Here is a 144,179-nt window from a genome sequence, read left to right on the forward strand (position 1 = left end):
GCTAAATGCAGTTCTACACCAAACCTCTGCATCTAAGTCTGGTGCATTGTGACATCTTACTCAATATATTCAGATTTATTTTAAAAGGAAGATTGTCACTTCAAATAATGATATGATATCACGTACCATGTAACTGCAGCGTCTCCAGTTTGAGTGTGTCTCATGTCCCCCTCTCTAAGTATGTTTCATGAACTACACCTCTGCACTGCCTACCATCCCTCAATGATAGTTTAAAATGTGATGTGTTTATTCCTTTTCTCCAGAGTTATTAAATTAAAAATTTTTGGAGCTTCTTATAATTTGTCTTGCTTATCTGGGTGTGGCAGTCCAATACAGCTGGTGCCGCTTGTCAACATGGACGCAGATTTAATGTAGAGTAAAAGAAAGAGTAAAAAGTTTCTACATCTTGGACGAAAAGAAAATGACATAGTCGCAATAGATCGAACTATTTAGATGTGTGTGTAAAATGTATCCATCAACATGTGAAAGTTTATGAGCTGAAAAAGAAAAAAAGAATCTGAACAATAACTGTCCACTGGCCTGATAGGACTGCGCTGGAGAGTCGCACACAGACAGACGACGTACATGATGAATTTGTAGAGAGGATGAGATCCTGGCCTGGATCTTTTTTTTTATGATGGATAACGATGGTTAAAAATGGGACGGGTTAAAAAATTACTAGGTTTTTCCTTTAATCTCTCCCTGAAAGATTCTTTATATTTGTCACTGCTGTTTAGTATTCACTTGTTTTCATGGTTGTTTGGTGTTTATCTTACAGTGATCCCTCCAACATTACCGCCAAAGCCAAAAAACAAACCCAAACCACCAGTAAAACCAGTTTGTCGCTGTCCTAAGAAGAATTCTCCACAGGGTAAGTTATTAGAATTTTTTTATAACGCACATGTGGCAGTGTGAAATTTGTATGACGCTCTGCTGCTTACAAATGTGATGTTATATGTGTGTTATGATGTACAAGCGTTTTTGTCTATGAATATAAATATTGGTGTAGATTCAGGAGGTAAAACGGCCATATTCCAGTTGGAAGGTCAGTCCCTGACCCTTGCAGTCTACATGTCGAAGTGTCCTTAGGCAAGATACTGAACTTCAAATTACTTTTGATGGCTGCCCATCTGTGTGTGAGGTCTTGGTTGTGGTATCTGATGGTGCCACCTTGTATAGTAGCCTCAGCCACCAGTGTATGAATGTGTGCTTGAGTGGGTAAATGGCGCTTTGAGCAGTCACTAAGACTAGAAAAGCGCTATATAAATGCAGTCCATTTACCATTTATAAATCTTGCGCTCTCAACCACGTTATTTTGACATAATAGAAGACGATGTAATAACAGATTGTGCTGAAAGATATAACCATGTAATGATTGTTTCACCTGGCTACGATGCAGCAAGCCACATACATCTGAATAAAACCATATATGTTTGTTCCAGATGGCTGTGGCTCCCTGGTTCTGTGGCCGTTGGTTGGACTTCTGGCGGGCCTGGCTTTAGCTCTTATCTGCACACTGTACTACTTCAGCCGTGAGTAGTCCTCCAGTAATTCAGCACATTTTGCTCACGAATGGTTGTCAAACTAGTCGAACACTTTTGAACTATAAAAGTAAAAAAATAGTGTGTTGTATCTCTGAAGTGTTTTCTCTTATGTTTGTGCATATTCTTGCTTATAGGGCTACCCAAAAAGTGTCGACACCACTTTGCGAAGTAAGTAGTTTGCTGCAAATGCTGAACAGATCTTTAATTTTCCCTGTATAAACAAAAACTGTAACTTTTTGGATTCTTCACATTATGTTCCAAACTTCATTCTCTTTCTTTTGTTTTTCACCATTAAGGAGGCGGTAGACGACCCGAGGCACTGGATCTACAGCTTACATCTGACTCAAAGTATGTACCTCATGGGTGTCATATATTTATTCAAACATAAAACATTTTTTGTTTGTGGGATATTTATCACCATACAAAATGTATATACAGCTGCTACAATATGTACTTTACCCAGAGGCTTATGCAGTAGGAATATTAAAAATCGTTTATACACACTAACGCCTGGCTCTGTGATTGCAGGGGCTGAAGTGCTTCACTTGAGCCGGTGGCAAATGAAGGACATGAAGACCCCTGAAGATAAACTCTGCTAACTGCCAGCGCTTCAACAGCAAAATGTGCGAGAGTTTTGTTCTCAAGAGCAGTAGCCGTGTAACATATTGTAATATATTGACTGTGTTTTTTTGTGACATATATTAAAAGATAGCTCCGGTGCCATCAGTTCGGAGCTCTGTGCGGTAACTTTTCACCTAAAATACTTTTTGACATGTCAATATGCAGATGACATCATCATTTATCAAGATGATTTTTCATTGCAGCAGGTTTGTGATCTGTAGCTTCGGTTTTTAGATAACTTTTAAATCAGAACAAGAGGGGGCAGGGCAGTTGTTGTTTTTTTAATTGAAGCCCAAACCTCATGTTTTTATTTACTTACAAAATGCACATGAACCAATAAACAGATGAACTAAAATACAGTATTTGCTGATTTGCTTTTTTTCTCTTCCGTATTTATTTGTCTTTTCTCTTTCATAGTATTATCAAATGTTTTGTTTAAAACAGCACTGTCAAGTTGATTTTTTTTCTGTGAGCATAATTCTGTCAAGTCAATAAAATTGTATATTTCCAACCATTAATTTGCTGACTTTCTTCTTTTTAAAGGTCATTAACATGTTTTTATTTGTTACTAAAGACATCTTAAACATTATTTTTGAAGGATTTGTGCCTCTTTCACATACAGATATGTGCCACATGCAGAGTTACCCACAGAATTATGACAGTTTGGGTTTGACATGTTGCTCAAGGGCACTTGTGCAACAGCAGGAATGATACAGGTATAACCTAGAGGAGAAATGCTACATTTGTCTCCAGTGACAGTTATGAATATTGCAGATAGCCAAGAACTCCTCTTTTAAAGTGTTTGTAGTGTTGCGTAGTGTTGTGTCATGTCATTTCAGTGCACGTGTATTGAAAAGAAGAGAAAGAGTTTTGGAAGTGGGTGTTGTACATCCATTGTCAATATTGTGTTTTGCGGAAGTTGAGTAGGTGAGTGACAGGGTTTGGTTTCTGCCTCTACCTTTGATGTGTAAACTTGCCTCATATTCAGTTTCTGTTGAAATACTGACAGTATGTGCCAACAAGCTTTATTGTTATAATCTTAAAATACAGGCTGCAAAGTTGTTTTACAGCAAAGTGTGTGTATCTCTTACTCTCTCTCTCTCTCTCTCTCTCTCTCTCTCTCTCTTTCTCTCTCTCTCTCTCTCACACACACGCACACCTGTGCGATTGAGGAATGAGAAACGACTGAGTTGGTGGTTGTTCAGGTCTCAGAGAGTGTGCGCGACCCTTTCCTGTGTCAGAGAAGAGAGGAGAGGAAGAGCCGTGTTCACTGAGATACTATCGCTTCGCTCAGCTTTGAGCTCTTCATCTAGTCTCCGAAACAAAAAGACCACAAAAATACCACAGACCGAACCACAAGCACTGACAGAGACACAGAGAGAGAGACAGAGAGCAAATGACAGAAAGAGCGTTAGTTTTGAAATGATTACAGTAAGAAAAAATAAAGATAAAAACTCTCAGACACTTTTTGTTGCAGTGTGTTTTATTGGATATATATAAAAATAAGATACAAGATACATCTCTGTTGACTATGCATACATGTGTGTACTTTTCCATATATGTTTGTGAGATCCAGTTTGAGTTTTAGACCTTGAGAGTGAGGACATTTTTGGAAAGTGAGGATCTTCACTTCACCTTCAGACTGACCTTTAAAGACCTGTTTGAGAATTCAGACTTGGATTTAAGGTTCAGGCTTGAATTGGCTTTAGGTAAGGGTTGGGGTTAAGCATTAAGCTGTGATAATGAAAGGTTAGAGTAAAGGTCTAAGGTGTGCATTATGTCAATGAACGTGTCCTCACAAGTGTTGAGGTACAGAGTTGTGTGTATGTGTGTGTGTTTGCTTGTGTGTAGGTGGGGCAGAGTGTTTATTATATAATGAATCATTAATTAGTATTGTAGTAAATCATAAGGACAGCAAGGGAACACTTAGATTCCTGTGATTAGGGTAAATAGTGGTTAAGTTAAAATAACAAAATCAGACAAATGCGGCATCAGTGCTATTTTCATTTAAAACCGTTGCCTACATGTTGTATCTCATATACAGTTTAAATAAAGTAGACCAAGATTACATTCAGTTGCCAGCTACCGTCATTGGATGGAAAAAAAAATATCGCAGATTTTTTTATTTTTTTTTTAATTTATCCTTTATTTAACCAGGAGGGTTCCAATGAGATACAAGTCCTGCTCAAGACAGTGGCACCATCAACATAATCAGTTTCATTTAAGAAGTAACCATGTTACAGTAAAACACATGCAATACATAAAAGCAACACAAGGGAAAGTAGTAAAAAGAAAGTCATACCAGTGACATCCATACACAGTCCATCTAGACTCTGAAGATAATAAAGCTGAATCAGTATCTTTCAAAAACAGTGTAAAGGAAACTGATTATTGTAACCTTTATAAACGTAGAATTTATTGCAGGACTGCTGTGTAAGACACTTAAACCAGGTATACCTACAGTAATTAACTAACAACTGCATGCACAGTATATCATTATCATTCTGTGTCAACGCTTGAGAAGTTTGGTTTTTCTTTGTCACAGCTGTCAGTTCCAGGAAACGTTGATGAATTCAGGTCAGAGGATTGATCTCTGGTGTTTGATGGTGATAAATACAGGTATAGATATTTAAAACACAAGAAATTAGAAATAAAATACATGTAAAAATGGTCAACACTACACAATATATTACGTAAACCATCTGTGTGTGTAGAATCCTGCAGCTTTAGTTCATGTCTGCAATGTTTTATTGTTACTACCTTTAATATGTTAAGTATAAATATAGTCAAATTAAATTATCTGTTAACATGTTAAAGTTTTAGAGAGAAATATTAATATTAGGGTTTAAATATTAAGTGTTTACTTTTACTTATATTTTAGCTTATATACCCGTGACTATTAATTTTTGACTTTCTCTACTTATCTGTATTTATTTCTGTCCTTGTTGCTGCAACAACCGAATTTCCCTTCTGGGGATCAATAAATGCTTATCTTATCTCTTAACAGATTAAAATGTAATAAATACACCCAACAGTAATAAACTCTACATGAGAGCACAACGGTTTCCTCCACAGGTATTCTGTAATTTTAACTTCTGTCACCATTTCAACTGAACACAGTCTGTACATCTCAGATAAACAAAGGAATAAAAGACGGAGGGGCACAATATGAGGCAGATGTTGAACTGACGCATAATCCAATGTAACTACATTTTACTGTAAGCAATTTTGATTTAAATATATATAGTTATATGTTACAAAACACACATGTAAATTTGTCACATAGGCAAATGTGATAACAGACAGTTTCCATGTGACGTATGGGACTTAATATTGAAAATTTCTCATCCATCACCATAACTACAAATACTACATGGTGAAAACATATCAGATATATCAGTGTTCAGTCATCAGCTCTGTAAAATGCCAGAGTTTTAACTTTAAATCCATTACATTTAAATGATGAAAGATGTGTTACACACACCAGCATATTACATCACTTAGGAAACAACAAAAACTTCTGATTTCAAATACGTGAATGTAAGGCAACAATGTCACGTCCTATGAATACAATGACAACCGGCTATTTGTGGTGAAATCCAGCAGACAACATGTACTGTTATATTCATATATACATATTCTTTTTTCCACAAGTGAAAGGTGTATATAGTGTAAATAGTATTGAGTGTATAGTTGTGTCTAAATTTAATACTTAATATTTTATATTTTTCTATTACTGATATATATCTTTTTGTATTTTATCTATATTCTATAAGTATTCTATTGCCATTCAACTTGCTTGCTGTAACGTGAATTTCCTCGGTGTGGGATCAATAAAGTTTCATCTTATCTTATCTTAAATGTCAACTCAGCCTTTACAAGATCAACTGACAAATATTTTAAAGGTCACATTGGTCACACGTTACCTAATTCATTGATCAAACTCACAAACTGATCAATATATAACATTATAAATAAGTCAGACATAATGCATTAAACTTTTCCCATGTAAATATATTTGTTGACTCAAATTCAGCTTTCTGAGCACAAGCTATATTTAAATATGGATATTATTTTTTTTCCCAAAACCCACTTATACAGTTCTAACAGGAAGTAACAAAAGAAACTATCAGCAAAGGTATTTGTGTGCAGGCATCTGCATGAGTATAATTCCTCCATGTCCGAGCTCTCCGTTTCTACTTACTCCTCTTGTCGCTCTTGGTTTCCTTTTCACAACTTCACATCCCATAATGCCTTGAACTTCCAGTACAGCAACAGAGCGGTGACAGGTGAGCCAAAGTGATGATGAACTGGTGAACAAGCTAACAGGGAGTGATGTTGATTCACTGGTACGAAGGCGCTGCTATTTTCAGATTGTAAAGATGTCTCTTCTGACTGCATTTAAATGTCAAGCTATGCAGTGCTACTGTACAGGGTACTCTCTTTCTCACTGGCTTCCCCTGGTCACCCACTACACACACACACACACACACACACACACACACACACACACACACACATTCATACATAGTAGGATGTAAGTTTCAGGTTGGAGACCCCAGTGTGACTAAGATAGGGAAGCCCATGCAGGTGTGATTGTGAGTGACTCAAACCTGAAACAGAGATATGGAAAGGTGAGGTGGGCTAACTGAGCGTTTTGACTGGGTCTTCCCTCTATCACACTGCATCAACAGAATCCCCTTCTAACTGAAACCTGAACCATGTTTCCATCATGGTTTCACTTGAAATAAATGTCAAAGTAATTAATGAAACACAAATAACAAAGTCAGGCACCTGCATTTTGAGGAGATCGTGTGGAAGGGTAAAGAACACAATAAAACAATAATACTGTCTCTGCTCTGTCTGTTATTTTATCCTCCCTCTCTGTTTGTTTGTCTCTCTCTCTGTCTCTCTCCTCCCACCCATGGAACAGATATAAAGCGCCCACTTACCATTACTAAATTGGTGCATTTACTTTCCATCACTGAACAGGAAATAGGACGGGCCCTGGGTTGCGCCATAGCTGCTCTCGTTCTCTCGTAGTTTATCTGAAGGGGGTTTCACTTCCCTGCTAGACTAGCTTTCACAAGAAGTGACAGCTGACATGATGCTTAAAGGTTGCCATAGACCTCCTGACACTCAAGCTTGTGTTTGGTATGCATTTTTGAATTTTGAATATTTTCAATACACTCAAGTGTGTGATAAAGTATTTAACTGTTTATTTAAACAAAATTACAAACAATGCAACATTTGCTCAGTGTCTTGTAACTCTATGGGTTAGGGGTCATTGTTGAAGTCTGAAACTGTTCATAACTGTTCATTTCAATGCCTGAACATGGTCGTGCAAAAACAAAATTGCAAACAATGCAACATTTTGAACTCTACAAGAATTTTCTTTGCTCCATACTACAAGCTAGAGATGTCTGTAGCAACAGTCTGTCACACCTAATGCTATGGTAATACAATAAAGTCCCAATGTCTTCAAACGAGTACTTCCTAACAGTGTCTTTACTTGTTATTATTGCAAAAAAAATGGTCAAATTTCTTTGCAATATCAAACTACAAACATTATTAAGCATAAATAAAACAGTTTCAACCATAACAGTTGATCAGGTTTAATACTGTGTCCATTTTTGTGTCAGGATTGACTTTAAACAGATTAGGCAGAGATACCCGCCATCTTGATTTTACATTGATAAGTGTATTGTGCTTTTCACTATGACTAGATGGCATAAAAAGGTGTCCACTCATGAGGACCGCTGGTATAAGTTAAGCAGAATGACATATGATGTACAGCAAGCCCAAAATGTAATGTCTTCATATGAGGGTGCAGGGTCACAGGAGGAAAGGGTAGAAGCTATATGTCCTTTGTTGAAAATGGAAAATGCTTTGTTATCTTTGTTCCTATCGATTGTGCTAAGATTTTACTTAATAGTTCAATACAGCTTTACATAGCCATAAGATAGGTTCAAAACATGTCCACTTACCTGAGCCTAGTTACGTAATTCATTCATTTGGAAGTAAACCCAAAGGTAAGCACACAAAAACTGTCAAAATACCTTCCACTGGACTGTAACACACAGGACTGTGCACACAGCTACAACAGATTAAAGTTGAACCAAGTAGTAGCTCTAAAAACATCTTAAAGGGATACTCCAGCATTTTAGTATTCCACTTTCACAAAGTTTCAAAATCAGTCAAATTTGAAGCAGCAGAGCCTGAGCTATCCTGACCGTTAGATACAAGTATAGGCCAAGGTGCCAAAACACTGGATCCTGCTTTTCCCATAATGCAACTCAGTAACATCTCTTTAAGACCATGGTTGCCTGCCCATGTCAAACTCCACACCTCCTTTGTATCACAGGCTCCCTGCTAAAGAAAAGTTGTGGTCAAGTCCAAGCCAAAAGGATTTCATTCAAAAATGACCCTGATGACATCATCAGGGTCATTTAAGGGCCATTTATTGCTCCTCTCCTCACAGCAGATGTTTTCCATTAGGCTTTCTACCCACCTGTTGTCACACGAGTGAGTGGGCCGTGACCAGTGCTGCAACACACTGTCAGGTTGCAGAGCACAGCAGAGCAGAGCAGAGCAGCAGGTTTTTGAGTCATGATTCAGTGATTGATTGATTAATCAATGACAGAGCTATACATCCTGCTTTTGCTGCCATCTAGCTGTAAAAATGTTCACCTTGCTGCAGTGATGTGACACTGTATGTTAACACAGTGCCACATTGGGTGTGGTTAGCCGAATGACACAGATACATTTTTTTTAAGTTAGCAAGCCATTGTCATACTGTGAAAATAATTTGACCTCATTGCTACAATATGACAGTTTCATTTCAGCAATGCCCATCAGCGTGATATAATCAGCATTACTAGACTCTTAACACATTTTTAAAATAAGTTCTGTAGGCCATAAACTTTGAGCACTCTAAGTGACAAGGAGTCACACATGACTAAAGGTTCACAATGAAATCCGGTTATGCTAAAATAGAATGAAATGCCAACGAGGACCACTTGCGGAAGCGTCGTGTGGACTGAACAAAAGACAAAAAAGAGTGAGGTGAGAAACCACTTAAAGCTCCTCAGGTGTAGACCATTTCTTGATGTCCTACACCACTCCGCCTTTTGTCTTCTGAGCCAGGAAACCAAACCTTACACAACAGCAGGCAGACAGGGACCTCACAGCAGATCTAATGTCTTCCTGCAGACACAATATGAGATCAGAGCACGTTGTTTAGGACATATTTACCTTTTAGATTATTTACTGGTGTAATATTGCTTGCCTATGATTACTTTTTCTGGTATCTGGCACAACGGTGACTTGTCAGATTCAAATCGGACACGTTGACCTTAAGTGGAATGACTCCTATGAGACCTGTTTGCCAATGTGACATCCTTATACTTGTCTCTAACTCTCCTCAGCCCCATTACATTTGTGACTAAATTTCACCAGGAAAATCAGTAATTTTTCTCACTCCAAAGGTTATTGTTGATCTTTTCACCACTTCTTTAAACACAGGAGGGAGGTCAAAGGTCAAAGTCAGCTACAAAGCAGCGGCCCTGCTGCTCCAAGACACTTCAGCAGGGTGGATTCTTGCCTACATCGAGTATAAAGATGAATCTCTTGAAATCCGTATTTCTTGAAATTGATTTTACTCGTGCGGAAACAGTGTCGATTTGTGTTTGTATAATGTGGGGTGCAATGCAGACTGTTCTTATACTTCCTATCTCTGTCCTTCTCAGCCTACATACCATGCACTGCTGCGTTTGTGTGTCAGTAAGGTGGATAAAGTTGTGCTGTTCAATGCTTCAAACCAGAGGCAGAGGTGTGAAGTGCAGATCAGGGGGCTCAACATCAAACATCTTGCAGACCACGACTGTGCTTGCAGGAGGTCTCTGCAACACTCGGCTGCAATGATGCCATTTGACACAGCAGAGAAGAAGGTTACAGGTGGGGCGTGGTTTGCTATCTCACTGAATTATCTCCCAACAGGCTCTAACAAACACCACAAAGACGCGTTTCGCAAACATTGTCATCTGCAACACAAAAATGGACCAAAAGTGGATTCGTGTGCTGGTGATTCTGCTGATTTGTCGACGTAAGTTTAACCTGAATTTTTAAATTTTCTATTCACTTCCGTGAGGTAGCTTAAAAGCGTCCTCTGATCTGTTTTGTAGCCCTTTTACTTTTGGGTACCTGAAAATAGAGAGGTGAATGATATCACTGCTCCCATTTTATCCCATCATGTAGAAATGACTTCAGGAGCCGGTGAAGACGTAACTGTAAAGGAAGGGCATCAGATTGATATCAATTGTACACCTGAAGGAACAGGCACCATGGTCATCTGGTTTCGAGTTCTCGACACATCTAGTGTGGAATTCATTGCATCTTTCAGCAACACTGGCGTCCTAAAGTCATCCTCCACGTCCTTCTCTTCCACCTTCAGTCACTCACAGAGCAAGCAAAATACCCTCACACTGAAGTTCTTTAACAAAGCTAAAGACAGTGGCGTTTACAACTGTGGGTCTCTCTACAAAGGTAATGAGCTGAAGTTTGGCAAAGCAACCCGACTGGTTGGAGGTGAGATTTCTTTCATACATTTGATCAAATGATGATAAGGTAGATGCTTTTTTAGTATCACTTCACATCTTTTATCTCCCTTCAGAGATAGTCAAAGTCCCAGTAGTAGCACCACCACAGGCCACCACCACCCAACAGAATCTATGCACAACTGCCACGCCGTGTGTTTGTAGCAACACTAACAAGCCAGGTAAATGTTCACAGTCACATCTGTGTGGAGTCCTTTTTATCTGCATGTGTATGACGCTGGTGGTAAAAGAGCATGTACTTTGCAGGGGAAACCAGTCCTCAACTATTTTGTTCTCTCATCATACTGGGCCCTCTGGCTGGCGGCTGCGGCCTTCTTCTTCTACTCCTCATCGCCACCACCGTCTACTGCAACCGTAAGTTCACCTCTTTCATGTACAAAAACGCCTTCACATAGCCAGTTACATCCTGTTTTACTGTAAGTTTACTATACAGTCAATAAATGTCTGTGCTTTGGAGAGCCGAAATTTTTTTAAATTCTTTCATTTGTTTATTTTTATTTATTTATTTTCTTTCTTCAAAACTAGAATGATTTTGCTGTAGTATGTGTGTAATAATTTGCAAAGTTTTGAATAACACTTTGGATTTTCTGTAGAAATAAGGACACGGAGATGCCCACACCATTACAAAAGAAAGTAGGTTATTTATTTGTTTTTCTGTTAACCTAATGTCATCTTTCCATTTTGGGCCGTAGCCAGAATTTTAGGAATACTGAGGTCAATAGTCCTAGTCCTCAACCAAATCACCCCAAACACCAAAATGAACGTGCCAAAAAAACTTGTTTTTCATATTTATTCATTAAGTTGTTTGTGATATTTTCTGCAAGTTTTAGATTTAATTAAAAGTCCTTTCAAGGAAATTAATCTGAAAATTGAAAAAAAAAAATACTCTCAGAGCTTTGTCTTTAATTTCTGTGTAATTATAAAAAAATTACACAGCTGTAAAATAAAGTTTTAGAGTTTTATTTCTAAATGCTGTTTCAAAGACTTTTCCACACTGCCAGGGATACTGTGTGGAGAAATACTTACTTTTTACATGTCAGATTTAACCTCAGTGTCCTCAATTGTTGCTACGGCCCTGCGTTTCATTCGTAATTCTATTGTGAGCACAGAACTTTATTATTATTATTATAAAGAGTATATTCAGAATCAGAATTTTAAATACCTTGTTTTTCTCATATAGACCACGGGTGGTGGCTCCTGGAAAACCAAAGATGAACAACAGACACGTTTAATCTAAATATGGTGCACTTTCACGGACGTTGCTTTCAATGACAGATTCATCACTGTCTCATGTTGCTATTGCAGAAATAATTTTTCATCTTCAGATTAATCACATTTATGGTGAATATTTTGCTGCCACCTTAAGTTTTCATTGTTTGTGATAGACAATAAGAAGTGTTGAAAAATCATCATTGTCAGTGGCTGCGTTACCACATTCTGATTGAACTCTTTTGATGATCTTGATATGAAATATGGATTTATCCAGTCCCCTGAATGTTTATAACAGAACCCACTGAAGACCTGAGAATAAAATATTAGAAATAAGCACAATTTATGTTTATGTTGAGATTTTTGCAAAAAGTGTATATAATTAATTTTGTTTTTGTATAGAGCCAAAGCCAGTGTTAAACTGTTTGTTTTTCCAGCAGTCTCCGTATATTATTTTTTTTTACCTTAATGATTGTACTGCGCTTTATCTTTGTTATGTTAACATTTTCAAACAAAAACTTAATTTGTCTTTAGCTTGAAAAAAAATCCCAGTAACAAAAAACAATAAAAGTAATACATTTCTCTGATACCAGCAGGATAATTACATTTTATTTTAAGTAACATTTCTCATTATGCAAATTTCTACTGTTTCAAAGGAATGAGGTTTTTTTTTTTTGTAAAATTGAAGGTACATTTTTGTAGAATTCTCCCACTGCTTGAGTTTTTGTAACTTGAAATGTTGTAAAAAAAAACCAAAAAAACTAAACTAAAATAAAACAGATTACCACTCAAAAAACAATGGATTTTATTTGTCTTTATTCTTGTTTCATATTTTTTTCTTTTTTTTTTGGCACATCAAACCCACTCATTTGCATCCCCATCAGTCATTCAGGGTTTTGGTACAGAAACATAAAGTTTGACATGAAGCTCGAGCGAGAGATATTTGTTTCGTAAGCCCCCTCGAGTCAAAAGGAAGTGGGCTGCTACAACTGTACGCAGAGTGAAAAACAACGAAGCTGGGAGTAGAGACAGAAATTTTCAGAGGAGATTCTGTTCCCTGTTGAGTTTAATACACACACACACACACACACACACACACACACACACACACACACGTCCCTTACACCTCTAAGAAAACAGTGTTCATTCATTTCCTGGATGTATTTTTTAACCTTTTCCCCACATATTACGGCAGTTCATGTTAGTTTTCGTTTCTCATTTTGGCACAAATCGTACAAACCAGACTCTACATATCGCAACTACACCATTGAAAGTTTTAGATTTTTTTTATTTAATTAGTATTCCCACATCTAAAACACCTCTCATATCTTTTGACTCACACCCACACAAAACCTTTGACATGGAAAACAAAAACTTGGGGACAGTATATTGATTTTTAACTTTACAGCTGAAAGCCCTTTGTAAATTATACAGTGTTGTTTTATATAGAGCAAAAATCTTTTTTTTTAATTTTCATTTTTTACAGTATACAAACAAGGGGGGTTGACAAAGCTTGTAACCTCCTCGGTTCACTAAGTGCACTTGTGGACACCAGCATTTTTTTTTTCTCTACAAAGCCAAATACATACAAAAGACCCTTTTCTTGAATTGATGTTTCTCTACAGAAAGTAAAAGGCATTTGCAAAAAGCTCTCGGATACAGAATTAAGCAGAACACCTCCTGGAAATCCTCCACACATTTAATCATGTAAACTGTGTTGACCAAAATATAAGCGAACTAAGCTGTACACTAGTGTCTTTAATGGCATCCGACCACATCATGGTAGAAAACTTGGCTTTTCTGTGTACATCAAGATTGCACAAACATCCCGATACTATACACCCACTCTGTACTGCTCCCACGCCAGCTGACGGCCCCCACTGCTCCCACTAACGTCACAACACCACCAGGCTGAGACAAGCAAGTGTGTTGTGATGTTAGTGTATCGCTGGAAAAACTGTCAGCTAAGATGCACGTGCAGGACTCTGACGGGCAACGCCTTCCTTTCCTCGGCACATTCAACACACCAACCAACAAAACTAATCTCATTTCTTTCCCCACAGTTCCCCTCCTTTCTTTGTCTGTTCATCTCTCATTCTTTCACTCTCCATCTTGCTTTGAAAAGTACTTTCATTTTCTCCAAAGACTGAAACCAAAATCTTCTCGCCCTTAAAAATACACATGATACTGAGCAAAAAAAGGCGCTGCATGCAGAGGTGTGTGTGTGTTTGTGTGTGTTTGTGTGTGTGTCTGTGTGTGTGCGCGTTGAGCAAGTGTTATGGGCATGTCTAGGTGTGTCTTTCATCCAGTATACATTCTCGATGATTTAGAAAAATAGAATCATTATCCAGAGAGCAGCTCCCTCACTGATGCGTCTCTGTGGCCAGGAGGACAAAATGCACCATCAACCTGCAACACGTGACACATACAGCAGTCAGCGGAAAGATCTGTGTTAAATCCGAGCATCTTAATCAGGTAAAATTGTGCGAAAGATGCGAACAAACCATACCAAGTGGTCTATCTCTTGCTTCCCTTCTTTGTAGATTTTGGCACAACGTCTGAGCTTGGCTGAGCTGGTAGCTCGTCAGTGGCAGACGGCACCTCTGCGTGGTGTTTCTGAAACACAAGGTTAAAGTTTTAAAAAATTTATAAAGAAAAAGGAAAAGCGGCGTCTCTGCATGCAAGAATTGTATAGATTTGATGTGATTGTTAAGGGAAATGAACATCAGCCAAAGCAGAGACAGGAGAGTTCATCACATGCAGCTTTGTTCAGACTCCACCGGTGGAGATTTTTACTTTGGTTCAGTTTTAGAAGATATTTTAGCACAGATTTTGTCCATGATCGTGCATGTCCAACTGAATTTTTGTCTTCATGCAGCAGGCAGTTTGCTTACTTTAGACTTTGACTTTGACTTGCTCTTGCCCTGTAACAAAGTCGACATCTTGGTTAGGCTCAACCACTCCTCGTTTCTCCACGAGGAGGTGCCCGCTGATTCACTAAGTGCTAGTAAACAACCTGCAGAGGGCGCCATGTAACAATGAAAACTAAACGTTTGTAACATCAGTACTTGTGAACGCCATTAGTCAACAGCAAACTGTCACCATGGGATGTCAAGCTTTGCATTTGGTCTCTTGTTAGTCTGTAACGTTAACTGTATGAGTAATGTCATCTGTTAGAGCCACCTTACACCCTGATCCTGATTTTTTACCTTTGGTTTGTCTGATTTAGATTTGAGCTCATCTGGGAGCAGGGTGCCAGACAGGGTGTCCAGGACAGGAGCAGGCATTGGCTGGGAAAGAAAAATAAATACATACATGATTATTATAAAACATGGTCAGCTCATAATGCATTAATGTGCTGAACTACAGTTGTTGAAGTTAGAAACTGAAACAGGTCTGTATAAATCAATTTCCGTCTTGCCACTTTTAATTGCTAATTTCAACTCCCTACATTGCTGTTCTGAAGCCCAGTGTTGGTAAAGGTTGTATCTAAAAACAGTATGGGACATTCAGAGCATAAATATAGCAGCAAACTAAAAGACATAATGTGGTAAAGACGTCCTGAGCAAAAAATGAAGTCACGCTTTCTATGTGTGTGTGTTGTCCGAGCTTCTCTGTTCTTTGCTGTGGTAGACGGTGTGTATCCCACTGGCCAGCTAATCGCTACTGCTCTGCACTGCGCTCATACAGCAGGTACAGCTGATAATTCCATCCTGACCCATGGCGTCATCCCAGAAGCGTAACCCTCACTCTCTAGTCCCCCTCTCCTGTTAACACAGTTAGCCCTGTTAGCACTGTTAGCTGCTAGCTGCCAGCTCAGCCCCCTCCATGTTGGGAGAAGTGTTTACTCTGAATCATAAATATGCTCTGAATGTCACATACAGCTCCTTTAATCAAAAGAAAATCAGAAGACAGCGTTTGTATGAAGTGATCTTTGGGAAGTGCTGTACTAAAGCATGACAGCAGTTAGCACCACATACAGTAGCACCATAATAGGCCTTGTTTGAGCAGACATTTTGACTGTCATAGAATGAAAAGCACACGTGGAAGTAAAAATTTTAATTATGGCTTATATAAAGTGTCTCAGTAAGCTATTCCATGCACAATACCTGTCTACCCTAACTGAAATGGGACCAACATTAGTTACACCTTTGCTTTTTCTCACTGTGACATGTCAAAATGTGTCACAGTTCATGTCTCTGTGCTACCTTCAGGGGATCTGAGTCCAGCACAGATGGTTCCAGCTTTGTCGTGGCAGCACATGATTCAACCGGTGCGGCGGGCGTGGGAGCAGTGGCGAAGTCACTGGACAGCAAATCCAAGGCTGTTTTATCATCCATAGTCTTCAACAGAGAGACAGGAAATGAACTGTCGTTTATACACAGTTTGTATCATTTAACAGTGCTCTCTGTCATATTTTGTGTGTGTGTGTGTGTGTGTGTGTGTGCATTTTTACCTCCTTGGGTTTTGCGTCTCCTTTCGCCTTTTCTTCTGCCATTTTCTTTAAAATCAAATAGATGAACATTAGACAGAGTAAAAATTGACACTACTACTACATACTGTAAATACACAATTTGTATTTTTGCTCCAGATTAAAAGTTAAAGACAGTAAATGATCAATTGACAAGGCTAAGAGTCTCCAGCTAGCCTAGCAACCCTGTGAGGCTGTATTTATGGGGAGAAGTCAGGGGATTGCGAAATTCATTAAGATCATCTGGGGAATTTTCAAGGCAAACAGATGGTTTTTAATTGAGATATTTTGGTCTGGACCCAAATGATGGACAGATACTACCTTAAGATCTTCCTCAGTGGGTCGATACTCAGGAGGCAGCGTGTCGTCTCTCTCTCCCATCTTAATCAGCCTCTCTTCAACGACCTCTTTCTCCTGCAACAACCACACAACACACACACATCAGGACACACTGATGGCATTGAAAATATTCACTATGGCACTGAAACACTATGACATTGACAATATTCTCTATTCACCCATGCTGGCTGTGCACTTGAAGTTATCTACCTTAACAATGTCTTTGGCAGGAACTGGGGCAGGCGGGGTAGGTGTGGGTGCGATATCCTTCAAGCTGTCTGACAGAGCGTCCAGGGCAGTGTCTGCTCCCGCGGCCAGCTACGCACAAACACAGAAAAAAGGATTTGGATGTAACTGCGGGGTTGTAGAGAGTTTACAAAAAAGGCTTGAGTTGGGCTTGTGTTTTTACCTCTAAGGCAGATTCTGTGGGAACACAAGCAGCGGACTTCACTGTCGGAGCAGCAGTGGGGGCAACAAAGTCTCCCGCTAAGGCATCTAGAGCAAAGTCTTCAGTGGACTGAGGGAATCACAGAGAAACATGTAAAATGTTAAATTATCATTACTTCTATTATAGGACTTTTCCATTGTAAAGAGGCATCTGTGCGTGCACCTGTGCAGGGGGAGCTGAGGGGGTCACCACAGGAGCCTGGACAGCAGGAGCTGATGAAGAGGTCAAGAAGTCTCCAGACAAAATGTCCAGAGCCTCACCAGTACCAATGGTGGGCTGCAGGAGGAGGGGAGAGAATGACAGATCAATCATGCAGTTAGTGCTTATTTCACATCTGTATATCATTTGTAAAAGTTAAAGACCCTGAGGAGTCATTTTAAGAGTCTGAATGAGCTGAATTTGTCTCAGTCTCACCTCGGGTTTTGGAGCAGGCAGTTTTTCTAGTTCTTCCTTATTAAACCTGTACTCTGGGGGAATTGTGTCCTCCCTCTCTCCTACAAGCACACCCTTCTCCTTCTTGTGTTTGTCCTCCTGTTAAAAGGAAAGAGGAGGAAATAAGACATTGCCTGGTGGTAAATTTCTCACTAACTGTTTCTGGGTGGAGATGTAATTGTGCCTTGACTGCACTGTCCATTAGAGAGGCAATCAATGGCTGCTTGTGCTCCTACCGACACGATGTCTTCAGGTCTGAGTTCAGTAAGTTTGGGTTTTGGTTTGTCTTCTGGCAGCGTATCAACAAGAGCACTGAGAGCATCCAGAGACATAGAGTCACCCTGGGGAGAGATCAGGAGAGGAAGTGTATGATGTAACTGAGATAGTGTTGAAGGTAAAAAGGGAAGTGATTTAAATTGAAAAAAGATGCCTCAAACCATCGGTACAGCATGAGTAAAATGCCCAATTTACTTACTTACTCAAGTGAGGCAGTTTAAACAAGAATTAAAAAACTGTAGTAAACAATGAAGCATTTCAGAAAAAAGTAATTTTGTATTTTCAGGGTTACCGTATCAGTCTTAGGTTTTGCTTGTTGTGGTTGTCCAGGGAGGACATCAACTGATTTAGGCTGCTCCAGAGGACAGACTGTTTTCTGCAGGAACACAGGGACAGACAGTACAGTGGGACATGAAGACTGGAAACAGACATGGGACCATAGAGACTGCAACAACAGGCATGCACAGCTGAGAATACTCATAATATCCATTTATTCTCCGAACTCAGTAAGGAGACACGTACAGATATGCAAACAAACACACACACACACACACACACACACACACCGACAACTTTACCTGTGGTGTCTTCTTGGTAGGAGGAGGGGCAGATGCCTTAACTCCAGAAGCTTTAGCTGGAGCCACAAAATCTGAAGAAAGTTGATCCAAAGCTGACAAATCCTCTACTTTGGTCTGGAAAACAGAGACAACAGCTTTCAGAGATGACGAAGTGCGGATATGAATAAATAAATCATGACATCCTGATTTAAACAAAGTCTTAAAATAGTATTTTGACATTTTTTGGACAGAGCCAGAAAAATTGTTTTCCCAGTTCCTTTCTCTATGCTACGCTAAGCTAACCGGCTGCTGGCAGTAGCTTCATTTAGCGTACAGACATGAGAGTGGTATAAATCTACTCATCTAACTAAACACCTCCTGTATCATGCAGCACAGTTTGACCACGTGTACCAGCACCAGACCCACAGTGTACCTGTGCAGGGGGAGCTGAGGGGGTCACCACGGGAGCCTGGACAGCAGGAGCTGATGAAGAGGTCAAGAAGTCTCCAGACAAAATGTCCAGAGCCTCACCAGTACCAAAGGTGGGCTGCAGGAGGAGGGGAGAGAGAGTGAAGGATCAATCAACATCATGCAGTTAGCGCTTATTTCACATCTATTCATAATTTATAAGAGTTAAACACCCCCTGAATTTGTCTCAGTCTCACCTCGGGTTTTGGAGCAGGCAGTTTTTCTAGTTCTTCCTTATTAAACCTGTACTCTGGGGGAATTGAGTCCTCCCTCTCTCCCACAAGCACACCCTTCTCCTTCTTGTGTTTGTCCTCCTGTTAAAAGGAAAGAGGAGGAAATAAGACATTGCCTGGTGGTAAATTTCTCACTAACTGTTTGTGGGTGGAGATGAAATTGTGCCTTGAATGCCCTGTCCACTAGAGAGGCAATCAATGGCTGTGAGAACGTATACGGATGAGACAGTGTGGCTGCTTGTGCTCCTACCGAGACGATGTCCTCAGGTCTGACTTCAGGGAGCTTGGGTTTTGGTTTGTCTTCTGGCAGCGTGTCAACAAGAGCGCTGAGAGCATCCAGAGACATAGAGTCACCCTGGGGAGAGATCAGGGAGATTGTGCTCTATTGATCCGTCGTACAATTATAGTTCAACTAAAGAGCAACAAGGCAACATGGAGAAACACGAGGGAAATAATTGAAAAAACTGTAAATGTCCTGTATCTCACCTGACCAGCAGTGAGCTTGCCAGCAGTGAGCTTGCCATCAGTGGCGTCCTTTCCAGCAGCAGTTGTCTCCTTTTTGACAGGAGGAGGAGCTTGACACACAGCCACAGGGGGAACCGCAGAGGACTCAACTTTCTACACAACAACAGAAATGACATCAAACATTACATCAGTGGCTTTCTGTAGCTGTATCTGTTTAATTCACATCAATATCTGTAGTCAGATTTATACTGGGAGCTGGTGGGGCCTGCATCAGAAGTTAGTTCACTTCTACGGATCATGTAATTTACTAAACCTCCATATTTTTAGCAATGCTTGCGACATGACTCTATGGATGTCTGACATTTTAATGCTGAGAAATCTCTCAATATCTACTGGATGGATACACACAAAATGTTTGTAACAAACATTCATGGTTCCCAGACAATCTCCGGATTTTTCCTCTAGCACCATCATGAGGTGGCTCGTTATGGTTATGAATGTAACGTTGGCAATCATTAGATGGACTGACGTGCGTTGCAGACATGATATGCTTCCCTCAGGATAAACTGTAATAACTTTAGTGATCCCTTGACTTTCCCTCTATGCCAGTGGTGTCCAGGCTTTTTTGAATGGTGGCCAGATTACATAATATGACAATACACAGGGGGGAGCTGCTTCCTATGGCTTAATACAGGTTATTAAAAAAAACCAAAAACAAAAAAAAACCATACAAACGAGACAAATGCAATTGTTTTGTGTACTTTCCACCACTTCTGAAAGTAGCAGCCCTCGCTGGCAACATTATGCTTCTTTGCTGTGGCCATATTTGCTACCTAGCGTAAAATGTCTGCTGTTAGGAAAGCATTCGTTTGCTCGTTTACTGTCTGTGAAAAGACAGCCCTGACTGCATGGTTCCTACATGGTGCATGTCAAATTATATAGTGCTGCCAGCCTGAGGTAATTGTAAAAAATGCTAAGTGATCTTGCTTGATTATCCAATATTGTGTGGTGGGCCACATATAGTATATTGTGAACAAGGTGCCGGCCATTAAAAATTGGTCCACAAGCCATATTTAGCCACCTCCTTTTTTTAAGACACATGAAAGCTTCAGAATTCATGGGTGGGGTATTCACTGACATAGAACAAAACCTTATTTCAGGCATCTAACCAAAAACCCATCTACTATGAGATAAAGAATGAGGAGTGCTAAAATGCTAACTCATTTCCTGGTTTTAGGACTCTTCCTGGACCACTGTATACCTATTTATTTTTGGCAAATCTGCATGCTGCTTTATGGCTAACACTTCCTGTTCGCACCTGGATTACTTTGTTGCTTTCCAAATTGTTTGAATGAGCCAAGACATGAAGTCATAAGAAGTGTCTTTTTTTCTGTGTTTTCCAAATGGATGGACGTCCAGGTCATGACATGGATTTTTATCCTCAATTGACAGAGCTCATTAACATATTGTCGAGTCTGACCAGCCTATAGACTGCATTACGTAATAGATGTTGCCATTGTGATGTCACCCATTGGTTTGTGGACTTCTCTTCTGAAGCTTCGTGATCAGCATTTTGGCCTTTGTCATCTTGAATTTATGGAGCCAGGAGTGACCACATTTGGACAAGAGGGTGGAGCTAACCCTAACACTACCTTGCTACCTTGTGCTTTTCACGTAAGTGCTTGGAGGAGGCTTTCTGCGTAGGCCCGAGGAAAGGCAGAGGGGCCCCAGGACAGAGCCATACCGCCAAATATAATACTGCAATGGAAATAAAGTTTTCTTTGACTAAAGTGTTCCTGACTGAACTGCAGTTTCTGGCCTTTCTGCATAGTCATTTGTACCAGCCAAGCGATGCTCGCAGACAAGACAGCGTGAGCTAGTTGTACCTTGGCAGTAGAAGAAGTAACTCCAGCCTCCAGAGAGAAATCACCCGGGACCTTTTTCTTTTTGTTTTTTTTGTCAGCAGGACACACAGCCACAGGAGGGATGTCAGGGGATTTCGAAAACAACCAACAGAGACATAATTTAAGCGGATAATAGATATTGTATTTGTGCCATTTTCATACACTTTAGTCAGCTGTTCAGTTAACAGATCTGCATTGTACCTGCGCAACAGGAGCCTGGACAGCAGGAGCTGATGAAGAGGTCAAGAAGTCTCCAGACAAAATGTCCAGAGCCTCACCAGTACCAATGGTGGGCTGCAGGAGGAGGGGAGAGAGAAAAGAGAGTGAAAAATCCTGATATTATTGTATTCATATCACAGTGATATTTCAAGAGCTTGAACAGAATTTGTCTCAGTCTCACCTTGGGTTTTGGAGCAGGCAGTTTTTCTAGTTCTTCCTTATTAAACCTGTACTCTGGGGGAATTGTGTCCTCCCTCTCTCCTACAAGCACACCCTTCTCCTTCTTGTGTTTGTCCTCCTGTTAAAAGGGATAGAATAGGAAATAAGACACTGCCTGGTGGTAAATTTCTCACTAACTGTTTCTGGGTGGAGATGAAATTGTGCCTTGAATGCACTGTCCATTAGAGAGGCAATCAATGGCTGTGAGAATGTATGAGGATGAGACAGTGTGGATAATCGTGCTCCTACCGAGACAATGTCCTCAGGTCTGAGTTCAGGGAGTTTGGGTTTTGGTTTGTCTTCTGGCAGCGTGTCAACAAGAGCGCTGAGAGCATCCAGAGACATAGAGTCACCCTGGGGAGAGGAGGAAATTAATAAACTACTCATCTCAATTCAGGTATGAAAAGAGAACAGCAGGGACATGGGGACAAAGTGTCTTGTCCACTTCAACTCCTGTATCTCTCACCCCATCAGTCTTGGGCTTGGTGTCCACTGTGGTGGTTTTTTCCATCTTGGGTTTTTTATCAACAGGAGGACTCACAGCCACAGGAGCAGCTGCTTTCTACAACAGCCAACAGAGACAACGTTCAAGATAAACAACTTTTCTGAACAGCACAGGTGAAAGAAAAGGAGATGTGAGCTTGCTGTACCGTGGCAGTAGCAGTAGCAGACGTAAGTCCAGCCTCCAGAGAGAAATCACCCGACTCTTTCTCCATTTTGGCTGCTGCAGGAGTTTGAGATTTCTGTGACAAAAACACACCATTAGATATTAAAATGTTTAGCTCGTTCAGTCAGATGACACTGTAACCACGGAGACTTGAAAGTAAGCTTTACTTTACCTTTACAGGAGGAGGTGCAAAGTTAGTAGGGCCGGCAGATGAGGCACTGACAGCATTATCCTTTTTCTACATATTTCATAAAGAAAAATACAGGACAGGAATTTGTGAGACTAATAAAAAAAACACAAAGCTATGCCTAAGTGCATGTGTATATTCAGTGCTGATAGTGTCTACAAGAGAATTTTAAGAGGGCACATGTAAAGGTGGAGGATGGACTAGCAGCAGAGTGCTACATGCTTGCAGACTCTGACCTCTTGTTGTTTGGCTGCAGCTGGACCAGTTGAACTCATGAATCCAGCTGAAAGAGAATCCAGGGCCTGGTCTGTGCTCAGTGGTTTCTGGGTTGAAAGACAGAGTGCATCACCACAAGATAACAACACAATACTTTCACATGATCTCATTTTATTAAACTACTAATCTTATTCATTTAGGAAGCATTAATCCAAATTATGCTCCAGAACAGCCACATGATTCTCCACTAGAGGGCAAGCCTGTCCAAGTCAAAGGCAAACAAAAGGGCAAAATAATGGAAACCAGACTGTATTCACCAACAGTGCAGGGAAAGAACAGACACACCCTTCACATTCCATGAAGACAAAAAAAATCACAAATAAACACATAAAACACACATTTGACACATAAAGCTGCTTCGATTTAGCAAAGCATGATAAGCAACAAAACTAAAAACACGAAACTCACACTGGAGGAAAGTGTCGGGGTGGCAGCAGATCATGAGACACCAAGCTAGAGAAGCCTCTCGCAAGACAAGATGACAGAGTGGGAGTAGGCTATGATGCAAATGTGGGTGTGTTGAGGGTGAATAAATAGTAATCTACATATGGGTGGATTTCAAAGTGTGTAACAGATGTATCAGTGTGTGCGCTCGTGGGTGTGCGTCTACGTGGTGGTGCGTGGGTTTGGTCGGACAAGAGCCAGCGAGCTTGAATAGAGAAGGTAGGTCCTGTGCTGTTTGCTGAGACAACACCCAGCAGTGCAATGATACATTCCCCACTCTAGAGGAACCAGATCGACAGTGGAAACAGTGCTTCCCAAATATGTGTGTGTAATATGAGTGCACGCTCATTTCCTTACACATGTTGCAAAAAGTTAAGTGAGTTTAAAAGAGAAAATTAGCAGAACATAGGAGGCTGTGACTTCACTAGATGTGGGCTGTGAAAGGTTGACTTACAGGAACGTCCTTGGGTTTCCAATCTGCAGGAGCTGGAGGCTAGAAAAAAAGAGATTAAGTTTAGACCGGAAGAAATGCTGAAATAATTCAGGGAGTCAACAAATGCTGCCTTGAAGGGTCAGTTGACCCAAATTACAAAAAAATCCCCTACATATTCTCCTCTCGTGGTATCTGGACATGCATTTAATTTTGTTTTTTTATTTTTGAGATATTTGTCTCTAGGGCTGAGTATCATTTTAATTGTATAAACAATATTTATGCCAATATATGAGTTCCTGTGAGCAACTCTGCTTACATAAAATAGCCGACAATTGGAGAAAAAGAAGAAGAATTAAAACTCTAGAATGTGGAACAGGCTTTTGATGCCAGCTCTTGGTACTTTACAGTTTTTTGGGATTCAGTGCAAAAAACATATTACAGCTGGTACCAAAAACAAGCTGAAGTTCAGGTTTATTTTCATTCCTTTCCTTACATGTTACACAAAAACCAGGAACACAATATAGTGCCCCTGGGGCCATAATGCAATACATAAAAACAGGGTATTAAAACAAAGCAATAAAACATGCAAAGAACAATAACAGCAGCAAACTTAGAAGCTTGGAAAAAGCATTAGGTTTGACACTAAGCCCTTCTCATTTCTGCCCCGATTAAATGGAGGTGAATGGAGTTTTGATTGTGGGGCTACCGGCGTTGAAAAGCATTTAATAATAATATAATAATAATAACAATATTTATTTGTAGAGCAATTATCTTAACAAGGTTCCAAAGTGTTTCACAAAGTGCATAAAAATAAGACAACAAAACAATATTTATGTAAGAGCAAAGAAAAACAGTGTGTACGGAGGCAAAAATAGAACAAAAAGAAATGACACACAAAAGTTACAAATCACAAAAGTACAAATCAGGCATTACAAGAGAAAGTTTTACTATAAAAATATCTTAAGCAATGATTTAAAAACGGATAATGTGCTAGCCAGCCTAATCTCCTCAGGCAGAGAATCCCAGTCTTGGGGCCTTGATGGCAAAAGCCTGCTCACCTTTAGTTTTGATCTAGGGACGACTAGTGAGGGTAGGCTTGAGGATCTCAAGTCAGGACTTGGAGCATAGGTAGTCAGAAGCTATATAACTGGGGGCTAAACAATGTTGAGCTTTAAAAGTTATAAAAAAAAATCTTAAAATCAATTCTGAAGTTAACTGGCAACCAATAAAGGGAGCCAAGAATTGGGGTGAAATGTGACCTACGATTTGTCCCTGTTAAAATGCGAACCGTAGCACTCTGAACTAGTTTACTGAAGATTTACTGAGGCATGTAAACAGTGCATTACAGATATCGAGGGCGTGAGAATACAAAAGCATGAATAAGCTTTTCTTGGTCAGGAAAAGACAGCTTATTTAATTTTGATAATATTTCTCAGGTGAAAGTCACAGGATTTAATGAGATTATTGACATGTGGTTTCAGGTGAGAATCAAAAGCCATGCCTAAGTTTCTCGCTGTAGATTTTATATTAATTACCAGAGGACCAATAAACAGTTGTAATTTCCTTGCTAGGTGATCAGGGCCAAAGATTATTACTTCTGTCTTGTCTGAGTTTAGCTGCAAAAAATGATAAATGTGTCCTAATGGAAGCTTTTCAAAACTTCCCAATTACTCTACAACTACAATGACTTCCCAACTACTTCCTACAGAAGGACAGTGACGCACCCACATATTTGTCATAGGGGTTGCCCATGGATTCATAATAATACCTCGATACTGGATGCCAAGATGGCGCCCATTCCAATGGAGGTGCTTGCCTGGCGCACACTCCAATAAAAGTTTCTAGCTTCTGGGTTTACTTCCATGGTATGCAGTTTAATGAATATATGCAATAGTGTTTCTCCCGCTGGCCCCGCTTGTGAGTTCCTGCTCGGCTCATAGACTTTACATTGTGATGACATTAGGGATTTCTAAATTGCTTTTTTCAGCTCGAGGAAAGTTTTACAAATATAAAATCTTGGTGGATAAAAAAATGCATAATAGAATAGATGGGACAGAAAACACACTCTGTTGGCGATGTGACAGAGCTAACTGCTGAATATGAAAAGGTGATGAACACAAGATGAGAACTGACCATATCTTCGAGCCTGTAGCCTGGAGGCAGCGTGCTCTCTCTTTCTCCACACTTCTCACCCACCTCGGCAATGATGTCATGCTGTGGCACATGCAACGCACACGGTTACTCACGGCAGATCCATGCTACAGCTGTGTTTATATACATACACACATGCGTGCACACTGTGTTGTACCTCTTTGACCTCTGGCCCGGTGTATTCAGGCTGTGGGCGTGCAATAGTGTCAGACGATGGCAGTATGCTGGCCAGGGCATCGAATGGATCCTCCTGCGCATGCAACACAACTCAGCACACTGGAGCGAGCAACATGCATTTCAAAGCAAACTCATATGGCTTCAGTATATATTTACCTCCTTGGTTCCTTTAGCTGCTGCGGGAGGAACCTCCACCTGCACCTGCAACACAGATCCAGGATCAGTAAAGAGTACTCAGCAACATAAAACACGCACCACATTGACATCGTTAGTGTGGTAGGATTTATAGTATGTGTGGACTTTAGTCATGATAAATCAATCCAGAAAGAGACATTTCCCCAAAGTCGGACACCAACGAAAACTCTCACAAGGCCCTGACAGCACAGAACTGGTCTATTCAGGCAGAGCACCGTGAAAATATCCAACGCAACATATCCTTTAATATCCCACAGACAGGAAATACACAGGATGAAAGTATCAGAGAGCCTCCACCCCTGTTGGTTTCAGGATCATCTACCTTCGCTTGTGTTGTTTCGGCTCCTTTCTTCCCCTGCACAGACACATTTCCAGCTGCAGTTGTGGCTGCTGCAGCTGCAGTTGTAGTTCCTGCAGCTGGCTGTGGTGCTTTAGCTGGATCAGCTTTAGGCACTTCAGCTTTGACTGTTGTGGTGGCAGCGACACTCTAAAATACAATGAATTGAATCTATTATAGGCCAAGTACATGTCCAGTAAAATTACAGATGAGCAGTTCATGATTGAGGTCAATTATGCACCCGAAAAAACGAATAAAACACAGGACAGTGAGTCCAGCAGAAGAAATCCTCCACCAATTAGATGACTGTCATTTGTCAAAAAGGTGTTGTGCAATAAAACTAAGACAAACCAACAAACTGTAGGCGTGTCCTCTCCATTTATTTCCTCTCGTTTGTTTTCCACTCAGATTTCTGATGTATGTGTGGTGTTGCAAGTGGACAGGTGTGCACCATTTGCAAATACAATAACAAGCGTAGGCATGAGCAGCAAAGGACTGTAAAGTCAAGAAGAAAAAGTCCTTTATATTTCCCAACACATCAACTCCAAAGTAGAAAAGAAAGAAACTCCCAAAGCAAGCAATGTCCGAAGCAAGGATCTGAGTGTTCTCAGAAAGTAGCAAACACCTGATAAGACTCTGCGACACGAAGAAGATGTTGCAGAAAGAAAGCCTCGCAGGAGTCACAAGAAAGGCGTCTGAGAAGCCTCAGCAGTTGAGTCTACCTTGGCTGTGTCTTTAGGTTTGGTCACAGCAGCAGCTGTTGGGCTGTAAGGTTTTGCAGGCATTCCAGCAGCAAGAGAAGGAATTGTAGCTGTGGCTGTGACTTGGGAAACAGGAGCAGTCTACAAACATGTAGCCAAATGATTACTCACAAACACAAGGATTTAGGATTCGCAGCAATTCTAAATCCAGCAAACATATTGACAAGAGATGTGGACAACATTTAAACAGTGTTAGTGAAAACAGAGCAGGAGAAAATGTACAGGGATCTCTGGTCAGATCTGCCACTGTAGCAAGAATACACATGTCAAAAGTGCTGAGTTATTAACCACTCAGTCCTACTGAGACTAATCTGACCATTGATCAGTGTGCATGGTTAAATTACGGTGCTATTTCAAAGTTAGTCCATTTAAAACAAACTTTGTATGCTTTACAGTACTGCTGACCTTCTTCTAAACTCTCTGAATTGATTTTCTGTCAGGTAGCTCGCAAGGGCTCTAACACTTATTGAGATACATAACAGTAGCAGACAGGATGTTTGGTGCATTCAGGAAGCCTTTGTATCTGAAATGTGAGTCAGCTGCTTAGCATTGTATTCACCAGATATGCGATCAGAAAATTAAATCTAAAAACCTAAAATAAACCAAAAGAGATTTACTGAAACAATACGCAATATGATAAGCAATCATGAGTGCTGTGAGAAAGATCATGTGAAATTAGAAAGGCTGTTTTAAAGCTACTGACACACAAACTGTGTATGTTGGAGTTTCCCTCAAGCACATGGCTTAACCAACCAACCAGGACTCACAAGACATTACAACCTGACAGCAACACAACCTCAATGATAAAATTGATTCATTCAAGCACGATGATTTTTCTTTTTACGATTTTTTAATCAATTGTTTTACGCCTGAATGGATATAATTCAAATGTAGAGGTGGAAATATGTTGCGACTCTTCTTGTGGTGATCTACCAGTAACGTGACGTCATATCTGATCATCATAGATCGTCATATCAATTAGAATAGCAACTCAAATTCAGTCTACCCAGGACGAACTCTCCGTCAGATCAGCAAACCTTCTTTTGCTGCAGTTACACAGATTAGACCCAGCCCACTGTGACCCCTGGTGCTGGGGTTTGCGGCACCTGATTTCGACGTACTACAGCTGCTAACGTGAGCTCCGTCTCCAGAGCTTCCGCCCAGTGCCCCAGTTGAATAGTCTCCTAGCTGTGGGGAGAGGTGGAGAGACTGCTGGGTAACTAACTAGAAAGACTGCCTGACATGTTATGTGCACTGTTTTTGGAAATATGTCTCATGATAGACAGTTTCTAGAAGTGTATGATTTATTTTTCCCCATGTTTAATTTAAAAAAAAAAAATGCAATAAATCTTAATATTGAATCACAATACTTAAGTATATAATCGCAATACATATCGAATTGGCACCCCAGTATTGTATTGAATCTGGAGATAAGCATATCCAGCCCTGATTTAAAACAAGGTTGATAAAATTTCCTTGTACCTGCAAACTGCCCAGCTGGTAGAAAATCAATCAAAACTTCAGTAAAATGATCAGCAGTAATGTAAACAAAAAGAAAAGCACCGAGCAGCTCTTTCGTCATTCTGACACCATTACCTTAGGCATCTCTTTAGGACTGCCCCTCGCCCCAGCTGATGTCATGTCAACAAGTGTAGCCCCAGCGGATGACATGTCAATAACAGTAGCACCTGCCGGCGTAGCGTTAGTCTACAAACCAAGGAGCATGTGTTTAAAGAAAGTCATGTGAAAGTTATTCAGCTCCACAGTCGGTGATGAGCATTCATCCACGCGTGATGATGTCAGAGCTCATTAACGTGATACAGCAAGTGTTCAGCCTCTGAAAAGGTCAAGATGTTTGGGTGGCTGAGCCAGAGAGAGACACCGCATACAGAGAAGAAGTAAACACTGTTTTGCAAAGATGAAAAGAAGATGAAGCCAGTGAGGAAGAGACGTGAGCTGCCTCACTGTGAGCACATGCTCAGAGTGTAGAAGGAAGCAGTGACTCATGTTACATTAGACCAAACAGCCAAAAGCCCCCCGCCCCTTTTATGTAGGTATCCAGAGTCCGTCTACCTCCGGTTTGGCTTTTGCTGCTGTCCCAACTGAGGCGCCTCCTCCTGCTGTGACGCTACTTTTGGTAGCTCCACCTGTTGCTGAGGTAACCCCCCCAGACCTTGTAGCCATGGCGGATCCTGATGATTCCTTCTGCAACGTACCAGGTGTGGAAAAGTCGATCATCTACCTTTATCACAGCCCACTGAATGACTACATTGACTGTATACATTTGTGGCAGTAGCAAATGTATTTACTGTCTCATGACTAAATTAAATGAATTGTTAAAGGGGCAATCCACTGATATTACACACAAATATCAGTTTACTTGTCACAAGCAGTATTACTCAGCTTACTCAGCAGTAAATACAGCTGTATAATGTTTTTTTGTGGCTTCAAAGATAGCTGAGAAAATGACCCTGAATATGTCATGGTGATGTAATCAAGGTCAGATTATGTCCGCTTGCGTTTTTACACTACAGATATATAACTGAAAGCCTCTGTTACAAACTGGGAGCTAATACACTTGAAAAAAGGCAGACATTTGCCAGAGAGCATCAACTGAAATTGTGCTGTTGGTTGCATTATGGGAAATGTAGTATCTGGTGATTCTTCTAAAGCAGTTTTCATTTGGTCAGTTTCTGTGACAGGGGCTTATTATTGTGTAACAAGATGATTATTCATGATAATATACATTTTATACATGGTAAGATTCATTTGGTTCAGTGGCTGTTTGTCTGGAATATAAACAACATTATTAACTTAATTTTCTGCATCATTGTACTAATAAGTTCAAGATATACTATGTAGGATTTTCCTAAAAATAGACTCATACAGAAGTAATCCCTCTCAATCATCACTCATGATCCACTAGAAGTGTGTGTCAGTGTATCTTTCTGCAGAGACTCTGCCCTTTGCCTGTATTGTCTTATTTTCTTCTTATTGTCTGTATCCAGGACGTTCCTGGACGCAGCGTGCACATGAGGTAGGGACTTTAAGCAACACGCAACAAAAAGGGAAGCTATGAATATTGTGGACACACTGGCTTCACTTTCACTGACCATTTTACCATGAAGCATAAAAGCTCTTGATACTTTTGACCATAGAAACATGAAGCTGCTGCTAGTTGAGCTAGTTGATACCGAATATACCTTTGCACATTGTTTGTTTAATCCAACATCTGTGGTGTATGTGGTGGTGTCAGGCCAAAGTGTGAACTTTGAGACATGGATACTAGGCTGTTTGAAATGATCAGAACAAAGACTTTTTACGTGTATTTACTGTGGCTAGTGTTAGCATCCAGAAGCTAAGAGACAAGACTGGAAATGGACCACATAAAAATATTAGAGACAAAATTCTGGATATATTTTTAGATTTTGAGCATTTGTTTTTTTTTTTTAAACTGTCTCTAATGAGTCCTCCAACTTTATGGAAGAGCAGTATTAAATCACTGGAGTGCCCCTTTAAGTTGAAAAAAAGAGGTAAAGATAGTCCCTTAGATGGCCTTGTACTGATGCACCATACATAGTGGCTGTTTCTGTGGCTTAATATGATATACCACCTACCACAGCACTGCTCATATACACTGCCACTGATACATGAGCAGCTGTAGGAAGTCCACCAAGAGGCCATGAAAGAGGCACCGAGGTCAGCTGCTAACAAGAGTCACTTATAGCTTAAGGTTAATGACTGAGTAACACAAGCTTCATCTGTAAATAACTTGGTAAATTTAAAACATCTCATTGTCTCATATTATGATGTTTTAAATACTGGTGCACCTATTTTCTGCAGAGGAAAACTTTCAGAGTTCAAATATCCCACCAAAGCCTTTCTCTACAGGCCGGGCACCAAAATAGACAATGTCACAGCCCAGTTGTTGAAGGCCAAGTGAAAACACTTCAGGCTGGCCCTGTTGATGTGTCCTGTCAGAACTGTCTAGCCTTGAAGAAGTCACAGAGAATACTGAAAGGCAGTTAGGCAGCGGACTTGGTGAAAGCTCTTTGTTTTCGGAGACAAATGAGGGTGTTTCATGACAAAAGCTAGTCATTAGGAGACTTTCAGTACTTTCAATGAAGACTTAAAGATTTTCAGTTTGGCCAAGAGGACAACATTGTCCGGTTGTTGTTTCCTATAAACTGAACTGGACGCCATTTGATAAAACACCTTATATAGCTAACACTGTTTTATAGCCACAGACATCATGCTGGTATGTTAACAAGAGGAAAGATCCTAAAAATAAACATGCAAAACTGACATGTAGTCATAAACAGAGTAACTCCTTTATAGTCCCTCAGTCCTGACTGACATACTTGCTCAAGTCCTATTCAAATAAACATTCAAGAACTATTGTAACATGGAAATTGCTCCAATGACCAAAACATGACAATTACTTTGATCCATTGTTTGAGAGCAGCATTAAAGGGTTAAACTGCTTCCCACTGAGAAACTGGGTGTTACCTCTTTTGTGCTTGAATGGAAGGAAAAGGAAAGTTTTCTTTATTGTGTGAGGACACAGCTATGTCCATTCCCTCACTCTGCCTCAAACTGCTAAAAAACACGAAGCTGAAACAAGAAAGGAAGTAACAATACTACACATAGTCCAGATAATGAGCAGGTCAGAGGTCAGTCAGCTGTTGATTGAACGAAGGAAGTGGACAAAATAGGGTTCTTCTGAGAGAGAGAGAGAGAGAGAGAGACAGGGCAAGAAGAGGTTAAAGGGCGTTAAAGAGGAATGTTTGATACCTCGTACTGTGCAGGCTTCACAGTGGAGACCTGAGCTGCCGGTTTGGGTGTGGCCTGGCTAGCCTGCGACTAGAGACAGAGAGAGACAAACAGACAGAGAGAGAGAGAGAGAGAGAGAGAGAGAGAGAGAGAGAGAGAGAGAGAGAGAAAAGTTATGCATGTGCAGTGAAAAATCAAACAAGAAACCATCATAATCATTTCAAGCTTCACACAGAGCAGCGTCTCGGTTTCACAACAGCCAACATTTATGGAGAAAGCAAATATTCCATGCAGCTCATTCTGGAGGGCAAGGAAAATGACGCCTGTCAACACAACTACAAACTGTATTTTTTAAGACACAGATAGAGCTGGGAAAGGACTGAGAGACAGAGAGGTAAAGATCTACAACAGTCTCCACAAACACGTCCATCACACTGCAGTCAGAGTTGGTTGATTCAAGCATCACATTCCAGACTGAAGGGTGTGACTGTTGTTTGACAGCAGACAGCAAAGACGCTGAGTATTATTGTCTGTGGTTGCTTCAGCAACTGACAACAGTGACAAGAAATGTAGGATTCACAAGCTACTCTTTTTTACTGACGTCAGACAGCCTTAAATTAACTCTGAGATCATTCACATTGGTCCGCAAAGAGACCCAATGAGGTTGGCCTTTGACTGGTCCATCAAACGCAGCTACTTCTCTCACACTTGCACACACACAACAGTGATGTCTGTGCTGTGCTGCACTGTACTTCCTCACATGGCATCTATCAAACAGTGGCAGCAGTGCAGTGATCTGTGTCTTACATTTCCTCCTGATAAGATTTGAGTTTTTGTGGTTGATGCCCTTTTCCGTTTAGTTGCAAAAGTTATCATGCAACATGAAAGCTCCCCAAAAGTGAAGCCAAAACATCTCGATCTTCCCCTGGTGGCTGGCAGCAGTATAGGTCATAAACTCCACCACTTACATGGAAGCGGATGGGTCATGGGCCAAACTAAAAGATCAAAGTACATGTCAAATAAATTTTCCTAAAGATGGTTTTTCAAAGAAGCAGTTTTTATCATGCAGATAAATGTTCAAGAGTTTTTCTGATAAGTTTGGTTGACGTCATGATTGACAGCTGCGTGTGCCAACCAGTGTGCTCACCATTGGTTGGATGGGTGTATGAGTGAGAACTCAATACTGCAGAGATTGTGACTACGCAGACTCTAGCTCCAAATGACATCACCAGCATAAGATGGCAGCGGCCATATTTGTTATATTTTGGCTTCATTTTTGTACCTTTGGACTAAGTTGAGATACACAGGCTAAACTACAGATCAAGTTCATCTTTTGCTAAGTGGCCTGTACATCAATCTGCTGCCACAAACAGGATTTTTACTCCAGAACAACCCAATCAGAGAATAAATTAAAATGAAAAATGCAGTCACTGTGTGTCCATGTGTGCTCATCTGTTATCAGGTAACAGCAACACATTCAACACTTTTACATTTAAATCTGTTTATCCTTGCATCCATCGTACATATTATGTAGTACAGCTGGCCTAACACTGGATTTTTAATGCTAAATAAATATTTGTGTTTTAAAAAAGCTAACAACAATACACAATATATATATAGTATATACATTTCTTTACATGTACACAATTTACACAAACATTTTTGATAAGAATTCTTTAAATTACTGTCAGTATTGTGGCCAAGGTATACGGGCCTACTGAGCAGGACATTTCATAGGAAAAGGTGTCAGCGCTGTCCTGAGGACAAACTGGAGTTGTTAGAAAAATACTGATTTATCATTAAATGGCAATTGGCAGTGCCCCTCTGCAGTGCCCCTCTGCAGTGCCCCCATAGCCCTGCATTCTCTCACTCACAGCGCTGTCTTCTCTTCACTCTTCTCACTCACTTTGGTTGCATACATGCTTTAGCAGCACAGTTTTGTTTTCTACTTGCACTTTGACAATCTCAGAGGCGTTTGAACATGTGCACTACAAGAAGAATATTACTTTCATTAATGTAAGAGTTTTATTTATTCTTGTTGACTTCAGTAATTCTACTGTCCTCTGCTGCTAACCAAGAAAAGAAAAGTCGCTATCATGTCATAGCCATGTAATATTAGGCTTTTAATAAAATGTTATGTTTTATTACCTTAATGTTTTTTACATTTCCACATGGTATCACCTATCAATTTTTTTTTTTTTTTTTAGATATTGTATTGAAGTTAATAATTCCAGTATCGTGACACTGGGACAAACTAAGTAAAATGTATCTTTGACATTTCTGCGTAGCAATTTCTTGCTACTTTTCATCCCGCATTTGCACCAAAACCTGATATAAAAGCTAACGTTGGCAAATTTGCCAATATATTGAGCGGGCTCTATCACACACATCATCTTAGGACTGCAGGGACGAGCTAACAGTGTGGACTGGTCTGCAAGGGCTGAAAATTCAAAGCTGGACCGTCACTGTCAGAGTTTGGCACAGAACCAGGAAACTGCTGAAATAGGATTTTTTAACTGGAATTAGGGGGATTTACAAGACACAAAACGGGGGGAAGTCAAAAAACAAGCTGCCATTATGATATGGAGCCACTGCTGGAGTAAATACTTGCAGTATTAATCAACAGCAACAACCAGAGGTGGTAGAAGTACTCAGATCTTACATTTAAGTAAAAATAGAAATACAACAATGAAGGCCTGTACTGGTAAAACTAATACATGTACTACAGGACCTGAGTAAATGCAGACACTTACCACCACTGGAAAGCGCTGAATTAAGCATCATTGCACTATCCTGTAGATATTCTGTCAGCAAATCAGTGAGAACACATCTGATGGGTGTTATTGATTTAAAGCTTTATCGTGGTAACAAGGATAGTTCCACTTGTCCTCTTTTGATGATAATGATATGATGATAAAGACATGCACTTTTGCAAACTGAATAAAACAATATTCGTCAAGCAGTGGCAAAAAAGGACGACTTCAATCCCACACATCCTACTCGAGTGTCCTCTGCTCCAAAGAGTAACTGAGGGAATTGTATTTTTAGTTTTAATGACGTACTCACAGAGTGTACTCAGTAAACTCCTTTTTGAAGGCAGCTGTGCATGCAGTATTTTGGAGACCTGCGCCGGTCTCCAGGTGGAGCCAAGTATGCTGCAGAGCCCAGCCCAATTCTTTCAGGTGGCATGAATAAAGAACACAGAGCCTCCACCCAACTGACACCAGGTCAGAGGTACTGCAGCTACTTTCACATCCAACCCAGGGCATTGTTTGGTATCATGGTACAGTCAGATCTCACCAAGCCAGTTAGAGAACATTACTCTGCTTTTCCGTCTGTTCATTGGACTGTAATTTACTTTACATGCTAATATATGGTCAGAGATGACAGTTTTTACATCGTTTTGTGTGCTTATCATAAGTTTAATATTCTTGACAGGTGCCGTCAAGTCCCGCGACAAGAAACTATTTATGTCTACAAATTACCATTATCCCACGTCTACTCACCTGTAAGCCTCTAAGTGAGTTAACCTGTCAAGCCAGCTGTGCACCACCTTTTATTTACACTGAGCCGGCAGGGTGGAGGGTAAAACCAGATTGTAAATGTCTGTGAATGACTACAGTGAGTGAACGGAAACACAGATTAACAAGAGGAGGGCAGAGACACAGAAAGACAGAGCGCATTGTGAGTTGCACCACTCTGAATCCTCTGCAATCAGGGACCTTTGATTTAGAAATGACTGCAGCTATATGATTGCCTCACACACCAGTGGCACATTTTACATGGATAAGGTCACGACCCAGCTCAGGGTTAGCACATGTGAATCACATTCAGTGTTTACTCTAGTCCTGCGTCAACTAAAGGGCAGCTTTGGGGCTCAAATGTTTCTTCAAACCCTCAATGCTTATTCTACAAAAAGATACCTGTCTTCTTACCTTTAGACCTCATACACCTGCTGAATATAGACAGAGAAACATTGAAATTAAGTCCAACTTAGAACATGCCCTCCACATGTCCTATATTACTTCATTTTTCTCATTTGACATATTTTTTCAATTCACTGAGCATTGGAAGAGTCAACATATGGCTGTTTAGAAATAAGAAGGAAGTGGCCCAAAGGAGTAAGTGAGGTCACAAGCAGTCAGGGCATCCCCTGCCACAGGGGAAGTCATGTTGCTCCTGTTAACTGCAGGAAATACTGTTCTGTCACTACGTTACCACAAAAAATCTTTAATAACTGACAAAAGGATGCAGAGTTATGCTGCACGCTGGGTGATAATGCATGAAGTGTCAGATATGTTTTGCAAGTTGAACTTGCACGTGAAACTGAAACGCACCAGCTAAGATATTTTCATGACAAAATTATGAAACTCAGTCATGCTGGAAACGTTTTGAATTGTGCCAAAGTTTGTGCAATTAAACTTGTCCTGGGTACTACTGGAATTTTGATACTGGCGTTAATATACCTGGATTTCAGTGCTGATACCAAAACATTATGTCTGTCAAAAGATTAAATGGATTTTATAAACATTTGTTTCTGCAATAAACTTTTTTTTATTGTTTTCATTTTAAGGAATAGTGAAACATTGTGGGAAGTGTTGCTTTCTTATTCAGTTTCTTGCTGAGTTAGGGGTTAGCGTAGCTTAGCAAAGAGTGGAAACAACAGCTAGCCAGGTTACCCTGCCTTGGGTATGCTCTTGTCTGACCCAATTCTCATTGGTCGGACAATCGCTGGTGTTACTTTAACAAAGTGTTTCTTTTCCCAGCTAAAAATGCTAACTGTTGTTGTTATGGCTATGTGATGGCTGGTCTTTGTGGTGTCTTGCTACTTCTCCACTCTAATTGGATGGCGGGTGACAGTAAGAAGTGCAGCGTTTACCCAAAGTTAACATTTTTCCACTCTCATTTTTAATCAGAAAATGGATAAATAATTACAAAGGCATTTAAAGTTGGATTTTATCACTATGGATTTATTTTACTAAGTCTAAAGACACTGCATTCAAGGCTGGATTATAAAGCTTCTGAAAGGAATACAATCACACCAGAGCCCTCGCTGGAGCAGCAGGATGGCTAATGTTAGCTTCTGGGCTAAAAATAGCAGGTCTCTCTCTTGCATGCAGCGTTACAGAGATATTTCAAGTCAGTAATGTTATGTTGTTTATGACATAGTGTCTAGTATGTCAGATTTTTCTCATCAGTCATGTTCAACGCTTAGTGGTGAGACAAACTTCCGCACAGTGATCAGGTGTAAAAGCATTACAGTGCGCAGTTTACTTTCAGATAATATTTCAGTGGAGATCACATGTATTTTTCACTCGAGGCATCCATTTGCATGAATGGAGTTTACTTGCCTTGGGCAAGTGTTCATGTCGAGCCTTGTGACAGGAAAAAGAACACTTTGGTGGACACACAACGCTACCAGGTAGGGTACACCCAGTGCACTGTGGCCAATTTAATTAATCAAGAGATAACGTGCTGATCTTTTTCCCCCATCAACCAATGGATTGGTGGAAGAGTGCGTAGAATTTCAGTCTACCAAGATTTTCTTTGGTTGATTACAGGCCCAAAACACACTGTAATAATCACTTCATTTAATCAACGGGTTTGTTTTCACCACCGTGTGTCACCTTCTTGTCTGTAACATGATGTCTTATCGGAAATAAACATATCATGTTTCAGAAACCAAAGGTATGACATCATAAATGTGCTTTATACTTTCCCTTACAGAAATACACATTATGGCAAACCCACAACTCTCAAAGAGGATCCGTCTGTTGAAATTAAAGGAAGTTGGCCAAGATTAGGTGACTAATTTGCCTTTTTGTCATGTGAGTCCACAAACAACAGTTCAAGACCATAACCATGGAAGCATGTGTTTACTTGCTGATCTTATAGTAATGTGACAGTGGTTTTTAACTCTTTGACCCCTCATACACATTTATTAAGTTATACTCACTCAGTAGAGGTCAGGACAAATGCATAAATCAACATCCACATGCATTTGCATTGCTAACAGTGATGAGATCCATTTCAAAACCACACACAAACAAAAGAGTGTCCCCTCAAGGCTTGTTCTGACATCAAAACCCTGCATACACTGTGGGCGACAGATGCCAGGTCTCACAGACAGGTTAGGCAGCACGTACAGCGAACCACCCAGATACCAGTCCAACAGGCAAACAAACAGCTCATTTTGTTCACAGTCAATTAAGGGACACAATGCATTGTACAACAAGCAGGAGGGACACTACATTACATGTTTACAAGATGACTCCCAATGTCAATACCAGATTGTCATAAAAAAATAATACATGAACATGCTAAAGAGTGAAGCACAAAGGTCTTCTCCCTGTACTGAGTAAAAGGTGATATCATTTTGCTGGAATTCTTTTACTTAAGTATTTATGATCTACTCCTGGACTCGTCCCTGAGTTTCAGTTGTCTTAAGCTAAAACAGAGGTTTGTTATATCACCAGACTGAACTCTGTGTGCTCACCTGAGACCCACCCAAATGCTTTGAGCTCTTTCTGTCTCTTGAGACTCCACACTGTAGCATTCCTACATTCCTCATGCAGACTGCTCTCTGCTTTAACAGACTGTCCATATATATCTGACACAGTGCAAACAGTATACATAATGTTTAAGATGCTTTTGGCACATGCCTGACACATTAGGCTATGATGCTTTCCTACATGTGAGACATAGGTAACCTCAGGGAGACTTAAAAGAGTCTGGCCCTACCTCCATGCAGTAAAATCTGCTGTCTGTAACGTGAGCTTTTGTTCTTCTGGAAAAGCTGAAACGTGTCACTCAAGTTTTCGGCCCATATTATAGGTGAATGGATATCTACTGAGCTGTACAGTAAAAATATGAACTCCATGCAGGCCCACAAACAACTACAGTTATTCCATTATCATTTAACAACTACAGCTCCCAAGAGCAAAGTGTATGTATAAGTCAAAGTTTTGAGATACTACTGCCAGTACAATACCTGAGTTAAGGTACAGACACCAAAATGAATAGGCACTACCTGCTTTATACAGTTTATGGGCCCCACCCTAATTTGAGGATGTTTTCGAGAGTGTTCTCCCACAAAAATCAGTACCTTTCTCACTATCTTTCTATTTTTCAATACTTAGTTTTACTGACACATTTAAGTTTGTAACGCTGCCAAAAAAATTATTGGGTTTTATGAGCAGCCCTACACACAAGGCTTAGCCATAGCCTAAAGTAGCTGCGCCATAGATGTATGATAATACCTACTGTAGATACCAAGATGGCACCTATTCGTTCCAACGGAACTGCTCGCCTGGCACGTACACCAAAAAGGTTTCTAGCTTCTGGGTTTACCTCCACGGTAGGCAGCCCACTGAATATGTGCAGTAGTTTCTCTCCCGCTGGCCCCACCCATGAGTTCCCACTTGGCTCATAGACTTACATTATGATGATGTGTCTTTTATAATGTTGGCCTATGGGGAACATGCTGTTTGGGCTGCAAGGGAGTTTTTAGCTGCAATACTCTGTGCTCTCTGAAATAAAATTGACTGCAAGGCTGAGCAGTGTTCCTGGGGGCCCGAGCTGCGCTATAAAAAAATGTCATGCTAGCTGTAGCATTAGCGAGCAAAAACATACTGTGAACAAGTTTTAGTTACGTATTACGTGTTTCTATATCTACTGCTTAATTCATCACTGAGTTCCAGTATGTCTAAAGCTAGAGAGGAGGTTTAAGTACATAACGTAAGTACACTAATAAATACCTTTGAATTTAGACAGAAAAACAATTAGCATTTATCATCCTCATTAGCTTCTCTCACATTAAGGAACTCTAAGCTAGTGAAACTCAGGCTAGCCCGAGTTGGTAGGCCTCATAGGATCTGACTGAGCCTGAGGATACTTGCTGTGCTGAAATGGAACTCGTGAGCTTGTGTTTACAACATGGTAAGTGTGTTCATGAATTCCTTCCCAAAACCATTTCCTGTACCAGGCTGTAAGCATATTCATTTCTGGACTTGCTTCTTGAACCAGCCTCAAGTGGCCGTTCAAAGAACTGCAGTTTTTGGCAACTGCGTCTTTTTGGCTTCATTTCTCGGCTCCTGAGGTTGCCGTTTGGTAGGTCGGCATGACTTTGACTTTACATACAGGACTTATGCAGGACTTTTTTTCACACAGCCAAAATACTACATGGGGTGAACAAAGTAACAGTAACACCTTACTAATGTATCCTCTATGAAAGCCCTGCAGCAAATACTACCTTTATAAGCCCATTACATTTTTGTTGAAACAGTGACAATTGATTCAACACTGCAGACTGTCATGTGACCGTGTTACACAGCACTGTGAGCAGTAGGGTGTTCCTGTTATCATGTCCAGCAGCCATGTACACAGACAAAATAAAAGGGTGCAGACGGTAAAAATGTCACACAGCTGTACCTGGTAGAAATTTTGTCGGGGTAAGGGAAGGGGCCGATAGGTCCCTCGAATCTATTTCATAGGGACATATAAACAGCTGTTAAAAGAGAAGGTTGTCGCTGACAGACAAAGACTGTGAATCAGAAGACTAAAACACACACACCATGATAAACATCAACACACAAACATATATTCACATAAAGCCTGACACATAATCTTTGTCAATGCCATAACAAGTTATCAGTCTGTTCATACGCTCATACAGACCTATAACAAAGCATGTGGTCATTTGTTTCAACTATGACACTGGTGGACAAAGTAATCCCAACACAGCAAACTGTGTATGTGACCGAAAGCAACACAAATTCTGTTTTCAAAGCAGTGGCAACCTTTGTTCATCAAAAACTGAGAGGCCACTCTAGTAAGTCTTAAAAATGCGCAACAGTGAGACAAAATCCTACAAATCAAACCTCACTTTATTAGAGAGCACTCAGGTTGGTGCTTGACCATGTCTCCGGTGGTCAGACACACGCCACCCACACACTCCTGCATGCACACAGACAGACAGAACCACAGAGCTTTAGCTACTGTAGTAGCAACCAGTGAGGACAACACTGACTGACGTAGTCAGGAACAGGACACTGATATGAACAACATGGTCATTCTGGGAGAGCTGTGGTGAGTGTGATCAAAATAGACACAAGATTTTGGAGCATGGGTGATGGCAGCAGAGTGCCATTTGAAACCGCTGCTCATTTCAAACTGGCACCCGTTCAGTTTGACACATCATCTCAGACGGAAACTGTCAGTGTGCTCAAGGTTTGAGTCCTCTTAAAACTCCAGAACATCTGGGGTCTTGCTCTCTGCATGATGCATGTAACTCACAATGTACTTGTTCTGTCAGAAGTGAAGAAACAATGCAGTATATCCAGGGCTTACCCAACAACAGCGATTAAGGCAGCAGCTTGTGCCTGTAATGAAAAATGATGACTAATGCTGGGCCCCACCCAACAAACCACAGACACGCACATGTGAATATGGCTGGAAGTAGCTTCTTAGCTAATGCTACGACTTCAAAATAGCACTGGCAGCCTGTCTAAATGGTCAGTGGCGGTAACACCGATCACCTCGGCTCAGAGGTGGAAATGACGAAAGCTGCAGTCAGTGTGAAAAGGAAAGAACGTGAAGCAGAAGTGTAAAAGATTTGAGTTTGAGTGCAGAGCTGCGTGAGGATGAATGTCATTGCTGTAGGGAGGATTTCAAGAGCAAACAGACAGCTGGGTAAACTCAAGAGTGAGGTCACCTGTCAAACCCACTGTTTTGTAATAGGCTATTTGTGCTGTTAACACTTTATCGTCACATTAACGTACTTTAACAGCACTGTGCTAGTTTCATATATCACAATGTACTCTGCTACATTTTGTGCAGGGGCAATATACGTACGTAACTTCTCTGTTTGCTTTGTATTCATCCGCCCTTCATTGCAAACTGACATGAACTTTACCTGGTTGTAACCGGGAACCAAGAGGAGAAGCACTGATCTTCTGTTCTGCTGTATTTGTTCTATATTTGTCCATCATGTGCACACTGACTCATACTTTTTTAAATCAACAATAAGCAACAAACCCTGGTTTACAGGAGTCTGGATACTGTTAGATCACTTTGCTGTTGTTAGACCCTGATGACGTATATAAATAAACATAAATGCAGCATCCCTCAGTCTACACAGTTGACTATTTACTGTTTATTTCGTTGTTACCTTGGCGACAACTGCCCTCGGGATCCATAAAAGTAACAATAACAGCAACACAGTAATCTTCACTCCTCTGCTGACTGTCCTTAACTTGACATGCAAAAGGCAGCAAACTTGATCCCCACAAACTGCTGTCGCACACAAACACAACATGGCTGTCAGCACATCAACGATAAGCCTCCAACCGTCTGATCATAACCACAGCCGTCAAAATGATTCGACAGGTATCAGTCAAACAGGAAACCCTTCAACACACACACACACACACACACATCTGCATAAAAAACAGCAAGAAGAGTACCTACCATAAGTTTGACTTTGAGTGTGTATCTCTTGAGGCTGGTTCACCTTAGATTCCCGCTGTGGAATCACTGTATGTCAGCCACACATGCACGCACACAAACACACATATGTAAACACACATACAGTCACACACGCCCAGCAGTGAAAAACTTGGTGCTCCGCCTTCATGGAAGCAACACAACAAGCCTGTGCTGCTGTGGCTCCACCTCCTCTGCCACAAGGCAGCAGAGCAGGCTCAGTCAGATTGGACAGTCAGATACACAAAGACACACCCACTGTTCTCTTGCTGCCAGCAAAAATAAATAGACCTAAGTCTGCTTTAGGGAAACTTTGGGCTGGGTCGCGGCGGGCTCTGAAGAGGAGGGATGTTGCATTCTGATAACAGAGACGATGGCCTACATCAAGGTATCGGCAGGAAGTGTTATCGTGGAGGCAGGAGCTGAAGGATGAAGGAGTGATGATGAGGCAGAAGTGGATTTGCTGCAGCAGTGTTGTTTGGCACAGTCTGGGTGTGTCTGAGAGACTCACTGCTTAGGAATCTAGGCTGCAGAGCACTCAAACAAGAGGCTGTGTGTGTGTGTGTGTGTGTGTGTGTGTGTGTGTGTGTGTGTGTGTGTGTGTGTGTGTGGTTGGAAAGAAAAGAACTGAGGGAGGGGAGTCACATCACATGTAGTCCAAACCACACCCCAAGACAGAACAGAGAAAAAGAAGAACTGTAAATTCAGGATAGACACCACTGAACGAGGACACCGTAAATGAGGTGGCCATCAATACAAGCTGAGACATGTTCTCGCTGGCTATTACAGCTGTTCAAAGTAGCCCCCGAACACAGGAACAGACAGGAAACACAGCCTCTGGACAGCAGCAAGAGGTTAAGTAAGAATTTTAGGAAAACACAGCAGTTTCCTTCTTGGTACACACACACTCTGAGCATTCAGGATATTAATTAGTTGATAATCTGTCACCTACTTGAGTTAATCCAAAAACACTTTAACCACTTTTAACTCAGATAAAGCGCTCCACTTTACAAAACATGTCAAACATGTTAAACAGGGAGGGCTTGGAGAACAGCGCCGCCCTGTGTCTAACAATACTCATAGCACTTAGATAAAAATGAATGGAGCATTGTTGTATGAAAGTGCTGTGTAGGCTCACTGTGTCTGTCAACTTTCTTATCAGTGTGTTGTTTTATGCTGAGTGGACACAAGATGGGCATACACGGCGGTTTTGTCTTTTTGACCACCAAAAATATGTTATTTTGGAGCAACATGTAGATTTTTGCCATGGATAAGAAAACTGTTCTTTGTTTTAAATGTGATATTTGTCAAAGCAAAGAAACAAAGAAAATAAGAAAAAGTTATCAGTGTTGTTTGGCGTTTTTTGTTCTGTGTTAAAGGGAAAGTTCGGCCATTTTCAAAATTCATATTATAGTAATAGTAGTAGAAGTAGTAGTAGCTACATATTATTCCCATGCTCTAAAGGCTCATTTAAACTTCCTTTACATATAGAGACGTCCATTTCAAACATACTAAACATCACTGCCCTCATACGTCCATGTTGGCATAGATACAGTCAATAGATGTCACTAGAGGGCAGAGTTAAGTTTCACACAATAGCAAATGAGGTGACAGTGGAAGGTGGAGGAAGTGTTGTAGACAGTGGTGTCTGTGAGGCCCTGAGACACATTGCGCATATAGCATATAGGATACATCATAATTCACTCTTCAATATCTATTTTATAGTGCTGTGAAAAAAATTAACAAATTTCTCCTTCAAACAGCTGAATTAATCAAGTATGTAGTTAAAAGTTATATTTTACAAGATTACATTGAACACATCACGAGAACTTTATAATTTAGCCTTAGCCCAATACTCATTTTTACTGAATAGAGCTTGAATGCTTCACATTGTAAATCAATGCAACCTCTGTGAGCTGTTCCTTGCAACCTCAGGCTGTTTAGAGGTTAACTCACTCTCCTTCTGTCTATTTCAACACCAATTTGTTTTTGTTTTTTTATTATTTCATTTTCGTTCTCTGTCGCTATGACATGATAACGATACAGTGTGTTTCGTGGTTCCCATGACGTTGGATAAGTCGTCCATCTACCCGAGAGAGCAGGTAAAGTGTAACGCGCTGGGGAGGGGGGCCGTGGGCGCAGGAACCCAGAAAAAAGACCTCTTTATGTGTAGCAAGCTTTGCTATGTAGTTATGTTCATGTGGCCTTTTGCAATATTTCAAAAATAATAGCAGTAATAGTACTTGTAAAAAACAGTTAAGGATAAACGTTGATTTTTTTTTCTGCCCCCATTTGTGGTGCCCCCTATGGATGATGGCGCATTCGCCTATACTGCCCATGCCACGGGCCGGCACTGTTTGTCACCACACTACCAATTTGTTCTGTTCTGCCGTTTTTTAAATGTCTTTATCATCTCCTATGGTTATACCTCGCTTGAACAACACTACACTGCCCCCATGTTCTCCAGTGGTACTGCTCCGAAAACTAGAGTGCTAAAACTCAAAGTCTGGAGCTGCTCCATAGACATGACACAGAGAGCCCCCAGAGGATTGTTCTGAGCATATGGGGACGTTTTCTGTTTCACAGCTGAGAACACAACAGCAGAATGAAGCTCCTTTGGGTATAAAAAAGAAAACAAACATTCTGTGGGTCCATAACATTAGTCTCGCATTCATTGTCTTTGGAGCAGCTCCAGACTGTATACTTGATGACATCATTAGTTTGAGACTCTCTGGTTTCTGGGTTTAAGTGAGAGTAGATCATGTTCATAAATATGTATAGAACTGTCCTTGGCCGTGGACAAAACATATTGGAATTCTTAATTTAGGTGGTGTTCCCCATTAAGCAGAGAATTCAACATGACATTTATGACTTACATCACCCCACAATGAACTCTAGCGATTGTAAAAGTAACATTTGTTCTTCTTGGAAGCATTTCTGAACATGAAAAGACCGCTTAAACAACAGCCAAGGCAAGTCAATGATTAAAGGACACACGGTTATCACCTTGAATATAGATCACACAGAATTGAACATAGGAGATATATTTTCTGTAGGCGGAGGGACGTAGGGCACATGTTCCCTTCAATATTTAAAATGTGCATTTGTCCGCCACAATAAAAACATGAGAGGGTTTTAATTATTTGACAAATTTAAAGACTTTTAAACAATAATTTGACGCAGTAAAGGAACAAATTGGTGCATAAAAAATCACCAGAATGCAGAAAATTAAGAGTTTGATGCCAAAATGTTCTGGTGGAGGACCCCATACCCCCAGTTTCACGTGTGTCCTCCCACCGCTGACATGAAACCTACGGCCTTGTCAAGAGGAATTGTCTGCGTGGTCTCTAAATTCCTCTGATCTTATTCTTTGACTAAAAATATCTTTAAAAGGACAAACAGGTAAATCTTCTCAACATGTTGCACAATCCCTGCCCTGGCATCTCACTGGCAGAAATATTTGTGTCCAGTTTGAGCCCTTTCAAAATAAATCTTCTCTCACAGCTTTGCCCCGACTGACTCCAAAAACACAAGAGAGCCTGCCCTCTGCTTTTGTGTCTTTGACTGTGAGAGTGTTTATGTGTGTGAGAGACAGAGCTGGTATGTTTCATGCATGCTTAGACTGGATCCAAACGCCTTGCTTAGTAACCCCTGGTAACTCTTATCTTTGTTGACAGCTAATGAGCTAAAGCAGACTGTGGACACACCCATCCAGAGGGATTGGCCAGTCAGAGCTGTGAAGCTGGAAATGGGGGGTTTCTAATCTGAATCTCTGATTCTGTTTCTGGGAGTTTACAGGCAAACTCTAAGTGGGAGGCAGGGAGGTATCAGGTTTCTTAAATGAGGTCTGTGGGAAAACACAGAACTGATGTTGTATACTTTTACTGGCGAGAGATCACAGAGAAAAACTTTTCACACTGAAACAGACTGGTAGAACTTAGATAGAGGGATACAAGTACAGCTGCCACTAACGATTATTTTCATTGTCGACTAATCTGTCGATTATTTCTTTGATTAGTTGACTAGTCATTTCATCGAAAAATGTGTTAAAATGTTGAAACATGTCGGCCTGTCTCGCCCAAACTCCAAAATTACGTCATCTAATGTCTTGTTTCATACTCACGCCAAAGGGTTTTAGTTCACTGTCACGGGAGAGTGTGTAAAGCTGCCAATATCTGAACGTAAGTAGCTGCAGTAAGAGTATTTTGGGGTACTTTTATAGTACTTTTCTATGAAAAATGACTCAAACCGATTAGTCAGCTACTAAAATAGTCACCGATTATTTTAATAGTCGATTAGTCATCGATTAGTCGATTAATCGTGGCAGCCCTAGATACAAGTGTTAGTTTTAGATCTGGATGTTACAAAGGAGTGTCTGGTTGAGAACAGTAGCTGCCAGAGGGACTCTGTGTACTCGATATGAACTTGTTACAAGGAAGCCTTTAATGCAAATGAAAAACTTGTCAACAAGTACAGTGACTATGCAGAAACAACAGGGTATAATGTAGGCTACAGGGGCAACCTGGGTAACCTGTCAACCTAGACTATTACTACTCCTTTAAGAAACGCTGTGACATGGATTAAACCTGTGATGTAAGTCAGTCTGAAGGCCACTGGCAGTGAAATCGCGCAAAATTATCACCTGTATAGAGCTTTTTAGCCTGTTTTAGCTTTTGTTTTGGTTTACTGGGGTGGCTGTGGCTCAGAGGCAGAGTGGGTTGTCCACTAATCGGAAAATCAGCCGTTCGATCCCCAGCTCATCCAGTCCGCATGTTGAAGTATCCTTGGGCAAGATACTGAACTACAAATAAATCATTCCCGATGGCTGTGTGTTAAAAAATGAGTGTCATGAGTGAAGGAGTGCTAGCCTTGGCCACCAGTGTATTGGTGAATGTGACTCGTAGGCCTCTAGTTTCCCGGCGCGGCGCAGGGTGGCGAACCCCGCGCAGAGCTAGTTTTGAGCAGCGCATCCCGAGGCGCGCTCAGTTTGGTAGTTTGGCAGACCGAGGCGTGCTGAGATGGGTGTGGCGGCGCAGCAGGGGGAGGTGTCAACAGATCCAGCTTGGCGCAGTGACAGTTTCGTGCCAAAAGGCTTCGCTGAAGGTGCGCTAAAAGCTCACCAGCTGAAACCAGGTCTACTGTCAGCGCAGGCGGAGCGCAGCCAGTGTAAGTGGAAGTTTGGCTGACCAGCGGACAGTGCGTACACGTCACCAAAACCTCACAGGCAGGTTTACAGAATGTCAGGCACATTAACGATGCCATAAATACCCCAAAAAACACTATTCAATGCAACTATCTGCAATCAGCACATAAATGTATCTCTATACCGACTGTCCCGTCACATCTGATGTCAGATCAAAGGGGATTGGCACAGTTTGGCACGCGTAATGGAAACCCAACCTGATTTGATTAACACAGCTGCAAACAATTGAGTTCACATCCCTCTCAGCCAACCACAAACAGCCACAGCATCAGATAGGCAGTATATATTCAGCATCTGCCATCTTAGAAAAGTCAAAAGAAAAGAAACAGAGTGAGACTGCGAGAGAGAGAAAGAGAGAGCGCGCGCGCACAAGAGAAACGCTGTCAACAAATTGTAAGTTATGTTCGGTGAGTAGCTGCGCCAGCGTGCATGGTGTGCCAAACTTGCAAAATCCACCTGGCCACATCCAGTTGCCGAAGCGCAGGTGCGCTGCCCCTCCGCCTCGCCAGGTCTGTGAAACTAGAGGCCGTAGTGTAAAAAAGTATTTTGATTGGTTGGAAGTCTAGAAAGGCGCAACACAAGTGCAGGTCCATTTAGTGTGTGGTTGAGTCTTCCGGCTCTCATCAGCTCTGTTTCCATCAGCAGGTTGTTTTCAGCAAATGAACTCTAAAATATAACTATATGAAGCTAACAAGCGAGTAAGCAAACAGTGTCAGCACCTATATAGGGAAGAAGCAGATGAAACATCTAGTAAACTACAGGGCCAGTTATTTCCCTCACGAGTTGGTGGAGACCAAAACTGAGCTAAAAGGAGTCTGAATAATCAGGTGTTCAGAAACAAGACTCCAAATGTATGCCAACGTTGCTGTATTGCCACTGGGTGTGTAAAGAGGCGACAGTTTGCTAACAAGGTCACCACATTAACTTAAGAAGGCCATCATATGTAAGAGCTATGCATCTGTCGGGTTTCGAGTTCTTCTGTGGACAAACAAATCCATTAATGCAGCTATTTCGTATTTGGCTACAAGTTTGTCAGACCTACAGTACAGTAGCTTTTCTTTGTAAGGCTTAGCTCAACATCAGCCTCAGCTGTATAGGCTCAGCTAACTGTAGCACTGGCATGCTAACTTGCCAACATAAGCATATCTGTCCCTTGAAATTAAGCTAATTTATCACTTTCCTTAAATTCATCAAACAAGTTTTCAAGTGCGACAACAATAAGCAACAAAGCCTGGTTTATAGAGGTCTGGATATTGTTTGCTAATTATTTTTAAAGCCACAATGAGATCTGATGTCAGACCCTGATGAAATATTAATTACTATTAAACATCAGTGCAGAATCAGTCACTACATATAGTGGATTATTTACTGTTTATTTTGTTGTTACCTTGGTAACGACTGTTCTCGGGGTCCATAACAGTGACAAGCAACACAGTAATCTTCAGTCCTCTGCTAACGTTCCTTAACTTGACAAGCGAAAGGCAGCAAACGAATCATCACAAACTGCTATCGTGCACAAACACAACTGTTAAATTCCAACACATGAACGGTAAGCATCCAACTGTCTGCTTGTAACCACAGCTGTCAAAATAATTTGATTATATCAGTCAAATTGGATGCCCTTCCACACAGAGATACCTCACTCTGATCTGAAATGTTGGAGCAATAGACTGCTGAACCAGCCTACATCACCATGCCTTGAGCCATCCTACTAGTCTGACTGAATCACTGGCAAGTATCCACACACACACACTCACACACACACCTTTAGCCAAAGGATATCAGTCAGTGCTACTGATTGCACATCTTTAAACAAAAATCTTAACCTCTATAAATAATGAAGACAACTGACTGTCTAAATGCAATTTTCTCACACAAGCTTGTTTTCCATCATTTCAACTCCTGCTAGACATAAATAATACATTTTATTAAAAACTATTTATCCTCTCTCATTTTGTCTGGTATTATTTTTGGAGTGCTAACAAAGCCATGACTATAGTCTACAGGAAAACACAGACCAAACAAACGCTTTAGCCCCATTACATGTTCTTTACATCACTGCTGAACATCGCAGAGCGAACAATAGTGTTATTGTCCTGTGTGTTTCTCCCATTGTCTGAGCAGCTTCCACTGTGTGTTAGGCAACTTGTTAAGGGTTGATACGTGCTTGAGCCAAGGATTTAAACATCTCCATTTATTTTCATTGAGGGTGCCACGTTGTTGTGTGCTAACGCATTTTAAGGTGAGGGATATTGACTTATGGTGCATTCAAGATGTTCGGAAATCTGAGATATGAGAGTTGGCTAGTGAAAAGTAGTGGCTGCGTTTCCAAGCTAAAATCAAACTCAGAGAAAACAAACATGGGGCGTAAGAAGATGAGAAATGAATTTTGTATATCCATTTATTTTAAAAAAATTACTAGCTACTTAGCAGCCAACTTGTCTCTCTTTTTAACTACTATAACACATGGTTGTAGAGCAGTGACTTCAGTGCATGTGACTCCTGTGAAGCTCCTTCTTATGTAATCCTGCGCCCATCCATATTCCCCACACTTACGGTAAACTATAGCTGTTATTTGCTTTGCTGGATGTCCTTGTACCATCTCTAAATTTAGCACTGCACTTTCCCCCTGGTTTGTTGACCCATATTTCATCCCACACTAGAAAAACACATAAAAAATGCAGGCCCCTTCTCTACTGTCCTACAGTACCTACTGTCAGTATATGTTAGAAAAGGCGTGTATCTTACATCTGCAGATAATAAATAAGCCCTAAACAAAAAACAACAGAATAAATCTTTAGTGCAAAAGAGTCACAATACCATCAGGGTATCGTTAGGACTTGTCAGTAATTTTTAACTCATGATAATCACAAGCTTGCTAACATGTCATCATGAACTTGAGCTTTCCGCTGTCATCTGCTATGTGAAGCAATAATACCAAGAATCTCAGTCATTATATCATATTACACTTTCCAGTAAGCATCAGGCTGCCGGGTCTTCATTACCAAGCCTTACTTGCTGGGACAAACATTCTGTGGCTATAAGCACCAGCTTTTCCTCAAGCATGGCAGATGTAAACAGACAGCAGAGCAAATATTCAGAAAGTATTTGGTGCTACAACAGCACGTCGCTTAAGCGCATTCTCAGGTGCAAACTCCCCCAGAGATGCTTTTATGTAACTGACATGATGACAAAAGCAAAGCCAAACTGACGGTGAGGTGAGAAATCCAACAAGTCCCGATGAGTGCTGTGGAATAACACGCAGGGTGGCAACAGGATCAACACAGACATTTGAAAAAAACACAACAGGAAATGGAAGGAAAATATTTAGCTGTGCAGGATATGTGTCAACAAAAATGTCTGTGTATTTATGCTCACAAGTACACAACGTGCTCTGCCTCCTTTTCTGGGACAAACCTACACACAGCCTGAGGGGTTATTAGAGAGCACCACATAATGAAGCATCTCATCGATACAGCTGATTCCCTCCTGCCTGTAAACTCTCCCTGACTATGACTTCTAACAAGTCGAGACAGTTATCGTAAATGGCTGTTTATGACATTTGACCCTCAGTATCCAGAAACCTTGTGACATAATGTCACATGACACACGCTCCTGCTAACCAATCCAGCTGGTCTGTGGGGTTTTTTTTATCATGGGATAACAGAGGGAAATTCAAGTTTTCATTTGACATTTCCTGACAGTGGAAAAAGTGTACATGCTCCACGTCACACTTTCATTTGGTCAAATGAGTCAGCAGAGTCTTGCACACTGCTTTTTACTGAAGGCCAACTTTGTGCTTTCGGCTGACACAGTAAAAACAACTACTGCCAGAACTGCTCTCAACCCCTGTGTTTAAGTGTAAGTTTAAGGTACTTTAATATTTCCATCTTGCACTTATTTATACTGATAGGTCACTATGTTTCAAAGACAAATACTGTGCTTTTTACCCAACATTTATTTGACTTCCTTACTTACTAGCTCCTTATTTTACACCAAAACCTGTTATGACCTTATGGTATATAAAGTAGTTCAAACATTCAAATAGGTCCATCACAACTAGCGACATCTCGCATTGTTTTCACAGTGTCGTATTGTTATGATAAAACTATTATAACTGCCCTATGTTCTTTAATTCTGAATGTGCAACTTTTACTTGTAAAGGAGTCATTTTAAGCTGTGGCATTGCTACTTTTACTGATGTTAAAGGACTTTAAAGGTCCAGTGTGTAGGATTTAGGGGGATCTATTGGCAAAAATGGTACATAGCCTAATGTTCATAACTATGTTTTCATCAGTTTATAATCACCTGAAACTAAAGCCCCTTTTATACTGCCAGATTTTCCGCGAATGTTGGGTCGATTTGCCGGCCAGCTGCGAGCGTTTATACACACAGAGGCAGAAAGGCGAGTTGATCCGAGGCGCCCAATTTTCCGCCGCATAGGGTAGTCATATTGGCAGAACCCTTTAAGTTTAAACAGACCGAGGCAGCCTTCAGCAACGGTAGGGGCTGTTGAAGACTTGTGGGAGGAGCTGTTGATGACGCCGCACGTGCGAACCACTGGCGGTGGATAAACAGGAAACAGCTGACAGCAGGAATTAGCGAGCAGCTAGTAGCAAGAGGGAAACGCGAACCTGACAGACACAGTAAAGATGAGCAACTGGGGAGACAAGGAATTGCGTACCCTCCTTGCCCTGGCAAACGAAGAGGCCATTAACCCTCAGTTGACGGGGACGGTGAGAAACGGGCCGACTTACGAGAGAATCACCGCCTGACTACCGCCGCCTGACCAGCCGCGTGTTTTGTTACTTGCTCACGCCTCCCATTGCCCCGAAAAAGGCGCATTCTGTATAAACAAAAGAAGACAGGCGGCAATTTTCCGCCCTCCCTGATTTTGTTTTTATACTGCCAATGCTGAAAAAAGACTGATTGGGCTGTCCTGCAAATTTGCACCATTCCTATCTAAAAAGGGCTTAAGAATAGTTGTGTTTTCTTTACCTTAGAAGAAGCCACTTATATCTACATACGAAGTGGAGGCATGTTGTGTCTACAGTGGCCCAGAATGGAAAAATCAAACACTGGCTCCAGATAGGGCCATTTGCGTTTTCGCATCAGCCACTGTATTTCTCTTCAACACATTTGACACACAGTAGAAGTTTTAGTTCTGTAACCTCACCTCCAGATGCCACTAAATCCGACACACTGGACCTTTAAAAGCTCTAAAACTATATGAAAAAGTGCTACTGTTTATATACATTACTGCTTACTGCTGAATAATGCTGTAATAACATGAGGATCGTTAGAAGTCAACAATAAATCTGATGTGTTGAAATACATTAGCTGTCAGTTGTATGACAGCATGGAAACACAATTGCCAAATCATAAGACTGATGTGTACAGCATTCACTAAGACGTCATCATCCATTTAGACTTTGCTCTGCATGTCCAGCCAAGATGTGTTTTCCCAGTGGCAATTTCCTGTCATTTTAAGACTGTCCACCGTAAGTTGTGGGGGAGGAAGACTGCTGCAGCCCAGGGCTGAGGATTTTTGGCCCAAAACACAACAAATAAAAACTCCTACCAAAAATCTGAAGGCTATCAGTGCGCAGTCCTCCTCCCAGGACACATTTTAACCTTTAACACATTAAATGACTCAGAGCAAACTAACACAGCCCTGATAACGAAGCACTGACATCAGGACGGCCAGTGTAGACCTGTCACATATCACAGCCACTTTCTCTGCTCGACATGTGAAAGGGTAACAAAAGATACTGTCACTGAGGTTACAGGATATGACGACCGGTGCGTGCAAGTCCAAAGAAAAAAAACAACCTTATTCCAGTTACACACCCTTTCTTACTGCTCCATCTGCTGCTGCACATTAATACAGGAGAATGCTATTTGGGCGAGACCTAACAAACTCAAAAACCTGTCATGAAAGAAAAACAACAAACTCAATGTTTTACTTTATGAAAATAAAATCAGGACAGCTACCTCCTTTAAACAACCATCACTAACAGGGCTCTATGGTTTCTCCCTGTGGACAGTGCTTGTAGCAACAGGTAGCAAACAGTGCAGGCCTTGTCCGAGCCTTGGTTTAATATCTCACCACTGCAAAACTCACACTCCAGCTCTGAACTAGCAGAGGCTGACCGGACGCCTCACATTCCAGCAGTGAGAGAGAGAGAGAGAGACAGACAGACAGACGAAGAGAGAGAGAGAGAGAGAGAGAGAGAGAGAGAGAGAGAGAGAGGGAGGTCTGACTTGGATTGGAGCCAAGACAGTTTTCCTCCTCATGTGTGTTTCCCCTATAAGTCCTTTGTTAAACACACAGTACAGACTGGACTAACAGAGCGTGAATACATGTAGTTTTAAACATACAGGCTGACTTACATTAACAAAACAAAACACACGTGGATACTTTTGGATTAGTTGCTCGGCACATACCATGGCACCAGCACAAACACACACACAGACACACACACACACACACACAAACATAAACACATTTGCACACACCTGATCCTCCACGGTCACATCCTGCAGAGCCTGGCCGTCCCGTGGGCCTCGGATCCAGCTCAATATTTGGCCCATGTTGGCTGAAAATGCCTCCGAGCGTGCGTGTGTATGTCTGTCAGCCTCTGCCTTGTCTGTCGGCTTGCAGCATGTTTCCAACTCACAGGGAGAGAGAGAGGGAGAGGGCGGAGGGACCGAAGGGGGGGCGTGGTTGGGGAGCAAAGCTGGGGAAGGCTCACATGTGGAAGTCAGTAGAGACTGGGCTGTAATTCCCTGAGCTATAAAGGGACGTGAGCTGACCGTGGACTGACACCCACCTGATGAGGGGCCACATCTGAGCTGCTTCTCAGGGACACAGATACTGGTTCAACACACACACACACACACACACACACACACAAGGGCGCACATGCATAAAAATATGACTGAGCAGGTGTGTAAAACTATTTCTTTGCAGTGTACTGNGATACTGGTTCAACACACACACACACACACACACACACACACACACACACACACAAGGGCGCACATGCATAAAAATATGACTGAGCAGGTGTGTAAAACTATTTCTTTGCAGTGTACTGAGACAATATCTGAACCACTTATCAACAAGCACACACCTAGATTTGTAATGATATATAGGCCCTGAGCACACACAGCCATGGAGACACATGTGTGCATGAGTACACACCTCTTATGTACACGCAGCAATAAAAGATAGCTTGTGCAACTACATGGTTGCCTATGAGAATAAAGGGAGGGGCAACAGTTTTGTAATAACATCGGCGTCAACTATCCGCCAAGACAAACAGAACTGAAGACGTCCATCCCATATCACATTGACATCATCACCTCTTGAGGGTAATAGCAGGGAAAGATACTGATTGAACCCTGCTCATTATTTCAACATCTGGTCACCAGGTCAGAACGATCAATCGATAGCAACTGGCAGAGCCAATGACAGGTTGTTATCTGTGGCAAATGGAGGTTACGAGTGTGCATCAAAACAGCCAGGGCGGCAGCAAAACACTTATTTAGAAAAAAGAATGTAGGGAGTGTTTTCACTGAACACATGAGTAATAGATTTACTGAAGCTTGAGGCATGGGCGTTGGCTTTCTGAACCTTCACCTTCAGTACTTTTTAACTAAGAGAGACACATTACTCAGAACTTGAACTACATATTCAGCAAAGTACAAAAGCAGGAAGACAGCACTGCATTGTATGGTACCACTATGAAAACACAAATAAAGACAGTGTGGAAAATAAAACACAAAGATGTATACGAAGCCATAACTTTGCTCTCATTGTTTTCATGTCAGTTATAGAAGAAGCAGCTGAATTCCACTCATAGCCCTGAGGCTCACCTATGACTTGGGCGTATTGTGCGTCCCGCTGGGCAGTTCTGGGCGGGGTGAGTAGACAATACAATCTTTGAGTGAGTCTTTGTGTTTTATACTAGCACACCTCAGCAAAATATGGAAATAATGTATGCTACTGTTCGTGGGTTAAACCAGCCACACATGAAATTTCAGTTTGTGTAGCACACTGATTAAGTGATCATTAAAATTAAATGTCCAGGTGGAGTTGTGAGCTCCTCCATTATGCATGCCACATGAAAGGGTTTCAAGATGCTAATGACAATTCACTGGTAACCTGTCACATTGTTGTAGGTGCCAATATGATACTAAAACTGAATGGTAAGAAACGACAACCATGTTGGATTTCTTTACAGAATTAAGACATATAAAAATAGATTAATACCAGATGACATGGATGATTAAATTAAAACACACAGAAGTAGCAAACATTAAATATTGAAGATTAAATATATTAATTTTCTGTCTGGTATCTTAACTGGACAGTTCACCCCCAATCAAAAATACATCATTTTCCTCTTACCTGTACTGCTATAAATCAATCCAGATTGTGTGAGTTGCAGAGTGTTGGAGATATCAGACGTAGAGATGTCTGCCTTCTCTCCAATATAATGGAACTAGATGGCACTCAGCTTGTGGTGCTCAAAGTGCCAAAAAATATATATTTGAAAAACTAAACAGAAATGTCTCTTTCCTGAAATCATGATCTGGTTACTCAAGATAATCCTCAGATCTTGTTGTGAACAGTTTCATGTAGGAACTATTTTCTTTTTACCAAACTACACCCACCAACCATGTCACCGTGCAGAAGGAAGAGTGCATCTACTGCTAGCTCACATAGCACAAGCCTCTCGTCCGTGAGTAGATGTACGGTTCCTCCTGCATAGTGGACGCGAGGCTTGTGCTTGTAACAGCAAGAGATGTAAACATTAATGGCGTCCTCCTTGGCTAAGCTGTCACATTAGCAAGCTCAATGGTGCTAGGTAAGCTAGCAGTAGATGCACACTTCCTTCTGTGCAGTGTTTTGTTTGGCAGGTGTTGTTCGGTAGAAGAAAATAGTTCATCTGCATAAAACAAGAAGGCCTGTGGATTATCTTGAGTAACCGGGTCATGATTTCTGGAAAGAGACATTACTGTTGAGTTTTTTTAAATGTCTGTTTTGCCGCTTTGAGCACCACAAGCTGAGTGCCATCTAAACTAAGCACAAAAAGTAAGTAAATTTGTGTTTGGTAGATTATTTCTTTGTTGTAACAATGCTTCTTGGCAATAAATCTTATACCGTTGGAAAGCCTGTTTATTTCCCTCTTAAATGGTGCCACATTTGTAAGGAACATGCATTTGTGGGATAAGCAGCAGAGCTGAGTATGTGGGTTGTGCCCATGAAAAATTTTGTGAAATCTTCTCTGCCAAATGCCAAACAGCTTTTTTTATGCTGTTGCAACTGACTCTTGTTTTGAGCTTCTGGTACCCCCAGGTGCTGAAAATTGGGTGCCTGCCTGAGCATGGGCCCTGCTACAGTGGTCAGTTGGTGTCTGCTCCAAGAATCGGCATGCCATGTTTGACTGATCGGGATAGGGCCTGTGCAATAGGGCAACTTCAAGCTGGTGTTCTGCAAAACCAAGTTATTTGGAGTGAGCCCTAGTACCATCACAAACTGAAGGCCAAGTTCCATATAATAGGGGATGTCAGAGGCTGCGAAGTGGGCATCCCAAGCGGACCATTTCCTCATCCTGTCAGCACTTAGGGAACTGTAGGCAGTCTTCTACAGATTTGCAGTCAAGGTTTGCAGGATGATATGGCTGACGGCTCTCTGCCCAGACAATCCGGAACAGACTGCACACAACCAATCTCCGGTATCGTAGGGCTGCCAGGAGGCGTGCCATGACTGCCCTTCATTGTCAGGCCCCTTTTGTGCAATATGTGCACTGGAACCTGAACATGTGGAGGAATGTTATGTTCACTGATGAGCCCAGATTCTGCCTATGGCAGTTGGATCATGGGGTCAAAGTGTGGAGAAGACATTGAGAATGCTTTGCTGATTGCTGCACCGATAGAGTAACATCTTCATCAACCTGACCCCAGCAAATACTTATTTTTGATTTGAGGGCGAACTGTCCCTTTATTAATACAGAAGTAGTGTGGCAATAAAATTCAAGGTAATATAATGAAGAAAAAACTGAGAATTGTTGTGCATTTAGTTGAATTACATGTTAATCCACTGTCATAGACAACATTCCAGAGGTTTGACATCTGTGAGCTGCACAGGAGAGTTGGTGGTGGGGGCGTGGAGGAAGAGATGTAAGGCAAAGGTAAAGAGGTGAAAGAGACAGTCATAACTATCTCTGATATTCAACTGCTGATAAATGTCAATAAATCTCCTCAGAAATCATAATACAATATATGGTTTTAGAAACTGCCTGAGAATGTTCACGTTTTTAAGTTTTCTCCAATATCAGAGTAATCTGGTGACAGCTGTCTTTACATCCATGAGTACATTACATAACTGAACTTCTAGTTGCTAATTTGTAGGGGTATAACCAAGTGGCAGCCTCAAGGGCTGAAAAAGGAAGCCATCACCAAAGTGCCAAAAACTGCAGTTCCTCTAATGACCACTTGAGGCTGGCTCCACAAGCTAGTCATTCCTCATTGAACCCCATGTTAAAATGCCCAACTTTACAGTAGAAATAAACATGTTTACAGCCTGGTACAAAACACAGTTTTGGTTTCTATAGCTAATTTCAGCATTCATGACAACTGTGCAGGAAGTGGATGTTTTTCACAACTCACCCGTTTACATTCTATTGAGGCTAAAATTTCCACACAACTAAGGGCAGGCCACTTTGAGTGACAGGCTGTCTGCAGATAGTGTCCTAGGTTTCACAGTCAGATCCACCCCTCTGTCCACCACAGTGACAGCCTCTTGCCCAAATATGGTCACTTCTGCCTCCAAAAACCAAGATGGCGACAGCAGAAATGCCAAACTCAAGGCTTCAAAATGGGAGTCCACAAACCAGTGGTTGATGTCACGGTAGCTACATACATTATTTTTACAGTCTATGGGTGTAATGACCCATTGATCTGGATCGATATGTTGATTAAATGATCCAATAATGTATCCAATAAATATCATCATCTTTAAGATACGCCTTTATTTTGAAATTCCCATTGCATATCTGTCACCATTTTCGTCCAAGCACTCCTACTTCCCAAATATTCAAACAGCGCTAGTAGCCTAGTGCCAGGCAGATAATGGCAAGCAGCCAAGAACAAGACAATGAGGATACTAATATCTCATATCCATCACAGGCCCCTGAACTGAATCAAGTCAAAATTCTAACTTGAAGACTTCGTGATATCAGTAAATATCACGTCATTATCCAAAGAATCAATAGTAAATTGTATTGTGATGAAACTTGTGATTTACACCCCTACTTATTCGGTACTCTTTTAATGGTGCCACTTTGTCTAACAACAAATTGACCCCATGCTTCCTGTTTGCAGGCCCCAAAGCACTCTGGGAACTGTAGTTCCAAAACCTAGAGCAGGATCACCCCTCATATAAACCTAGGACAAAGACTAAGAAGTTATAAAATCTATGAAAATATATCACGCAACACAAAACATTACTAAGGCTCAGAATGTCCCTTCAAAATAGTTCCTATATTCCTGGAACACTAACACTTTCATTCACATACAGACATTTACTCTGTGTTGAATACTGTGGACATGCATGCAAAAAATCCAATCATTTTAACATTGTAGTGTTGGGGTTTGGGATTGGCAGTTGTCTGCTTGCAGCCTTGACAGAGAGGAGGTCCACTGTGTCATGCTTTGAAAACTATTCCATCTTATCAGCCACTGTGTTCACACAGAAAAGGAATGAAGTCATACAAGTTTGCTTTTCGATTCTTTTTCTGTTCCAGATGACTTAAAAAAAAAAGATAAACAAAGCATGTACAGCACAGGCAGTAGGTACATAACTGCAGGGCCATGTATGTACTTATTGCACATATTGCACTGTTCATGCACTTCTGCAAACGCTCATGCTTGCACATGTGTGTGTACACATACACATCCCAAAAAGCATTGCACACTCCCTGTCTGACAGACAGACACACCTTTTCTGATGCGAAGTGTCAAATGGCCCAGCCTGTAAAACTGGCTGGTGCACCATGAAAAACAAAACCATATGTCTTTGACTGAAACCTCCCAAAAAATAAAAAATGAAAAATACAGGAAGTAGCATCACTTTTTAGTATCACATTTAAAATAGGACACCTGAGAGAATTAAGTTAGTTGAATATGAATGAGAATGAATGAGGACATGCCAGATGTTGTCATAAACGTGGTTGTGAGTGCCAGTGCAACATTAGTGTGCAAATGTAACTGGACTCCACTGCTAAGCTGGAAGTCGTCTTTATATTTAGATCCATGTCGTACGACAGTCACCACTACCTCCACCACAGCGGTTCAGACGCCTACATACTCTGCCAATTACCATTTCACACATTGGCTCACGTACACAGGGCCCTGTTCCCAGAGAGACTGCAGCGCTTCTGCATCCGCTGGACAGGAAGTGTATGAACGGTTAACAACTCTACTGATACATAACTGTAATTTTGACATCATTTTAAAAAAATGTTAGGAAATAAACATGACAGGCTCTTACAGTGAAAGTTTGAAAATGACATATACACGCTTTAAAAAGACAAACACAGGCCCGTTCCTCGTAAAGATAAAAGTTTTGCCTAGTAAAGGTAAAAGTAGCTCAGGAATTTCTGGGTTCACTGCACCTCGTCATCAAGTGTCAACACAGGCTACTTTCTCAGGTGGCGGTTTGACAGACAGCAGCGCTAATCTCACAAATCAGCATTTACAAGCTCAAGTGTAACTGCACTCAGCAGAGGGAGACAAACACCTACTTTGAGTTTCCTTTACATATGCACTGCAACACGAGGTTGGTCTTCAAACCATCTTCTACAGTGATGCAGATATGTCACAAAGTTTACATTTCTGACCTGTGGCCCCGATTCTGGGCCCTAAAATGTTCATGATCACTGCAATTATAAAGTGTGTAATGTAGAAATGATGATAGATTAAAACTAAATATCCCACATTTAGTGCAACAGAATTCCTTTAAAAATCAACCTTGCAAGATTCTGCACATGTGGAAAAAACACAAACCATGACCTCCTTGGTTTCAGCGTGCATCTCTGATGCAGCAGGAGGAGGTGAAGTCAGTACCTGGACATAGTAGTACCCCACAGTGGGATAGTTGGGTGAAAACGGGCTGCTACGCTGATGGTCTTGAAGTTGGTAAGCAGCTCTTCCCCCACCATACTACACACACAAAGACACACATGCACCAGCTTGTTATCGTGCGTGCTGAATCACTTTCTGGCAGTAAATTCACAGGGACGTCTGTACAGGATGCAGTGATTTCAACCTATTGTGTTGGTGGGTTTATTCTTTTAACATCTGAGGACAAATGTTCCATGCACAAATGTTACTTTTTGATAGTCACATTCTATGTTTGTCAGCATGTTATTATATTTAGGTATTTCTTTAAGCAATATTAACTGTTATTCAATATAATTTTAATTGTAGAAAATGTACAAAATACAAAAAATCGTACTGCAAAAGGAGTTTGGGGTAAGTTAACAGGACATTGCAGCATGTTTCATATCTGATTCTAACCTCATGAATAACTGGGACTAATTCAAAGCTGACACAAGTGTGCTTGTTGAAGCCTATCTCAGTTTAAACAGTCACACACCCTGGTATCTAAACACTGTGTGTGTGACAGAATATGAGCAAAGCCTTTACAATTATTTATTTCAACTCAAAGGTTATCTTGTGCAGCCTATGCCAAGTCTTACAGCGCCTTCAGCAGCTTCTACACTTCCAGACAAGTAGTGCTGGTTTGCTGCAGCGCATTAACGCATGCAGCGCCTTTCCAGGTGCCAAGCCTTACTTCAGAGTAATTTCAGTGTGTTGCCTGAGGGTGAAGCAGGGGAGAAAGGGGGTTGAAAGCAGGAGGGGTACTCACAGTGATGCACCAGTACAATCCATACGCCATGTCGGATCAGGAGGCGAGAACACTGTCCTGGAATTATGAAGTTTCACTCCTGCACTGCCACTCTCTCCGGTCCCTCACCGCAAGATCTTCTCTCTCATGCCTTACTAAACACTGAGCCACTCCCCATACACTTCTGACAATCAGCATACAAAGGTGTATGTCCTGTAGCAGTGTTCTGACACAGGCTGATTAATAAAAAATGGGGTGGTATTGTTTTACAGCGGGATCTCTGCCTCTTCCGCATATCCACAGCAGAATCAAGCTTTAATCTGAATATAGTACACACCACCCACTCACTCACTCACTCCCATCACCAGTTGCATTTTTCCATAGAAGGAACTTCATGCGCAATGTGATTGTCACCAGCTTAACGCACGCTGCTGGGGAGGTTGGACGCATAGTTTGATCACTGGTTGGGAAACTGGACGTGTAAACACAGCCATGGTGACTATTGATCGAGTGATGATGGTCAGTTATAGACAAGGTTAATGGATGCAGCGATCAGCAGAGTTGAGCTTAACAGCAGCAACACCCAGTGCAACCATCCTGCAAAAACACCCCCCACACACACACTCCAACCTATCCACAGAAATGTTTTCTGCTTGCACACATGTATCCAAAGCAGTCATGTAAACTTCTGCATTGTTATCTTGGAAAACGCATCTGCCGATTTGTGTCTGTAAAACACATTCTGCAGTTGATCGATCCATTCTGTGCGCCTGTGACCAATGAAAGAGGAAAACTTACTTCTTTCGCGTCCTTGGCGTTTTTATTGTGCCCATGGCCTCTCTTCTTGTGTGGCATCTTTACAACACGGGTGGATGAACTTTTAAAAGTTTCCTTCTGCGCCCTCAGTCCTCAGTTTGGAGACTACAGACTGATGTGATCTGCCCCCTCGGAGCAAAATGTGTTGCCCCTCCCGCTGACAAAACTTTCTCTTTGATAGCCGATCAGACTATTAGCTGGCACAGGAGCTTGTTTTGCAGGAGGTGTATGTGTATTTAAGATAGAGCAAGTAAGGTCTTGTGCTTTATCAGGTTCTCTCTATATATCATCTACTTTCAGATTCATAAACACAGATTTGACACAGATAGTGATGACATGAGTGATGACAGGGTAAAGGTGTCAGTGTGACATGAGTCCATATAAACTGCATCAACAGCGTGGTTCAGTGCATGTTTAGATATCTATGTATTTGTCTACATGATATTCCTAACATGCAACACAGGAAGAACCCACTGACTGGATTTTTTTGGCATGACTAGACCCGCCCCGCAGCCCAGGAAGAGTTGACTCACCACTGATGTTATCCTTTTCCTCTCAGGGAGCTGGGGCCTTTATTATTCAACACAATGATGCCCTCTGGTGGGCGACAGAGGGACTGCCTGACTTCACACTAAAGTCACTGCAGGCCCCATGATTCAACCATGGAGTAGGGGCTCTCTACTGTAAGGCACATTACTGATTGCCACTACTGAAATCTGAGTATCAGCCTCCAAGATAAATGATAAAAAAATGTGTCAAAGTAGGGGGAAGACTTTCTGTTGTGCCTGCTGCTCATCCCTTTTCCTTATGAAACATTATTGTGACTTTAGTGTTTGACAAAAATGAGCTTCCAACTGGGAAAATTCATGTAAATGCCCCTTCTAGTCTGAACAACTGGGAAAGTCAGGAAAAATATTCGTATATGACTTGCCCAGTTGATTTCATATCACGCAGAAACATGGCGAACGAAAGTACATTTTTAGTAAATAGTAAGAAACTTTTAATAATCCACACATTGCAATTCAATTCTCAAAGTTTTTTACTATGGTATTAGGTTGTTAGGTTGTTTAGCTGCTGTCCACCTAAAGTGACCTACAATACCGTAGTTAGAAAAGTTATTTATAGTACTTACTCTAATGACAAGGACAGGCAGAGCAACATTTTAGTGGTTTTATGGAATGTAGGGTGTAGTCAGGTAATGTGGGACAACATAGGTTTCACACCTCTTTAAATATTAGCAGCCAGTCACCAAACATGTTGCATAAATACAAATGTGCTTTACATGAAACAATAATTCTTACTGGTCTGAAAAATCCACTGATCCCTGAACATGCAAGGTAAACCATGTGGCATTTTGATTTGATCTTTTTGATAATACGAGTGCTGCAGCTACAACATTAAAGGTATAACAACAAAAATGGTTGCAGGATGTTGCATTTTATCAAGTATTTGACTAATAATCAAAATGTTTTTACAATACACTTTATTTTGTATGAGAAAGGGTTTTGAGTGAGGACTTGGTGTACTTAGGTAAAATGGGACAAAAAAATTAAGCTAAAATATCGACATATTTAAAGGTGAAACCAGCAGCATGTTTTTAGGCCACTGGGTGCCATAAAATCATGATGTATTCTAAAACATTTTTAGTTTTTTTGCCTCTTTAAAAAATATGATCGATGATGCAGTGAGATCCTCTCAGCCAAAACAGTCCACAATTAGCCATCACTGTTACACACATGTACGTGTACACTGTAGACACAATGACAGCAAGGAAAGGAAACAAGCAGCAAAAGAACAGGGAGAGCATGGCAGAATGTTTTTTAATGAATAGCCACAGGTTACATGAATGACTGAATGACTGAACTGATACATGGACTCTACCATTTAAAAAACATACTAACATTAGCGTCCCCTTTTACCTGAACATGTGATCAGAGTGAGGATGGGGTTGTTGATGTGATTGACGGTTCAAAGTTTCTATATTATCTAACTTGGCAACACATTTTCTTTATAGAAGTATCACAGAGATCCATATAGTTATAAAAAAAAAACACTCAAGGTAGTCATAAGAGTTTCAAGTGATTTTCTTAGTGATCTACTAAAAAGTGTCCCACATTACCTGACTTCACCTCACTGATCCAGAAACAAGTCTGAGACCAAATCAACACTATATAAAGCTTCAAACTGTTATCAGCATGTTTTTAAACCAGGGTGCCCACACATTTCTATGGACACACCTTTCAAACTCTTCACGACTTTCCAAGGACCCAGTTTTTTTTTCTTGACCCACTTGCCCTGTGTTTTTAAACATAACAGATTCAAACTGTATTCAAACATAATTTCAGCTAGCTGGCATACAGTGAAAGAGAGAGGGACCCAGGGAGAAAATGAGGAAAGGTACATGATGGTAAGCAAAACGTTGTCACATACTGATGCATATCAGAGCTACATTAACAGCTACAGATGCTGCCCGTTCTACATTAGGTGGACGGTTATATGCGGAACATTATTGTAACCATTTCACGTACACAACACAATTACACCACTTCTTCAGGCCAAGAAAATGTAATTGTGAAATCACACGACTTATACAGGTTCCCCCTGACCGTGTGAACCCTCTTACATGCTCTGAGCAATACACTACAACACATCTTCCTTGTAGCACCCATGTTGTTTCCACATTACAAGTTAAAAGCGCGTGAATACGCCCGAGTCGGAAGACGTACTATCCTACTCGGGAAGTGGTAGTATCCGAGCAGCACGTGAATGCAGCACCGTGTCTGTAAAGCCTCAGTGATTTTCCGCCTCTCATTTCACAGCCCTTCATCACATTCAACACACTCTCAGCTCAGTATCACCGCCTGTCACCATGAATATAAATTAAACGTAGGTTATTCAGGGTCATGTTTCCTCACCACACGCTTTGGAGCCTTCACTGGCCGCTTGTCTCCCTCCTCTTCATCGTTTTTTCGTTTCATAGACCGATCCATAATGTGTGCCTGTATCTGAGGCTGGTGTTAGCGAGCTAACTGAGGCAAACACGTTAGTCTCTTCCGGGGCTGAGTTCAGCCTCACAAACTGAAACAACACGGCTATGTAAACACAAACACTGGTTCCTTGTATTCTTGGTTGTGTTATTCATGCGCACTGCATTTTAATACTCCGGGAGTTAATTCAGTTCAATTCAAAGGAGCTTTATTGACAAGTGAAACACGGTGACATTACCAGAGCAAGTTATGATTAATTAACACAACATAAACTTAATGAGTAAAGATTTACTATACATTTATGTACATATATGTCGCTGCTGATTGTGTACACCTCTGACACAGAGAAAAACCCACTGCACACCTTTTCACATGTTCAACCTTTAAACCGTGACAAAACGATGCACACCGTTTGGAGCTTGAACACACCCCTGATGATGTATGTGACGGACATCCAAGTGCTCACTGAAATTATGCATCATAACTTGATATTTTTTAATCTGTTAGAATTCTAAATATAAGTATTACTAGCTTTGTAAATTACTAAAATAATAATAATCTAACCAATTGGCAGTAACCTATCTCACACCACTAGATGGCACTGGAGGGCCCATCAGGGGGCCACGGTCTACTCATTGAGAGTTGCTTTTCTTTATATTGTTACATTAGCCAACCCAGTGGTTCTCAATCAGAGGTCCAGGGACCCCAGAGGACCTTGAGGGAGTTGCAGGGTGTCCCCCCAAAATGGGGAATAGTATAGTTTCACTAGAAGTGAGCCCAGTGATCACAGGATGCACTTCCTCCATTGTTGTGTAACCATAATTACCACACACATTATATTTGTGGGTTATTTTTATTACTTAAGTTACTGTTTGCATTATTTATATTTAAGTAGTAATAGATTCTGCATTATTGAGTTACTGGTAAATTATTATTTCAGTAGTACTTTGTGTATTGTTTCCTTTGTATTTTCATGTGCAGTGTTTAGGTGGAGTCACTGTGTTCCCTTGGTTATGAGCTAATTGGCTCCTACCTGCTCTTGTTTTGTGGGGACAGGTATGAGTGAGTGCCTCGTGCATAACAGTGAAGAGATGCTGTAGCCCTAAGTTGGAATGTGTTAGTACTGTCTTGCCATGTTGGTAAAAATTAAACGAAGAGGAAGAAACAAATGTTGTGGCCTGCTTGTTACCCACAGCCTGGAGGAACTGGGGAACACCAACAATCAAGGAAAGAGGGTGACAGTTACCTCTTATTGTAAACTGTCGTTGACGACTACAGAGTTAATGTCATATCTAACAGTGAAAGTCTATTCAGGTAGAGGTTTCATCTAGGGCTCCTTGACACGGAAAAGGTTCAGAACCACTGGCTTAAACAATATTTAGGGGAGACGTCGAAGTAGTAGACATGATATAATTTTGTTAACATACAAATTTAATGTGCAGCTACACTATTTCAGTCATTTTTCAAGCAAACAGTGACAAACATTCTCTGGTTCCAGCTTCTCAAATACAGTATTTGATACTTTTCCCTGTTCACATAATTAGAAACTGAATATCTTTGGGTTTTGGAGTTTTGAATATGAGGATGTCATCTTGGGCCATAGGAAATTGACATTTTTTCACACTTCTCTGCCATTTTACAGACCAACTAAAGATATTCAATGGTAGCAGCCCTAAATATAACACATTTGGTGCACAGCTGGAGTCTGGTCTGATGTTCTTCACCCGTGTAATTGTTTTTAAAGATGCTGCTGACACATTTCTGTCCGCTTTACACTGATGTTTGCTCTCCATGATGATAAGTAGCAATGATAAAAGTGACAAACAAGCCTGACATAGTGCATTTTATGCAGTAGTTGTGGAGATGACTTCCTAATTCATGCATTACATCCACTGATGATACTTCTATAGCAATAATGAAAGATGTAGCCTACTCTTTATTATTTACCTAAATAAAAGTAGCAGTACCACGGTGTATACATATTCTGTTACAAGTAAAAGTCCTGCTAACTCAAAGTAATTTATATTATTTTACTGGATGTTAATAATTGATGCATCAATGTGTACATCAGTAATGTTACAGCTGGTAAAACTGGGGCTCATTTGAATTACTTATTCATAGTATATGGCTGGATATAAAATTTCCCTCATGGAACGATAAAGTCTTATGTTCTTCAATCACTTATGTTATGTCTTATGTTCTTCTTTGTAATTTTAATTTGAATATGCAACAGAACTAGTAACTAAAGTTATCAAATTAATGTATTGGAGTAAAAAGTACAATATTTTACTGTAAATACTCAAGAAGAGTACAAGTTCCTCAAAATTGTACTTGATTACAGTAATATATATTACTTTCCACCACTCTTCTACAGTCATGTACTTCCACATCTTAGAAACTTTAATTTGTTCAGTTCAAACATGCACATGCCGACTGTTTTCATTTTTCAATAATGTTGCGTTATTGTCTCTGCAATGTCAGCATGTCTGTACAGATTATTGGATTATTATATTGTCATGAAAAATATCGACCACTGTGTTTTGGTTTTATTACAACAGAAAAGACACATTTCAACATATCTAACATATAATACCCCTATCTGTTTCTGACCATAGCTGTTTTATTTTTACCAGCAATACAAGGATAACTTCAGCACTTTAAACATGACTGGTATAAGTAAAGTAGATCTCTGGGATTTTTACTTTAAGATTAATAATATAGCTAAGTATGATGTTGTTGGTTAAAAGACCACTAGCTGTCAGAACAGCATTACTGATTTCATTGACATGAGAAATGACACTGTGTCATGGTTGAAAGAAACATGAGCGGAAGACACAAATGAAAGCAACAAAACAAAACAAATTAAACACTGATCAGCACACTTCCTGTCTGAACTGCTTCCTGTGAGACCTCTCTATTATCATTTATCTGTTTACAGCACAGACAGCCCTGATGTCAGTGATACGGGTGGATGAAGTGATGACTTGTATAAGTGAGTGAGAGTGTCCATCACTCTGCTGCCCTTCAGAAACAAGGTCCGACTGACCTTCACACTTCTTGATAACAGTATGAACCCCGTCACATCCCCGCAGAATTCATCCATCTATCACCTGCGCAGTGATGCCAATCTGGGTGACACCAGAGCAGCATTGTTACAGCATCCTCTGATAACACATGACATTTGTACAGCGCTGGCTGAGCTCTGTTGACATAAATGAATGAAACAGCTTTTAATCTTTGCTATTTTTGTATCTGGTATTACTCATGTTTGCAACAGCTGAAACATTTATACAGTGAGTTATTAACCAGACAGAGCAGTGGTGTAGCCTGATTTATCTCCTGCTGCTTCTTTGCTATGATAACTGACTTCTTAGTGACAACTGATGCAAAGATGCAATCATGTAAATCCACCGTTGCAACTCATGTCACTTTAATTCATTTTTACTCACTTGTAAAACACTTTATTACTGTCTGTGTCTGTTTTGATGTTTTCTACATAAAGCATATTATTTTTAACTTTAGCAGCAGAAGTCCTTCTTGTTTGCTAAATGTTTTAATTGACAATGTGACTGTGAGCTGAGCATATTTTTGCTCCATTATTTTTACACTTTGAATAGCTTCTGTTTGCTCCCTCAGTCCTTGATTTTACCTGTAGACATTCCTTTAAATTACTTTTAAATTAGGAAAACACAACAGAATATTTTGTGATTCATAATAAAACCAAATTCTATGAACAAAAACCCATCCTAAAATGTTTCACATCTTGTTAGACTCATTGGGTTTGATCAGTGTTTGTCTGCACAGCGTATTTTAATAATTTAATTCCAGTTCAGCACAGATCAGAGCACCATGAAACAAATGTGTCTCTGACACAATTCAACAGCAGTGTTGTACAGATCTCACTGTAACTGGTTTTGTTTTCTGTAATTTGTCACACACTTACTCTCTGACGCTCTCAGTGTCAATAAAGATGACAAAAGGAAGGGGTTGGCATGGCAACCAAGTGTCCTTGTTGATTGTCACAGGCAGCAGATTTCACAGGCTGGCGGGTGACTCAGGAGTATATCAACCCCATTTACTGGTGTTATGTGTCTCTTTTACTCCACAGTGATGTGTTTTATGATCATATTGGACTACAGTTTGTTGCTGCATGACAGAGTTCAGTTTAATTTACTTCAAATATGATTTTATTATGTTTCCATGCTGGCGACAGCTGTGGCTGGAGGAATTATGTTTTCAGGTTGTCCATCCTATTCTCATAAACATGATATCTCAAGAATGACTTGAGGGAATTTCTTCAAATTTGGCACAAACGTCCACTTTGACTCAATGATGAACTGGGTAGATTTTGGTGATAAAAGTTCAAAGTTCAAGGACATTTCACCTGTTTTGTCTTATTCTCATTAACGTGATATCTCTAGAACAGCTTGAGGGAATTTCTTCAAACCTTGGCACAAACGTCCACTTGGACTGAACGAGCTGATCAAAATTTGGAGGTCAAAGATCAATGGTCACTTTTACCTCAAAAACATGTTTTTTGGCCATAATTCAGGAATTCATATGAAATTATGACAAAAGTTGACGCAAATGTCTGATAGAATAAAATGATGAACTGATGACATTTTATTCCAAAAGGTCAAAGGTCAACTTTGCTGTGACATCATGATGTTCTGCAAAAACATTCATTATTCATGGTCATACCACAGGAACAGAATTGAACAGGAGATATTTGATACTGAATTGGTGACACTAACGTTACATGTCCACCTTGAACTGTATGTATTTTCTGCGCTGTCGGTTTGAAGATGTGTGTGAAGCATTCATGTTTCAGAATTTGTAGCTTCTTTGCAGTAATATCCATCATATAAGCACTGTGAACTGCCATAGCTACATATGAGCCTGGACAGACATGGTTATAAACTGTAACTGCAACGACTGCTTTGTGGAGGCAAACAACTGCCACGCGGTAATTCTAGTTATCAATCAAATTATTTTAATATGTGGAATCTGAAAATGCACTATGTCTTGCAAAAATTGTTGTTAATACAAAATGCAAAACCAAACAATAACTTATCAGCATATGACTGAAAACTGCTGAGAAGTCACTGAACCATAAATGCACTGTGAGATCAGTGGGAAGTGCAGATGAAGGCTTCACATCTATTTGCCAAACCTAATTGATTTTGGTTGAATGACTGTCTGTTGAGGTGGCAGCAGTCGATGCAGATGCGTCATCCTCCGGCTAAAAGCCGGGGCTTTTCCTTCACTGTCTGTCCCTGGAGCTGGAAAAATAATCAGCTGACGAAACACACTTAGACCTCTGACCTCATTCACCCAAAATGATGTGTGCATTGCTTGTGTGCGTTAGTGTGTGCTCACGGTGGAATAAGGAAGGCCGGATGAATGATCTCAGTGCCCTGTGGTGAAACACACACCCTCACAGCTTAGCGATAAGGACAGAGAGGGTGCCGAGAATCGATGAAAGCAAAGTCAAAGATTCACTTCCCTGTAATGACACCTTGAGCTCCTGCAACACATATCTTGCTAATATTTCTGTGGCTCGTCAGCTGTGTGTTTCTGTGTGCCTGAGTGAGTACCTTGGTAAAAGCAAACAGCTGTTGCTAGGTAAACGTGGATTATACTGCAGACCTGTTTGCACATGGCCAGATGACCAAAGGTATCGCTCATTATCAGTTCTGACAAGTTTGACTCGCAATGACTAACAAGCTCATTCTATTTTTAGACAAATATCATACATCTGAATTAAACTAGAGTCCTATTATTGTGTTTGTTTGCACATACTCTAAACTGTTTGTCTGACGTGAACTGCACTTACACATCCTCCATTGTGTCAGAGAGTAAAACAAAACATCCACTCTTACAACACCTTTATCTCTGGATCATTGTACACCTGTGAGGTGAGAGCATGCTGACCCACTGTTTCCATCACTAAACAATTTAAACAGCATCTGATGCCGGCAATAAAACTGTCATAAAAACCTCCTGCCTGCAAACACTGTTTGATTAAGGCTGACAGAATGACATCAGGACGCATTCTACATCTTGAAATGAAAAAAATAATGTTCTTTAACATAATTTTATCTAATTGAGAAATATGAATTAAGAAAATGAAAATATATTTAAAAAATTGAAAAATATAAACCCTCATAAACCCCCTGCACCTGATACATTTTAACTACATGTCATTGGAGATGTGCTCACTTCCAACATTTTAGTTTGGAGTCAGTCCTCACTATTTCTTTTTACTATATATCTATAACTCCCAATGCTGCATAACTCTCTCATGTGTTATCTTCTCCTAGAATTCTTGCTCCAATTTTACACACAGTGGATTGATATTTTTGGGACTGCACCTTACATGCATTATAAAATGACAGAGTGTGTTATGTATTTTTATCTGCAGTTTGCCACATTTATATTTTATGTACCATTTTCACGTGTAAATTATATTTCACATCTACAAATATTGCACATTTTTGAGCACATTGTCACAGCCATCTGATATAGCCAACAGTATCTGATAATGTGAGTAGCTCACAGTGTAAAAACAGGCTTATGCAGTTTTCAAGTCAGGCCAAATTTAAATTGCTAGTTGCGACTAGAACCATTCATCTGAATCAATGCACAGCTACTCTTTGAAATAGCAGACATTTTAGTTAGTCATAGTAGGAAACGCCCAGATGGCACTAATAACATTGTGTGTGACATCGAGATTATATCTATCATTCAGATGCTGAGAGGAGATTGTCTGCACATGGCTCTCAACATGGAGGTAGCAGAGCAGGATAACGGCTAGTAGCTAACAGTGCTAACAGCATGAACAGTGCTAACAAGGTGGGCCATGCCTTCACCATCCTAGGAAAAGTATCTGGCAGTCAAAACAGCGACTAGTATGGTCACAGTGCAGAGCAGTGGCCATTACATCGATGCACTATTATGCTTGCGCAGCCGGACTGTCTTACCACAACAAAAAAACAGCGAAGCTCAGATTACAACACACAGAGGTAGCTGACTTCATTCTCTGCTCAGGACGCCATTACAGCTACAGTAATTCAGAATTAGTCATCGCTGTTACACACAGGAAAGAACACACACAGGTTACATTAATAATTTAATGAAATAATGATTGAGCTGATAAATGGATTTAGCCCAGTTGTGCCTGAACAGGTCATCAGAGTGATGTGGGTTTTTTTTATGTGTTTGAAGGTCCAATGTTTCTAAATTATTTTAACAAATGTCCTTTATAGAAATATAGCTGGGATCCATATCAAGTTATAAAAGTGAAACTCAAGGTAGTCTTCAGAGCTTTGGTGTTTTTTTTTTCTTTTTTGGTGATCTACCAAAAAGAGTCCATTATTACCTGATCCTATTATGGAGTAAGCTGCATTACAACAACAAATGAACAATATTTTTATTATGTAGTTTTGCAGTAGCCTCCTCAGCTGGTGGAGTAGTAACCCATGTCTCCTCACACCTCAGTGTTTGGTTTCAGTTTCATCACCTGATGAGAATCTGCGGTGTGAGATGAGCTGTCCGCGGTGCTGAAACCTCTCCCTCCTCCTCCTCCTCCTCCTCCTCCTCTTCCTCTTTCCATCACTGTGACTTGAACACGTGAGCCTGAGGCCAGAGACAGAGGCAGAGAAATGTACTATGATGGAGACAGATTTCTTTTATCGATAAGATTGAGCACAAAACAAAGGAGCAGTCGGGCTTTGGTGAAACAGGATGATGTGACACAGATTGTCTGGCGCACATTAACAGTGGATGGAGGATGCAGAACAACGATCCTCCTTATAATACTAAGCATGTATACAGAAGGTGAAGCACTGTTTGGATTCATTTTATTGTAGTGTTTCTTCCCTGTGTCTCCTCCTCCTCCTCCTCCTCCTCCTCCTCATCCTTAAGGGACAAACAGTGGGATATTTATAGTCGGATCTCCTCCCCGTTCAGACTTTCTCCCCTTAGGACTCGAACTCACATCTTAGCAAAGGTAGACGCCAAACTGACGTCAGAGCACCCGTAATTTGACGTGTATACACCCCCCATCGCGACCACACACACACGCAAACACGGAGCGCACAAAGCAGCCCTCCCCATCAGCAGTATTTCCTCTCCTTGGCGGACCAATAACGCGCAGTCTCTCGTTCCCTCCATCTCAGCCAGCTGTTTCTTCAGGAATAAACACCAAACAAGGAGATTTATTTATCAACACTACTAATTATTTATATCTCGGAGTTTTGGGCTGCTTTCTTTGGGCGTGTCTCAGCTGTTTGTACATATATATATTTTTCTCATCTGGTTGAATTTCCTCCTGAGATGGAAGTGAGATGTCGTCCAGCGGTGATGTGTTGTGTTCTCGCCATCCTCTTCTCCGTGGTTCCCCGCTCGCTGGAGTCTTCTTTCGGGGACAGGCAGTACCTGAACGAGTGGGCAGTGGAGATCCCAGGCGGACTGGCTGCTGCAGAGGCGATCGCCAGAGAGCTGGACTACCAGCTGGTCCGACAGGTAGGCACCAACCTGCGTCCCGGAGCGCCTCCAAAAACCACACCACCAGCTCACTTACCAAAAAAGCTTATTAATATTCTTAAATGAAGCTTGTGCTGGCAGTTTTAGTGGATATTATATATTTGGCGTGATATCAAAGCAAACTGGGACCTGAGTAATGTCTCATTTTAATATCAATCAGACAATTTAACAGAAACCATCAAAGCAAAATGAATCATGAAATGTTAATGACACCCACAGCCTACAGTGTCAGCTGTGGAGCCAGGCAATAGCTGTATCAATTATTCTCTGGATAAGGCCATTACAATGGAAACTCATTGCTTTTATGATAGCCCAAAAGCACACAATGCAATTTCAGCACCTTGCTAAAATCAAAGGAGGAGGGTTTTAATCAATCTGTGACTCACTCTTTACACACGTCTGATAACTCTGCCTGTCATTTCCCTCTTCTGTATATATGTCCTTGTTTTTCCCACCATCACAGACTGACTAATGTTGTCCTCTCCTATACAAATACATTCGTGCTCAGTCTGAATCATACGAGCTGCTCATTAATTTGGATGAAACCTGTGGCTCTGAACAGCGGCGACCAATGATTAACTGAGCTGTCATGGATACTGAGGCACACTGTATGCTGTCTTCCTCCGCTGTGTCAGAGCCATTATAACTCAAATATGAGTTTTTATTTGACATTACAATCAGTTAGACTTCTGCAAATCTATCACAGCATCAGCCTCTGAAAGAACAGAGGGAGCTGGATGTCATCAAAAATGTCAACTGGGAAATAAAAACATTGTGATTTAACTGTTTATCATCAGTCCATAGCAGAGACATGGATAGTACGCTTTACTTTCTGCAAAAGATGCATGTAAAGCATCCACAGAAATAGTGGATTGTGCTTTTTCTTAATTGGAATGAATGGAAATAGAACCAAAAGTATTATATGTAAAGGAATTCCTCCTAGTTCACCATCAACATAATAAAAAACACCACACACTGTATCACAGATTCAATAAAAGGCCAAAATTTAGATGTCCCACTGTAGTGATGAAACCATTTACTGTCTGAATGAGCAATCTGTTTTCTTGCTCTCCCACGAAACTGAATTCTGGAGGCTTTTCTTGTCAGAGATAATAATGTTTCTTGACCTGTGCGACAAGCTTCAGCGACCAGATGGCTGGTATTATGTCATTTCCTATCAAATATTCAGCCCGTCTCATGCCTTCCTCTCCGCAGATCGGGGCCCTGGAAGACCATTTCTTGTTCAAACACCGCACTCATCCTAGCAGAATGAAACGAAGTGCCAGCCACATCACCAGGCGGCTGTCGGAGGATGATCGAGTGAGTGGCCACCACCTATTACCGCATCCTGCACGGTGCTCTGCGTACAATCATTTTTGTCTCATTTTGAAAGATTAAAGAAACGTCTCTTCTTGTCTGTGTGCAGGTGCTGTGGGCAGAGCAGCAGTATGAGAAACGTCGCAACAAGCGAGCGTCCCTCGGTGGGTGCAGGGACTGCCCAGTGGATAAGCTGTTTGATGATCCCATGTGGAACCAGCAGTGGTACCTGGTGAGTCCCCAAAAGGCTGAATATCACACAAACACAACATGAACATGGGGACTTTGTGACAGTGGGCCTCTGGGCACAGATATGCAAAGGGTCCCGCCACCTATCCTATAAGAGCAAAACGCACAAACTTTGTGGTGGTTTTGCCTCTTTCTTTTATCATATCTTTTGTCTTAAGAGTCTTTATTCAATTTTTGGGTGGTTTTGTGTCTCTTTGAGGTCATTTTGTGTCTCTTCACTAACTGGCCACCAACGTCTTTCAACATTTATATTCGGTTTAATTAAGGTTGTGAGATGGCGTTGATATTTTCTTGGTTATAAGTTATGTTAAGTAACTAAAATGTCTCATTCCAACATCATCTGGACATAGAATGAAGACATTAGGTTGTAAGGTATGGAGAACAAAACTCATCGTCTGCACAACATCATGACGATGATTCCACACTGTGAAATTCTGACATTGTTTGACATTTAAACTATTGTCAACCCAGTTGTCATTCCAACCAAACTCTAACGTCTGTCCGATGTAAGAGTCCAGTGTCTTTCTAGCGTCATTTTGATGTCTAATATCAGCAGGATTTGGATTTGTTTTGCCCATTTTTTTTAGCTATTATATGTCTCTTTGCAGTTCCTTTGCAGTCATGTTGAGTCTCTTCATGGTCGGTACGTGTTAATCTGAGTGCCATTCTGCAGGTATAGTGGCCCCTTGGTCTGTGCATGGTGGGCCCATTCAGCAATCCATCCATGAACACACAGCAGCAGATTGTGCGCCACAGCACTGAGAAATTCAATAAGTAGCTCAGCGATTAATCTTGCTGGTTTAAAGATGTCTGTAAACAGTTTAGAAAATATTTGAACACTGTGTACTTTTTCCAGAGCTCCATAAACCACAGATTCCAGTTGACATCCAGCCTACTGGTCAAATAATGGTCAAATGTTGTGTACTTCTGTTGTGTCTGGTTCAGCCTTCTGTTTGCATGCAGCTGGTCCATTCTCCCCTGAGACTCTATGTGGCTCTGAGTGCTGGACAGCTCCACACTGTTTTGTCCTCGCAGGGACCTTGTGCCTCTAGCAAGAGGCCGTTGAGTGTGTGTGCAGTATGTGTACGTGTGTTAGCAATGTATCAGGAAGTTTACATGCGTGCAAAAATACAACTACTAGAAATGCAGCAAATATGTGTTACCTTTTCATAACCGCCCCCCCCCCCCCACAAAAAAAAAATTATGAAAACAATGAAACAATAGCATGCTATCAAGCAGCTCTAGCCAAAAGAGCCATTTGCTTAATTGGTAACAGTCCGTGTGGAGATGAGAGGGGTGGAGAGGCTATAATCCAGCAGGATGGAGTAGAGTAGAAGCGCCGTGCATTAAGTCCCAATTTGCCCTGAATGGGATGGTTTAGCCCATTGAGGCCAAGTAGTAGCAGAGAACAGTAGATTGTCACAGCTGTGCCTCCCCTTCCAGATCCATTACTGACACTTTCACTTTATCCTGACCCAAGGCTGACCCCGACATTTACCACTTTGAATGACATCTTTACTGATTATGATCCATAAGCTTAGAATGAACTTAACGACTGTCCCACTGACCACAGCACACACACACACTACAGCACATATAAGTGTTTGAATGCATTTGGGGGAAAATGGAGTGATTATTGTATATGCTGCTCAACATGCCAGATCAAACCAAATAAATGAAACCATAAGTTACTCTATGGGGGCTGCAACCAACATTTATTTTCATCATCCATTAATCTGCTTATGTTTTTAATCACCTGACTAATTGTTTGGTTCATAACATGTCAGAAACCTGTGACAACAGTGGAAAACAAGTCCAAGTTTACTGTCTATCTTGCAAAAAATAAATTTATCGAGATGTTTCAGTACTAGACCTTCATCAGGCAATAGTTTTGTGACATTGAGAAGCCATCTTAGGTGGGGAGTGGCTATAAGCTGCAATCATACACATACCTCAGGCACAGGAGGCCATACATACTATCAGTTTACTTTGAAACCATCTACAATTTCATTAATAGAGCGAGAAAAGTAAAACACTCTGTATAGCCACAATCATAAATGAACCCCAGAATGCTACGTTACATACGTAGATTCCTATAAATTAAATGCTTGACACCATAAAGGCTGTATTTCCAGATATTGCAGGTTTAATTTGTGGATGAACCCAACATAGCACATAGAAAAACTTCACACCAATAATGCAGTTTTTTGGAGTCTTCCACAATATTTAATACCGTAAAACTTTAATTAATAACCTGGGCTTTTATTTGCCTCAATCGCTGAACTCAACAGGCCTGTATCTGGGAGAGACGGCTTTTAATTCCTGTCACACAAAACTGTTGCTCAGCAGAGATTGGGAAATACATTCAGTTTGATGATTTAAACCAGTTTGAATATTACTTGTTTAAAAAATAGGCGTCAGATAAGATATCAATTATGAATCATTCATTTTGACTAGCTCTGACAGACAGCGTGTCAGAGAGAGAGTGAGTTAAGGCACTCGAGGATTACAACACTTGGCATACCGACACAACACCACTTTATCCTGTCAAAACAAACTTGGATTAATTTGTATGTAAAACCGTTTTGATGCTTTTGATTTGAAGACCCTTACGGACTAAAGGAAAATGCATAAGGAGGGAGTCAACAATCTGCTTTTATACGTACGAAGAACCTCTGTTAAAGCAAAATGACCTGCTTGGCAACCAGACCAGGCATCTTATTGAGACAGGCGTTTATTTATTTAAACTGTGTAGCCATAGCGGGCTAGTAAAAGAGACTGGGCATTTGGAAAGGCTTTTAATTGAAGTTTTACGTCATAACATATAAAAACAAAAGACATGAATGCCTCCAAAAATTAAGTTTGAGTTAAATAACTGATCAGTTATGTTGCTGATTTCCTGTTGATTGACTAATCAAATAACTATTATAATCATTTTACATTACAACACCATAATAACTGTAATTCTGACTGTACTGTCAGCATGATAATATGTTGTTGTAACATGAACAACAACAATATATTTCCCTAACATGTAACAATGACCATTCATCTAATTTAATTAGCAAATTAGGCGAATTCAAACTAAAAATCTCATGTATGACACTGCAGGCCTGAGAAAGAGATCACAACATATTCACTACAATCTGCTCAGAAAACAGATCTGATCCCTGCTATTATATATCACCTCACATCACTGGGATTAATAGGTTAACCATGTCAGCCTGACCAGTTATTAAATCATCAGGCTGGAACCTGATTTTACAGAAAATGATGCAGTGTGTGTGTAACTGTGTGTCGCATCAGTGTTTGTGTGTGCATTCGGGAAAGAGAGGGAGATTCACATTACATTCCCCCAGCTTCCACTTCTCCGCACCTGCGCTTACTGAACATGAGTCACGCGCTTGTGGGGGAATAAGAAAACAAATTGAGATGAATCATTTTTACCGATGAGGGATGATGACTCTAATGGAATTGGCCTTAAAGTGCCGCTTATTGTATTTCCACATCAGCCCGTGTCTCTGTCACTGCGAGGGTCACGTTATAGTTCATTGAAAGCATTATGATTCATCCTGCTTGCCTATTCATCAAGGACAAAGCCACAGTATGTAGAAACAGGTAACACACCAGGAAGGAAAAAGGTTTCAGGTTTCACCTTTGTTTCATCAGCCCCGATGCTGTGATGGTGTTATTTTCTCACCTCAGGTGTTTGCAAATGGAGATGTGATAATGAGGGGAAGGGGTAGAGGTTAGAGGACAGTGACGTTGGCTGATGACATCAGAGTGAGGGTGGAGCTGTGTGGCAGAGGGGGGCGAGAGCTGGGCCCGAAAACAGGATGAGTGTCTTTATCTATCACGAGTGAGAGCCCGATAATTTAATCAGGGAGTGACTCATACTTGTAGCTTGAAATTCCTCCTGCCTGCATGGCTCAGTGTGTGTGTGTGTGTGTGTGTGTGTGCATGTGTGTGTGAGAGAGAGAGAGCATCCATGGCCGTGCAACTGTCAACCTGTGTTAACTGTGCATCGAGGGATCTCATTGTGCCCTGGCGTGTGTGTCCACTCACTCATTTTATATGGAAAAGCTGTAGAGTAACCTGCTTAAGCTGCTGCTGTGTGTGTGTGTGTGTGCGCGCGTGTGTGTGTGCATGTGTTTGCTGTGTACCATTAAAATCTATGCACGGCAGGCCACTCAGCTGCTGCCAGCATCAACAAGTGAGTCATTTGGTGTTACACCAAAACAGACAAGCTGTAGATATGAGCTGCTCGGGAGTGAAATCCTCTCAAGCAAATTGCTATTGAAACACACTGTGTGAAAGTACGACATCTGCTGCGTATTTACATCGAGATTTGCATTCTGTTCAGCGTTGGCTGGAACTGATGCTGTCCAGAGAGACAGAGAGGTAAAGACATGATGCTAATGAGAGCATGGGGTGAGAACAGGGAGTCAAAGAGGGAGCCAAGGAGGGGGGAGAAAGGGCGATACATCACAGGGATGAGTCACGTCTTAGGGTGGTGTTCTGCAGTGTCTGTGCATAATGCGCACAGAGCGAAAGAGCAAAGTGAGTTCTTTTTTTAGTCTTAGCTGTCTCCAGCTCTGAATCATACTCTTCCCCAAGCAGGCAGGCATTGGCCCCACTCGCTCTCCCTCTCTGCTTGCTGATTTTCCATTTAAAACAGGCTCAGCGCCCCCCCCTCACTCACTGTGTGTGATATTCTATAGCCTCTGAGAGGGATTGCTAAATAATCCGACAGGGGGATTGGATGTGAGTCGCACCAGAAGAAGTGTGGGTTGAAACGCAGCACATCTCTAAGCACTGTAAGGCATCTTGTGAGTTAAATGAGTCAGTGGAGTTGCTGTATGAACACAAAAGCCTGTATTATTATAAACCCTCTGGCAGCAATCTGCCTACAAGTGGCCGCAGGAGTGGACTCCAACAAGCCAACAATCAAATCATAATGTCCTGCAAAGGTCAGAGACAGAACAGGCAATCAGGATATGATACTCAAAGAGCCTGTTTGGATGATGCGCTCTAATTACAGATGTGTCATTTTTATCTTCCAGCAAGACACGCGGACGTCCTCCTCGCTGCCGAAGCTGGACCTGCATGTGATCCCGGTGTGGCAGAAAGGCATCACAGGGAAAGGAGTGGTCATCACCGTGCTGGATGACGGGCTGGAGTGGAACCACACAGACATCTACTCCAACTACGTAAGACACCGTTTCCATGGAGACAGCCTCCGTCGTCTGGGCCTGCCGTTTCCATAGCAACGCTGCTGGTGACACCTTACAAGGCGATTCATAAAGACAGTAATAGATCCTCTATATGATAATGTCTGCCTGCAAAGAGCTTCTCTGGTTTGTAACTCTTGAATACAAATTGGGCTTTTTTTTTCTCGCTGGGATGCAAATTTGGCTCCCTTCATTTTAGGGATGCGGAAATTGCAAATATTGTTTGACAGTCTGAAGGGGAGATGCAGATAATTACAAGGTGGTGACTGAATCAGAGCTGAACGAGGCCTCGTTTTGGCGTAGCTCCCTCTGTTGAGAGGAACTCTAAAAGCCTTGAAAAGCCCCATCTGTGGTTTGGTTTCAAACAGTGCTGCTGCTCTTAGAAGCCGCTGCCTCGCCAGAGCAAAAGAACGGAAGAGGAATAAAGGCACTGAAGGAGGGAGTGAAGGAAATAATGTATGACAACAAGGGCTGATGGAAACAACTCCCACCATAATTAAGTTAACGCTGATTAATCAAAGAGGCTCAATCACCCGAGACGCTCAGCCTCAACAATCAAGGCGTACGAGCGGCATGCATTTGCATAACTTAATGGCAGTAATTCTCAAATGACAGTCACAGGCATCTGATTTCAATCTGATATTAAAGCCGTCACTGTGAGCCAGTATCTGAAAGGAATCATTCATTCTGATTTCACCTTTAATAAAAACATAATAAAACATTTTATTACATTTTATACTGCAACAGGAGAAGGATGACAAAGACAGAAGCAGACAGAGGACAGACATGACGTGCTGAATCACACACAGTGTTGCATTTCAGCCCCCGCAGTTTGTCAAGCGTGGACGCAACCCTCAGGGAAAACAGCATCTTTAAGCAAACTGAATGTTTTAAAAGATAGTTGTTGACAAGCACCCCGTCATGCTCAGACTCATTCAATATGCGTCGTTTCACTATCTGGTCACATCGCTCTCTCTCTTCTCTTGTCACCCATCATATGTGTCTCCATGACAGCAGATAGGCCCTGACAAATATGTGTTTGAAGCCTTCGTCACTGGTGTACACTGACGTCGAGCCTGATCATTTTCTGTGTGTTGTTTTTAAAGGACGCAGCAGCCAGCTACGACTTCAACGACAACGACCCGGACCCTTTCCCCAGATACGACTCCACTAATGAGAACAAGTGAGTGAACTGCTGAGAGGTGACATTCTGACACTACCTGGTCATTGTGTGGCTCGAGCTTGGTTATTTCAGGGTGCATCTCAGTGTCATAATAAATAAGCATTAAGTAGACACAAAGGATTAGAAGACTTTAGTTTATTTCCTCCCCTGCTTCTCCTCTTTGAGTGTTTCTAAGACCATACCTGAAGTTAATGACCCACCCTCTGCTAGCTGACACACAAATGCACACACACACACATACACACACACACACACACACACACACACACACACTCCACTCCGCCAACAGCCCTGTGCTCTTTTGTTATCAGTATACTCAACAGATTCAAAGCCTATTCTTCCAGATGAATAACTGCAGTGCCACAGAACCTCCGCGACCCTGTCATTACGATCAATATTCTCTGCTCCAAACATGACCTTCTACAAGAGAAGCTATGTAATCAGACAATATAGTGGCCACTTGTAATTAGTTTTGCATCCCATGAATAAATTAGGGCAGGTAAAACAGTTCAAAATATCCATTAGGGAACACAATGCAGTGAGATTTCTGCCAAAAGCAGTAAACGAACAAGACAATGTCTTTGCTACAGAACCGTGCATGTGTTTTGTACAATGTGTAATATTTTCTACAAAATTACACCCAATAATAGAGCTCCAACTTATGCAGGATTAATGATAAAAACACAAGTGAATGTTTTAATTCAGTGTATATTGACTATGTGATTTGTTCTCAGACATGGGACCAGGTGTGCTGGGGAGATTGCTATGCAGGCAGACAACAATAAGTGTGGTGTTGGAGTGGCATTCAACTCCAAAGTTGGAGGTAAGAGCATTTTTTGTGTGAATATCGGTTTGTTTATTTGTCTTTTTTAATGTCTCTGTGTGTGAGACTTGTGACTAGAGTAAAACAGTTGTAGTTCTAGTTTGCCATCACTCCTGTGTGGCATTCAAATGGTTATTAATTTCACTAACACTTTCAGTTAAAGTGGAAATAGACCAGTTTTGTTCTTCGGTGTAAAACTATCAAGTAAATGTTGCACAGTGTAACAGCTGTAAAATAATGATACCATCTGTGTTTTGATTGGTTCCCTTGAAGCCTCACTTTCACTCAGCAATCTGTGCGCCACCGGGTACGATCTCCCAGGAAAATTAAGGCTCAATTTATGACATGAAAGAAGTGTGTCAACCATTGCACAACTAAAACAGGAAGAGAATGGCGCTTTTGTTTTCCATGGTAGCCCTAGTTACCTAAGAGTATCAATGTAGGTTTTTGCAATTACAGTCCCATGTAGCAGAATTGGTGGACAGTGGCTCTGACTCTTTGCCTCCGTGCCTGGCTCTGGGGGAAAACCGAAAGCGATCTAGTATCATTCAGGAGATACAGTAAAGACATGTTTGGTTGTTACTTTTTAAACAGGCTACCAAAAGTACTTTCATCCTGAACACTGCCTTTAGATACCATGGCTGCACATCTCTTGATTTTATTCATTTTATTTATAGCCAGCAGCGAAGGAAGATTTCGTGATGGAGATCTGGTTGTTAGTTGCATAACGTCACTCTCTAAAATTGCTGAGCTCCAATCCATCCAAAAAATGCTTTGCAGTTTTAGAGCTGCAACATCTGAAGGGCCAGAGAGGCCAGCTGGGTCTTAGTGCATCTTAAAATACAAACATCGCAAATCTTTTTTTTTAAGATATTTTTTGGGGCTTTTTAGCCTTTAATGGACAGGACAGATAAGCATGAAAGGGGGAGAGAGAGGGAGTCACATGCAGCAAAGGGCCACAGGCTGGAGTCGAACCCAGGCCGCTGCGGCAACAGCCTTGTACATGGGGCGCCTGCTCTACCACTAAGCCACCGACGCCCCCAAACATCGCAAATCTTGCTGCAGTAACACCAATAGTGGAAAGTAACTAAGTACATTTACTCAAATACTTTACAAATACTTGTATTTTACTTGAGTATTTCCATTTTATGCTACTCACTTCTACTCCACTACATCTCACCTGAAAGTGAAATATTGTACTTTTTACATTTATCTGACAGCTTTAGTTACTTTTTAGATTCAGTTTAATAATCTACAATAAAATCAATTATTAAATTATGAGATATTATTATAGACTGAGCTTCCCATTAGTATATAAAGTAATTTAAATGAGCTCCACCTTTACCAGCTGCAGCATTAAAGTGACGAACACATTAATGCATCAATAATTATAATCCAATAATATATGTATTTGTGCAATGGGCGTTTTTGCATAATGAGCGCTTTAACTTTTTGATGCTAATACTTTTACTTAAGTAAGATTTTGAAGGCAGGATTTTTACTCTTAGACAGGGTATTTTTACTCTGCGGTAGTTGTACTTTTACGTAAGAAAATGATGTGATTACTAAGTAAAATCATTATATTCATGACCTTTAATGACCTTCTTTATTTACTGCAATGACTTAGTGGGACACGTCCCTAAGATGCGGCCATAAATAGAGGATACGTCCATGAGTTCTAATATCAGTACATGATGAATAACCTAATTGGTAGCTGGGCACTAATATATCTGTATCTCTCCGCTCAGGGATTCGAATGCTGGATGGGATTGTGACTGATGCCATCGAGGCCAGCTCCATTGGGTTCAATCCAGACCATGTGGACATCTACAGTGCCAGCTGGGGACCCAACGATGATGGCAAGACAGTGGAGGGCCCCGGCCGCCTGGCCCAGAAGGCTTTCGAATATGGTATCCAGAAGGTAAATGATAAGACAGGCTGTTTTTAGTCACAGACGGCTGGTGTGATCTCAGTCTGAGGCTCCTAATGGGAGCTATTATCTGCAGCAGTGATGGGAATCAGATAGGACAGAATCAATACGCACAGCAAAGATTTACATTGGACAGCAGATATTTTATGCTGGAGCTCCCTAGTAGTATTTAACAAATACCATAAAATGATTTTCTGTATATTTCTCAGTATCATGGCAGCAGCAATGTGTTTGTAAACATTTCTTGTTGTCTTCAGCTCTCTCTCTCTCTCTCTCTCTCTCTCTCTCTCTGGCTTGTTGTCTGCAGGGCCGTGGTGGGAAAGGCTCTATCTTTGTTTGGGCATCAGGTAATGGTGGGCGCCAGGGCGATAACTGTGACTGCGACGGTTACACAGACAGCATCTACACCATCTCAATCAGCAGCGCCTCCCAGCAGGGCCTGTCCCCGTGGTACGCTGAGAAGTGCTCCTCCACTCTGGCTACAGCGTACAGCAGTGGAGACTACACCGACCAGAGGATTGTAAGTAACTGTGCCTGTTATGTTTTTATTTTAGGTCATACTGCGTTATATTAAGTAACGTTAAGTAGGTTTGTTTAAGGGACATGTCATGTTATTTAAATACAGAGGAGTATTAGGGTGAGGCATGAGGGAAAAAATTAAAGGAGGATGATTTTTTTTATTCTGCATTACAGGAATAGAGTCGAAATGTTGAGAATAAAATTGACATTTTAAGATTAAAGTCAAACTTTTGAGAATAAATCAAACTACCAGCTTTCTGTAGATGAATTGGTGAAACTGTAGTTCTGATTTGATTTCAGTAACAATTAAACTATTTCTGTTTTAGTGCATATACTCTGTGGTACTAAGCACTAGGACTTTGAAAAGTTGTGCCAAAATATTGCATCTGTATAGAGGGAGATGGCACCCAAATTTGGAAACTGAAATAGCTGGTGATGGACAGATGCAAGGGTACTAGTGGCTAAACCTGTTGCAAGTAACCTGTATGCAACACAGAGAGGACATGTTGTATCACATGGCACAATTTGATGGCTTTGTTGGCTTTATTATCAGTATTTTGACTTCAATCTCTAAATGCAAATAAATAAATTGACCTCATCTGATTTGTATTTTATTATGCCTGGCACTAACACTGAAAGTTCGACTTAATTCTTAATTATTTTCGAAATGCAAAATAATATAAAAAATCTCCCCCCTCTCATGTTTTCCCCTACTGCCTGGCCTTAATTCTCTTCTGTATTCAAGATTATCAGGTTCTCATATTACACTCTGCTTTCAGACGAGTGCTGATCTGCACAATGAGTGCACTCAGACTCATACAGGAACGTCGGCGTCTGCTCCTCTGGCTGCTGGAATATTTGCCTTGGCACTGGAACAAAAGTATGCAGCACCACGAATCGAACACCTGTTGCTCACAATGTGCTATTCTTAATCTTGCATTTTACTATATGAATATCAGTAAACACTCACTGGTTTGCCTCCCTGTCTATCTACCCCCCTCAGTCCAGATCTTACCTGGAGAGACCTGCAGCACATTGTGGTCTGGACCTCAGAGTTTGATCCTTTGGCCAATAACCCAGGCTGGAAGAGGAACGGGGCAGGCCTGATGGTCAACAGCCGCTTCGGCTTTGGTCTTCTTAACGCTAAAGCCCTGGTGGACCTCGCCGACCCGGCCACCTGGAAGCATGTGCCTGAGAAGAAGCAATGCATCGTGAGGGATGATTCTTTCCAGCCCAGGTATGTGAACGTCTCACAGCTGCTCCCATCTGTCTTTTGAGTTTTGTTTGTTGCTGTGCCAGTGGCCCAGGTTTTTTGGCAACCGTTTTTTATATGAGACACGTAGCTGCACAATGCTGTGTAGATCTCATATATGGGGTTGAAACTTGTCTGCATAATTATGGTTACATTTGTGACTCAATGCAAAACTTTAAATTCACAGTTGTCAACAAAACATTTTCAAATTTTGATAAAGTATCTGATTCAAGTGATAGCAGTGGCGGAGCAGGGGGGTGGCTCTAGCCCTGAATGTGTTCTCAAAGGCCCCAAATCTCAGTTTAGTGTCATTCAGATAATAACATATGTCCATTTTGTATCAAGTAATCTAATATAAGTGAGTAATTGTTCCTCCATTGGCCTAATATTGAATTCAGAGTACTGAAGTGGTTTCAGACTGATGAAGACAGTTGAAGAACAATAAGAAACAAAATAGGATGTGGGCTCTATACAAGATGATTTTGCTTTGGCAACTATCATCACTGGCATTGTATTATCTCAAATGGATTGAAAAATACTGCGTATAGCTGCCAAAAAACATTCTCCCCAGGGCCCCTGGACTCCCCGAGGTTTGGGCTGAGCCCCAACAACATCTGGCTCCACCCCTGAGAGACAGAGATAGAGCTTTATTTCCTTTTGTCCTGACATTTTGGGTCCTACAAAGAACAAAAAAGATGAAACTATCTGTGTTATTAAAGACACATCTGTTGCTTTTTGAGTGAGTCATGATGATAACGAGTCTTAAGCCTGCGAGGGCTTCCTGGGCCATTAAAATGAATCAGAAATGAATTAATGAAAAAAAAAATTATGATTCTTCATGATGACAGCTGAGAGCATTTAAATTCGAGGTCAATCATCAACTGTGAACACTCATAAATGCTAATTGTTCAAAAATGGGATTAAATATCTAAATCCAAAAGCTGCCAAGCACGGACAGATACTCAAAGGAAATAATCCCCCCTTCTGTTGTCTCAACAGATGTTCTGTTTGCACTCCTTTATGGATTAATGACCCGAGGAGATCGAGGGCTAGAGCTCAGCTGCTATACTTTGTCCTTGAGACAACCTCTTGATTTCACATGCTTCCACCTGTAGACAACAGCTAAAGCCGACTGAGTTCCGTCTTCCTTTAAGTGTCCATTTTGAAATTTGCTTTGGATTATGAGACTCAATAGCACCGACACCCAGTTTCCCCATTACCTTGCTACATCCCTTATTAATCCCGAGGATTTGGCTCTACATTTCCGTCAATGCTTAGTGGTCTACTACCCCCTCCAGCTTTATGCCAGCTTGAACACGGAAATCCTTTCATTCATGTCTGGGAGAGATGGGGATTAACTGTTTTTGCAAATGAATGAACAAATCTGTCTGTGCATCTTATGTTTGCTTGTGATGTGCTAAATGTTTCCCAAACTTGTCTCTGAACTATCTCACAGTAATATATGATGCCTGCAGTAGGTGCAGCAGTAGTATGTTTCCACCCTGCTGCTGTTTCCCAGACCTACGAACAGTAGTGACAACATGTCAGGGAACTACTGGGAGAGCTGTTTGTGTGTCTCATTCCCTGCTATTTTAATGCAACCCACAGGGAGATGAAAGCAGCAGGGGAGATCACTATAGAGATTCCAACCAAAGCCTGTGCCGGGCAGGAGAACGCAGTCCGCTCACTGGAGCACGTGCAGGTGGAGGCCAGCATCGAATACACCAGGAGAGGGGATCTGCACATAACACTCACCTCCCCAGCCGGTTAGAGACATGCACATACAAGCACAAACACACACACTGGAGTAAAATAACCAAGTGCTCAGCTGATCTATCGCTTTGATTTTCCATCAGGTACCAGTACAGTGCTGCTGGCTGAGCGAGAGAGGGACACGTCCTCTAATGGCTTCAGAAACTGGGACTTCATGTCCGTCCACACATGGGGAGAAGATCCTGCAGGCACATGGACGCTAAAGATCACAGATACAGTGAGTTACACAAATATTTGGCTAATTTGTGTAACCACTGAGCTTCTGCTGGTTCTATCTGAAATCTAACCAACATAATTTCCCCTCACAGTCAGGCCGCATGCAGAACGAGGGTCGTATTTTGAACTGGAAGCTGATCCTTCATGGGACCTCAGAAAAGCCAGATCACATGAAGAAACCTAGAGTGTACATTCCCTACAATGCTGTGCAGAATGACCGCCGGGGCGTGGAACATATGGATGACATGATGGAGGTGAGTACGAGGCAGCAGACTTTAAACTATTTAAACAACTTATAAACCTGCAAAATATAAGAAGAAATACATCAAAGAGCCAACATGATTTGACCACTGAAGGTCTTCATCTGGTCTTTTAAAAACCCACAGACCATGTTGGCTCATTTAATGGTTTAGCCAGTACAATAAAGGCTTTTTAATATTTTCTTCCTCCTTGATATATTTCTTCTTATATTTGAGAGTGCCTTCCTGTTTATCCTGTTTTCCTCCTTTTCCAAGAGCACCAATACACACTTTTTTGATCTAATTATACAGAGCAACCAGTCATCTCTTTCTTTCCACCATAAACACCTGGTTTAGATGTAAAGGAAAGGAGTGAGAGCAGGTGTATGCTGTATCAAAGTAACATATGGGTGTCATGTAAAATTAGTCCCATAACTTTAGGGGCTGAGTGCAGACACTCTTAACTTACACTTGATAAAACAAAAAGGTCGAGGCTAAGTAATATTACAAAATTACTAAGAGTGCTTAAAACCAAAAGCTAATGCCTACCATGCTAACTTTGTTATAATGAAAATTTTAACATGGTTTCTTTTAAGCCAACATAATAATAATTTGCCATCCTAGTTTAGCATGTTAGCATGCTAACATTTGCCAATAAGCATGAAACACAAAGTACATCCGAGGCTGATGGGAATGTCATTGGGCATACTGAAAAAGTGACCTGATGATGGCGCATCAGGGTAAGGCACCAAATTAATTGCAATTTATCTAGAGACCGACATAAATGTCTGCACAAAACTTCATGACAATTTATCAAACCGTTGTTGAGCTTAGTCTCCAACAAAGTTGTGGACTCACTGATTTCAAAGCCTGAAAATCTAGTTTTTGTGGTTTCACTACTCACTGTGCTGGAGTCATGCAGCAGCATACTCCTTGGTGTGTCAGCACTGTGTGACATCACTCTTGGGTGTGGTTACAGGTGCAACAGAGAGCTCTTTCTGACCACAATAGCACAAAATTACAAAAACCTCAAGTAAAATCTACAGACATAATCAATCAGTGGGCGTCGTTATGTAATCAAATGAATATTTCACATCACAAAGATGTGAATTGAATATTGTTAGAATCTGATCTGTTACAGCAGCAGTCAGACAGGTCCCATGGTGTAATGGTTAGCACTCTGGACTTTGAATCCAGCGATCCGAGTTCAAATCTCGGTGGGACCTCATCCTTTGCAGGGGTCAAAGGACACAGAGATATTATGAATGTGTATAACTTGGAATTTCTAAATAAAGCTGAATGGAATTAACATAAGATCAGTGCATAATAGCTACCCACTGTCCCTCTTACGTGCCATGTTACAGTGACAGATTAATGGAAATAATAACATTACATATGCAATGCAGTGTTAGATTATGGGCATACAGCTGTTTAATATGTGCTCTCCAGGACATTAAAACTGAGCGCTGACTTTCAGGTTAAATTTTAGAGTGTTTTCATCCATATTTTGTTCAATTGCTCAATTTTAGACCCATTGTGCCTGTCTGACTACGAAGCCAACTCAATAAAAAGAAAAATAGGTCACTGCCCAGGTGCTTTGGGACTGCATGGATTTTTTTCATGCATATTATAAAGCTGTAATAGATACCAAAATAAACACTTATGTTGTCTAACTTTAGATGCACACTCTGTGGGTCATTTTTATGTAATGATTTGCGTCACACACCAACAGCCTGTCTCCTCTCTGTCTGTCTGGTGACACAGGAGCCCACACAGGCCTATCCACCTCCAAAGACTGAGACTGCACAAAACTCCCGTCCCTCCAGCCCAGAGAAGGAGCCCAAAAAGCCCTCAAATCCACCCTACTCCCCCTCCCTGGCCCTGCTGCGTCTCCTTCAGACAGCCTTCAACAGGCAGACCCCCACCTTGCAGCAGCCCCTGACCGTAGCCAGGTCCTCCTCCACTTGGAAGAAGCAGCAGCCGGGCCGAAGCCTCTCCCCTCCTGCAACAAGACTCCCCCCTAAGATGCTTTACCAGGCTCTGGACATGATCAACAAGTACCGAGGGCCCGAGGACAGTGTCTACAGTGACTACACTGATGGCTTCTACAGCACCAAGCCGTACAGGCACCGAGATGACCGACTGCTGCAGGCCCTGTTTGAGATGATAGATGAAGACCGCAAGTGAAGGCCCGGAAGAGAGTGGAGGGAGGAGGAGAAGAAAGATATAAGATCAGGGGGAAGCATGGTTATGTGTTGGTTGGGGAGCAGAGGAACAAGGCAAAGAGAGGAGAGAAAGCAGAGGGATGGGAACGGGCACTGGAGGAGTGGAGGAGAGAAATACAGGAAAGAGAACTCTTTCACTTGGTTGTTTTTCCCCCCCAAAAATGCTGCATATTTAATCTCTTTACCTTTGTTTGCCAATCACCATTCATTAATTAATTCTTTCATTTAGTCATGTAAAAGTTCCAGTCCACATGTGACTCAAAGCACGGACATGATTAGGGCCTCTCTGCTACAAACTGTGTCTCCATGTAGTCAATGTGAAAGCATTTAAATCATAAGAAAGGAGGGGTATGCCTTGTCTCTCTTCTCTTCACTGCCTGCTCAAGCATGCCACCTTTAGACATATAAGTTTTGTATTAGTATCTATATATTATCTACAGTATATATTATACGAAGACGATGATTGTAATATGGTTTTGAAAACACTTGACATCTAAAATCCTCACTCTCAAAATTCCATTTTGTTTCTATTTATATTTCATGTCCTACACAGTTTTATTTTCAAAAGGTTTCACACTGTAATGGGACACATACTCACTTAAATCACTTTAGAGGACATACTGATCCTTAAAAAACTGACATAAAGTCATGAAATTAGAGTCAGCATACCTTCAAAATGAAGCAAAATTCTAAATTGATCCGCAATTTGAACGGTTTGAACTGTGTTGACAAAAGATTTATTCTCAGGGTGTCAACAAAGCTCAACAGAGTAGCAAAAAATATATTCTGGACTCTAAGTATTAAAAGACAAAATGTGAAATATATATTAATAAAGTATGCAGATGAGACAATACAGTTGTACCAATACACTATTAAAAAAAGAGGAAACACACCCTCTGGTAATAATTAACGACAGATGGAACACTGGGAAGACTTTCAGTGGGAGTAGCGACACACTCAAAGTGGAAAAATAACAGAATAATCTTCTTGTGCTATTTGTTTAATTTTGTATAAGTACAATGCTGCATTAAAGGAAATATTTTTCTAAGGATCCTCATAGTTTATGGAGATAATATATACAATATCGAACCCTTGAACAGTTTATTTTCTTGTGGCGTAGTTCACTCAATAACTGCAAAGTCAATGTAGTTATCACAACTACAAATGAACACTGCCAAAATCTTTGCTGTCAAAAAGCTTCCGAGTATTTCAGTGAATGTGCAAATGGCTAACATGTTGTTTGTTCATCATCTGCAATATGCCACCTTCAAACAGTTCCTTGAATCCTGGACAGGTTATCGCATTACTTCTCTGGTATTATTTATTTGATATTAATGGATTTATCACACTCCAGAAACTGGCCAGAAACTGTAGAATAGAGGCTCTGCACTGCAACCTTCAAGCACATTCATCTTGAACGCCTTAATATACGCTGTAATAAATGTGCATACTCATCTCCACATGGTGTAGATCAATTTAGAGATGCTAGTGTAAGTGTTTATGACATGAATAGTTATGAATCCTCTATGCAGAGTCTCTATCCTGCAGCTTGGAACTGCCTGCCCCGCTTCTCTGCCAACAAGGTGACAGGAGAAAGAAGATGTCTGGGACAACGCTTCACATGCACCCTGTAATTTATCCATTCTTTAGTGTAGCCCGTGCTGTTTCCTTTATGTTTTTTGTTTTTGACTGACGCTTCAGTCCAAAGTTGTTTACACAAACAAATATTATGTTGCAATTTCTGTATGGATGTACAAAAAAAAATTATGAAATTTATCGTAATAAATTGCAAAGTGACCTCTTGAGTGTGTTTGAGTCTCTGGTAGCATAACAATCCTGGGACGTGGGTCATCCTGGGTAGATAAATGAGAATGTAGGGCTTGGTGAGAACCTGAATTACTCAAATGGGTTTGAAATAGAGCTCCTGCGCAATGCTGGACTACAGAGCTAAGTCAGTAAAATATATAAGCTGTGTATAATGTGAATACAAAGCTAATTTTGTCATGAGAGACAAGCAGTGGGTGCTGATGAATTAGTGAGCAGACTTTCAGCTTTTTTCTTTCCCAAAGTTCAAATTGAACGTCTTGAATTCTACTTAATGGTGCTGACAATCCATGTAAATGGATGATGTGCATGGATTACCATGGAATTTTGTAGCCATTCATGGTCTCCTGATGATGAATCTTAATGGTTTCTGATCTCCTTACTTCTCATCTAGCTCCAACATCAGATCCAGTTTTAAATGTACCCAGTGCCTTTGATAATGAGCTGCAAAACTAATAGGCTACAATCACATCCATCTGTATAGTAAGGCACAGTATAAGGGACAAAATTAAAACAGCTAACAAATATTAGCATGCTAACATGCCACACTAAGATGGTGAACATGGTAAACGTTGGGCCTACACCTGTGGCATGCTAGAGTTGTTACTGTGAGCATGTTATCAAGTGGATTCTAGCATGGTGGTAGACTCATGTACGCATAACAGCCTTTCAAGTTAAATTTGTGAATCATCCCCAAAAGTACATATTTTAGCTGCTACCTGTGGTGCTATTTATCAGTCTGGATTGTTTTGGTGTGAGTTGCCGAGTGTTGGAGATATCTGCTGTCTCTCCAAAATAATGGAACTAGATGGCACTCGGATTGTGGTGCTCAAAGTGCCAAAAAACATTTGAAAAACTAAACAGCAATGTCTTCTTCCAGAAATAACATAATCCACAGACCTTGATGTGAGCAGTTTCATGTAAGAACTATTTTCTTTCTACCAAACTACACCCGCCAACTGTATCACTGCACAGAAGGAGGCATGCATTTACTGCAAGCTAACCTAGAACAACAGAGCTAGCTAACCTTTTACCGGGGTCATCCCTATGTTTCCAGGGTTCTATGTTCCCCACTTAACCCTGGAAAAAAGCTTCTATGTTCCCTGCTTACACAAAAAGGGTTCTATGTTTCCCACTTGGTTGAGCGGGCAACATAGAACCCGGGAAACATAGAACCTTTTTTGTGTAAGCGGGCAACATAGAACCCGGGAAACATAGAACCTTTTTTGTGTAAGCGGGGAACATAGAACCTTTTTTGTGTAAGCGGGGAACATAGAACCTTTTTTGCAGGGTTAAGTGGGGAATAGAACCCGGGAAACATAGAACCCTGGAAACATAAATACGCTCCCCAGATCCATGCTTCTTTCTGTGCATTGATTTGGTTGATAACTGCTCACAACAAGGTCTGTGTATTATCTTGAGTAACTGGCCATGATTTCTGGAAAGAGACATTGCTGTTGAACTTCAAACGTTTTTTGGCACTTTCAGCACCACAAGCTGAGTGCCATCTCGTTTCATTATAAGAAGGCAGACATCTCTGCAGCCGATATCTCCAACACTCACATCAACTCACATCAGAACAATTTAGCCTGATAAACAGCACTACAGGTAAGAGGAAAACTGGATATTTTTTTTTATTTTGGGGGTAAACTGTCCCTTTAACATTTGCCCATATGGCCCAGCCCTAATAAGACATATTTAAAAATCTGTTAATGAAACACAACGCTCACAATCACTCAAACACACAAGAAATATTATCACATAGAGTTCTGCAAGCAGATGATAGGGATACCTGTGAAGGCTATTTATTCATAAAAGACATATGTTGACACTATTCCCACATTGTCTTTCAATATCAGTTTTTTAATGATAATTTTACGTAGAATCATGGCTTGATAACAGATATTATAATGTCTTTTAAGTGTGTTGCCTCTTTATTGTTGACTTGCAACAGATTCTTTCATTGTATTTCCTTTTGAGTGCCTCCACCTTGTGGACAGAAAGAATACAGCACCCTGCTGACGTGAACTGCAGCCTGAATGTAGTATTATGTCTGTATACTTGGCACTAACCCACCTCTCTGTAGGATAATGACACACTTGAGATGTGAAGAGAGGGATTTTATGTCAGAAAAATGAATTTGAGGACAGTATGAGCATCTATTGAGGTGCACCCACAGAGTTTTGGAGTGACCGCCCCTCATCTTACGTTTATCGTCATACTTCCAACGTGAGCAGAAGGAAAGAATGTTAAAAATCCACCTCTCTCTTCACTGTATATATAATTCCCCATGTCTTATCCTCCACTCCTCAGCTCCTCCCATTAGCCCAGACTCCCCACACATCTGGCAGCTTTGGTTTTTCTCCAAAACTGAACACTGCAAAAGCCTGAGGGGGAAAGTGAAGGGGGAGAAAGAGAAAGAAGATATGTGAAGAAAAGGGAGTGGAAAATATTATAAAAGCAAGGACAAGAGAGAGAACGAGGGAGCACGGTAAGAAAATAATCACTGGTGGAAAACAGTGAGTTAAACAGCACATTTCCAGGAAGAGACAGTGAGCCGAAGAGAAACAGAGACACAGTGCGGGAGATTTTTTTTGGTATAAATAGTGACCTCAGACAAAGTTTGTGTGTTTATTCACCAGCAGGTCACATATATGGCGCTGTTTCCGTTCTGCAAGACGCCCGCAGGTCAGTACAACCTCATCCACTGCTCCACATCTTCTGTTAGTGTCATATCTGGTTGTTGTCATTGATTTGTGACTGCTGTGTTTGTACATACTCAGTTATCTATCTATCCTCTCTGGGAAAAGCTTTAAAAACTTTTCTCAGGTTTTTTTTATGTGCAATCTGATCCTGCAAATATGTCCAGGAAGGCAAAGTAAGTCCTTGATTAATTCAAGAACTTCTGTACATATGTCCAACATCTCTTGGCTGGTGAAAGGCCACGCACATTAGAAGGATGTTTGTGGAGAAAATAAAGATGAATATCTAAATTCACTCACACATGCTTTGACTTAAGTTCTATCTCATGCAATGTGTAACTTCTGGTTCCATACCAATCTCTTCTCCCATATCTTTAACACACATCCGCCCAGTCTACCTTCTGCTTTATTTGCTCAGCATCACATGCACAGTTGTAGATGACATAGTTTTACTACTTTATTAGTATATCAAAGTTATAACTGCTTGTTCATTTGATATATATTTTGTTTCTTATCTTGTCATCTTACTAAACTTCCTCACAATCAGAACAAGACTTTATGCACTCCGTAGAGATGTCTGCCTTCTTTACAATATAATAGAACTAGATGGCACTCAGCTTGTGGTGCTCAAAGCACCAAAAAAGTATATTTGAAAAACTCAACAGCAATGTCTCTTTCCAGAAATCATTCCCCGGTTACTCATGATAATCCACAGACCTTGTTGTGAGCAGTTTCATGTGGGAACTTTTTTCTTTCTACCAAACTACACCAACCAACTGTATCACAGAAGAAGGAAGTATGCATCTACTGCTAGCTCACCTAGCACCACTGAGCTAACGTTGCAGCTCAGCTGAGGGGGATGGCAGTCATGGTTACATCCTACACTGTCAGAAGCTTGAGCCTCTCGTCCATAGATGCCAATTCCCTCTGTACAGTGATGTGGCTGGGGTGTGTAGCTCATTAGAGATGTCTGCCTTCTCTCAAATATAATAGAACTAAATGACAATCGGCTTGTGGTACTGAATTATACCAAACTACACTTCCCAATTGTATAATTATGCAGAAGGCATTGTGCATCTACTCATGGACGAGAGGCTCATGCTTGTGAAGGATGTAAGCATTACTGCCATCTGCCTCGGCTGAGCTGTAACGTTAGCTAGCTCAGTGGTGCTAGATGAGCTAGCAGTAGATGCAAAGAGAAAGTTTCTTTCATGAAACTGTTCACAATGAGGTATGTGGATTATCTTGAGTAACCAGATCATGATTTCTGGAAAGAGACATTGCTTTTGAGTTATTCAAATGTATTTTTTGGCGCTTCAAACACCACAAGCCGAGTGCCATCTAGTTCCATTATATTGGAGAGAAGGCAGACATCTCTACCGTCGATATCTCCAACACTCAGGAAGTCACACTAAAGCAATCTAAACTGATAAATAGCACGACAGGTAAGAGGGAAAATATGTAGGCTATTTTTTATTTTGGGTTGAACTGTCCCTTTAAGATGTTAATTTATGAGTAAAAATTTTAGTTTAAGTAAAAATATCCCACACAATTCATGTCTACATTGTATAAACCACAAACATTTACATTTTAATGCATCATACACATTATTTGGCCTATATAAAGATCAAGTAAGTTATATCCTATGTGTGAAGAATCTATAAATATTACATAAGCTATAGTACATCTAGTGTGTAAGTATTGCATATGCTTTAAAGATGTTATTTTTGCAATCACAGGTTGCCACACTTCCAAAGAGAGATCAGCACATTCTTTTCATTCCTAAGAGCTTTGGTCTTTTTACATGTCAGGGTTTAAAGACACATTTGTAAGTAAAATGCGCTAACTGGGAGAGCATAGCAACTTGTACTGGTTTAATTTAATTGCATGTACATGTGTGTGTTTGTCCTTCAAACAGGACCAGTCAGAGTGGCCAGAATACAATTGGTCCTGTACTGTTTTCTTCTGTCTCTTATCATATGTAAGTGTACTGAGGGATTTGTTCTACTCTAACACTTTGTTCACAATACTTGCTGACACTGAGTGCACATAGAGAAATGTGCCTTTGGCAAAGTAAATGTAAACTACAACCTTGTTGTTGCATGATGAGTAGATCCTGTCTACTGTGGAGGGTCTATTTTTTGCATTGTCTTTATTGTGACAGATAAACAGATAATATCTCCTCTAAATATTCCAGACACAGACATGAGTGAAAGTTTAAAAAGTCTTTTAAGTAAGGTCAGTTGTGATCAATTGGATTGAACTGAATGACTTTTCTCCAACTTTACAAAAGTGTATTTGTGTACATCACAAAAAGTGCCACCATTTCTCATTCAGAAAATTAGATTGGTGTTGGAATTAAAAGGAAATCCATGTTTTGCCCCCTCAGACTTTCTCAATGGACGTAAAGCAGCTGTCAGTGTGGAGTCACCTCATCGTGCCTCTCATGCTTTGGGAAAGGAGAGAGAAAAAGCAAAGACAGACATAATGGTCTTTAAGGAAGCCGCACCACAAACTCCTCTGGAGACACCATGGGGTGCTCCTTTAGTGTGGGGTGACACCCGTAAGTCAGCTCGGCGCAGGGCTAAATTCGCACAACGGGAAATCCATACAGGTCTGCTGGCATTTGTGGTAGGAACTTATGCCCAGTTCGTACGACGTTTCCTATCGTCAGCTGAAACTCACTTTCTCCCTGGCCAAATGGTCACCTACTACATTCTCACGGACAATCCCCGCACTCTGGATCCCCCCATTGAGCTGGGGCCTGACCGACATCTGAAAGTGATTCCTATTGCAGAGCTCCCTGGGTGGGAAAGGTTGGCACGTCGCCGGATGGCCCTGCTTACTGATGCTATCAAAAACCCAATCAGCAGCGAGGTGGAATACATCTTCTGTGCTGACATCGATCAGGAGTTTGTGGCCCCTGTGGGAGAGGAAATCCTTGGAGACCTGGTGGCCACGTTGCACCCAGAGCTCTATGGGATGCCGAGAAATGCATTTCCTTATGAAGTCGAAGAGGTCTCATCCGCATGCGTGGACGAGGATGAAGGAGACTACTACTACACATCTGAGTTGTACGGAGGGTTGGTTTCTGAGATGTACAGACTGGCCCAAGCCTGTTCTTTGCTCATTCTGCAGGACCAGGCTAACGGGATAATGGCCAGGGGCCTCGAGGAGAGCTACCTGAACCGCTACCTGATCGACCACAGGCCGACCTGTGTGCTGTCCCCAGAGTACAGCTGGTGGGACTCAGCCCTGGCTCCAGATGTGCCTGTACAGAGGCTGGTCTCTTTGGGAAGGCAACGTGAAGCTTAAGATGAGCAGAAAAGAGAATCAATTTAAAATGAAGGACAGGTGGGTTCTGCTGGCCGAACCCATTGAAGTATGGATGTAAATCTTACTCCCACATGAAGAACTATTGTTTAAGTGTGAAATTTCCTTTTGAAGAAGGTCTCCACTCAAAAATTAGCAAACAGTGTTATGACCAGACAGTACATGAAGGGTGAAGATGAAGAGAGAGCACATATTTCATCTTAATTCAATTCATAATTTCGATTACATTTTCTGTTCTATTTTGCCAATAAATGTAGCCTGCAATCACACACACACAAGCAAACTGCACAATCTGCTCTCAATTAAAGACCCATTTATGTGAACAGCGTCTCTGCCTGCTATCTCTTCCACAGCAGACAAAAAAGAAATTGACCTGTCTCTTTAAACGAAGCACTGTGCTCTCCATTAATGTCAGCCTCGGAGATACTGCTCCAGTGGCTTTGTGGTCAGCAGTGATAAGAGTCAACAGTGTAAGTGCACACTTTCCCTGCAGTGGCCAATCATTAACTGGAAGAGCTGCTGTTTCAAGGTCTTTAAATACCAGGTCGGGGGAAAAATTGATACAGCGGGATGCTGTTTCTCCAGGTTACACGTGGATAGACGCATACCATTCAGCGAAAGCCAAAATAGTTTTGAAATTGGTGATTGAGTCAGTATGTTTTGATGGAATTTTCCATTAAAAACTGTGATTTTTTTCCCCTGTATGAGTCGGAGTAAACGGTAAACTTAAATGATCCGACGTTGTTGTCTGTGAGTCTGTCTATCTTTCTCGCACACACACAAACGTGCTCCCACGTTCACACTCAGCTCTCTCCTCCTTGTGTTCTGGGTTTTAATGGGAGGGTTAAACAGCAGCAGATGGCTTTTTCTCACTGCCAACAGAATCTGTCCTCAGGGCCAGATCGCCACGTGGAGTGAAGTTGGAGGTAAACTTCAGATAATCCTTTGAAAATTATTTTCAGTATTTTTTTTGACCAAGTTAAAAATTTCCACTGCTTGCCACACAGGCATATTCATGTGGGCTCATGAACAGTATTCACGTCAATTCAGATTATAAATTCTATTCAAATTTGATCTAAATTGTGTTATATATTGAAGCCATCTGTCCACAACAATATTCTAAGCAACATGCACATATACCGCACAACAGGATCTGCAGGTGCTCCTAAATATGTGCTTGCTTTGGTTTTGTTGTGAATGCTTCAATCCTCTATATATAAAGGCTTTTTTTACTTGATCCATGCTGAGTACCCCTTTTCATGTCATAATGCAAAGCAGTTTAAAGAATTATTGGTTTAATCCCTGTCATGTGGTTTACTGGTGATCGAGGAGCCTATGTGCAGCAGTATAACTTAAGGCAGAGGAAGAGGTGGTATAGAAATCCTTAACATTAAAACCTAGGCACATGTAAGCCTATATTTCTATAATTAGCAACTATTAGTTTTTAATGTGTTGAAGACATTTATGTTCCTTGTGCAGATGAAGAGGATAAACAGGCCTATATGTAGCTAAGGGATAATGTGACATTGTCAAAATGCAAAGAGTTAAAAGATGGGCTTTAACTTGACTTCTCTTTTCTTTTTTTTTTTTTACTCCAGCTCTTCTCACTTTTTGTGCTTCATGTGAATGCACCTGGTTTGTGGTCATTATTTACCGTCTTTTCTAAATACACAGACAACATATTATTGACAGCCTTTTGCTGTTGGCCTTCATGCTGATGATGTGACATTATAACTGCAGTAACATTAGACTAAACACAAAAAAACATTCAAATGGTGAATATTACAGTAATTTCTGAGTGATTACTTCAGCAAACCAGTTTTATTTGCCGAACAGATGTGTAATTCATTAAGTTTGGGGGATGCTAATGAAACGCTGTGGCTAACTGGCTGCTCTAAAGAATACAGCCATATAGTGTGGTGAAGGATGAGGTTGTTAAGATTATTCCATGACTGACATATCGTACCATAATACTGTATATGTTGATGCTGCACACCTAGCAAGGGAGTATGTATTTGTGACTGCACAAACCAGTGGATCAAGTCAAGGTGAGCCCACTTTTCCCCTCTATTAAAATAATACTTCTTCCCCCAAAATTACCATTTGTATAGCTGTTACTCACCTTGTGTAGTGGTTAGAGCGCTCATCTTCCATGCAGAAGTCAGCAAAGGCATGCGGTCACAAAAGGTTCCCACCGCCGAAACAAACAGGGACAGATTCCTTAAGGAGGCTTCAGGATAAGAGAGTAACTCCGGAATCTGACCCAATTCCTCAACGAGGGCACTCAAGCCTGTTGTAGACGGGAGGTTCCAGACGTAAAAGCAGATTCATATGTGTTACTCACCTTGTGTTACACTGAATTTGTTTTCCTCGCATGTATCCGTGATAGACGAAGAATCCAAAAACAGAGAAAATTCTTGTTAAGTCATAGGGGGCCTGTGTTTAATAACAGCAAAACTATTCAAAACATCCATTCACAATCTCTCATACTACTGCAATATAATCCAAGTCTCATTTATCCAGTCATATGCTCAGTACTCCCAAAACAGAAAGCTGTTTCTGACAGGGAATTGAACTGAAAACTTACTTGAACTGAACTGAACTGAAAGTGAAACTTATCTATACTCCCTTCAAAGTCAGTCTCCATTGACAAAAAGAGTAATTTTACCTTGCTGAACACTGGAGCTGCTGGTCTGCCGTCGCATTGTGTGACTTCGCTGAGTCCAAACTAACCCTTGAAAAAACCCAATTCAAACAATAACACAAACAAACCACTACTTACTTCAATTCATCAATATTTTTCTCCATTTTTGGATTCTTCGTTCACTCAAGGCATGTGAGGAAAATACTTTTCTTTACAAATTCAACCCACACAGAGTGAGTAATTGATAATGATCATTTAGGGGATTAAGTGTTCCTTAAAGCCAATACACATGGACACACCTGTAAACAATGAACACACAGAGAAAAAACATACAACTAGTCAACTTACAAGTTCAATTGTGTCCTTTATCTCCATTCACAGATTGGCAAAATTACCATATACATTCACCCTTCAAACCACCTGTCCTGCATGTGTTTGTGCTGAGGGAAGAAGCTGGAGCATCTGGATAAAATCCAACCCAGGATATTGCTGTGGGGCATGAATGCTAGCTAATGAGCCACTGTGCTACAGCGTGCCTGCTTATTAGTGTCAATTACAGGTCACTTTCAGATACGTTAAACTGCTGGAGACGTTTTGATGATGGTGCAATTACTCAGTCATGATAAGGTGTTGACCATTTAATTCCCCTTTACTATAGCTGTGTTTAACTATACACAATAATTAAGCTATGTTTCAGCATTGTAAATATTTTACATATTGAGGTGAGCGTATTGGTTTCATATCTGATACATCTATTTCACATCTAAATGCAGAGATCCTTTAATTAGTTTAATTAGAAGTAAGTGACACTTTGTGATGTCAGTGTGATGTAGCATCTAACTGATTGAGCGAGCTGCCACTGAATGACCTGTATTGAATGTGTTTGGTCTGCATCTCTGCAACAAAAGTTGGCCATACCATGTACAGGATGTTAAAACAGACTCATTTTGCTAAAACACAGTTCCAGCAAACTATTGACTGCAAATGTAGAAAGAAAATATAATACAGTAATTTACTTCAATCATTAGCAATAACTGCATTAAATGCTTCTTCATCCAATGGAAACAACATCCAGACAGAGAACAGCATGTGTGACAAACAGAACTCAGTTTATCACTTTTGCAAGTAAGATAAAATGTAGTGTTCATCATCGTCTACATTAATGCATAAAGAACCTTTGCAGTACTGGTTAGACTTTGCTTCACTATTAAAGGCTCACGTGATAAGGAGAAATCCAATTCTGAAAAAAGCAACTTTAAATGTAAACCCTTTATTCTAGCAACAGAAAAGAGGCATCTTTATCACTGCGACTGATTTCAGGCTCATGAGTCCTGCCCTTAAAACACGTGCCTCTGATTAGCACCAAAATCGGAGCCTGGCCAAATAATACACCTATTAATTATTAACTTCCTTAGTTCAGAATCGCTTGTAAAGTAGAAGGACATCCATGGTGTTACAGAGAGCTGTGATGAAGAGTAATTCTGAGAAGAAAAGCATAAGCGACGAATGAGCATCTGACATTTCCTTTATGTTAAATAATTACTTTAGACATGTTTGAAAGATAGATGGCAGTTGTCAATCTTCATCGCAAACTGCTAATACAATCAGATAAGCACTTCACAGTTAAGTAACCCATAGTCTCCTTGTGTTTCATGTTTAGCCTTAAACAAAGGGTGTGTCATTTTAAAGTCTTCACACTGTCCTCTTCAGCTTCCATGAAGCGACACCTTCAGGGCCTTTGTAAACACAGAAGCTCTAAAATCAATGAGTCCTATCCACCCCAAAGGCTCTATCTAATTGTTTGCACAGCAGGCAACCTGTCTAACAAACCAGAGCACCTCTGTAATTAAAGAGACTTAGTTTTTACAATTTGCATGTATTCAAATCGAGAAAAGGCTGAACACAGAAAATGTAACGCTCTGAGGCAAAGTTGTCAGCCCAGTCAAGGTTGTGTTTACCTATTGTTGACCAGATGAAAAGTACATATATTAATATTTAAATTGACTGCATATCTTTGTGGGGGCAGTTTATTTTGAGAAATAGAAAGAACTAATTTGTTGACGGGATAATGTGCAAGATGTCTTGAATGTGTGCACGACTGTGAATGTGTGACTCATCAGGGGGAATGGGTGGGGTGAAAGCCATGGTAATCTGCTGGATTCACACAGGCCTTTCCCCACCCTGCCCGAGGCTACTCCACACCAAAACATGCTGTCCTAATCACCAGGTCAAGGGGACTGACACTGAGAGATAGTGGAGGTGCAGCTCACAGGGGGACACACTAGTGCCCATTGTGCTGATATCACATTATATCTCATATCATTACAGGGCACCACATGAAAGATGATTATAGGCCAACATTTAGGCAAAGCAGTTCACAAAGAAGTTGGCTTTGAAAAAAAAATGTCCTAGTTGGCACTGCCATATCATAAGAATTAGTTGGTGTGGATGTGTTTACTTCCAAAAGTAGTAATAATAATAAGAATAGAAGTAATAATAAGAATGATAATCATAATAACTTTATTTATACTGCACCTTTCAAAATAAGGTTAAAGTACTTTAAAGTTTTTACAAAACAATACACCTCCACACATTTTTGAAACCATTGTAAGTTGATAAACGCAAGGAGGATCTTATTAATGTGATGGTTGAAGGTTAGATTGGAAACAAAGATAACTCCTAGATTTCTAGCATTAGACTTTAGAAGAAGGCACTAGATTAGGAGATGTATTATTGAAAAAATGTTATTTGACATCCAGCCTTATATCCTTTAGACAAATATTTTTCATAAAGAAGTCTTTTGGCTCTATAGACACAGAGTGTCATTGGTATAATAATGGAAATAGATTTTATGATTCAGCATTGATCTGCCCAGATGAAGCATACATGCAGAACAGAAGAGGACCTAGCATCAAGCCTTGGGGTACTCCGTAGTTCACAATGGCAATAGATAAGAGAAGTTACCAAGAGTGACTGTAAACTGTCAGTGTGAGAGATATGAGATGATCCATTCAAGAGTGGTGTCTGTAACTCCAGCGGTGTCTTTGAGATGGCAAATTAAGGTACATACTGCTTTGTTTTACTATGCAGCACTACTACTTATGAGTTTATTCACCTTACAGTGTGCTTGTTGTGTGAGGCAGTTTATTTTGAAAACTAGGAAGATATAAGCAAAAAGTTATGAATGTATGTCTCTATGTCAGCAAAAATAGCCTGAACAAAGTAGTTCCAAAGCATACATATTTAGATTATGCTGATATTTATTACAATGCCTGCTAAACTGTACTTGAGATCATACTAAAGTATAGTCTACAAAAGCTACCTTTAACAGTTTTAGTAGGCTAGAATTAGTTTTAGCATGTCAGCAGAAACACATCAGGCAGAGGCAGTTTTGCCAGGAGGTAACTACATGTGTGTATTTGAGAGAGAGGCTAAGGGCTCACATAGAAAAGGGAAACTACATACTAGAATATCTTCTCTAATAAAACTTTAAAAGATCAAATATGACGACATGCAATCTTGGTTCAAGCAAGCCCACTTGTATAAGGTCATGATACATCTCTTGTGCACAATATTTTGTCAAGCACTGGTGGAATAAGTAGTAAGATATTTTACTTAAAAAAGTAAAAGTAGCAATACCACAGTTTAGAAATTCTTTTTATGTGTAAAAGCATTAAGTAACTATCACCTGTAGGCACCTGAGCATAAGACCAAGAAGAGCAAATGCACCCCCAGTATTCAAATAGAGGGGGGCAAAGTTATGGTTTCACTACCCCACTTTTTTTTCTTTAAAAATTAACAGCATTATACAGCGTCTGCAACCAGGTGATTTTATTTAAGCAGCTCATATCAATAATATTTTTTGCTATTTTTTAGCAACTGACCAAAAACAAATATTCAATTTTCGGACCACCCTGATCGCTGATCACACAGTTGATTAATCAGTTGGTGCAGACTGACAGTGCAGTGCAGTGAGAGACACAGACAAATGTGGGGCTTTTCCTCACAGTGTCAAAGTGACTGAATTAACAGTCAAATGCTCAGCAGTGGAAAGTGACATATTTAGACTTCCACAGACCACTTTGTTCAAGTTTCAGTTTTAGTCAGGCTTTACATGGAATTATTCATAAATAGGAGAAGCATGGCTCTATGTCTCTTCTTTTGTCTGGCCGATCTGCATTGTCCTTTCATTATTATTATTATTATTATTATTATTATTAACAGGGGTGGATTTAGTGATCTGTGGGTGTGGGGCCCCAGACAAACTTCCTTATTTTATTTTCACCCTTTCTCTAACTGAGAGTGTAAGCTATTGACAGCTACAGAAAAAGTAGACCAACTCAAAACTAAGTAAAACTACTAATAGTAAACAGAAAAAGCCAAAATTCCTGCTGTCAGGAGAGGTAGGTTATCATTAGCACAAACATTTAAATTCACTTCAAGGTGGGGCTTTTAATCCTTATATAATGTTGGATAGTTTAACAAATAATAATGCATCATTCTGTAAATGAAAATCTGAATCTGCAACATAACCAGTAACATTTATCTGTCAAGTAAATGTAGTGGTTCGATGTTTTTTTAAGGGAGGTTTGGGGACCTTTTGTGAATTATTTTGGGGTAAAATGCATTAAAAAAGTAATATAATTAAGTATTTTCATACCTAAACATTATAATATATCTGTAACTGTTTGGGCCCTTTCAGTTGGGGGCATAATGACAAACTCCACTCCTGATTATTATGATTATTTTCACATTTTCTCTTTAAATGTTATTACCCTCGATCTAACTAATCTAGACTAGTGCAGGTAGTTTAGAAAAGCAGGAAATTTCTTTTTTTTTTCTAGGGGAACAACCCTTACCAATTATGTATTTTTCCATGTTTGCTGTCTCATTTTAAAACCAGGCAACTATGACAACTTACACTAAAGAAAACCCTACTAAACTAAAGTACAGGTAACTGTTAATTGTTCTTAAGTACAACACTTGAGTAAATGTTGTTAATAACTTTTCACTTCAGTCTAATGCACAATAATACATGCCACACTGAGAGTTCACTGTGGTTGGGAAGTGAAAAACTAACAAGCTAGCATGTCAAGACCAATCCAGTGCTGTCAGCCCTGTAGGCAGCAGCTGTAGTCCCTCCCCGGGCCAGAGTGAGAGCACAGGGAGCCTGGGCTGCTAAATGCTCCAGCCTCAAAGGGACGATGGTGGAGGGCTGGTAAAGATGGCGGCGCTCTCCGAGGATGGGAGATACGGATTAAATTGTGGCCAACAGAGCGCAGATAGAGTCACCGTATTGCACGTCAAATTGACCGAGACAGCGCTGAGAGCAATAGAGAGCCACCAAAATTGTAAGGTGAGTGAAACGGGCTTTTATTTCACTATAAAAAGAGCCAGGACTGTCGGGCTGACACAGCTCGTCTCAGCTGGGAAGCCCAACTGCCACGCACAGCTAAAGCTACAAAGTTAGCTAAGCTGTTGACAGAGCGTCTTTCTGCTCGTTTTTTGACTTTATTAGTCTTGTGTCATTAAATTAACCAACTGAAGACGATAGACGAGGCTTTGGCCTTACGCTCTGGTCAGGTTTTAATAAATGACAAATGTTATTTTACGTAGAAAACCTGTTGGCAAAGTTAGACACTCTGATTAGCCAGCGTTAGCTCTAGCTAGGTTAGTATGAATCCCCTGTGCTGTGTTGGCCAGCCAAGTCCATTTTTTTTCTTGCCAAACTAACGTTACTTTGACCAAATTAGGAAAGTAGTCATTTCATATTGACTAACACATTCGTCACCAGACACGTTTCATAAACTGTGAGTTTAACGTAAAAGCTTAACTTAGTTAACTAACTTAGTTTCATTCGATGAGGTTGTAGCGTTATTTGCGTCAGTGGCAGGGTGGAAATATACAGATAAATTATGGCTAACGTGAGTGTAACTTGATAATAAGTTAGTGGCGTTTCAAGCGTGTCAGTGACTGGTCAGCTTACCATATGGTTACAAGTTTTAGCTAGTTGGAGAACGTCACAGCAGAGCTAGCAGGGGTTTGAAGCTCACAGTCAGGCTCATCCCTTTACAGACATTTAACTATTAATTTAATCATGAAGTGCTGCATTCAGGGGAGCTGCCACACTGGAGCTACAGGATGTTCAATGCTAACTACACTATGAGCAAGTGCCTTAAAGGTGTACATTGAATAAATATTTAATTTAGGTTTGTTTGCAAAATTGTTGAATTTTTTTTTTGCACACTCCCATGTACCTCAAGCTGCATGAGAGGAGTTGGCCAGCATTTATAATATATGGTATCTGATCGCAACAAAACCTATCTTTAAAGAGATAATAAGAGAATAGCTTTTGCTGTCAGTGTCATTTTTTTTCTAAATACATTACTGTAATTATGTATTTTCTAGCTCTCAACTTACTACCCTATTGAATGTACTGCATTTTACCCCAGAGCTTGACACCACCAGCCATTGCGAGGCTTTTGAAACTGAGTTTGCTAATAGTCACTGCATACCTGCGCAGATTAAATATAACTTGTTAATCTTGAACTGTACAAATGGTGTAATCTTGTTGAGGTGCCACACAGGTGAACTATTCTGGACGCATGCAGTCTTGGGTTGCGGAGGCCTGAAGCCAAGTTACCTGACCTTAAATCTGCCAACAACAACGCTGTTACATAACACACTGGCTGGGCCTAGGTCTCTGCTCAGGACTGATGTAGCTTAGCATGGGGCTGTAGTGTTCAGAGGTCTCTGTGACTGCTCTTTATGGCACATGGTTTGTGTCTGTATGTATGCCACATATGAAACCTTTGTTTACTGTCAGCCCAGTATGATGAATTTAATTGTGGATCAATAGCATGATTTAAAATGATCCTTTAATTAGTTTCTGACAACTGGCAAAGTGAGTCATCACTAAGTTGAAGGAATTCTTTTGTGACAGCCCATGCTACAACCTTATTGGATGTGGTAATGTTGGTCTGTACGCTGCATTGAACGGCAGCCTGCCATCTCTTGCTGACTGAGCAGCCAAAACTGCCTGCTTTTTGTTTCTCTCTCCCTCTCAGTAATGTGTGTTGTAGCTCAACCAGTCATCGAACTATGGAAGCTGGCTATCTTTGTCTTTCTGTGGTGATGTGAAATGTGATCAGAACTGTGTGTGTGTGTGTGTGTGTGTGTGTGTGTGTGTGTGTGAGTGTGAGTGTGAGAGGACTCGTTGGTGTGAGTGAGTGTATGGAGAGTGGGGGGAGGGAGTCAGTCAGTGGCTTGGAGTAGCTTAACTCTAACAACCATGACATGGTTCTTTCAGTCCGAAAAAAGTACACATTTTATCCAAGATGATCTGCATCTTGTTCCATGTATGAGTCAGCAATCATATTATGCCCAAGAATGCAGAGAAGCTGTTGTTAATAAAATGCACATTCCACTCAAACCAGTTGATGTTCTGATATAGCCAGCTGGTTCCTTAGCCTCAGCCGTGTGAAAAAGGCAGGTCCTGTGCTTTCCCATCCTAACCTGTGCTGCACTAGAGCAGCCGCTGCATATTTGTGGCTGTCATCTCCATTTCAAGTAGCCACCAACACAAACCTGCAAACCTACACAAAACAAAGACATTCCAGAAATATCTTATTGAAAATATTTGCTGTATTTGAGTGTTGTCCAGGTTCTACTGCTTGGGTTCAGATAAAACCAAATAATTTTACTTACCACCTACCTCTTAACCACTTAAAAGAAGATATGGATTCTTTCTGTAGATTTAAACTTTAAAGCTCTGAGACACCAAGTCGAATGTTGGCTGCCAGTGGACTGCCATCAAGTATTTGCGGCTGACAGTCGACCATTGTTTCTGCTGCGTGTGCCAGACTGCTAGTGCCAGATGATCAACAGAAAAAAACCCTGAAACTATTTTGATAATTGACTAATCGTTTAAGCAAAAATGCCTAACATTCCTCAGCTTAAGCTTTTTAAATGTGAGGTATTGCTGCTTTTTTTGTTTTATGTGATTGTAAACTGAATATATTTAGGTTTTAGACTAGTTGTCAGACATAACAAGCAATTCGAGCTTGGACTTGTCATGATCAACATTTTTAAACTATATTTACTGTTATTTTCTGACATTTTATTGGCCAAAAAAGTAATCCATTAATTGATGAAATTATCTGCAGATTAATCAATGATTACAATAACCATTAGCTGCAGTCCTGCTTCAGACTTATTCTCTATTCATACTATTGGCATAGCACAGTGCTGCTAATGCATTCACAGTCGCATGAAAATGAGAGAGATTGTCTTGCTGCAATGCTGGCTCTTCAGGTTTTCTCCTTTGCATTATGAATACAGATCACTCCCAAGTTATTTTTCTCTCACACGGTCACACAGAAGACATGTGCATGTCAGCCGTTACTTAGCTGTTGACTGTAGTCTCTACACCATGTTTAAGTGCAGCATTTAATAGAAGATATATTGTCAGTGTTAGGTTTGAAGTATGCTTGGTTTGACAGGACCCCAAGGCTCTGCTGTCTCTTCTAGCAAATATCTGCTGCTCTGTAGTGTCAGTCAAATAGTGTGGCATATTCTGCAGGTTCTATACCAGTATTTTGTCAGTGTAGCAGCTCTTTGTTATTGACCCAAACTGGTATTGCCCTCCCAATAATGCTTCACATTTCCATATGGTTGGTAGTGGATAAACTGATGCCTCTCTTCCCTTTCAGAATGTACCTTCTTTGCAGCCAACGATACAATTCAAGGGACTCCAAGGGGTAAGTACTTTTTTCCCCCTTGACATAGGGGTCAGATGAGTCATCACAAATTGTAAATTTACAATGTGAGAAACCTTAGTTTTGTCTAGGTTGTAAGCAGCAAGTTTAATTTTGCAGCTTTTAATGACAAGTTATTTATATAGTAATTTACCAAAGGGGCTGTTTGCGACGTTCAGAACATATGAGTTGTCTGGCTGGGGTTCTCAACATAGTGGTGGCTAAACTGGTGGCTAGCAGCTAACAGTGCTAACACCATAAACAGTGCTTAACAACGGCAACAGTGCTAACAGACCTAACAGTGTTAACTGGGGGGAACCAGAGGATGGGCATCACTCTTTTGCAACAACACCATCTAGAAATCAGTGGTAACTGTCATATGTGTGCAGTGCAAAGCGGTGACAGTGAGTTAGCTATACACACATGCAATAACATGCACACTGGCTGGACCAGTTTACCACAACAAAATATAGAGAAGCTTCAATTACAGCACTTGTAGAGGTAGTGTTACTTTATTCTCTGCTCAGGATGTTGTTATTCCACTATATCTTTCCATAGCAAATAGTGTTTTTCTGCTATACTAATGCTCTGAATGTCACATACAGAACCTTTAATACATTCATTTACTGTTTTTGCTTGCATGTGCTGGGTTGCATTCATTGAGATGGCCCCACATAAGTGTCTTAGAAGCAATAAAACCATTGACTCTCTGACTTTGTCAAGTTATTCAGCTACCTAACTACTGCTTAGTATTCACTTATCTATGTCACCAGTATTGCACATTATTAGTATAATGATGATGATTATTATTATTAGTAGTATTGTAGTAGTGCTGTACACAGTGTTTCAATGCAAATGTAGTAATCTTTTGAGCTAGTTTGATGTGGTAATTAATTTGTGGTTGTGGTTTGGTAATGTAAGCTGTATCCTCCATGCAAACAGTTTGCTGAACTGTTCAGAGAGGCACACATTTCAGACCCTTCAGAAGTCTTTATACTCTGTTTGCACTGCTTATAGTCAATGATGCACATGACTCACATACGGCCTCCCCTTAGCTGTGGAGACTTCAGAGTGCTTTCTGTCTCATGTGAACTCCTATGTTCAAGCATCAAACCCCATAGCTCAGATTTAGACCCTGCCTTTGTACAATATGAGCATACACACACTTAACTGTAAGGTGAAAAGCCAGGCAAGATTTGAAAGTGGCTTGGCATATGGCAGTTTTATTGTGATATATTAACCACATGTATCTGGCTGTCCATTCCACCTCAATGAATTATCTCAGATACTTGGATGTGAATGGATATTATTAGTAAAATTGTTATTATAACTTTATTTATACAACAATTTTTCAAAGATGTCACAAAATGCTTCACAACAAGAACAAAATAGTAGGTAAAAGACAAAACAAGGGGTGTGAGCCTGGAGCAGTACTTTGGACCACTTGTAGGCAATTTAGGCTTATGTTGTGTTGTAGGAGAGATACTATAACTTGTGTTATTTTCCCTTTCTGTGTGAATTTTTTACAGCGCATTAAAATTCCCAAGAATAATTCATCCTCAGACACCTTCCACAATTTTGATTTCTACCTGTCTAATGTGGGCAAGGACAACCCTCAGGGAAGCTTTGAGTGCATCCATCAGTATGTGTCGAGGTAATGATAATCACTGGTCAGCTGAATCAACTGCTGCTGTCTTACCACACATTGCTAGCAGGTAATCCCTCTCTGCCTCACGTTTCTCTCTCATACTCCCTCTTTGTCTCCAGCTCAGGGGCCTCACACCTGGCATTGTTGGCGACTGTACAGGACAAGGTCACAGTGTGCGCCACTAATGACTCCTACCAGGTGACCCGGGAACGCATGACCCAGGCCGCGGAGGACACACGTGAACGCGGGACCAAAGTCATCAAGCCTGGGGGCCAGTACAGAGGTAAGGCCCTCACTACAGTCTCATGCAGCCAGGTTGGATCCTGGACACCAGCATGGCTCTACGTCCTGTCCACACCTCTCTTCTCTTTTCAAACTTTACCCCTTTTGAGGGATTGAATAGGTGAAAGCTGACTGCCGGGCTCCATTCAAAGCCATTATTGCGACTGACTAAGCCATTATGCCGTCTCAGTCTTTTCCAGATTAGCAGTCTGACCGATAAGGGCCAAAGGTTGCAGGTGAAGCTATTTCTGTGTTATTGACACACAGCCTGCCAAAATTATACTAAAAGTGTACAACACAGCCGCTAACGTGCTGCCTGTGTTTGACTTTTTATGTTTCCCTTACACTTGTTGAACATTAACTATCAACTGTGCCACCCAGTGCCTGATTTTGAGTTTTACAAGCTCAACAGAAAAAGTAATCTTTTATAATCTAATTTGGCCTGTCACTTTCTCCAGCCTTATTCATATGTCTTATCCAACTCAGAGCAGGTAGGGCAAGAGATCTGCAACCAAACAACTTGCTGATATAACGCCTTGTGCTAAATTTGTTTTTCTCCCCTGCCTTATTCTCAGCATTCCTATTTTTAGTCTTAGCAGAAACTTGTTGTACAAACTCCAAATTACAAAACAAATACAGGCTCAAAGCACAGACAAACTTAACACCAACTGCCAGAAAGGAAAGAAAAGCCCATGCATTGACGAGGTGCATACACCTGCTCACAATGACTGCTAACCATGCCTTTTCAGTTTCAGACCACTTTTATATGATGAAAATGAAAAAAACATGCATTACGGTAAAGGAAACCACAAAGAAAGAGTAGCTTCACTCAGTCTCTTATCATGTGGAAATGGTTTGGCTATCTAAGGTCAAACGATCCACAGTGAATGCAGCACATTGTGACGGTCTGAGTCAGTCCCTACTAGGGATGCATTTATTATATTATAAGCAATAGGTTACTGTGAATTAAAACTAATCGGAATAGGAATGGGCACCGATTAAAATGGAGGTACTGTCAGTTATTCTCCAGACTCATGGCTTTAAAAAACGTGTTTTTACCCACATGCAAAACGCATTAAACAAAAATATGTCCCACTTTTTTTTTTGTTTCTCTCCGCTGGCTGGTCTGGAAACAATACCAAATCCAATGATTTTGCTTACATGTTTTATCTTTATTTTTTAAAAGTCTAGCAGTCAAGCAGTGGTAGCCTAAATGTAATTATTATTTGTGTAAAAATTTTGGAACTGATCAAGAAACACTGTAAAACTGTAGTTCCTCAGGCATATTTCCTGTCCCCCGAGAAGTCCCCACTCCCGAGGTGGTATGTTTCTGTTGGTCAGGAACTGTCACAGTTGAGTCTTGAATGTTCCCGGCTGGTCACACAGAAACCTCGGGGCTGAGCTTTCTATTTACTCACATGCAAACAAGCGTTGGTTGTCTCCAGTGTCAATATTACAACTGGGAACTAACAATTATTTCATTGTTAACCTTAATTACTGTTGATGTTTAAATGATAGCAGCCAACATCCTGGCTATTGTTTAACAAATGAAAAACCTCATAATGATAAGGAGAGAAAACATGAATGAGAAACTGCAAGTAAGAGACATGAAACTGAAATTTAACTTTATTTGGATATGTACTTAAGAAGAACGAATTCTCAGCAGATCCTCCCTGTTTTGGATACAGGTGACAGGTGTCTCCATTTATGGTCCTTTTCACATGTCTTATGTGATATTGTTAATGTAATTAATTATTAGTAAATATAACATTAGGCATTATGTTTAAGATTTATTTCCCAAACAAACTAACAATAGGGAATCAAAAGTCAAAATATCATGTAGATTATTTCCTTTTCTTTTCATTTATGAACCATAGAACTTCTTGATGCTCTTCTCACTGCTCTAGTGCAATTTATTATCGTAATTGCTGTGGTGGTCGGTCGTTGTCATCAAATAGGTAGGTGTGTCCTAAAAACAGGTACTTGGGCTCGGGAAGCCATTTTTCAGTGTCAGAACTAGTAGTTTAAGGCCTTGGTCAAAGATATAATTGTTTAAACCAGAATCAAAAGTCTTGCTGAGTGCACACACTTTCTAGTAAGTTATAGCCTCCTCAGGCCTGTTTTTCTGGGCCCTAAATTTGCATTCACTGGCCCAGATAGAAACTGGGAAACGAGAGGAGCTGCAGAGAAAAGGGGTGGGACAGGAGCTTGTAGCAGCTGGTTTAGAGTGAGCACCCTATTTACTAATGCAAAAGGGGCCTTTAGCTTCTGGTTTTCACAGGCTGTTAATTTCAGGTAGCAGTGTGTAACTTGTATTTTATCTTTGTCTGTACCCTCTGTCTTTTAATGAGAGCTGTGCAATCCGTGTCATTTGAAATCAGTGACGTTTAATATTCTGTGTTACTATACTCCTGTTCTGTACAAATTCTCTAAGCACAGAATGATTATTTCCAAAGGAGGAAGCTTTGTTACATTAGCATTTCATCTGTAGCAATTTGTCATTAGACAACACTAAGTGTAAAAGCTCACACCGCCTCACATTGCTGCTAGTCTCTGCTTTTTGACAGTGAGGGAGGGGGGATCCTTTTTTGTTCATCTCTTTAACCTTAATCTCTTAAAGAGCTTTAGAATTTCATAATGTCCATGAAGCAGTGTAGGGGAATGAGCAGACACCCTGACTAAGCACATGGCTCAGCAACTCAAAGCATAGGTGTGTTAAGTTTTAATCACCCGGACTTTTAGTGTTGGCCAGTCTGCATGTGACTGACTCTCTAATGGTAATTGGCATTAACAGAAGCACAACTTCCACAAGGACCTCCTTGCTTCAAAAACTGAAAAAAGTAATTGTTATTGGCACCACAAACGCAGCCAGTGTATGCCCGAAATCACACATGAGGAATTACTCATAGTTTCATCTAAGCTAACCTTCAGATCCTGTTTAATTTGGCCATTTCAACCTCCTCAGTCTATCAAATATTCCTGTATCTTTCATTCCCTCACTTTAAAATGAAACAGTCCTGCCTTATTGGCTTCTTCAAATATGCAATATATGTGGCCATTGTAAAGTAAAGGAAAATTTCTCTGCTTTGAAGTTAGTGCCACAGAGTTAATGGGCAGAATCAAACTCCACATGTCCTGTAGCTCCTCTTATTATTGGAATGGATGGGTGGTGATGTTTGTGGGTACACATGAGACCTTCAGTAGGTGAGTTGAAGAAGGTAGACATGGCTGTTGGTGAGCAAATATTTGATAGCATCAAAATGTATCATGATAGACTCCCCTGCAGCAAAGAAGAGGCCTTTATCATTGTCTCTACCTTCTGTCTCTAGGAAAGCAAGTCCATATACGTAAGCCGGCGCTATCAGCCCCAGATGTGGTCCCTGAGCGCAAGCGCTCCACACCCATCAACCCAGCCAACACTATTCGTAAGTGCCTTTCCAATAATCCCGTGTCTCAGCGGCCGTTCCGGGACCGCATCATCCACCTCCTGGCGCTGAGGTCCTACAAGAAGCTGGAAGTGCTTGCCCGTTTGCAGCGGGACGGCATCAACCAGAAGGACAGAAACTTACTGGGGACCACCCTGCAACAGGTATGTGTAAAGTGTTTGTTTTTTAAATAACATGATATGCATTTTCAGTGTTGAGAGAGCAAATTAAAATGGGAGTGGCCCAGTTATTAGTATTTATACCCCCTCCATTAAACAAAAACTCCAGCAGTAATAACTTCTTATGTTTTTACAAAGGCTGATATTTATCAAATGTAAGATTTGATCCAAAAGATCCCCTAAGGCCCTGATCAGACAGAGTGCGTTTTACTGGTTGCAAAACATGAGGAGCATTGCACTGCTTTTTTTGTTAAAGCCTGCCCCAGTCAGACAGAGCGCTTCTCCGTCTTTTTTTTTTTATTGTTGCTAGGTAACCACAGAATCACTTACTTAACTCGTATTTTACTGTGAAGAAAACTTACAGATTTGTACCTTTAAAAAAAAACGCAAAAAGGGCACATGAGGACTGAACACAGGGAAACGGAGTACCCTGTGGGCACATAAGACCCTCAGAAAGAGGAGAAGCTTGTCCAGGAGCCTTGCCTTAGTAATGGCTGGTTTTAGGCTTATTTTAGGATGATTTTGAGACAGTTTGACAGTCTGTCAAATGTCGTGAGTTGAGACTACAGTTTGCTCAGGTATGTCTTGCAGCATGCCTGGGGCAACAATGAAGGTGAGCTAACATTCGCTTAACACAAACCATGTAGCTGAAGGCTTGCCTCTCAATTCATCGGATTGGACAGTGGGGTAAAACGCCAGTGACGCCAGACAGTGCAGGCACTTTTCCACTCTGAATTGATTTTTTTTTTTTTTTTCAACTAGAGGCATTCAGGGTACTTATGCAAAAACATGAGGTGCATAGAGTTGATAAGGATGAGGCGCTCAGCAATGTAAAAACAGATAGAAAAATGCCTCTTTATATTGAAAACAATTATAAAAAGCCTCCAAATGTTGCTAAAATGTGCTCTAACTGATCAGGGCCTTACCCTTCGTAAACATGAAATCAAGGTACACAGATTTGCCTGAGGAAATCCAGTTCACAGAATAAAGGCTTCATTCCCTTTGACATGAAACGAGCTACCTAAATATTAAATGTTATTTGCATACACAGATGTTTGGCCAGCACAGGAAATGCGAAGTTTCTGTTCATGTATAGTTCTCATGCCGTCAGTCTAACTTATCAACTGTGTGTGTGTGTGTGTGTGTGTGTGTGTGTGTGTGTGTGTCTGTGTGTGTGTGTGCACAAACCAGGTGGCCAACCTGAACCCCAAAGACAACACATACTCATTGAAGGACTTTATTTATCGTGATGTCCAGAGAGACTGGCCTGGCTACTCTGAAGATGAGAAGACCCAGGTTGAGCGGATCCTGGCTCGGTACAGAAATGGCCTATAAAGCTTTTTAATTTAACTCTGAGCTTTAATACATACTTGAACTAATAAAGCATTTATGTTTTATGGTGTGTAACTAAGTACTAGTTTAAAGTGGTAGCCTGCCCCCTGGGGATTTAAGGTGAGGTTAATTGAACAATCACTGTACTGTGTGAAGGACAAAAGGGCCAACTTGTGTTGGTAACCATGGATCCCCATGTTTGTTTTAGATTTTTAAATGAATTAATATTTTTCCCAGAGTGGTATGTTTGGAAAAACATGCCGTCATTGGAGCATAGTGTAACTGACATGAATTCACCACAGCTGTGACCACAGCTGTTGTTCCCTGTAAAAGGACAGCACTAGCAACCCCTGCAACCTTTCAGTCCTTCAGGGGGTGATTACTTAATGATAATGTTAAAGGAATCATTCAGAATTTTGAATTCTATTAAGAGCCCATGTAATACACATGTAGATTTTATTTTCACAGTTATAAATTAAAAAGATACGATAAATTCCTTATGTTAGATATGAGATGGGTTTGGGGGAAAATAACACAATTTGTGCGTCCTTGAGGCCTGACAAACATGTTGAATATATTTCCTCACTCATTAAACTACTGCAATGCAGATTCTAAATCATTTTTATTCCTGCAATATTTACAAACATACAGTATGTGCTATCTTGCACACTTCTTCTCCTTTGTTGGCACATGTCAAGCTGCAGCAGCTGTCACTTGAAGCCCAGAAACACCAAACCGACATCCATTAACTAGTGGTCACGTAAGCCGACTGTTGCATCACCTGTGTAATAGCTAAAAAGTTGGTAGTCTATATTCTTTATTCAAAAAGCAAAACCGGAAGACTGACATGACAAATTCAAGACGCTAGTTAGCCAGTTAGCATTTTAACAACACAACCTGATGTTGAAAGAGTAAATGATTTACCATGTGCTAGCAAACAGTAACACAAACAATCACAAACTGTTTCTGTTAGAGAGCCCAGTGGCTAAAAAAAAGTAATCTTACCTATTATGACAAGTTAGTTTTGATCTCACACCCTCTTAACTTTAGTAGTGTGTTTGCTTTCCTCACTTCCGTCTGCTAATCAGTGATTTCATTCACTGATGGGCTCCGCCGGGTCTGTGACCGATTCAACATGCTGAATTGGCTGAAAAACAGCCAACAAAAGCTGACTAGCGCCAACAGTGTAGGATGCATCGAAAGATCTAGGGCGACACACACTCACTAATGGCGAGCAATGGCTTGGTGTGTCGGGACCCTTTGTAGAAAAATATAGATGGCTGTAAAAAATAATAACTTCCTGTGTAATACATGAGCTGTGAGTTTCAAAAAAAGGACGCAAGTGTTTTAATATAAGTGTGATTACTTCAGCAGGTCTTAGTGTAATGATTGTTGAGTGCTGGACTCTGATGTACCCTTTCTTTTCTGTTACACCATTCTCCTCTGACACCACTCTTTCCTCTCATTAACAGCAAATTAGGTCTTCCTACTGAGACCCTCTCATCAAGCAGTCCTCCCAAAGAGAGTGTCCCCACATCCCCCCAGGTATCTGAGCAAAAACACACCTACACACACCACCACAGTGATGTTTGCAAGTTTTCAGCTAAATTCTGGGTGTTGTCTTGCAGAAGCGCCAGCCAGACTTTGACTTCATCGATCCTTTGGCGCCCAAGAAAGCCCGCATCTCCCACCTCAGCAATCGGGGGCCAGCAACGTCTTCATCCTCCTCCTCTGACCGCCACGAGGACGAGGGCAGCCCCAGCTCTAAACGCTCGTCCCTACCCTCCAACGTCACCTCGGGCCCTCCCAGCCATCTCCCCATCTCGTCCCACCCTCCTGCACCCTCTCACCAGCAGCCCAGCCCAGCCTCCAACTCCAACTCACCCAGCACGCCAGAGGGCTGTGGCACGCAGGACCTTCCCATGGACCAGAGTTCTTCCTGCAGGGACCCTTCACCCAGCCCCTTCTCCTCGGATAGGTCCCTGCAGGACCGCTATCAGCACCCTGTCCCCGTCCCCAGGCCAGCTGCCTCCCCCATCCCTCCTCCCCCTCCTTGCACCTCACTCACAGTTACCTCCACTGTCATCACCAGCCCTCCCTTGTCCAGCAGTACCAACAAGAAGTCGAAAAAGAAATCCAAGAAGCACAAAGATAAGGATCGAGAGAGGGAGAAAGGGAAACAGACGGAAAAAGGTAGCAAAAGCCCTCCCAGTGTAGCAGTGCAGGCTGAAGAGACTCGTAGAGCCAAAAAGAAGCGCAGTGTTGAGGAAGACAACAGTGAAGTTATCGTCAAGAATCCTCACAAAGACCAAGGTGCGTTCCGTCTTAATTATTAATAATCTGCATCACTGAACCACGGTTCAATACTTAAATGACTGTACCAGTTGTTGTAACAGTCACACCAGTACCTCTCAAATTACTGTCAAATATTTTCCAGTTTGCACATCACTTTTTTTAGTATTCCAGTGTCTGTTTTCCACACTCTTCGGTGCCACTTTGTTCTCATTCATTTCACTCATGACAAGGTTTAGTTAGTCTAATACATCGTCAGTGTGTGGTAATTTAAGTTGAGGGGACATCTTTAAAGGTGTTAATCACATTCTTTTATAACACTGAATTGAATTAAGTACATGTGATGGAAAGGGGGTTGTCTATTATGTCAAACCCACAGAGACTTAACAACACGTCTGGTTAGCATTTCAGCGCAATCGATGTTAATTGAAATAAGAGCCGACACGTTTCTATAGCAGCAGACAACTGTTATTAGCAAACAGGCTTTGATAAACACACTGTACGCCATTTAGCTGATAAAGAGATATTTTCTGCTTAATGAATATTGAACTCACATTTCTTCAAAAGGCCCATTTAACAGAAGATATTTTTACATGTAACAATAGGAAAAGCACGGGCGTAAATAATAAGAACAGGTCATAACAAGTTAAAATGTCTGTTGTTAAAATGGTATATGAGATAATATTAGTCTGACTGCTAGATGCTGGTAATGGTTTGCAAAAATGTTAGCCACAAAAAATAATAGTTCCTCTTGGACCCAGTGTCCATAAATGAATTTAACTTAGCTGTAATGTTGTCAAGAAAAGTCTTATAGAAGTGCTTCCTTTACCTATCATGTGAAAAAATGGAACTAAGATGTTGCATAACAAGGAAACCTTTGTATGTTTAAAAAAACAAACAAAGGTGGTGTGGATTTTGCTCCTCGCATTTTAAAGCTTTTTTTTTTCCTGATGATTTGGACACAAATTCCTGTCTTTTATGTGACAATGCCTGAACGCAACACAGGCTCGCTCCACTGTGGGTACAGTGCCGTGCTGCGCTGCTGTGTGAGCAGCGTGTTTGACTGTGCTCAGTCAGTGGATGGTCATTTACACACTGCCCATAACAATAACTATGTCACGTCAGGTCAGTGCCCCCCTAATATAATGTAGGGGAAACACTGAATCAAGCAAGAAGACTCATGATACCATTTATGTATTATATTGTAATCGCAAATTGCGATATTGTCCACTCAAATCACAACTGCACATTTTTATCAAATCGTGCAGCACTCGTTTATTAATGTCATTTTGTGAAAGTAGCCCCATGCAAAGCAAGTTGAGTATTTCTGGAATAGAGGATAAGCTAACAGACATTCATACTCCTCAAGTAAGGCATGTTTGAGAACAAAATCTATTATTGACAAAAAGACATCGGACATTTTGTAAAAAGAAATCATGTAATACAGTGTAATTGAACACAATGGCAAACACATAAATCCAGCCTGTGTTTGTGTGTTTGTGGACTAACTCATTCAAGCAGCATTGACGAGTCTTGTGACTGACATGCCTCCTCAGTCCAGGTTTTTATCTTTCAGACTTTGGATTGTTGCTCGCCATGTTTCGAATGTTTATCTCTGTTTATGTCTGTTCCAGCCCACCCAACCACATACAGTTTGATCTTTGATTACACTGACACACTCAATGTTGTCTGAACATGCTGAGGCATTGATCTGAGCTCCTCTTTACTCTGTGGTCTTTAGTCCTGCTTTATCTGATATCGTAAATGTTGTGGTTGTAGTTTAAGAGTCTTTCCTTCTCTTTCAAGGATATGCTGTTGCTGTGTTTTATGTATTTTCAGTACAGATGTATAGTTCATACATCGTTTTGAATTGCTGTTTTTTTGTTTTGTTTGTTTAATTTGTTTTGTTTTTATAGTGCAGCTAAATACAGTAGCCCATCCTTAGTAATAATTTGGTGTGTTTTGTATTATAAATGCAGAATTTACATTTCTACCCTCTCGTCCTTCTTCTCAGACTCTTCAGAAAAAGAGAAGCCAGTCCAGTCCACTGAATTCTCCTCCACCATTGAGATGCCGGACTATGTAGTGTGAGTTACCTTGAATTACCTTGAAGCTCCTGTTTTTGCAGAGCGTGACCCTCTTTACCTTTAAGGTCTCTCATTTCATAATTTGAAACATTTGACTAAACAGGACGTTGAAAACAGACACAAGCTTGAGAATTAGGACACGGGAAATGCAGCAGTAAACACAGATGTGTTTCAAACTGTTTTGCTCTTTCTATGTCATTAGTAATGAGTGCAGGGAGCACGTTAGCTGTTGCTCAAATAGAGAGGCTCAACAGCTGGTAAACAGGATTCCCACCATTCTTTAAAGATCATGACCTTTAGCGAGGTGTATTCAAAACAAAGAAAGTTAGGGCAAAGTTTGTTCATGATAGAGTGCTGGTTTAATCTTTAACATGACAAAACATAATTTTTTATCAGTTTTACGTGTGTAACTACTTTCAAAAGAATAATTGAGTTAAATAAACTTTCCTGTGGCTACAGGAAGTACATGCCGTTGTTGTCCGTGGACCAGCGACAAAACTACAAGGATGACTTCAATGCAGAGTATGATGAGTATCGCCTGCTACACGCCCGTGTGGAGAGCATCACCCGCCGCTTTACCCAGCTGGATTCCCAGTGTCGGAAACTGGCCCCAGGCACCAAAGAATACCAGGTCATATCAGCTGGCATAAATACACTGTACCTATGTTGATGTTGCCTTTTTCACCTACTTGTTTCTCCTAAAACCAATTGCTGTATAATCCTGACGGAGCATTTGTGGTGGATCATTTTTATGAACTCTTAAAAAAACAGTTCCTGGTTAAAGTCATCGTATTCGTTTCAGACTGTGAACAGACCAGAATCATACAAGGATTACAGAGATAGTATTACTGAGCCCTTATAGTGGTGTTCCTATTTTTTTTGTCCATTTCTTGTATATAGCAGTTAATACAAAGTACAGACATGTAGAAAAGTGCACACAGTTGAGCACTGATCTCCACTGGGTGTGTCTGTGGGTGGGGAGCAAGGCGTGCTGTGCAGGCTGTGTGTTAAGCCTGTATGCAAAGCAGTAGCGGAAAGATGCGTAGAATGCTGTGTAACCGAGCATCTTGGATTAACCTAACTGTCACAATTTAAGGCTCTGTAAATGACATTCAGAACATTAATATAGCAGCAAACTATTTACTCTGTAAAGATATGGTGGAGTAATGGTGTCCTGAGCAGAGAGTCAAGTCAGGCTTGTTTCTAGCCTAGCCATTTGTAGGAAATGCCTTATGTATAAATAAAACAGGTTTTTCAACAACTGTGAATCACTGCAGCCACGAGAGGCACCAAAAACATGAGGCTAATTGGTCCATTAGTATGCCAGATTAGCACAACCGCACATATGATTTCCTGGAGGCTTACGCCTGTTTGAGGCTTAATACTATTAATAATGATTAGAGAATTACCTACTAATACACAGGAGGCAGGGAGTGATGCATTTATTATTCATATTTTTAAGGTTTATAATTAACAGAAATCATAATTATATAATTTGATATTTGGAAATTTTGTTGATTTTCATTAAAATGTTTTTTTTTATTTTTTCCCCACAGAAGGTGCAAGAAGAAGTCTTGAAAGAGTACAAAAAGATGAAACAAGTGAGTAGTTTTGTAGACGTTAGTCTGATAAGGATACTTTTTCTATAGACCACTGAAACATTATTAAGTATGTTAACTGTTGGGTTTTGTTATGCCTCTGCGTCAGTGATAGCCGTGGCAGGAGGCACTATGTCTGTCCATCCCATCCACTTGAACTCAATGATGAACTGATTAGATTTCGGTGGTCAAAGGTCAAGTCTGTGTGACCTCATCTCTCTTGTTATGTGAACGTGATATCTCAACAATGCCTTAAGGGAATTTCTCCAAATGTGGCACAAACATTCACTCGCACTCAGCAATGAACTGATAGGATCTCAGAGGTTAAAGGTCAAGGTAATTGTGACCTTGCATCTGTCTCATTCTTGTGAACACGATATCTAGAGAACACCTCAAGGGAATTTCTTCAAATTTGACACAAACGTCCGTTTGCACTGAAGAATAAACTGATTGGAATTTTGTGGTAAAAGGTCAAGGTCAGTGTGACCTCACAAAATACGTTTTTGGCCGTAACTCAAGAATTCATAGGCTAATTATGACAAAACTTCACACAAATGTCTAATAGGATAAAATGATTAAGTGATTACATTTTATATCCAAAAGGTCAAAGGTCAACTTGACTGTGACATCACAATATTCTGCATAAAACACTTTTCTGGCCATTATTCAACGCCATATCTCAGGAACAGAAGAGGAAATATTTGGTCAGATACTGAACTGGTGACTCTTGGGTTCCCACCTTGACACTATGCTGATTGTACAGATCTGCTGTGTGGTTGAGGGAACAATGAGTATGAAGCATCCATGTTTTCACAGACATGGATGTAAACTGTAGGAGAAACTTGACTGGTGTGTTGAGGCATACAACCACGGTGGGGTAATTCTAGTTGTTTTTTTTTTTCTCAAACACAGCAGGAGTTGCTGCTGGGGTGATAGCTGCTGTCTGATCTTATGTGTGTGTCTGTCTTACAGCACAGCCCCAACTACCACGTGGAGAAACAACGCTGCGAGTACCTGCACAACAAGTTGGCCCACATCAAGCGGCTAATAGCTGATTTTGACCAGCGCAGGGCTCAGTCCTGGTGCTGAGAGCACAGCACACAACATCCTCACTAATCAGTATTGAGAAAGGAGTGTCGAACCAGGAGGGGGTGTCCAACTGGCTGTTATTTATTAACACCCCTTCAGTTACTGCCTCCGCAAGAGCACCCCTCCCCCACCTCTCCTCCTTCCCTTTTCCCATCATCCTTTTTCATTCCTTGCTTCTTTTTTCGATCTTTGATTCCACTGGCTTCATTGTTGCCTGCAACCTTGAAAATCTCACTTTGACTTTACCCCCCATCTTTTGCTTTCTCTGTTTCTTCTCAATGAGCTCCTGTGGAATTTCATACCACTGGACCAGTGGCAGGGGCTGCCTGCATGTGTGAAGGGGTTTGGGGAAAAAACTTCAATTCTTCTAACCTTTGAAGGACTTCCTCTTCAGGCAAAAAAAAGAACAAAAAAAGTATTTTTGAGCATCAGAAAATATTAACTTGTATTTAAGTAAAAAAAAGAAAGAAAGAGGGAGATCTATTTATTTTGGGACTCGTAGTGCAAAGAAGAGTCCGCAGATGATATATTGTTTAACTTTTGTTGAAAACAATGCAAAAAAAATTACCGCGGGCCTTATGTGTTTTGACTTTGTGAAGCCATTTTGCACGCAAGATCCATTATGTCGTCTCATTTAGCAAAGATGTCTCTCCTGCCTCATTTCCTCTGATAATAGAAACTGTACTGGATAACCTTGCTTCAACACGTTGCTGAGTTTGAGGCTGAATTGAGAGGAAATGAGACGAGCAGGAGAAATCACCTGCGCTGAATGAGAAGCAACAACAGTATGTGTGCATGGATTGTAAATTTAGTTGTAATGGCCACGTGGGGTGGTGAGGGTGGGGTAATGAAAGGAATATGATCCCCTGTCAGTAGGGGGCAGTATTCCCTGCACCAAAAGTGTTTAGTGTTCATGGTGCATTATGGGTGCCTTAAGGTGTTTACACTCAGAAACGTCGAGTTGGGCCGACCCTTAGGGTCCACAGGCAACACAAAGGAACTATAACTGCCTGGAAACAGGTTGTGTGTGTATGTATGGGTGTGTGTGTGCATGTCGGAGTTGTTGAAGAAGGAAAGGATGTTAAGTCTGGAAGGTGTGTTACAAATCGTATGAGTGTGTGTGTGCGTATGGTTGTGCATTATGTGGAGTGACAGGTGTATAAAAATAAAAATGTGGAGAAAAAAGTGAGAAATATGAAAAACAAATAAAAAAAAGCTGCTATAGTGTTTGACCAGCCAGAGCACTCAGGATCAACCTGGCTGGAGTAACAGTACCTAAACTTAATTGAAGAGAAATAGATCCTTATTTTCCAGAGTGGTTCATCTCGAGCCTGGAAAGGACTGCGCCCACCTCTTCAGCTTTATCCAGCGGCAAACAGCCTGTGTTTCTGTTTAAGAAAGAAGCAAAAAAAAAAAAAGAAAAAAAAAGAAACGTCATCCACCAGAGGACAAATCTGTATTATGATTTCAAAATGTATTTGATTCTCAGTTTGAGTTCTGCAGAGCAGTGAAAGATTTCAGAGTAGCCTTTTTTTTTTTGTCTTTCAACATTGATACCAATTCGTTCAATGGATGGATGAATGGCTTCTATGAAAAAGTCTTTATTTCAACAAGGGAAAATTTGTTTACAAACCTGTGTTAGAATGTTTGCCAAAAAATTAAATACTTTTCTGGTACTGCATCCATGGAGTAAAATTTCTGATTGGGGCTTAATTTTTAGTAGAAATTAACACTGGAATATGTTTGTCCTTCAATGAAGAAAACACCGTTACATTTGGGGATGTGAAGAGGAACTGAGCCACTGTTCCCCCAGATAGATCAACAACTGAGAGGTGCTAACTCTTGTTGTGGTCGGCCGCTTCTCAGCAGTCTGGTCTGATTATACTCAGCTCGTGAGGACATGTAAGAGTCCATGTCCTGTATTGGGGAAAAATGTAGCCCCTATTTTTTTTCCCCACAAATGGAGATCTGAGTATATAAACATATATTTTGGTTGTGGCATTCTATCAAGTAGTCAGTCTCTGCAGCAGACTGGCTGTTTTGTTCGGCTGTCAGAATCAATGTAACATAATTACAGACCTGGCCTAACTCACTTGTTGTCTCTCAAGTTATTTTGGACAGAAAATCAGCACTTGTATCTTGGACGTGTCACAACAGCAGATAAAAAATATCCACAAGAGTTTAGGCTCTACTTTAGAATTACACTTACTATGTCCATAGACCACAGGGTCAGTGCTTTGGTTTATTTTCTCCTGTTTGCCCTTGTAATGGTCCCAGAATTCAGGCTCAGAAAATCCCACTACAGTTAATTAATGATGGAGGCCGGGGCTTTATATGCAGCCTTCCATCACACGTGTGTCCTCTTCTCAGCCTTCCAAACATTTCTGTCTTCATCATAAAACAGATTTACCTTAATTGGGTCTGATCAACATGAGCTATGTGACCCGTTTTGGTGGGAGGAAGGAGGGAAGAGTTTTGATTAGGAGTCTTAATGAGGAAGTGGCAAAGTTTAAAGATGTCCTCGTATTGTTTAGATATGAGAAACCACTGAAAATTAAGTGAACTTTGGGTGAAATCTGATCCTGCCCAGCTGAAAATGTATAAGACATTTCAATAAAAATCAATTTAGTTTTACCTGGAAAATGTCTCTTGTTGTATGTTCTCTGTGATTCCTTTATAGCCAGCTGAAATTGTTAATGTAGAATAAGACAAAACAGGGTACAACCTAGAACAGAACAGAAACACCACATGCTCAGTCCATAACATCAAAACATTCATATATCCAGTGTTGAAAGATTGTGGACTGCTCTTGCACTGATTAATACCAGTTTGATGTAAATTCATTGAATCTGTAGAAGGAGTCTGTCAAAGTACGGTGCCTGTAAAGGGCCAAAACTCTCCTCAAATTGCACAGTAAATTAAAAATAGCTGACTTCCTGTTGGGGTTGCTGTGTGGCTCCAAGAGGCTTTTTTTTAAGTGCAGACATGATGCCTCTGCCTCCCAAATTTAGTTCATCTATGACAAATTTAAAAGTGGGGGCTTCTACTTTCAAAACTGTCATGGTGCACAGCTGAGCCATTTTGTCACACCAGTGCACGAGACCAATAAAATACTGGTCAGTGTTAGGGCCCTTAAAACATATTGAACTCCTTCTGAAGTCTATGACTGTTTTGGGACAACTACTGTATGGTGCATAGTACCACACTGGTCCAGTATGCGCTTATGTTTTTCATCAAGTTATTCAGCAGTAAAATATAGATCAGTTATTAAAAGACTGATTCTAAATATGAGCCTAGTTTTTCTTGGTATTTGTACTCCAGTTACTGTTTTCCAAAATGCAAACAATCTGTATTTTCTAAGAGCAACATCTGAGGATAAAATGAATGGTTTGATATAGGTTTCTCTAAAGCATGAAAAGATTCGCATGATCGTAACAATGAATATGAATATTAAACTGTATTTTTTTATCTTCTAGACAAGGAAAAAGTGACAGGAGAGCTGCATTCAAAATATGCCTCCAGGTTTCATGTAGTTTATCTTTGTGCCTGAGAAAAACTGGTGAGACTGGTTTAAATAGGCGACGGTAGAGTGTTTCTGACTTTCAGAGCATGACTTTGGTTATGATAATGCTGCGCTCATTATTAAACAAATTGCTGAATTAAATAATAATTGTCTTTGTTGCCCTTTGCTGCAGTCAGAGGTAAGTTAAGTGATGCTGGAATGACAGCAGATGGCAGAGTTGTTAAAGCCTGCTGTTTGAGTCAGTCGCTGCTAAACACAGAATTTTAAACACGTGTTGGGGAGCAGTGAAGTAATTGTAATTAAACTAGAAATGAATCTACATTTTGCAGTAGGTTGTGGGAAGTTCAACTACATTCATATTTGCAAAGTGGTCCAAGTAGATACATTACTTTTTTGCCTTTTTTGTGTAGTAAACTACAAAAACGACAACATTTTGTGCCATAAAAGAAATTATTTTTACTTTTATTTCACCTCTGCTTCGCTTCTACAATTGAACCCTTATTGAGCAGCTCCACTATTTTTCTTTTATCCTGACTGCTGTGAGGGCATGCCCAGGCAATGTGTGACCTGTGAACAAGTGGGCACTTTTTACAATAAACGCAAGTGAGTGGCTTTAAAAAAAAAGAAAAAAAAGAAAGCTGGCATGTGACTTTTTTGCGTTATATGTCGTTATAATTTAAAATCACATGTGCATGGTAATTTTTTATCATTTTTTATAGTCTGAACTACTTTTTCTTTGCTTAAGTTAACCACAGTAGGTTTCTCCCAAGCGTCGCTTTGCTGTTGTTCATCCTCTCCTTTGGTCATATGATCAATATAAGATGTGCTGGGGAATATGCTCTAAATGAATTATCAACTAATCCTGTGTTATGAGCTAATTTTGTGACTCTCTCTTATGGAGCAACCCTGTGTTAAATGTATTCCTATTTTGGTATAGTGTCTGTGCTTTGTCAAAATAACATTAACTTCATTTTAATAAGAAAGCTGGGGTGAGGTAGTGTCATAGTCCAGCACATCTGAATATTTTGCGCGCTTGTGGTCTCTGGGCAGATGATGAATCAGCTGTGTGCACTGTCCTTAATGGGGACTTGGATGCTTCAGGGTTTATATGCACGTAGGCTGTAAAGTAGGTGGGAGGAAGGGAGTGTGGGGGCCAATAGGGGTCCAACAGCTTTTATTTATGCCCCCGGACTATAGATTAAAGCCTAATGATATGTCCTGGACTCATTAACAGGTTAGTCTAGCCATGCCTGTCATACTGAGCTCTACCTGTAGCCTATTAAGTATCTCATTTCATCACTCTAGGCGGAATTTATACTTCTGGGTTGAATCAAAGCCGTACCTACGGCGTAAGCTCTGTGTCATTGTAGAGCCTACGCCGTAGCCGTACCTACGGCGTAAGCTCTGTGTCATTGTAGAGCCTACGCCGTAGCCTGAGGTGCACCTCCCCAGAAATGTATCTGCACATTGCGGTGACGCAGACCTTCTGTCTGTTTCTGTAAACTGAAACCATTTCCCTCAGTGGAAATGAAGCTTTTATTTACTTTAATTTCACAGATAAGAAACAATAAATTGTGAAGACAATAAAGCCTCCATAAAATAGCATTTTAAGTCTTGCGTGTGATTTATCCTTCAGGGATTTATACTTCGGGTTTTATCCTGGCTTCATATGAGCAGAGGAAATCTCCGCTCATCGCTAGGCTAATGCTAATAACGTTAGCATGTTATATTTGTTTGGAAACATGTTAAGTATAAAACAGTTCTTTTGTCAGTGGACCTTGTGAGTTGTAATGGAGCAATGTTACCTTTGTTAAATGTTGCTGTAGTTGCTGAGTAAAGTTGCTGTTGTTGCTGGGGAAAATTCCGCTGGCCGCTAGGCTAATTTATAAAATGTAAAATGCCATAGGCTTGTGCCAGAAACATTAGCATGTTGTATTTGTGGGTAAAATGTCTCCAGCAAAAGACAGTGCTTTGTCTGTCAATGCTACCAGTTATAATGAAGCTAATTTGTGTACTTGTGTTTGAAATGGTGTGTTTTGAAGCAATTAAACTTCATAGCACTTCACTGAAACCCTGTCGCCAACTAGTGTTTTGGAGGTGTTACTGCAGAGTGACACAGACACACCACGACACAAGTATATATGCTCACAATGCGGTGTACGCTATGGTGTAGGGTCTACCGCACAAGTATAAACCCTGTTTAACTGGACCCCATAACCAGCGCAAACTCCCTCTGAAATGCCTTAGTTTGTGCACGCGCTCACGTGCACATGCAAGAGTGTGTACTATCTCTTTAAGAAGTCGGGGTGCCCTGATTTTTACGTCATCCTCATTAACATAATTGTCAAAGAGCAGACGGACCATTATCTTTGTCCTCCTCCCTGCCTTTCATCCTCAGAGTACCTGCTTCACTTAACGGCTTAAAATGGCGCAGCAGTTTGTACAGTCTAAAATTCAGGGAGACAAAGTGGTGCTGTTCGTTAAGTCCACGTGCCCGTACTGCAAAATGGCCCAAGACGTTTTGTCCAAATACAAGCTGAAGCCGGGACATCTGGAGTGTGTTGATATAAGCGGCCGCAGCGACATGGACAGCATGCAGGAGTACTTCCTGGAGCTGACGGGAGCCCGCACGGTAAAGATGCTTTGTCACAGTATAAACAACGTTAGGTTCGTTGGAGATGAGCCAGGCCTGCGCAGATTCGATCACAGGCAATCGGCGCACAATGCATGCCGGTTAGTTTTGTGTCTGACTTCATCCCGACTTGCTCTGACGTATTACAAAAGTGGACGGCGATAAAGCCGCAAAGAGCGAGGCGGCCGCAGTTTTTAGAGCCAGGCGCTGCAGTTGCTCTCCACCGACTGCACCGCCTGGCTCTCACCTGATCTAACAGCTGATTAGTTCAGATGTCGACTCAACAAGATGACGTTTTAGATAAACTACTCATTTTTGTTGTATTTTAGAGATTAAGATTGTATTTGTCTAATTTGAAGGTTTATTCTGTGAACAGAAAACATGTTGTGTGACTGATGGTGAAAACAAACTGATAAATGGGTCTGATCACTTTTTTAATGAACTGACATCATTCCAGACAGGATGTAAGGTTTATGTAAACCTACAAGAAGCTGTAGCACTGTTAGCTAAAACCAGTTAGGATAAATACTCAGATGTAAACATGTCAGACTGATATGCTGGTTGTTATTCATTCATTCATTCATTCATTCATACCCATGAAATCAGTTTTCAGTAGTAAATAAGGGAGTTTCCAGGAAGAGCTGCCACTTGTCTCAATTACCTCGTGTGTGTGTGTGTGTGTGTGTGTGTGTGTGTGTGTGTGTGTGTGTGTGTGTGTTAATGACTTGGGGTGTCTATTCGAAATGTAGTGGTGGATGAAGTATTCAGACCATTTAAGTACACTGTAAAAATATTCCATTATAGGTAAAAGTAAAGTAAAATAACTCAATGAAGAAAAAATGGCCCCAGTAACCATTTGCTTTTTTTAATATTATTAGATTATTATTATTAACATTAACATTAATACTCATGAATTAATGTCCATGCTGGGTCGCGGGGGCAACAGGCCAAGCAAAGCACCATCCCTCTCCTTAGCAACACTTTCCAGCTCATCCTGAGAGACCCTAAGGTGTTCCCAGGCCAGATGAGATAAGTAGTCCCTCCAGCATGTTCTGGGTCTGCCCCAGGGCCTCCTACCAGTGGGATTTGCTGGAAACACCTCTGTCAGGAAGCACCCTGATCAGATGCCCGAACCACCTAAACTGACCCCTTTCGACGCAAAGGAGCAGCGGCTCTACTCCGAGCTCCCTCCGAATGTCTGAGCTCCTCACCCTATCTCTAAGGCTGAGCCCAGCCACCCCACGAAGGAAACTCATTTCGGCCACTTGTATCATTCTTTCAGTCACTACCCAGAGCTCATGACCATAGGTGAGGGTTGGGACGTAAATGGATAAGCATATCGAAAGCATCGACTTCTGGCTTAGCCTCCTCTTCACCTCGACGGTCCCCACTGAAGAAGCCGCACTAAACCGCCGATCCATCTCATGCTCCATTCTACCCTCACCCTCAATTAATGTAAAAGTAGCATCTTATTTGATCTGCTAATTATTTTCTTCATCAATCAGTTGACCGCAGAGATTCAGAAAATAGTGACAACTGCCCCTTACAATCACCTAGAGCTCAACGTAATAACTCAACATTAGGGCTGTGTGATATGGATAAAACCAAATATCACAATATGTTTGACCAATACCTCGATATTGATGTTGCAGTGATATTGTAGGATTGTCGCTTTTACAAAATCTTTACATGATGAGATTTTTGATAAATAATCATCAGTAATGTGGATAAAATGACTAAGTGGTTAAAGGCAAATAATAAAACAGTTAGAACAGTCTGATAAGTTCAGAGAATGACGCCAGTTTACTGTAATGCAGCCTTTAAAACCAGGAAAAGACAACACCATGTTATGATATTCAAAATCTAAGATTGCTAGTCTCATATTGTCTCATATGGGCGTCTGTGGCTCAGAGGTAGAGCGGGTCATCCACCAATCGAAAGATCAGCGGTTCCATCCCCAGCTCATCCAGTCTGCATGTTGAAGTATCCTTGAGCAAGATACTGAACCCCCGAATCCCGATGGCTGCCGCTGGACGCTGGCCCGATGGCTCCCGATGGCTGTTTGAGTGTGTTAAAACTGAGTAGCAGGTGGCACCTTGTACAGTATGGTAGCCTCGGCCACCAGTGTATGAATGTGTGTGTGAATGGGTGAATGTGACTCGTAGTGTGAAAAGCGCTTTGAGTGGTCGGATGACTAGAAAGGAGCTATACAAATGCAGGTCCATTTACCATCCATATCATGGTATCGCTTTAATGTCAATATATTGCCCAGCCCTAAGTCTCAGTGCTTGTTGTGTTAAAATTATTAAAAAAAACAAATATAAATAATTTGAAGGAAAATCAGTGAATCTTCACATTTGAGAAGCTGGAGCAAGGAAAATGTTTGGAATTTTTGCATGAAAAATGACTTGCACAATTTTCAGAACAGTTGGCAATTAATTTCCTGTCATTACCTGTGATGGTGTTATGCTGCCTTCAAATGTAACCCTTGAGCTCGTGTTTATGACATGGGAATTGGTATACAGAGAGGAAGGCAATCATATGGTTCTTCCTGTGAATGCGGTGAACAAGACCCCATTTGAACGCATCATTTTACACCCAGAGATGTTAAAGGTATGGTTACCATGGTATCAAAAGTATGGCAGAATCTCTGATGGTAGACAGATGGGAATTATCTTCGCTATATGTCGTCATATCGTCCCACTCTGTGCACAACACTGAAAACAGTTGACTGCGTATTCACTAGCTGCAACCCCTGTTTCTCTTCTTTCTCTTCTTTCGCATTGATTTATATGTAGGTCCCACGGGTGTTCATTGGTGGGAAGTGTGTTGGAGGCGGCACCGACGTGATGGACCTGGATGAGAGTGGTAAACTGGAGGGCATCCTGGAGTCAGTTGGAGCCCTGCAATGACCTGCTCCACACCTCCAGGTACAGGACACTGCACAAACTCACACACTTATTTAAAGTGACAGACCGAGTGTCTGACTGCGGGGGAAAAAAAAGAGTGAAAAAGGGGAAGCCTTTGTAATAGCAGGCAAGAAAAGGAGGAGGGTGTTGCCCCCAAGAAGACCCAGAGCAAGTCATTAAGTGCATAAATTAGTAACAGTAAGCTCTCATTAGTGTAGGAATAAATAAATTAAAGGAAATAAGATGCCCGAGGTGGTGCTCAGAGAGATAACAAGTAATTGCACGGTGGTAAAGACGGGAGTAAAACCTGCTCTGGGCTCACACTGCATCACATCCTGATGGAAATGTACAGATGGGTGACAAATTGAAGGAAACACCTCGAGTTAGGCTGATGGAAAATCATTCAGATCGGTTCGGCATGAAGCCAAACACCAGACTGGACCCGTATACAGGATTTTACTGCTGGATCTTGCACTTGAGTCCTCTCGTTCTCATTGATTATTGTCATAATTAAAGTATTTGACTATAAAAGTGTCCCAGCCCGAGCCTGCATCGGAGTGTATGAGAATGTCCATATTGAAATCTAGCAGTTTTGGTTTTCATTGTTTTTATTGACCTATAATTATCGTCTACTCCCACCAGTCCCTGGTGCCATGAAGTGTCAGGAATCTGAGAGTTTGTTTTGCATGTATTGGTGAATGAGGCCCAGTTGAGACTCTGCTCTGTGACTTATTTGCTGCTGTCTTAATGGTGGAACAACAATGCCCCTCCATTATGTGATCATGTTTCATACAAAATGGCGAGGCGGAATAATGACCCAACATTCCCGCCTTGTACAGGCTCTATAAAAAGGGCTTGACAGAGCTCTCTTGTTTCATCACCCATAGAAACTCTTAATCTTCCTAGTAAACAAACACAATGTGAACCATGTGTATCTTCCCCCTGTCCAGCTCCACTGAAATGTGATTGCCTTCACGGTGCCGACCTCAGCTCGACAATTAATAGTGCACAGTCAGTCAGGCACTGGTGGCTCTGTTAGTCAGTTTGTAAACATAATATTATGTTAATCACCTTGTGGTGTTGCTTATTACTAATGCATTACAAGTTGGATTTAGTGCCGTGACGCTGTCAGTACAGCTTGCTGATGTAGGGAGCTTTTTAATTTGCCAGAACGTGTCATAATGACAAATTCTGGTTCAGCTGGTGTGCAATAGATCAAACCAGTTTAAACTTGTACACTGGAGTGGAGCGGCAAAACCCAGACCCAGCTCTAGGAGGGCATATAAGCCCCGTTTCCACCAAACACTTTCAGTGTGGTACCTTTGCAACCAAAAGTAACCCTTCAGACATGGTACCTAGACCCTAGCGAACAGTACCCTTAAATGTGGGCGGGGTTGTCGTCACTCACTGCTCCATCCAGCACTCACTGTATTTCCTTATTACCAGTGACAGATGGAAGTCTGCACCTCGTTTATCGTCCACAGAAGGAGACTGCACACAGACATTTACAGAACAAAATAAACCAGGCTGCAGTGAGAGTCTCTTGATGGGATATTCAAAAATAGCAGGTTTGTGCATTTAGACCTTCTCAGGCAAGCTCAGGGGTTTAGTGTTGCCGGAGCCCACAGGGATTTCACTCCACGATGCGAAATTAATATATATATATATAAACGCTTGACAGTGACATTACAAGTAAACGTTCCACCTTAAAAGTCGCCAGCAGTCTGCCCAGTGAATTAAGTTACTTTTTTACTCGGACTCCAGCTGCTTGACTTATGCTGCAGGCACCAAAACATCCTTTCATTTTATAGTTACAGTCTACTAATAAAACTCTCCATGATATGAACAGTGGTTACATGAGACTCAAAACCAGCCACAGCTCAGCCCTGAGCAGAGTGACCGTCCTCTACTGACCAATCAACATACTGCAGTGTTCACAGCTCCACCTTTTAGTACCAGATCTGTGTGCTAGGTACCCCAACAGAGGGGGGACCAAAAATGGGGAGGGTACAGAATGGTTCCATTGGTACCATCCACAACTTTGATACTGATACTGGCCAGACTCAAAGGCAGAAGCCAACAAAGCTATAATTAGACGTTCCAACTTGTAGTCTGTTGTGTCTTTTAGCCAAGTCACGGCTAGAGTGAATGACTCTGATCGCCTAATTTAACACAGTGTGGAAGACCAATATAATTGTGTAGTCTGATCCTGGAACAGCATTCTCCATCGACATCATCAAACCAACAGGGAATGTGTTTCAGAAGAATCAAGTTCATCTCTCCAGTAGAGTTTCAGAGGAGAATCCATGCCATGGAGCATTGAAGCTGTTGTGGAGGACTGCATTGACACTCTGTGTTGGTTTTTGTTACCCATCAAACTATAAAACAGGACAATTTTCCAGAGGGAAGAGGAGGGAGAAGCAACTTTTGGGAACACAAGGGGAGACACTACAGGTGAAAATATAGTTTTGGGCTGTATCACTTTCATAACATGTCTTCTTTCAGACTAGTGGAAAGAAAACATCCAAAATCCACACTTAGGTGTTGTTGTTTTTTTTTAGGTAAAATTTCTGTTGTTGAAATGTATGCAAAAACTGAATGTTTATTTAGATAATGCATCACTTGCATATTTAAACATACAATTTCAAAAAACTTATATTATAAAAATAATTGTCTTTATGTATGTAATGAACTGGGGAAGTTTCATGGTGATATCGATTAATGTTTTTACCCTATTTGCCTGTAGTGTCTTATTTTTGGTCTGAAAATGTATGGAATTTGACAGTACATATCTTTAAAGGCCATTTCCTTTAAAATTATTCTTTTTTCATACTAGGCATAAGAAATCTCCTCTTCAGTGTCACTTACATACATCAAATTTTCCACATTTATTTCTGTTTATATTCTGAAGGTTTTTACCGAGGGATTTGTTCATATATCATTCATAGCCTGATTTATCTGACATTTTATTCCCAAAAATATATGGCAAAAATGGATTTTTTTTTATGGCTGTTGACAGCAATCTCTGATGTATGGAGTAATTCCCTCCCTAAAAAACTTTGACTAATATTTCAACAAAGTTAAACAAGAATTTTGAACCTGACTTTATCCAATGGTCAGATTTCTGCTCTGGAAATGTATGCAAATTAGTGCAGATTTGATTAAATAATTCATCATTTACATTATTAATGTGCAATTTTAGAAAACTTGTAGTGCAAAATTTAATTAATCAGCTGAGGAAGTTTAATGGTGATATCTGTTAGTCCTTTCACATGTAGTGTCTCCCCATAAATGAACGCTGTGCAGTGATGTACAAACAGAGCAGAGGGCAGACACTCATCCAGTCTGTGGTGTGTTCAGTCTAAAACATGTCTTTATTTAAAGTCAGACGTCATGTTATCTACAGTCTGTACAACACCGGCCCAGTGGAGCCACATGTGTGTCTCCACACACACACTGGGTGTGGATGCAGCGCTGGAGTACACTTTGTTTTACAGTCTAGGTTTTCAACTGCTATTTACTCATTTTCTTTTAAAGAGCAGATCAGGATTTATGAGAAGGGTTCCCATAGACACACACTTTGACTGATGTGGTGCAGCAGCAGGTTAAATATACACCACAGTGGTTAAAGGTACCAGCTGATAATCACCTGATCACTGTCACAGTCTCACAGCGGTAGCTTTCTTGTACTATACACACAACCTGCTGCTGAAGTACTGCAAGAGCTGGATACCAGTACAGTTACATACTGTGTGTTGACTGTTTGACTGACGCTGTCACACTGAATAAAAAATAGCTGCAATATGTCACCATTGATCTTTTTCGCTTTCATATTGTTGACTGTTTATCTGACAGCATAAGTCGCTCTGTCTGCCTTGTTTGTTTTTCGTACATCACCTTTTAAGTAAATACCAGTGAAACAGCAGACTGTAAAATAGTGTGACCCAGTTGTCTTGACTTCGAATGTAAAAAAAAAAATAAAAAGAAAAATGTCATAATCATGTCCACTTACAGTACAGTTTACAAAAATAATTGCAGCACCAATAAATCATAATCTTATTATGATTAAAAACACCCTCTCCAAATTAAAAAAATAGGATCAAATAAATACCGTGTATCCACCCAGAGGCATTGCATTGCAGTGTTTAGTGTACCAACTCATGTTCATGATATGGTTGTTGTTCCTAACTCTGTATATCACGTCTGTACATGTAAATGCTACAAAAGGCTTCTGCCTTTCATGTGACGGACAGAGACAGACCAGTAATATTTGTTATTGCAAATAGATAAGGAATAGTTTCAACACTGTTTCATATTAACCTGCAAAGGAAATGATGTAAAAGTCCAGCTCACAGGCTTTAAATGATTTTTTTAAAAAACACATTGGTTATTATTCTGGATTTGGTGCACAGAGCACTGGATTTTTGATACAGGTAATGTGTAGTTTAATTTGACGATTTAATTTCGAGCCATTTCTGAATGAAAGTGAGGCGGCCTCTTTTGACACAGACAACGACCAAAATGTATTCCATATCACGCGTTAATAAAATCAGTCTGACAGTGAGACACACGCTCACGTTGCATCATAGATCTGAAAGAATCTAATGAGAGAAGTGGAATTAAATTGGCTCTGCTCGTGTGTTAAACCGGGTTTATGACAGACTACAGATGAAAACGAGCATGACTGTGCTACCAGCAGCATTACCACACGGTGATAATGTAGGTCACCACTCGGCTGAAATACTGATCGAGCCGCAAAGAAGTTAGAGGCTCGAGAGTTATTTCAGCTGAGGCAATGCTGCATGAGCACACGCTCACAGTTTTTAGATCCAACAAGACAGATGCATCAGTGGCCAAGGTTTAATTTAAGATGGAGCGGTCCTGTATCCAGAATATACTCAGACATCCTCAGGTGTCGATTACAGAAGAAAACACTTCAGCACAGTTTCCTTCCTGTTTATTCAAACTGAAGTCACATTACTGCAGCTTGAAACAGTCTGCACATGATCCCGGCCTGTTTTCCAACAGATGTGTGATCATTTGATATATATGCACTCGTAATGGAGCCATTTTGTGTCACTGTTCATCGTCAAAATCCACCATTTTGCGTCGGCCAATATAAATATAATCTTTCACAGAGCTCCTGGTCAGTGGCCAGATGGTCATTTTAAATTCATTCAAGTCATTTTGTATTGCCCATGATGGAGTAGTCATTACGCAAAGGGTGCACAGTCATTCCTCCAGGGGTAGAGAGGCGCGTCACCGCGGTGTATGTCACTGCTAGAGACGCTGTCCCATTGGTTAAGGAGTCTTGAGATTTCTGCAGCAGTGTCCCTCAGATTCAGCCCATCATCCAACAGAACAAACTATTTCTTCAGCTTGTTTTTCTCCACGTGTTGATGACTAGTCTCACTCTTTGTCCTTATTTCCTCCCTCCTCTGCTCCCTCCCCTGTTTCCCACAGGCTTTAGGCATCCAGGTGGGGGTCACATGACTATGCAGCGGGACTTGCGTAGCTTGCGTCGCCGCTGCTGGTACTCGCTGAGCTCCTGCAGGTAGCCTCTGGATGGCCAGCGTAGCCTCTCCACCTGCTCACGCTCCTCCTCTGGAACATAAAAACATATATACTGTAATCTGCTGCAAACACAACTGAACCACTATAGCGAGATTTACTGTACTTGGCACACACAAACACACACACAGTAATAACTCCTTGGATCGTTGCCATGAACACGGCCAACAAGGCTGAAATATCTGATACCGTTTTGTTTACACCAACAAGCACCAGAAGACCAACGGTGATCCATCATGTGCTGTCTCCTTATCCTGGCCTTTGACTCTGCTTGTGCCCTTAAGTTCCCGTCCAATGACCTTAAATGATTCTTGTGTGTGTGACTAATGATGACAATAAAATGTGCTATTGCTACTAACCTGCGCAGTGTTGCTGTTAATATTTAACTGCATTTATCTGCCTATTAAATGCATATAATAACTGAGAAGCAATCAAGCGTGTGATATATAGCTCACATAAACTTATAGTATCAAGCATACTATAAGGATGCATTATTCTCAGGGGCCCACAGTCTAATATATAGATACTGCTAGATGTGCTCTATGGCGGTAAAGCATAATATACAGAGGCTTTCACAGGTGTCTAAGACCATGTTGGATTCTCAAAACTCAAAATTATAAAGTGATAAACTCACTTTATAGTCTCCAAACTCCTAAAGTGACAAAATGGTTACTAATATTTTATTTTAAAGGAGTAGTGTGTAAGATTTAGGGCAGGGGTCAGCAACATTCACTATCAAAAGAGACATTTTTGACCAAATATTATTCTAAAAATCTGCCTGGAGCTGTAAAACTTATTTGAGCCTTATGGTAACACTGCAAATTAAGTCTAAATTAGCCTATCAATGTTAAAAATAGGTTCAAAAATATGTTTTACCACAAGATGGCTCCTCTGCAGTGGGCTTTTTATGATTATTTGGCACATTACTTTTGCAGTGTTGGCAGTGAAAGCAAATGAAGCTGTCCGCCCACTTTTAAATTCTGTATTTTCCTCTGAGATTTTTACTTTTATGGATTTGGAATCCATTGCGAGCCTAGCTAGGGAGGCTCAAGACTCCCCAGCGCTGTTGAGGTTTGGCAAAATTTAGAGGAAATGGTGCCAAGCCATAGACATATGACGCACATTTTAGTTGACGAAATGTTAAAACTTTTTTAAATTCAGTGCACTGGCTGCACATTTTTACAATTGGAGATTGTCAGAATTTCTTTAGGCCTATAACAATGATGAATAATAAGTATTTTTTTTGTCAAAGCCACAGAGAAGCACTGGAGGGGGACTGAAGAGCCGCATAGCATATGGCTCCAGAGCCGCAGGTTGCCCACCTCTGATTTAGGGGGATTTAGTGGCATATAGCAGTAGAGTATTGCAGATTGGAACCAAATATAATTTCTCTCAGAATTCCTGCAGGTTTTTACAGGGAGCCAAAGTATGTACAGAGGCCTCCTCCTCTCCAAAACAAACACACCAGGTCATTTAAACTGGAATAAAGTAGTTTCACTTTACAAATCTGTTTCTCTGACGCTGTTTGGCTGCTAGCCCAGCGCCTGCTAATGTGTGTTTACCTTTTTCTCTAATACCCTAATGTGTCTTTTTTCTCTCTGCTAACTTAAGATACAAACGTTCAAGAGATTTTTACTAGGAGCTGAATTATCTGCAGAGGTCACCTTCCTCTCCAAAGCAAACGGACCCCGAGATTTTAACGGCGAAAAACATTGATTAAAGCAGTTTTTGCCAACACTGTCCAGCTTGTGACAGAGGGGCTGCTCACTACAGTGGCCAATATGAAAATGTGAATGGCCCTGTCTAGAGCCAGTGTTTGGTTTGTCTGTAGAAACATGGCAGTGCAACATGGCGAGTACAGGGACCCGCTCCCTCTGTAGATATAAACATCTCATTCTAAGGTTACGAAAACACGATTCTTATTTTCAGATGATTATACACTAAAGAAAACATATAATATTCCATTTCTGCCAATATATCCTCCTAAATTCTACACACTGGACCTTTAATTCACAACTGATTGCTGGACACCATGGTTACACCTCATGTATTTTACAAACCGGAGGGCTATTTGACAAAAAAATGAGAACCAGCCTTCTATTCACAGCAATCATCTGAGACACAGGAAGCCTAACCCAGATAAACTGTGTGGAAAACAACAGATCCTCAAAAGCCTGGAGGCACTAATTATTTTTAAAACCATGTCTGAAGCCCTGTAAACAGTTGAAATCAGCAGTTTGATTTTCCTATCACTGCGCAGCTCTGAAAAGGCCTATTTGAGTTTGTCTGACGTTTGCTACACGTTTAAAATAAAGCACACACTGACCTGAGAGCTCCAGGAAGTCAGGTTTGTGACTGAAGATCAGGTAGTTGTTGGCGATAAAGTGGAGGAGCCAGACATACAGCTGCTCTGCATTGTGGCACTGAGTTCAGACACAGACATTATGTCAAATAACAATGATTTTCTTGAGGATTCATGCTTTTAGACAGATAACCATGAACATCTGTTGCAGACGGAGCCCTCGCGAGTTAAAAGATTGAGCTTGCCCCAGAAAAAAACATTGCAATTGACAAACAGCTAGACAGCATTTGCATTTTGGTGGCTCAAAGAAATGTCACATCATAATGAAGCAGTAATCCGTTTACACACACTAGCCACAATCCATCTCTCTTACACACTGAAAGTTGCACTGACCTTTGCTCGGCGGAGTAGTCGGATCACGCTGATACCTGTTGACGACAGCTCTCTACTGGGCATGCTCTGAAGGTAAGCGCACACGCACACTTCGCAGAGATGCTGCAGACGTTTCACCTGGTACATCTCAGCGCAGACCAGCACGGCCATGGCCTGCAGCACACTGGCTGGACACACAAACACACACAGCGCCGTCTCATACACTGTATATGCACAAAGTATTACATATGCATTGTTATAACATCATGTAGGTTACATTTTATTCCAGATTTCAACACGAGCTGGACACATTGTTAAACGTGTACGCCTCCAGAGGAAATCAAAGGCTTAAAAACGCTCCCTGAAGTAAAGAAAGTGTTTCTATGATTACCGGTCCAAAAATGAAATTGGAACACAGCCACACCAGGATTGCCCCAGGAAGCTTTACACAACCACATAATAACAAAAGGACTGTGTGTGTCTATTTCACACAAAATAAGAAGTCAGTCAGAGCCACATCCAGCAGAATATTAAGCTTAACGTTATTTGACAGTAAACTTCAGGCTGGGTTATTTGCACAGCACACAGGGTAGAGGAACAGGGTAACAAGTACAGTGATGTAGCTGACTGCTTGGCCCTCTCAGTGTGAAACATAATATCAATGTTTTTGTTTTACGGCCCACAACTTTACAGTTTTGATTTACTCTCATCGCTCTCATCGACTGTGTTTCCAGCACCTGCAGACAGCTGTTTAGCAAAAAGCTCCAAAAACCCACCGTACACAACATTCCTAACCCCAAACAGCAGTTAGACACAGTTAGAGATTAGCTGGTCAACATTTCACACCTAAAGACAGTGGTGCCTCCAAATGTTTCACAGGGGTGGACAGATGGGGCCACTGAACATCTAAGGATGGCACATCAAAACCAAAAGCCTTAACTGCATTTAAGGGATTTGAAAATGCTGTTGAAGTATAGGTTAAAGTCTAGTTGATAACCATGTCAATATAAGAGTTAGCGAATTGCATACTGATACACTTTGGTTTCTTATTCTATATTTAATGTTGGTAATTATCTGTGGATAGACTAATACTGTTGCACTTAACATTTTGAGTTACTCAACAACCCTGTTCAATGTGTTATGAATCTGTGTATACATATGTAAGCTGATTTATTGTTCTTCAAATAGGCTGGTTGTCCCTTCCTTTAAAAAGACAAATACACTGTTTTAATTTGAAGGAGTACGTTGATTGTAAAGAGCAAAACATTTACTAAAGTTCAGGGGAGACTTGTTGGTACCCACGAAAGAAAAAAAGTGAGAGTTCAAGGGACCTCTTTAAAAAATCGCCATGCCAGTTGCTCCGTTGCCAAAACTCTGGAGTGTTGATAAGTCTCTTTCCCCCAAAAGCTGTGCTGACATGGTTGGTACCAATGGAATAGGTTGCCTAGTTTCACAAGATGACACACAAAAGACCTTTGCACTAGCCAAAAAAAATATGTGTGGCACAGACACTTTAAGACAGTAATGCTGGCCTCCAATTATTTTTGCAGAGCAGGCAGTTGTCTAAAGAGCCTGATATTCATCTGAAGAGAAGGTGGAGATCAAAACGGAGCTAAAACGAGAGTAAATATTAAATTTATATATGTCAGTTGGCCAGAAAGACAGCTCCCGATATTGTTCCATGTGTGCTTGATGTTCACACATGCCAGAATAATCATTTTCTAATAGAACTTTTCTTCAGTGTTTATAAGGACCTTTAAAGAAACAAGATGAATCAGACTCATATCTGTTCTCGCCAAGCCCTAAACCATAATACTGACTTGGGCCCAGTAGTCAAATCACAAGGCTCACACGGATTCTGCACCCGACCCAAAAAAAAAAAGCAAGGAAATCTGCTGATTCTTTTTGGGTTTAAAAATCACACTGGATACAACAAATAATAATTTCCCAGTGCTCTTCCCAAGCTGTCAAGTGACGTCTTACAGTTCAACTAATGTCGATCCTATTATGTAATGTCAAAATGTCAAATCAAATGACTCCTGATGTAACTTGATTCAGTCAAACACCACCCTCACCGTCCTTCATTCCCTCCTATAAACACTGATTCTGTGCATGCGTCTCTGACAGGCTGATGCCCTGTGAGCTGAGCAGGAGCCGCACACAGGGTTTGTTCTGTTCAGCCGCACAATCATCTAAACACAGAGATGAGCCTGTGAAAATGTATTTCACCATCATACAGTACGTACAGCATACAATATTTATCTGCGTGAACCACTCTGATTGCACTCCTCCTTTGATTTCACACCCTTAGTTTTTTGTCGCTTCTGGTGGAGTTACCTTGTTTT

At 40.9% G+C, this 144,179-nt stretch overlaps 8 protein-coding genes and 1 non-coding gene across 54 annotated transcripts in view; 7 read left to right on the plus strand and 2 right to left on the minus strand.

Moving 5' to 3' along the window:
- cd8b (cd8 beta) overlaps positions 1 to 2,625 on the plus strand; it is an 8,376-nt gene extending 5,751 nt beyond the window's left edge. Inside the window, exons 4-8 of the mRNA XM_050038490.1 lie at positions 779 to 871; positions 1,443 to 1,532; positions 1,679 to 1,712; positions 1,841 to 1,892; positions 2,073 to 2,625. Coding sequence (XP_049894447.1) covers positions 779 to 871; positions 1,443 to 1,532; positions 1,679 to 1,712; positions 1,841 to 1,850 — 227 coding nt within the window. The 3' untranslated portion in view covers positions 1,851 to 1,892; positions 2,073 to 2,625. The remainder of the gene's footprint in view (positions 1 to 778; positions 872 to 1,442; positions 1,533 to 1,678; positions 1,713 to 1,840; positions 1,893 to 2,072) is intronic.
- A 7,506-nt stretch (positions 2,626 to 10,131) lies between these two features.
- Positions 10,132 to 13,104, plus strand: cd8a (CD8a molecule). Its single transcript, XM_050037103.1, has 6 exons — positions 10,132 to 10,269; positions 10,422 to 10,751; positions 10,837 to 10,941; positions 11,027 to 11,134; positions 11,374 to 11,413; positions 11,961 to 13,104. The coding sequence occupies exons 1-6, from the start codon at positions 10,221 to 10,223 to the stop codon at positions 12,010 to 12,012; spliced, it is 684 nt and encodes a 227-aa protein (XP_049893060.1). The 5' UTR covers positions 10,132 to 10,220; the 3' UTR covers positions 12,013 to 13,104.
- Positions 12,789 to 65,872, minus strand: cast (calpastatin). 45 transcript variants are annotated; one of them, XM_050037054.1, is made up of 37 exons: positions 62,826 to 62,897; positions 61,244 to 61,339; positions 32,443 to 32,511; positions 29,722 to 29,853; positions 29,245 to 29,355; positions 27,610 to 27,729; positions 26,873 to 27,037; positions 26,512 to 26,556; positions 26,336 to 26,428; positions 26,161 to 26,241; positions 24,049 to 24,087; positions 23,111 to 23,197; positions 22,860 to 22,925; positions 22,671 to 22,763; positions 22,487 to 22,582; positions 22,270 to 22,374; positions 21,983 to 22,099; positions 21,784 to 21,876; positions 21,565 to 21,621; positions 19,700 to 19,831; positions 19,464 to 19,568; positions 19,178 to 19,294; positions 18,946 to 19,059; positions 18,534 to 18,647; positions 18,248 to 18,331; positions 17,916 to 18,020; positions 17,662 to 17,778; positions 17,410 to 17,523; positions 17,209 to 17,316; positions 17,010 to 17,117; positions 16,782 to 16,874; positions 16,446 to 16,490; positions 16,198 to 16,332; positions 15,199 to 15,279; positions 14,884 to 14,913; positions 14,499 to 14,605; positions 12,789 to 14,398 (listed from the first exon to the last, which is right to left on the minus strand). In XM_050037054.1, exons 1-36 carry the CDS (start codon positions 62,880 to 62,882, stop codon positions 14,507 to 14,509), a joined length of 3,423 nt encoding a protein of 1,140 aa, XP_049893011.1. In that variant the 5' UTR covers positions 62,883 to 62,897; the 3' UTR covers positions 12,789 to 14,398; positions 14,499 to 14,506. The 45 variants fall into 45 exon arrangements, with proteins under 45 accessions (XP_049893011.1, XP_049893012.1, XP_049893016.1 ...); XM_050037055.1 differs by lacking the exon at positions 62,826 to 62,897 and adding an exon at positions 62,049 to 62,194; XM_050037059.1 differs by lacking the exons at positions 61,244 to 61,339; positions 62,826 to 62,897 and adding an exon at positions 65,759 to 65,872.
- Positions 65,873 to 73,958: 8,086 nt separating this feature from the next.
- Positions 73,959 to 93,131, plus strand: pcsk1 (proprotein convertase subtilisin/kexin type 1). Its single transcript, XM_050038930.1, has 14 exons — positions 73,959 to 74,356; positions 75,593 to 75,697; positions 75,804 to 75,926; positions 81,007 to 81,153; positions 82,281 to 82,357; positions 83,092 to 83,180; positions 84,929 to 85,101; positions 85,418 to 85,630; positions 86,409 to 86,509; positions 86,633 to 86,866; positions 88,490 to 88,647; positions 88,738 to 88,871; positions 88,963 to 89,124; positions 90,874 to 93,131. Exons 1-14 carry the CDS (start codon positions 74,168 to 74,170, stop codon positions 91,294 to 91,296), a joined length of 2,328 nt encoding a protein of 775 aa, XP_049894887.1. The 5' UTR covers positions 73,959 to 74,167; the 3' UTR covers positions 91,297 to 93,131.
- Positions 90,264 to 90,335, plus strand: trnaq-uug (transfer RNA glutamine (anticodon UUG)). The gene has a single exon. It is a non-coding gene; the product is annotated as a tRNA-Gln (tRNA).
- A 2,334-nt stretch (positions 93,132 to 95,465) lies between the features above and the next one.
- Positions 95,466 to 99,893, plus strand: LOC126386534 (globoside alpha-1,3-N-acetylgalactosaminyltransferase 1-like). The gene is made up of 4 exons (XM_050038931.1): positions 95,466 to 95,649; positions 95,801 to 95,846; positions 97,779 to 97,841; positions 98,250 to 99,893. Exons 2-4 carry the CDS (start codon positions 95,813 to 95,815, stop codon positions 99,173 to 99,175), a joined length of 1,023 nt encoding a protein of 340 aa, XP_049894888.1. The 5' UTR covers positions 95,466 to 95,649; positions 95,801 to 95,812; the 3' UTR covers positions 99,176 to 99,893.
- A 7,081-nt stretch (positions 99,894 to 106,974) lies between these two features.
- On the plus strand, positions 106,975 to 127,168 carry ell2 (elongation factor for RNA polymerase II 2). The gene is made up of 12 exons (XM_050037446.1): positions 106,975 to 107,193; positions 110,549 to 110,596; positions 112,123 to 112,247; positions 112,361 to 112,524; positions 115,853 to 116,112; positions 117,319 to 117,443; positions 118,932 to 119,004; positions 119,088 to 119,772; positions 121,766 to 121,838; positions 122,298 to 122,469; positions 123,395 to 123,439; positions 124,409 to 127,168. The coding sequence occupies exons 1-12, from the start codon at positions 107,020 to 107,022 to the stop codon at positions 124,523 to 124,525; spliced, it is 2,061 nt and encodes a 686-aa protein (XP_049893403.1). The 5' UTR covers positions 106,975 to 107,019; the 3' UTR covers positions 124,526 to 127,168.
- A 3,205-nt stretch (positions 127,169 to 130,373) lies between these two features.
- On the plus strand, positions 130,374 to 139,518 carry glrx (glutaredoxin (thioltransferase)). Its single transcript, XM_050038467.1, has 3 exons — positions 130,374 to 130,680; positions 133,479 to 133,610; positions 139,053 to 139,518. The coding sequence occupies exons 1-2, from the start codon at positions 130,474 to 130,476 to the stop codon at positions 133,590 to 133,592; spliced, it is 321 nt and encodes a 106-aa protein (XP_049894424.1). The 5' UTR covers positions 130,374 to 130,473; the 3' UTR covers positions 133,593 to 133,610; positions 139,053 to 139,518.
- rhobtb3 (Rho related BTB domain containing 3) overlaps positions 139,075 to 144,179 on the minus strand; it is a 33,011-nt gene continuing 27,906 nt past the window's right edge. The window contains exons 11-13 of one of the 2 annotated variants that reach the window (XM_050038466.1): positions 141,856 to 142,022; positions 141,487 to 141,583; positions 139,075 to 139,193 (exon numbers count right to left, since the gene is read on the minus strand). In XM_050038466.1, coding sequence (XP_049894423.1) covers positions 139,075 to 139,193; positions 141,487 to 141,583; positions 141,856 to 142,022 — 383 coding nt within the window. Of the gene's footprint in view, positions 139,194 to 141,401; positions 141,584 to 141,855; positions 142,023 to 144,179 lie in introns of those variants that run through there. The other variant, XM_050038465.1, reaches the window with a different exon arrangement.

Source organism: Epinephelus moara, chromosome 24 (assembly GCF_006386435.1).
Source record: "Epinephelus moara isolate mb chromosome 24, YSFRI_EMoa_1.0, whole genome shotgun sequence".
Taxonomy (NCBI): domain Eukaryota; kingdom Metazoa; phylum Chordata; class Actinopteri; order Perciformes; family Serranidae; genus Epinephelus; species Epinephelus moara.

Excerpts from the sequence above, each read along its gene's own strand:
- cast (XM_050037054.1), bottom strand. The coding sequence starts at position 62,882 with ATGCCACACAAGAAGAGAGGCCATGGGCACAATAAAAACGCCAAGGAC. Across the intron at positions 29,854-32,442 it reads TGAAGCCTGCACAGTACGAG|AAGGAATCATCAGGATCCGC; the intron begins GTATCAAACATT and ends GGTACGTTGCAG. Across the intron at positions 26,242-26,335 it reads CCGGGCCAGAGGTCAAAGAG|CATGACATCATTGCCGAGGT; the intron begins GTACAACACAGT and ends CATGTGCCACAG.
- ell2 (XM_050037446.1), top strand. The coding sequence starts at position 107,020 with ATGCTCCAGCCTCAAAGGGACGATGGTGGAGGGCTGGTAAAGATGGCG. Across the intron at positions 119,773-121,765 it reads GAATCCTCACAAAGACCAAG|ACTCTTCAGAAAAAGAGAAG; the intron begins GTGCGTTCCGTC and ends CCTTCTTCTCAG. Across the intron at positions 122,470-123,394 it reads CAGGCACCAAAGAATACCAG|AAGGTGCAAGAAGAAGTCTT; the intron begins GTCATATCAGCT and ends TTTTCCCCACAG.
- pcsk1 (XM_050038930.1), top strand. The coding sequence starts at position 74,168 with ATGGAAGTGAGATGTCGTCCAGCGGTGATGTGTTGTGTTCTCGCCATC. Across the intron at positions 82,358-83,091 it reads GACTCCACTAATGAGAACAA|ACATGGGACCAGGTGTGCTG; the intron begins GTGAGTGAACTG and ends ATTTGTTCTCAG. Across the intron at positions 86,867-88,489 it reads GATGATTCTTTCCAGCCCAG|GGAGATGAAAGCAGCAGGGG; the intron begins GTATGTGAACGT and ends TGCAACCCACAG.
- cd8a (XM_050037103.1), top strand. The coding sequence starts at position 10,221 with ATGGACCAAAAGTGGATTCGTGTGCTGGTGATTCTGCTGATTTGTCGA. Across the intron at positions 10,752-10,836 it reads AGCAACCCGACTGGTTGGAG|AGATAGTCAAAGTCCCAGTA; the intron begins GTGAGATTTCTT and ends ATCTCCCTTCAG. Across the intron at positions 11,135-11,373 it reads CACCACCGTCTACTGCAACC|AAATAAGGACACGGAGATGC; the intron begins GTAAGTTCACCT and ends GATTTTCTGTAG.
- glrx (XM_050038467.1), top strand. The coding sequence starts at position 130,474 with ATGGCGCAGCAGTTTGTACAGTCTAAAATTCAGGGAGACAAAGTGGTG. Across the intron at positions 130,681-133,478 it reads AGCTGACGGGAGCCCGCACG|GTCCCACGGGTGTTCATTGG; the intron begins GTAAAGATGCTT and ends ATTTATATGTAG.
- LOC126386534 (XM_050038931.1), top strand. The coding sequence starts at position 95,813 with ATGGCGCTGTTTCCGTTCTGCAAGACGCCCGCAG. Across the intron at positions 95,847-97,778 it reads GTTCTGCAAGACGCCCGCAG|GACCAGTCAGAGTGGCCAGA; the intron begins GTCAGTACAACC and ends TCCTTCAAACAG. Across the intron at positions 97,842-98,249 it reads TCTTCTGTCTCTTATCATAT|ACTTTCTCAATGGACGTAAA; the intron begins GTAAGTGTACTG and ends TTGCCCCCTCAG.